The sequence below is a fragment of the Oncorhynchus kisutch genome, linkage group LG15 (assembly GCF_002021735.2).
Source record: "Oncorhynchus kisutch isolate 150728-3 linkage group LG15, Okis_V2, whole genome shotgun sequence".
Lineage (NCBI taxonomy): Eukaryota > Metazoa > Chordata > Actinopteri > Salmoniformes > Salmonidae > Oncorhynchus > Oncorhynchus kisutch.
Genome location: NC_034188.2, coordinates 68001224 through 68132136, shown reverse-complemented (window position 1 = coordinate 68132136; position 130913 = coordinate 68001224). Strand labels below are relative to the sequence as shown.

General features: G+C 42.8%; 5 protein-coding genes across 11 annotated transcripts; 3 read left to right on the top strand and 2 right to left on the bottom strand.

Moving 5' to 3' along the window:
* Nucleotides 1-15761: 15761 nt before the first annotated feature.
* LOC109905768 (uncharacterized) lies at nt 15762-31908 on the bottom strand. 2 transcript variants are annotated; one of them, XM_020503335.2, is made up of 16 exons: nt 30828-31908; nt 26025-26135; nt 25406-25780; nt 25143-25277; nt 24379-24759; nt 22883-23029; nt 22230-22604; nt 21967-22110; nt 21472-21804; nt 19495-19697; nt 19276-19380; nt 18413-18508; nt 18068-18178; nt 17656-17776; nt 17253-17531; nt 15762-16882 (listed from the first exon to the last, which is right to left on the bottom strand). In XM_020503335.2, exons 1-16 carry the CDS (start codon nt 31183-31185, stop codon nt 15921-15923), a joined length of 4236 nt encoding a protein of 1411 aa, XP_020358924.1. In that variant the 5' UTR covers nt 31186-31908; the 3' UTR covers nt 15762-15920. The 2 variants fall into 2 exon arrangements, with proteins under 2 accessions (XP_020358924.1, XP_020358925.1); XM_020503336.2 differs by lacking the exon at nt 24379-24759.
* A 23598-nt stretch (nt 31909-55506) lies between these two features.
* Nucleotides 55507-74924, top strand: LOC109905767 (vacuole membrane protein 1-like). Of its 3 annotated transcripts, none has more exons than XM_020503334.2 (12): nt 55507-55606; nt 56234-56338; nt 57076-57208; nt 57334-57424; nt 57802-57912; nt 65854-66018; nt 66393-66524; nt 68670-68750; nt 68949-69065; nt 69848-69909; nt 73594-73696; nt 73839-74924. In XM_020503334.2, exons 2-12 carry the CDS (start codon nt 56263-56265, stop codon nt 73989-73991), a joined length of 1224 nt encoding a protein of 407 aa, XP_020358923.1. In that variant the 5' UTR covers nt 55507-55606; nt 56234-56262; the 3' UTR covers nt 73992-74924. The 3 variants fall into 3 exon arrangements, with proteins under 3 accessions (XP_020358923.1, XP_020358922.1, XP_020358921.1); XM_020503333.2 differs by having other exon boundaries at nt 55526-55606; nt 56189-56338; XM_020503332.2 differs by lacking the exon at nt 55507-55606 and having other exon boundaries at nt 56046-56338.
* LOC109905766 (tubulin, delta 1) lies at nt 72344-80824 on the bottom strand. Its single transcript, XM_020503331.2, has 8 exons — nt 80467-80824; nt 80059-80206; nt 78346-78562; nt 77330-77561; nt 76981-77145; nt 76579-76719; nt 76281-76464; nt 72344-76141 (listed from the first exon to the last, which is right to left on the bottom strand). Exons 1-8 carry the CDS (start codon nt 80615-80617, stop codon nt 76039-76041), a joined length of 1341 nt encoding a protein of 446 aa, XP_020358920.1. The 5' UTR covers nt 80618-80824; the 3' UTR covers nt 72344-76038.
* Nucleotides 80797-91176, top strand: LOC109905765 (ribosomal protein S6 kinase beta-1-like). Of its 3 annotated transcripts, none has more exons than XM_020503330.2 (15): nt 80797-80986; nt 82025-82068; nt 82198-82318; nt 82450-82518; nt 83016-83163; nt 85283-85340; nt 85564-85664; nt 86841-86931; nt 87067-87157; nt 87270-87377; nt 87459-87521; nt 87782-87859; nt 87956-88063; nt 90077-90189; nt 90295-91176. In XM_020503330.2, exons 1-15 carry the CDS (start codon nt 80918-80920, stop codon nt 90548-90550), a joined length of 1518 nt encoding a protein of 505 aa, XP_020358919.1. In that variant the 5' UTR covers nt 80797-80917; the 3' UTR covers nt 90551-91176. The 3 variants fall into 3 exon arrangements, with proteins under 3 accessions (XP_020358919.1, XP_031646804.1, XP_031646805.1); XM_031790944.1 differs by having other exon boundaries at nt 80814-81818; XM_031790945.1 differs by lacking the exon at nt 82025-82068 and having other exon boundaries at nt 80814-80986.
* A 4764-nt stretch (nt 91177-95940) lies between these two features.
* Nucleotides 95941-126269, top strand: LOC109905764 (mediator of RNA polymerase II transcription subunit 13-like). 2 transcript variants are annotated; one of them, XM_031790942.1, is made up of 30 exons: nt 95941-96668; nt 97948-98182; nt 99021-99189; nt 104033-104178; nt 104399-104596; nt 104738-104923; nt 107341-107500; nt 107605-107715; nt 108770-109447; nt 109634-109850; nt 110200-110230; nt 110355-110476; nt 112123-112165; nt 112325-112533; nt 113308-113507; nt 113601-114493; nt 114656-114823; nt 115316-115539; nt 115628-115823; nt 115994-116366; nt 116609-116825; nt 116973-117164; nt 117430-117653; nt 117740-117882; nt 122507-122665; nt 122792-122977; nt 123145-123290; nt 123395-123559; nt 125129-125229; nt 125364-126269. In XM_031790942.1, the coding sequence occupies exons 1-30, from the start codon at nt 96603-96605 to the stop codon at nt 125494-125496; spliced, it is 6291 nt and encodes a 2096-aa protein (XP_031646802.1). In that variant the 5' UTR covers nt 95941-96602; the 3' UTR covers nt 125497-126269. The 2 variants fall into 2 exon arrangements, with proteins under 2 accessions (XP_031646802.1, XP_020358918.1); XM_020503329.2 differs by having other exon boundaries at nt 96022-96668; nt 112123-112210.
* The last annotated feature ends 4644 nt before the right edge of the window (nt 126270-130913 follow it).

Sequence of the window (130913 nt, the reverse complement as noted above, 5' to 3'; positions counted from 1 at the left end):
AAATCATTGTCATAAATAATACCCATTGCATAACAGGTTTAACCCCCCCCCCCCCCAAATTAATACCAAAAACAACACCAATGGTTACCTAATTTGAATAGCAGAACTACACATGTTCCCCTGCTTTGCACTGATGTGAGAGAAAGGGATGTCTGCAAAAAAAGCAGTTTACCCAGGGACTGAGGATGGTCGGACAATTACATTTTTAATTATCTAGGCATGTCAGTTAAGAACAAATTCTTACTTACAATGACAGGCTACCCCAACCAAACCCTAACCTGGACAATGCTGGGAAAATTGCGTGCCACTCTTTGGGACTCCCAATCACGGCCGGTTGTGATACAGCCTGGAATCGAACCAGGCTCTGTAGTGATGCATTGCCTTAAACCGCTGCACCACTCGGGAGCCCAATTTACTCCATGGGTCCTGTTCAAAAGTAGTGCATCCAATCTGCCAGCCATTGGCCTAGGGAATATGTAGACTCGTACCGCAATTGAGAATAGATTCACGTGTGGATGAAGTATTTGCTGTTTTTGCTTCTAGAGACAATTCCCCCATTAAAAACTGATTTTGTAAGGACCTTGAACTAAGGAGTAACGTTAATTTAGTACAATATTGGGCGGCTAGGGAATATGGTGTGAGGCACAGTCAAGTTGTATAGACGTTGGCCAAACATTAACGGATGGTCTACGACTTTTACCAACTCATTGTTGAATGAGACCTCGACAGAGGATGCCATTTATTTACATTAAACTCATCTCGGGCATTTGGACCAGGCTGGGTTTTATGTTATGTTTATGTTATGAAGAGTGATGAGATGAATTGCAATTAATTGCAAAGACCCTCTTTGCCATGCAAATGAACTGAGTCCCCCCAAAAAACATTTCCACAGCATTTAACCCCTTCCACAAAAGGACCAGCTGACATCATGTCATTGATTCTCTCGTTAACACAGGTGTGAGTGTTGACGAGGACAAGGCTGGAGATCACTCTGTCATGCTGATTGAGTTCGAATAACAGACTGGAAGCTTCAAAGGGAGGGTGGTGCTTGGAATCATTGTTCCTCCTCTGTCAACCATGGTTACCTGCAAGGAAACACGTGCCGTCATCATTGCTTTGCACAAAAAGGGCTACACAGGCAAGGATATTGCTGCCAGTGAGATTGCACCTAAATAAACCATTTATCGGATCATCAAGAACTTCAAGGAGAGCGGTTCAATTGTTGTGAAGAAGGCTTCAGGATGCCAAAGAAAGTCCAGCAAGCGCCAGGACCATCTCCTAAAGTTGATCCAGCTACGGGATCAGGGCACCACCAGTACAGTGCTTGCTCAGGAATGGCAGCAGGCAGGTGTGAGTGCATCTGCACGCACAGTGAGGTGAAGACTTTTGGAGGATGGCCTGGTGTCAAGAAGGGCAGCAAAGAAGCCACTTCTCTCCAGGAAAAACATCAGGGACAGACGGATATTCTGCAAAAGGTACAGGGATTGGACAGCTGAGGACTGGGGTAAAGTCATTTTCTCTGATGAAATCCCCTTTCCGATTGTTTGGGCATCCGGAAAAAAGCTTGTCCGGAGAAGACAAGGTGAGCGCTACCATCAGTCCTGTGTCATGCCAACAGTAAAGCATCCTGAGACTATTCATGTGTGGAGTTGCTTCTCAGCCAAGGGAGTGGGCTCACTCACAATTTTGCCTAAGAACACAGCCATGAATAAAGAATGGTACCAACACATCCTCCGAGAGCAACTTCTCCCAACCATCCAGGAACAGTTTGATGATGAACAATGCCTTTTCCAGCAGGATGGGGCACCTTGCCATAAGGCAAAAGTGATAACTAAGTGGCCCGGGGAACAAAACATTGATATTTTAGGTCCATGGCCAGGAAACTCCCCAGACCTTAATCCCATTGAGAATTTGTGGTCCATCCTCAAGAGGCGGGTGGACAAACAAAAACCCACAAATTCTGACAAACTCCAAGCATTGATTATGCAAGAATGGGCTGCCATCAGTCAGGATGTGGCCCAGAATTTTAATTGACAGCATACCAGGGCAGATTGCAGAGGTCTTGAAAAAGAAGGATCAACACTGCAAATATTGACTCTTTGCATCAACTTCATGTACAGTGCCTTGCGAAAGTATTCGGCCCCCTTGAACTTTGACCTTTTGCCACATTTCAGGCTTCAAACATAAAGATATAAAACTGTATTTTTTTGTGAAGAATCAACAACAAGTGGGACACAATCATGAAGTGGAACGACATTTATTGGATATTTCAAACTTTTTTAACAAATAAAAAACTGAAAAATTGGGCGTGCAAAATTATTCAGCCCCCTTAAGTTAATACTTTGTAGCGCCACCTTTTGCTGCGATTACAGCTGTAAGTCGCTTGGGGTATGTCTCTATCAGTTTTGCAGATTTGCACATCAATAAAAGCCTTTGACACTTATGAAATGCTTGTAATTATACTTCAGTATTCCATAGTAACATCTGACAAAAATATCTAAAGACACTGAAGCAGCAAACTTTGTGGAAATTAATATTTGTGTCATTCTCAAACCTTTTGGCCACGACTGTAGGTCTCGTCCCCCTGCTGAGACGTTGAATGCATCAACCAATGGTTGCGTGCCACGTCATTGATTGTCATTGACTGACACATTGCTATAACATATGAGGTTAGCTGATACTTAAAATACCTATCCAGTAAGATCTGGCATGCTACGAAGTCATGTCACCCCAAATGTTAATATCTTCGGCTCTGAGTGCTGAAAAAAAAATACTGCCTCAGCGACAATTATTTGAAAAATGCAATGGATGTTTTGTGCACAAAGATGATGAATAAAGTGTCTTATTTGGAATTTTCTGACTTCTTTATGTGGCCATGTATGGAAATCGTCAGTTAAACTGCAGTACCGAAGCAAAACTGTAGGAGCAGTAGAAACCGTGCTTCTAGACCGGAACCCTGGCCCTTGGTTGCCATTGAGGCCACCTCCATTTTGAAGTAGTAAACTCAGCAAAAAAATGAACGTTCTCTCACTGTCAACTGCATTTATTTTCAGCAAACTTAACATTATGTGAACATAAGATTCAACAACTAGACAGAAACTGAACAAGTTCCACAGACATGTGACAAACATAAATGGAATAATGTGTCCCTGAACAAAGGGGGTGTCAAAATCCAAATATAACAGTCAGTATCTGGTGTGGCCACCAGCTGCATTAAGTACTGCAGTACATCTCCTCATGGACTGCACCAGATTTGCCAGTACCTGCTGTGAGATGTTACCCCACTCTTCCATCAAGGCTACTAGCCCTCATCATCCGATCCAAAAGGTCTCAGACATGCTCAATGGGATTGAGATCCGGGCTCTTCACTGGCCATGGGAGAACACTGACATTCCTGTCTTGCAGGAAATCACACACAGAACGAGCAGTATGGCTGGTGGCATGGTCATGCTGGAGGGTCATGTCAGGATGAGCCTGCAGGAAGGGTACCACATGGGGGAGGAGGATGTCTTCCCTTGAGATTGCCTGCAATGACAACAAGCTCAGTCCGATGATGCTGTGACACACCGCCCCAGACCATGACGGATGTCCCACCTCCAAATTGATCCCGCTCCAGAGTACAGGCCTCGGTGTAATGCTCATTCATTTGACGATAAACGCGAATCCGACCAAAACCCCTGGTGAGACAAAACCGCGACTCGTCAGTGAAGAGCACTTTTTTCCAGTCCTGTCTGGTTCAGCGACAGTGGGTTTGTGCCCATAGGCAACGTTGTTGCCGGTGATGTCTGGTATGGACCTGCCTTACAACAGGCCAACAAGCCCTCAGTCCAGTCTCTCTCATACTATTGTGGACAGCCTGAGCACTGATGGAGGAATTGTGCGTTCCTGGTGTAACTCGGGCAGTTGTTGCCATCCTGTACCTGTCCCACAGGTGTGATGTTTGGATGTACCAATCCTGTGCAGGTGTTGTTACACGTGGTCTGCTACTGAGAGGACGATCAGCTGTCTATCCTGTCTCCCTGTAGCGCAGTCTTAAGCGTCTCACAGTACAGACATTGCAATTTATTGCCCTGGCCTCATCTGCAGTCCTCATGCCTCCTTGCAGCATGCCTAAGGCACATTCACGCAGATGAGGGACCCTGGGCATCTTTCTTTTGGTGTTTTTCAGAGTCAGTAGAAAGCCCTCTTTAGTGTCCTAAGTTTTCATAACGGTGCCCTTAATTGCCTACCGTCTGTAAGCTGTTAGTGTCTTAACGACCGTTTCACAGGTTAATGTTCATTAATTGTTTATGGTTCATTGAACAAGCATGGGAAACCCTTTACAATGAAGATCTGTGAAGTTATTTGGATTTTTACGAATTATCTTTGAAAGACATCTTTTTTTGCTGATTTTATGTTTTCTAATACTACAATTTCTATGAGTTGGCAAACAAGCTGAAAGGGTGCATACTGCCACCTAGAGTGTGTACTATGACTGAGATGTGGTTGAATGCAATAACTAAGTCCCAGAGCGTCTGCTAAATTAATAAAAAATGTCACATGAACTATAAAATGACATTCTGAGAACCCCTCCCATATTTTTCCCAGGTTTTATGGCACTTACAACAAAACGCACAGGGAATTGTTAATCACAATGCTTTTATTAATACTTTCAATAGGTCTAAAAGAAAGAGGTGAAACAGGGCCAGCACAAGAACGAGTCAGTTGGTTGGGCCTTGGATTCCTTAGGCGGGCAAGTTTTTAAACAGGACCAATGTGTGCACATGCTGGCGCATTCACTATTTTTTAAATGGGTGTTTTAAAGACCATAGCCAGTTTCAAAATGAAACTGACAATTTATCCACCCATTTTTCTACCGATCTGCATGCCAGTTATGATTATTTCAATATGCGCATTTTTGGGGAACAGTTTCAATTCAATAATAACGTTTTGGTTTCTCAAAAACGTGGTGAATAATAAAAATCTTAAGTAAAAGGATACAAATCTAAAAGTTAGTTGAATTCTAAGGCAAGAGCACCAGCCTCTGCCATATGGACACATTGATACACTGCAATCCATTGGCGGCTAAATAAATTAGCACATAGAACTCAGAAATAGCCTATAGGCCAATGCAGCAGTAAGCTAACAACTTCATCATCAACTAAGTAAAACACATAGGCCCAAAGTAGACCAATAAAAACAGGAGAAAATATCCTGATGAAAATTAATCTCTCAACTTCCTGTTTCTACCGGTCTTGACTTGAGCTGTCAATAGCGAATTTGCAACACAACTAGCCTATTCCGGGCCCTCAGTTTCCCACACCAGTAATTTGGGAGGTGCATCACTGTGCGCCTCCAAAGTTTTGTAACAATGCACAAGGCTCCCTATAGCGGAGGGTATATAAACACAAACTCACTTCCTTCCCAATAGCTCTGCACTGCTCCGCTCAACACCTAAAGTATGAATGCCCTGACTTCTGCAGGAAGTCTGACTTCTGCAGGAGCCCTATCCCTATTAAATGTTGCACGGCCAATGCAGACGTCAGATTGACCATGCAGCACCTTCAACTGTGCACCCGCCAACTTTCCTTTCCAATTCACAATTGGCTGAAACCAGAGATCTGTATAAAATGACGAGTTTCTCAGGTCTCCGACCTAACAATGGGAGTCTTTGTCCCAAGGACGGGAAAGCCATACCATGCTCTTTAGGTCCAGACAGCAACAGTACCAGTCAAAAGTTTGGACACACCTCATTCAAAGGTTTTTATTTATTTTTTACTATTTTCTACATTGTAGTATAATAGTGAAGACATCAAAACTATGAAATATTTTATATTTGAGATTCTTCTAAGTAGCCACGCTTTGCCTTGATGACAGCTTTGCACACTCTTGGCATTCTCTCAACCAGCTTCATGAGGTAGACACCTGGAATGCATTTCAATTAACAGGTTTGCCTTGTTAAGTTAATTTGTGGAATTGATTTCCTTCTTAATGTGTTTAAGCCAATCAGTTGTGTTGTGACAAGGTCACTGCAACCTTAAGGGTCCTAAATGATGTCACCATTGCCCTTGATTCTAAGAAATGTTGTGTAGCTATTTTTAGTGACTTGGCCAAAGCCTTTGATACGGTATACAATTCCATTCTTGTGGATCGGCTAAGGAGCATTGGTGTCTCTGAGGGGGCTTTGGCCTGATTTGCTAACTACCTCTCTCAAAGAGTGCAGTGTATAAAGTCAGAACGTCTGCTGTCTCAGCCACTGTCACCAAGGGAGTACCCCAAGGCTGGATCCTAGGCCCCACGCTCTTCTCAATTTACATCAACAACATTGCTCAAGCAGTAGGAAGCTCTCTCATCCATTTATTTGCAGATACTCAGCTGGCCCCTCCCCGGATTTTGTGTTAAATGCTCTGCATTGTATTTGGGACAAATCATTAACTAAACCCTAAACCTCAACTAAATCTTGTAATGCATAATGTGGAAATTGAGCAAGTTGAGGTGACTAAACTGCTTGGAGTAACCCTGGATTGTATACTGTCATGGTCAAAACATATTGATACAACAGTAGCTAAGACGGGGAGAAGTATACCAATAATAAAGCGCAGCTCTACCTCCTTAACAGCACTATCAACAAGGCCCTACAGGCCCTGTTCAGTCGTGTGGTCAGGTGACACAAAAAAAGGACTTTGGAAAATTGCAATTAGCTCAGTACAGGGCAGCACGGCTGGCCCTTGGATGTACACAGAGAGCTAATATTAATAATATGCATGTCAATCTCTCCTGACTCAAAGTGGCAGAGAGATTGACTTCATCACTACTTGATTTTATGAGAGGTATTGACATGTTGAATGCACCGAGCTGTCTGTTTGAACTGCTGGTGCACAACTCGGACACCCATGCATACCCCACAAGACATGCCACAAGAGGTCTCTTCACAAGTCCAAAACAGACTATGGGAGGCGCACAGTACTACATAGAGCCATGACTACATGGAACTCTATTCCACATCAAGTAACTGATGCAAGCAGTAAAATTAGATTTAAAAAACAGATACAAATAAATACACCTTATGGAACAGCGGGGCCTGTGAAGCAACAAACATAGGCACAGACTCATGCATACACACACATGATAACATGCGCACGCGTACATATGGATTTTGTACTGTAGATATGTGGTAGTGGTGGAGTAGGGGCGTAAGGGCACACCGTGTTGTGAAATCTATGAATGTATTGTTATGTTTTTAAAATTGTATGAACTGCCTTAATTTTGCTGGACCCCAGGAAGTGTAGCTGCTGAGGATCCATAATAAATAAAAATACAAACAAAGCTTTCTCTGCCCTTAACCTTGTTCTAAACACCTCCAAACCATGTATTTGGTAAGAAGAATGCCACTCTCACTACCAGTGTGATCACTACCTCTGAGGGTTTAGAGCTCGAGGTAGTCACCTCATACAAGTACTTGGGAGAATGGCTAGACGGTACAGTCCTTCTCTTAGCACATATCAAGGGTAGATCTAGACTTGATTTCTTGTATCGTAATCACTCTTTCACCACAGCTCCTAAACTAACCCTGATTCAGATGACCATCCTACCCATGCTAGATTACAGAGATGTAATTTATAGATCGGCAGGTGAGGGTGCTCTCGAGCGGCTAGATGTTCTTTACCATTCGGCTATCAGATTTGCCACCAATGCCCCTAATAGGACACATTACTGCACTCTATACCCCTCTGTAAACTGGTCATCTCTGTATACCCGTCGCAAGACCGACTGGTTAATGCTTATTTATAAAACCCTCTGAGGCCTCACTCCCCCCTATCTGAGATACCTACTGCGGCCCTCATCCTCCACATACAACACCTGTTCTGCCAGTCAAATTCCCAAAGCACACACATCCCTGGGTCGCTCCTCTTTTCAGATCACTCAGATCACTCTAGAGACTGTAACGAGCTGCAAAAAAAAACACTCAAACTGGGACCCTTTTATCTCCAACTCTTCACTCAAAGACTCAATCATGGACACTTACTGACAGTTGTGGCTGCTTCCCGTGAGGTATTGTTGTTTCTACCTTCTTGCCCTTTGTGCAGTTGTCTGTGCCCAATGTTTGTACCATGTTTTGCTGCTGCCATGTTGTGTTTTCATGTGTTGCTGCCATGCTGTTGTGGTCTTCGCTTTCTTTCTATGTTGTGTTGTGGTGTCTCTCTTGTCGTGATGTGTGTTTTGTCCTATTTTTTTTATAAATAAAAAAAATCCCAGCCCCGTCCCCGCCGGCCTTTTGCCTTCTGGTAGGCCGACGTTGTAAATAAGAATTTTCTTAACTGACTTGCCGAGTTAAATAAAGTAAAAAATATACACTGCTCAAAAAAATAAAGGGAACACTTAAACAACACAATGTAACTCCAAGTCAACCACACTTCTGTGAAATCAAACTGTCCACTTAGGAAGCAACACTGATTGACAATAAATTTCACATGCAGTTGTGCAAATAGAATAGAGAACAGGTGGAAATTATAGGCAATTAGCAAGACAGCCCCAGCAAGACCGCAGGTGATAACCACAGACCACTTCTCAGTTCCTATGCTTCCTGGCTGATGTTTTGGTCACTTTTGAATGCTGGCGGTGCTTTCACTCTAGTGGTAGCATGAGACGGAGTCTACAACCCATACAAGTGGCTCAGGTAGTGCAGCTCATCCAGGATGGCACATTAATGCGAGCTGTGGCAAGAAGGTTTGCTGTGTCTGTCAGCGTAGTGTCCAGAGCATGGAGGCACTACCAGGAGACAGGCCAGTACATCAGGAGACGTGGAGGAGGCCGTAGGAGGGCAACAACCCAGCAGCAGGACCGCTACCTCCGCTTTTGTGCAAGGAGGAGCACTGCCAGAGCCCTGCAAAATTACCTCCAGCAGGCCACAAATGTGCATGTGTCTGCTCAAACAGTCAGAAACAGACTTCATGAGGGTGGTATGAGGGCCCAACTTCCACAGGTGGGGGTTGTGCTTACAGCCCAACACCGTGCAGGACATTTGGCATTTGCCAGAGAACACCAAGATTGGCAAATTCGCCACTGGCGCCCTGTGCTCTTCATAGATGAAAGCAGGTTCACACTGAGCACGTGATAGACGTGACAGTCTGGAGACGCTGTGGAGAACGTTCTGCTGCCTGCAACATCCTCCAGCATGACCGGTTTGGCGATGGGTCAGTCATGGTGTGGGGTGGCATTTCTTTGGGGGGGCCGCACAGCCCTCCATGTGCTCGCCAGAGGTAGCCTGACTGCCATTAGGTACCGAGATGAGATCCTCAGACCCCTTGTGAGACCATATGCTGGTGCGGTTGGCCCTGGGTTCCTCCTAATGCAAAACAATGCTAGACCTCATGTGGCTGGAGTGTGTCAGCAGTTCCTGCAAGAGGAAGGCAATGATGCTATGGACTGGCCCGCCCGTTCCCCAGACCTGAATCCAATTGAGCACATCTGGGACATCATGTCTCGCTCCATCCACCAACGCCACGTTGCACCACAGACTGACCAGGAGTTGGGGGATGCTTTAGTCCAGGTCTGGGAGTAGATCCCTCAGGAGACCATCCGCCACCTCATCAGGAGCATGCCCAGGCGGTGTAGGGAGGTCATACAGGCACGTGGAGGCCACACACACTACTGAGCCTCATTTTGACTTGTTTTAAGGACATTACATCAAAGTTGGATCAGCCTGTAGTGTGGTTTTCCACTTTAATTTTGAGTGTGACTCCAAATCCAGACCTCCATGTGTTGATAAATTTGATTTCCATTGATAATTTGTGTGATTTTGTTGTCAGCACATCCAACTATGTAAAGAAAAAAGTATTTAATAAGAATATTTCATTCATTCAGATCTAGGATATGTTATTTTAGTGTTCCCTTTATTTTTTTGAGCAGTATATAACCTCTCATGGTCAAAATGCTGTAAAGAAACCACTACTACAGGCCACCAATAAGAAGAGACTTGCTTGGGCCAAGAAACACAAGCAATGGACATTAGACCAGTGCAAATCTGTTCTTTGGTCTGGAACCCAAATTTTAGATTTTTGGTTCCAACTGCTCTGTCTTTGTGAGACGCAGAGTAGGTGAACGGATGATCTCTGCCTGTGTGGTTCCCACTGTGGAGCATGGAGGAGGAGGTGTGATGGTGTGGGAGTGACACTGTCAGTAATTTATTTAGAATTCAATGCACACTTAACCAGCATGGCTACCACAGCATCCTTCACGATACACCATCCCATCTGGTTTTGCGCCTCCAGGCTGTGTAAAGGCTATTTGACCAAGGAGAGTGATGGAGTGCTGCATCAGATGACCTGGCCTCCACAATAACCCAACCTCAACCCAATTCAGATGGTTTGGGAGGAGTTGGACCGCAGAGTGAAGGAAAAGCAGCCAACAAGTGCTCAGCATATGTGTTAACTCCTTCAAGACTGTTGGAAAGCATTCCGGATGAAGCTGGTTGAGAGAATGCCAAGAGTGTGCTAAGCTGTCATCAAGGCAAAGGGTGGCTACTTTGAAGAATCTAAAATGTATTTTGATTTGTTTAACACTTTTTTGGTTACTACATGATTCCATGTGTTATTTCATAGTTTGTTTTCACTATTATTCTACAATGTAGAAAATAGTACAAATAAAGAAATACCCTGGAATGAGTAGGTGTCTACACTTTTGACTGGTACTGTATATGTTCTTCACATATTTTCCGGTCACAATTTGCAGACTTGTTTTCGAGTTGCTGTGCGTTTTTTTGCCAACCTATTTTGCTACCTGACAACTTTACGGTTTTTACTTTTTAATTACCGTTTTTATATATATATATATATATAAAAAAAAAATCCCTCAACTTTTTCACTCCGGACGCTTTATCTGGACACGATTCGTCAGGACCTCCAACAGCCGAAGCTAAGTAGTAACATTAACATGATGCCTTCTAATTGCAGTCGCTCTACTCGCCTTACGGCGAGGATAGCTGTGCTAGAAGCCCAGCTTCAGACGCAATCGTTAGGCAAGGGTAATTTCAGTGTAGGAAAGGATGAAACAGCATCTGTGCCACCAGTAAGTACAGATAGTAGTATAAATCCCCTGGCACAGTCCCCGCAGCCGGACAACTTTCTCACGGTTTCTGGAAGGAAATGCTGTAGGAACGCTCAACCGGTGTCGCTCATTCAGCCAACAGAAACTTTCAACCGGTTTTTCCCATTAAGCAGCGAGTCGGAGTCAGAGGCCGAGTCTTCTCTGGTCTCTACTCCTCTCGTTACGGGGTCTGAGACGCCGAAGCTTCCCACCATTAGCTCTGACAAATTGAAAACTCTAGTCATTGGCGACTCCATTACCCGCAGTATTAGACTTAAAACGAATCATCCAGCGATCATACACTGTTTACCAGGGGGCAGGGCTACCGACGTTAAGGCTAATCTGAAGATGGTGCTGGCTAAAGCTAAAACTGGCGAGTGTAGAGAGTATAGAGATATTGTTATCCACGTCGGCACCAACGATGTTAGGATGAAACAGTCAGAGATCACCAAGCTTCTGCGTGTAAATCAGCTAGAAAGATGTGTCGGCATCGAGTAATTGTCTCTGGCCCCCTCCCAGTTAGGGGGAGTGATGAGCTCTACAGCAGTCTCACAACTCAATCACTGGTTGAAAACTGTTTTCTGCCCCTCCCAAAAGATAGAATTTGTAGATAATTGGCCCTCTTTCTGGGACTCACCCACAAACAGGACCAAGCCTGACCTGCTGAGGAGTGACAGACTCCATCCTAGCTGGAGGGGTGCTCTCATCTTATCTACCAACATAGACAGGGCTCTAACTCCTCTAGCTCCACAATGAAATAGGGTGCAGGCCAGGCAGCAGGCTGTTAGCCAGCCTGCCAGCATAGTGGAGTCTGCCACTAGCACAGTCAGTGTAGTCAGCTCAGCTATCACCATTGAGACCGTGTCTGTGCCTCGACCTAGGTTGGGCAAAACTAATCATGGCGGTGTTCGCCTTAGCAATCTCACTAGGATAAAGACCACCTCCATTCCTGTCATTATTGAAAGAGATCATGGTACCTCACATCTCAAAATAGGGCTACTTAATGTTAGATCCCTTACTTCAAAGGCAATTATAGTCAATGAACTAATCACTGATCATAATCTTGATGTGATTGGCCTGACTGAAACATGGCTTAAGCCTGATGAATTTACTGTGTTAAATGAGGCCTCACCTCCTGGCTACACTAGTGACCATATCCCCCGTGCATCCCGCAAAGGCGGAGGTGTTGCTAACATTTACGATAGAAAATGTCAATTTACAAAAAAAAGACATTTTCGTCTTTTGAGCTTCTAGTCATGAAATCTATGCAGCCTACTCAATGACTTTTTATAGCTACTGTTTACAGGCCTCCTGGGCCATATACAGCGTTCCTCACGGAGTTCCCTGAATTCCTATCGGACCTTGTAGTCATAGCAGATAATATTCTAATCTTTGGTGACTTTAATATTCACATGGAAAAGTCCACAGACCCACTCCAAAAGGCTTTCGGAGCCATCATCGACTCAGTGGGTTTTGTCCAACATGTCTCTGGACCCACTCACTGTCACAGTCATACGCTGGACCTAGTTTTGTCCCATGGAATAAATGTTGTGGATCTTAATGTTTTTCCTCATAATCCTGGACTATTGGACCACCATTTCATTACGTTTGCAATTGCAACAAATAATCTGCTCAGACCCCAACCAAGGAACATCAAAAGTCATGCTATAAATTCACAGACAACACAAAGATTCCTTGATGTCCTTCCAGATTCCCTCTGTCTACCCAAGGACGCCAGAGGACAAAAATCAGTTAACCACATAACTGAGGAACTCAATTTAACCTTGTGCAATACCCTAGATGCAGTTGCACCCCTAAAAACTAAAAACATTTCTCATAAGAAACTAGCTCCCTGGTACACAGAAAATACCCGAGCTCTGAAGCAAGCTTCCAGAAAATTGGAGACGGAAATGGCGCCACACCAAACTGGAAGTCTTCCGACTAGCTTGGAAAGACAGTACCGTGCAGTACCGAAGAGCCCTTACTGCTGCTCGATCATCCTATTTTTCTAACTTAATTGAGGAAAATAAGAACAATCCGAAATTCCTTTTTGATACTGTCGCAAAGCTAACAAAAAAGCAGCATTCCCCAAGAGAGGATGACTTTCACTTTAGCAGTGATAAATTCATGAACTTCTTTGAGGAAAAGATTATGATTATTAGAAAGCAAATTACGGACTCCTCTTTAAATCTGCGTATTCCTTCAAAGCTCAGTTGTCCTGAGTCTGCACAACTCTCCCAGGACTTAGGATCAAAGGAGACACTCAAGTGTTTTAGTACTAGCAGCTCTTGACACAATGATGAAAATAATCATGGCCTCTAAACCTTCAAGCTGCATACTGGACCCTATTCCAACTAAACTACTGAAAGAGCTGCTTCCTGTGCTTGGCCCTCCTATGTTGAACATAATAAATGGCTCTCTATCCACCGGATGTGTACCAAACTCACTAAAAGTGGCAGTAATAAAGCCTCTCTTGAAAAAGCCAAACCTTGACCCAGAAAATATTTAACAATCGGCCTATATCGAATCTTCCATTCCTCTCAACATTTTTAGAAAAGGCTGTTGCGCAGCAACTTACTGCCTTCCTGAAGACAAACAATGTATACGAAATGCTTCAGTCTGGTTTTAGACCCCATCATAGCACTGAGACGGCACTTGTGAAGGTGGTAAATTACATTTTAATGGCATCGGACCGAGGCTCTGCATCTGTCCTCGTGCTCCTAGACCTTAGTGCTGCTTTTGATACCATCGATCACCACATTCTTTTGGAGAGATTGGAAACCCAAATTGGTCTACACGGACAAGTTCTGGCCTGGTTTAGATCTTATCTGTCGGAAAGATATCAGTTTGTCTCTGTGAATGGTTTGTCCTCTGACAAATCAACTGTACATTTCGGTGTTCCTCAAGGTTCCGTTTTAGGACCACTATTGTTTTCACTATATATTTGACCTCTTGGGGATGTTATTCGAAAACATAATGTTAACTTTCACTGCTATGCGGATGACACACAGCTGTACATTTCAATGAAACATGGTGAAGCCCCCAAATTGCCCTTGCTAAAAGCATGTGTTTCAGACATAAGGAAGTGGATGGCTGCAAACTTTCTACTTTTAAACTCGGACAAAACAGAGATGCTTGTTCTAGGTCCCAAGAAACAAAGATATCTTCTGTTGAATCTGACAATTAATCTTAATGGTTGTACAGTCGTCTCAAATAAAACTGTGAAGGACCTCGGCGTTACTCTGGACCCTGATCTCTCTTTTGAAGAACATATCAAGACCATTTCAAGGACAGCTTTTTTCCATCTACGTAACATTGCAAAAAAATCAGAAACTTTCTGTCCAAAAATGATGCAGAAAAATTAATCCATGCTTTTGTCACTTCTAGGTTAGACTACTGCAATGCTCTACTTTCCGGATAAAGCACTAAATAAACTTCAGTTGGTGCTAAATACGGCTGCTAGAATCCTGACTAGAACCAAAGAATTTGATCATGTTACTCCAGTGCTAGCCTCTCTACACTGGCTTCCTGTCAAAGCAAGGGCTGATTTCAAGGTTTTACTGCTAACCTACAAAGCATTACATGGGCTTGCTCCTACCTATCTCTCTGATTTGGTCCTGCCGTACATACCTACACGTACGCTACGGTCACAAGACGCAGGCCTCCTAATTGTCCCTAGAATTTCTAAGCAAACAGCTGGAGGCAGGGCTTTCTCCTATAGAGCTCCATTTTTATGGAACGGTCTGCCTACCCATGTCAGAGACGCAAACTCGGTCTCAACCTTTAAGTCTTTACTGAAGACTCATCTCTTCAGTGGGTCATATGATTGAGTGTAGTCTGGCCCAGGAGTGGGAAGGTGAACGGAAAGGCTCTGGAGCAACGAACCGCCCTTGCTGTCTCTGCCTGGCCGGTTCCCCTCTTTCCACTGGGATTCTCTGCCTCTAACCCTATTACAGGGGCTGAGTCACTGGCTTACTGGGGCTCTCTCATGCCGTCCCTGGAAGGGGTGCGTCACCTGAGTGGGTTGATTCACTGATGTGGTCATCCTGTCTGGGTTGGCGCCCCCCCTTGGGTTGTGCCATGGCGGAAATCTTTGTGGGCTATACTCGGCCTCGTCTCAGGATGGTAAGTTGGTAGTTGAAGATATCCCTCTAGTGGTGTGGGGGCTGTGATTTGGCAAAGTGGGTGGGGTTATATCCTTCCTGTTTGGGCCTGTCCGGGGGTGTCCTCGGATGGGGCCACAGTGTCTCCTGACCCCTCCTGTCTCAGCCTCCAGTATTTATGCTGCAGTAGTTTGTGTCGGGGGGCTAGCGTCAATTTGTTATATCTGGAGTACCTCTCCTGTCCTATTCGGTGTCCTGTGTGAATCTAAGTGTGCGTTCTCTAATTCTCTCTCTCGGAGGAAGACCTGAGCCCTAGGACCATGCCCCAGGACTACCTGACATGATGACTCCTTGCTGTCCCCAGTCCACTTGGCCTTTCTAGGGAGTTTTTCCTAGCCACCATGCTTCTACACCTGCATTGCTTGCTGTTTGGGGTTTTAGGCTGGGTTTCTGTACAGCACTTTGAGATATCAGCTGATGTACGAAGGGCTATATAAATACATTTTATTTTATTTGATTGCGAGAGGGATGCAATTTAGCTCGCTCGGATGCTTTAACTTAGATTGATGAGTCTTTCTGCATCTTGGTCAAATACACGATAAATATTTCAATATTTTATTTGGATGGGAAAAGAGGTACAGTAGGGCGAGCCAGGCCTCCTAAGACCCACCCATAACACCTGACCTGTGGGGGAAAGAAGTAATACCTTCTACAAGACTTTATGCATAACTAATATGATCTGTCTAGAACGTCTTAAAATCCATGACTTTTAAGATGTGTTTTCAGAGATTCCTTTAAAGAAAAACTCTTCCCACACTCGGAGCACTTGTGACCTTTCTCACCCGTGTGAATTAACACGTGTCTTTTAAGTTCCCTGAGAATGACAAAACGTTTTGTGCACAGGGTGCAGGGGTATGGACGCTCCCCTGTGTGAAATCTTCGTATATGAATCTGAAGATGGCATGCTGCTTTGAAACCCCTTCCGCAATGTTCACAGGTGTAGGGACATTCTCCTGTGTGCGATCGTGTATGCAGCCTCAGTTCTCCTGAGCTAAGGAATACCTTACCACAGATGCTACATAAATAGTTTTTCTCCCCTGCATGCATCCGCATGTGTCTTGCTAGATGTTGGACAGATGTTTTCCCACAAATAGTGCAAGAGTAGGGACGCTCCCCAGTGTGTGTGCGTACATGCATTTTGAGTGAATATGCACACATGAATCTCCGGTCACAGTGAGAGCATTTGAATGGTCTTTCCCCTGTGTGAGCTCGCTGATGTCTTTTCAGACCTAATCTGGTAGAAAATCTCCTCTCACACTGGTTACAACAGAATGGAAATGTGTGAATGCTTATGTGTTTTTTCAGAGAGTTGAGGTTTTGGTAAACATTCCCACAATGAGGGCAGCTTAGAGTCATGTTATTGGGTCTATAGGGGATAATTGTTGTGCTTGAGGGAAGGTTTTCAGTCCCAGATTCTTCAGAGTGTTGACACTTCTGTTCATCTCCTTGGTGCCTAGTCCTGATGTGCTGGTGAAGTAGTTTTGTTCTGCTTGAGGGAAGGTGCTTTTCAGTCCCAGATTCTTTAGGGCGTCGAAGCTTTCGGTCTTCTCCTCGATGCCTAATCCTGATGTGCTGGTGGAGTTTTGCCATATCACTGTGAGAGAATGAGCAGAGGGAGCAGGCGAGGACCTGGGATTCCATGTCACTATTCAATCCTGCAATGACAAAATCAGGAGGACAGATTCCTTAAGAAGTGATATTCTGCCCAGATGAATGAATTACCATTTGACAAAGCAATTTTGAGTAACACTACATTGAACAGCTTGCTGACTACCAGGTATTTACTTACAAAGTACATAAAATAAGGTAAGAATTGTGTTAGTCATTTCGCAAAGAACACAAGGATGTACCAATTGTTATCAAGAATTTACAGATTCTGTTAATAATTTCCGAGTTGCTAATTACCATGAGGAACCAATTGTTAAAGTAATTTCATTTTAAATACCAGATAAATGACAGTGACAATAGGACTGTAAAATAAAGTCAAATATTTTATTAATAACTTGAATTCTTGAATGTCCATACCGTTGCTGGGTACTGGGATACACGGACCAGAATTCTCTGCAGGTAAAACATTAATCTGCTCTTGTTGCTCTAAATAAAAATGATCTTCTTCCTCCTCTCTGCCCCAATTAAATGGTCCTTCTCCATCTCTCTCTATCCCATTCTTTAAGCATTCATCTCCATCGGAGCATGACCTTGTTTTGTCAGAGCTGGCCTGCTCAGAGCTAATGACAACTCTTATTGTTGGAGGGAGGGAAAGTGTGGACAAGATGGTATCTGTAGTGTAGTAAGAGAAATAACCTAGGAAAGACAACATAATTGATCCCATAAATTACACTCTTGCCATACATAGTCTTCCACTACTTACCAGACAAAGAATTTAACATACACAATAACAAATATATAATTCTGGTTGGACACTTACCTCTTTTCAAGTTTCCATGATGCTGATGGTGCTGCAGAAGAGTCTTCAGCTCTTCAGTGTCAAAGATGGTGCTTCCACATTCCTCCACGACAGAGGGGGCATCACCAAGCCATGCTGCTGTCTGAGGAGCAGGGGAAATAGCACATTTTCTATTTCATTCTGGGGGAGGGTCATGTAATTTGTAATTGATTACATTTCAATATTTTTCAGTGCTTTAGAATACATTTAATTCAACGCTGTGTATCATTGGTATGCACCCTTTGCTCCCTTCTCTGCATGCCAGATCCTGGAGCATTGGGTAGGTGTTTTCCTTTAGCTCACCATTCCATAGTTCTCAGACCCATTTTTTATTTTAAACAGTGACCAGCAGTCAATACTTAAACAGGCAGAACTGCAATTTTTCTATCTGTACCTGTGTGAAGTCTGGTACAGGTAGCAGCTCCTCCAATCTGGAGAGGAACTCCCACACCAGTACCTGCAGTGCGGTGTCATACCGAGGGCCATAGCGTGCTGGGAACACCTCCTGAAAAATTGAGAATTTAACACACAATAAGTCCGGTGGCAATGGCTTTCGGGCGCCATTTGTTGTGTGGTATAGTCTGCAATCATCTCCTGGTAATGCGGGCAATTAACAATCAATAATAGCAAAACTTGGCTTGAAGGTGACTGCTGTGCCAAAAAAAATACATTTACAGATGCATTAAATACGCACCTGAAGGTCACGAGTATTACCAGTTGTGAGACGAAGATCTCTTACCTGGAAGAAGTGCTCCCGCTCAGACGGGTCTTCCAGCAGGGTTTGGACCAACTCCACAAAGTTAGACTCTGTAGCCTCCAACTCATCATCATTACTCTGTCAGTAAGCATAAACAAACCAAACAAATTTCATCAGACATTAACTCAACCTCAACATATGAGTTGAAAACATCTTAAACATACACTACAGCTCAAAAGTTTGGAGTCACTTCAAAATGTCCATGTGTTTGAAAGAAACACATTTTTTGTCCATTAAAGTAACATCAAATTGATCAGAAATACAGTGTAGACATTGTTAATGTTGTAAATGAATATTGTAGCTGGAAAAGACTGAGAAATTAAGGCTATTCCATGCGAGAAATTGCCAAGAAACTGAAGATCTCATACAACGCTGTGTCCTACTCCTCACATGGAATAGCCTTAATTTCTCAGAACAAGAATAGACTGACAAGTTTCAGAAGAAAGATATTTGTTTCTGGACATTTTGAGCCTGTAATCAAACCCACAAATGCTGATGCTCCAGATACTCAACTAGTCTAAAGAAGGCCAGTTTTATTGCTTCTTTAAAATCAGCACAACAGTTTTCAGCTGTGCTAACCTAATTGCAAAAGTAAAATTTAGCTAACACAACGTGCCATTGGAACACAGGAGTGATGGTTGTTGATAATGGGCTTCTGTACACCTATGTAGATATCACATAAATTTGCACTTTCCAGCTACAATAGTCATTTACAACATTAACAATGTCTACACTGTATTTCTGATCAATTTGGTGTTATTTTCATGGACATTTTTTTGTGCTTTTCCTTCAAAAACAAGGAAAAGTGACCCCACACTTTTGAACAGTAATATAAGTTGACTTACCTCTTTGTGTACAGCGTATTCTGTCAAATAATGGATTTTATCCAGGTGAGGTTGGATGGTCACGAGGTCAGCTGTGCTCTCACTGAGACACAACTCCAGTACCAGCTGAAAAAGAGGTAGACATGTGAGAGCAAGCCCCAGGGGAAAACATACTATTTACAGCTAGCAGCTACCCATACTCCTATCAGAATCCTCTGCATGCATTTCCATCTCTCTCACCCTTGCTCTCAGACCCAGAAGAAGTTGGGTCCTCTGCCTGGAACTCAGCAGCTCTGGAACCATCTCTGTCATCAAAGTCACAAACTCCTCCAGCTTCCCATAATGCTTTACAATATGCTGCTGAGCCACTTTCCACATGAATGCTGACATCAAGCGTAATGGTGGAGCAAGGAGACGCAGTGAGGACAGAGTTAAACCGGGACCTACGTTGGGAAACACAAACAATAACATGTTATATAGTAAAAACCAATGGCATATTTAAAATACTGTGAGTTATTTCTTTTTTTTAATTTAAAAATAAAAAATAAATTGTGAAGAATCAACAACAAGTGCGACACAATCATGAAGTGGAACGACATTTATTGGATATTTCAAACTTTTTTAACAAATCAAAAACTGAAAAATTGGGCGTGCAAAATTATTCAGCCCCCTTACTTTCAGTGCAGCAAACTCTCTCCAGAAGTTCAGTGAGGATCTCTGAATGATCCAATGTTGACCTAAATGACTAATGATGATAAATACAATCCACCTGTGTGTAATCAAGTCTCCGTATAAATGCACCTGTACTGTGATAGTCTCAGAGGTCCGTTAAAAGCGCAGAGAGCATCATGAAGAACAAGGAACACACCAGGCAGGTCCGAGATACTGTTGTGAAGAAGTTTAAAGCCGGATTTGGATACAAAAAGATTTCCCAAGCTTTAAACATCCCAAGGAGCACTGTGCAAGCGATAATATTGAAATGGAAGGAGTATCAGACCACTGCAAATCTACCAAGACCTGGCCGTCCCTCTAAACTTTCAGCTCATACAAGGAGAAGACTGATCAGAGATGCAGTCAAGAGGCCCATGATCACTCTGGATGAACTGCAGAGATCTACAGCTGAGGTGGGAGACTCTGTCCATAGGACAACAATCAGTCGTATATTGCACAAATCTGGCCTTTATGGAAGAGTGGCAAGAAGAAAGCCATTTCTTAAAGACATCCATAAAAAGTGTCATTTAAAGTTTGCCACAAGCCACCTGGGAGACACACTAAACATGTGGAAGAAGGTGCTCTGGTCAGATGAAACCAAAATTGAACTTTTTGGCAACAATGCAAAACATTAGGTTTGGCGTAAAAGCAACACAGCCCATCACCCTGAACACACCATCCCCACTGTCAAACATGGTGGTGGCAGCATCATGGTTTGGGCCTGCTTTTCTTTAGCAGGGACAGGGAAGATAGTTCAAATTGATGGGAAGATGGATGAGCCAAATACAGGACCATTCTGGAAGAAAACCTGATGGAGTCTGCAAAAGACCTGAGACTGGGACGGAGATGTCTTCCAACAAGACAATGATCCAAAACAAAAAGCTAAATCTACAATGGAATGGTTCAAAAATAAACATATCCAGGTGTTAGAATGGCCAAGTCAAAGTCCAGACCTGAATCCAATCGAGAATCTGTGGAAAGAACTGAAAACTGCTGTTCAGAAATGCTCTCCATCCAACCTCACTGAGCTCGAGCTGTTTTGCAAGGAGGAATGGGAAAAAAATTCAGTCTCTCGATGTGCAAAACTGATAGAGACATACCCCAAGCGATTACAGCTGTAATCGCAGCAAAAGGTGGCGCTACAAAGTATTAACTTAAGGGGGCTGAATAAATTTGCACGCCCAATTGTTCAGTTTTTGATTTGTTAAAAAAGTTTGAAATATCCAATAAATGTCGTTCCACTTCATGATTGTGTCCCACTTGTTGTTGATTCTTCAAAAAAAATACAGTTTTATATCTTTATGTTTGAAGCCTGAAATGTGGCAAAAGGTCACAAAGTTCAAGGGGGCCGAATACTTTCGCAAGTCACTGTATATATATATTTTTTTATCTAGCAAGAGATTAGGAAACTAGCCAGCATCAGCAACAAGCTATTTAGCCAGCCAGTCACCACAGTGAAAGCCCTCACACAAACTACAAAAATGTATACAGTAAAAGTTAACTTACCAAAGTCTTCTGCACCTGGAAAAGAATAAGCCTGAGCTTTTGTTTGGTTAGTGAGGACACTATCGATGATGGCAAAACAGCTTTCTTCAAGATAGAGGGAACCACTCATGTTGTCATCATCCTTGAGTTTTCTGTATTCCTGTTTCAGCTTTTTTAACTTTTCTCTGCATTGCTTCGACGTCCTGTTAAATCCGAGGGCAGCGAACTCTGAACTAAATTTGGCATAGACGTGCTCATTTTTATAAGAGAGAAGCTGCTTCTGAACTCTCTCATCTGCCCAGAGTGTTAACAATGTGTGAACCTCCTGCAAAGTCCAGCGGTATCCAGATTCCTCTGTGAAAGAACCGCATCAGTTGAAAGCAGTCAGAAACTGGAAAACAATATTAGCTAGCAAGCTTAAGGTACTGTTTATGAAAAACGTGTAGCTTCTAGTATTTCTCATCTTCTGGCTGTTGCTGACTGGTCCCTCAGATGATGATGTACTAGACAACTTACCATAATCTTCCACTTCTGGGGAATAGGATTGGGTCGACTCCAGCAACATAGTAGCAGAATTTATCACCTCAGCCCCTGAAGTTCCTGTTTGGTGACCAAAGAGATTACGGACCTCATCAGGTGTCCAACTGGATGAAGATTGGTCTGTGGAAGCAACAGGTCAGTTGACAGTACTCACACTATCAATATTTACTACCAAACTTGCGGTAACAGGCAAAGTAACTGTTAAAAATTTGTATTCAATTCTGTACTAGAAAACTTACCAGAGTCTTCCATTTCTTGTTGGGAATCAGGCAACTCCAAAATCTTTGCATCTGAATTTATCACCCCAGACTCCAAAGTACTTGGTTGGTGACAGAGGACTCTATCCATGATGGCAAACCATCTTTCTCTACAATGGTTGGAACCTCTCTTGTTATGGTCAAACTTGATTTGTCTATAGTCCTGCCTCAGCTTCTTTAGTTTGTCTCTGCACTGCCTTGAAGTCTTCTTAAATCCAAGGACGGCGAGCTCTGAACTAAATGTGGCATAGACATGCTCGTTTTTATAGGTGAGAAGCTGCTCTTGAACACTCTCATCTGCCCAGAGTGTTAACAATGCATGGACCTCCTGAGACGTCCAGCTGTATCCTGATTTTTCTGTGAAAGAACCACATCAGTTGAAAGCAGCCAGAAACTGGTAAACAATAGTAGCAAGCAAGTTTACAGTACGGTTTATGAAAAATGTGTACTAGATAAGTGGTTTTCAACTTCTGTCTAATACTGGACGGTCCCTCAGAAGGTTAGCAAAGACATTGACTTAGTTAGCTAGTAGTAGTAAGCTAGGTACAATCCAAGTAATCTCCCAAGGAAAATAAACAAATATTACTAATCCCTGGTACAAAAAAGGTTGAGAAAGACTGTACTAGATAACTTACCATAAGGTTCCTCTTTTACAGGGGAATCCGGTTGAGTCAATTCCAGCAGCATAGTAGCAGAATGTATTACCTCAGCTCCTGAAGTTCCTGGTTGGTGACCAACGAGTCCATGGACCTCATCAGGTGTCCAACTGGATGCAGATTGATCTGTGGAAGCAACAGCTCAGTTGACAGTTCTCACATAATCAATATTAACTACGAAGCTTGCGGTAACAGGCAAGTTACTGTGTAAAAAACGTGTACGAGATGCCGTATGAGACAACCAACCAGAATCCTCAATTTCTTGAGGGGAATCGGGTTAAGTCGACTCCAAAGGCTTTGGATCTGAATGTATCATCCCAGACTCCAAAGTACTTGGTTGGTGACAGAGAACACTATCGATGATGGCAAACCATCTTTCTCCACAATGATTGGAACCACTCTTGTTATCCTTGATTTGTTTGTATTCCTGTTTCAGCTTTTTTAGTTTGTGTCTGCACTGCACAGGGATCCCACATTAGCTGCTGACACTTTCTGGGGTCCAAACACATTAAAACACTTATATTACACATAAAACAAAATATGAAAACAGTACATACGTATAACACTGTCACACCACAACAAAATGTATGATACCACCATACAACAATATTGCAATGTAAGTGTGTGTAGAGTGCGTGTTCTAGCGCCTGTGTGTGCATGCGTGTCTGTACCTGTGTTTGTGTCTCTACACAGTCCACGCTGTTCCATAAGGTGTATTTTTTTTATCTGATTCTATTGCTTGCATAAGTTACCTGATGTGGAATAGAGTTCCATGTCGGCATGGCTCTATGTAGTACTATGCACTTCCAGTCTGTTCTGGCCTTGGGATTGTGAAGAGACCTCTGGTGGCATGTCTTGTGGGGTACGCATGGGTGTCCGAGCTTTGTGCCAGTAGTTCAAACAGACAGCTCGGTGCATTACGCTTACAACACTTACAAAAACAAGTAGTGATGAAGTCAATCTCTCCTCCACTTTGAGCCATGAGAGATTGACATGCATATCATTAATGTTAGCTCTCTGTGTACATTTAAGGGCCAGCCATGCTGCCCTGTTCAAAGCCAATTGTAATTTTCCCAAGTCCCTCTTTGTGGCACCTGACCACACGACTGAACAGTAGTCCAAATGCGACAAAACTAGGGCCTGTTGAACCTGCCTTGTCAATAGTGTTGTTAAGAAGGCAGAGCAATGCTATATTATGGACAGACTTCTCCCCATTTTAGCCACTGTTGTATCAACATGTTTGACAGCTTACAATCCAGCGTTACTCCAAGCAGTTTAGTCACCTCAACTTGCTCAATTTCCACATTATTCATTACAAGATTAGTTAGCTAATCTTGCCAATGAAAAAGATCATTAAAGTAATTGGCAATATCAGTGGGTTTTGTGATGAATGAACCATCTGATTCAATGAATGTTGGAACAGAGTTTGTTACGGCGTTAATAATGTGATTGAGAAGCTGCACGAGACAACCTACCAGAATCCTCCACTTCTTGTGGGGAATTGGGTTGAGTTAATTCCAAAAGCATTGCATCTGACTGTATCACCCCAGACTCCAAAGTACTTGGTTGGTGACAGAGAACACTATCGATGATGGCAAACCATCTTTCTCCATGATGATTGGAACCACTCTTGTTATTGTCATCCTTGACTCTTCTATATTCCTGTTTCAGCTTTTTTAGTTTGTCTCTGCACTGTTTAGATTTCCTGTTAAATCCAAGGGCGGCAAGCTCTGAACTAAATTTGGCATAGACATGCTCGTTTTTATAGGAGAGAAGCTGCTTCTGAACACTACCATCTGCCCAGAGTGTTAACAATGCCTGAATCTCCTTTGGCGACCAGTGGTATCCAGATTCCTCTGTGAAAGAACCACATCAGTTGAAAGAAGTCAAAAAATGGTAAACAATACTAGCTAGCAAACTTACAGTATGGTTCATGACAAATGTGTACTAGATAAGTGTTTCTCAACTTCTGGCTATTACTGGTCAGTCCCTCAGATGGTTAGTGGGACATACATGCAAGTGCGTTAGCTGGCTCACAGTCCAAGCTTGCATCCATTTCAAGACCATGGTGCTTGCAAGGGGAACTTGGTGCTTGCAAGGGGAACTGCCCCTCCCTTCCTCAGGATATGCTCAAACCCTACACCCCAACTGAGCACTACCAACTCTGGTCTCTTGGCCCTCCCACCCCTGGCTAGCCCGTGGTACAAAAAAGGTTGAAAAACACTACTAGATAACTTACCAATATGTTCCTCGTCTACAGGGGAATCAGGAGTCGATTCAAACAGTAGATTAGTTGCATTTATCACCCCAAGCCCTGAGGTTTCTGACTGTTGACCATGGACCTCATCAGGTGTCCAAATGGATGGAGATTTGTCTGTGGATACAACAGCACAGTTGACAGTACTCACACAAAGAAAAACATTGTTAAGGACCAAGCTTATGGTAACAAAGTTACTGTGTTAAACATGTGAACTAGGTGTTGTACTGGACAACTTAACTTACTAGAATCTCCCATTTCTTGTTGGGAATCAGGCGACCCCAAAAGCTTGGCATCTGAATTTATCACCCCAGACTCCAAAGTACTTGGTTGGTGACACAGGACACTATCAATGATGGCAAACCAATTCTCTTCACGATAGATGGAACCACTCATGTTATTGTTATCCTTGATTTTTTTGTGTTCCTTTTTCAGTATTTGTATCTTTTGTCTGCACTGCTTCGACGTCCTTTTAAAACCCAGGGCGGCAAGCTCTGAACTAAATTTGGCATAGACGTGCTCGTTTTTATAGGAGAGGAGGTGCTTCTGTACTATCTTATCTGCCCAGAGTGTTAACAATGCCTGAACCTCCTTAGACGACCAGTGGTATCCAGATTCCTCTGTGAAAGAACATCATAAGTTGAAAGCAGTCAGAAACTTGTAAACAATATTAGCTAGCAAGCTTACAGTACGGTTTATAAATAATGTGTACTAGATAAGCGTTTCTCAACTTCTGGCCGGTTCCTCAGATGGTTAGAGCTTACAAAGTAAGTTTTAATCCATTCCATAAAGGGGAGCACCAAATCTAGCCTGTCCCTGGTAAAATATATATACATTTTAAAAACTTTGTACTAGATGACGTACCATATTCTTCAGAGGAATCAGTCAACTCCAACAGCCTAGAAGCTGAAGTTCTCACCCCAGACCCTGAAGTTTGTGGAAGTTCATCAGGTGTCCAACTGGATGGTAATTTGTCTGTGAAAGCACCAGATCAGATAAAAGCACTCACACAAACAAAAACATCCACCGGCTGTTTCTGACCAGTGTGCTGTTAAGGTGCATTGCAAACAACCGTGTCATATTAAAGTTCTCTAGGTCGTGTAGACAATCTTCTGTACTTCATGTTTACCATTTACAATTTGGCTTATTTATGTGTATTCATGGTTAACCAGTTCCCTTTGTCGTTTAATGTGCCTATATGCGCTTGGGAGGGGATTTTTTTTATAGCAACATCCAAATTGAAGAGGAGTGGGACAACATTCCACAGGCCACAATCAACAGCCTGATCAACTCTATGCAAAGGAGATGTGTTGCGCTGCATGAGGCAAATGGTGGTCACACCAGATACTGAGTGGTTTTTGATCCACGCCCCTTGTTTATTTTTTAAGGTATCTGTGACCAACAGATGCATATTTGTATTCCTAGTCATGTGAAATCCATAGATTAGGGCCTATTCTTTTATTTCAATTGACTGATTTCCTTATATGAACTGTAACTCAGTCAAATCTTTGAAATTGTTGAATGTTGCGTTTATATTTTTGTTTAGTGTAGATGAGACCTGTATTTAATTTAATACATTTATAAAATGTTTTCGTTTTGTCATAATGCGCTATTGTGTGTAGATTGTTTTTTTCTCTCTCAATTTAATCATTTTAGAATAAGGCTATAACACAACAAAATGTGGAATTAGTCATGGGGTCTGAATACTTTCTGAAGGCACTGTATACAGTGCATTTGGAAAGTATTCAGACCCTTTTCCCACATGTTGTTACGTTACAGCCTTATTCTAAAATTTATTAAATTGTTTTTTTCTGAATCTATACACAATACTACATAATGGAAAAGTGAAAACAGGTTTAGACATTTTTGGTAATTTATAACAAATCAAAAACAGAAATGCCTTATTTATAGAAGTATTCAGACCCTTTGCTATGAGACACAAAATTGAGCTCCGGTGCATCCTGTTTCCATTGATCATCCTTGAGATGTTTCTACAACTTGATTGGAGTCCACCTGTGGTAAATTCAATTGATTGGACATGATTTGGAAAGGCACACACCTGCCTATATAAGGTCCCACAGTTGACAGTGCACATTAGAGCAAAAACCAAGCCGAGGTCAAAGGAATTGTCCGTAGAGCTCTGAGACAGGATTTTGTCGAGGCACAGATCTGGGGAAGGGTACCAAAAAATGTCTGCAGCATTGAAGATCCCCAAGAACAGTGGCCTCCATCATTCTTAAATGGAAGAAAACTTGGTCACTCTGACAGAGCTCCAGAGTTCCTCTCTGGAGATGGGAGAACATTCCAGAAAGACAACCATCTTTGCAGTACTCCACCAATCAGGCCTTTATGGTAGAGTGGCCAGACAGAACCCACTCCTCAGTAAAAAGGCACATGACAGCCCACTTGGAGTTTGCCAAAAGGCACCTAAAGGACTCTCAGACCATAAGAAACAAGATTATCTGGTCTGATGAAACCACGATTGAACTATTTGGCCTAAATGCCAAGCGTCACATCTGGAAGAAACCTGGCACTATCCCTATGGTGAAGCATGGTGGTGGCAGCATCATGCTGTGTGGATGTTTTTCAGCGACAGGGACTGGGAGACTAGTCAGGATCGAGTCAAAGATGACTGGAGAAAAGTACAGAGAGATCCTTGACGAAAACTTGCTCTAGAGTGCTCAGGTCAGACTGGGGCGAAGGTTCACCTTCCAACAGGACAACGATCCTAAGCAAACATCCAAGACAATACAGGAGTGGCTTCAGGACAAGTCTCTGAATGTCCTCAAGTGGCCCAGCCAGAGCCCGGACTTGAACCCAATCGAACATCTCTGGAGAGACCTGAAAATAGCTGTGCAGCGACACTCCCCATCCTACCTGAGAGCTTGAGGATCTGCAGAGAAGAATGGGAGAAACTCACCAAATACAGGTGTGCTAAGCTTGTAGCGTCATACCCAAGAAGAATTGAGGCTGTAATCACTGCCAAAGGTGAAAGGGTCTGAATACTTATGTAAATGTGATCTTAAAAATATATATACATTTGCAAAAACCTGTTTTTGCTTTGTAATTATGGGGTATTGTGTGTAGATTGAGGGAAAACATTATTTAATCCAGTTTAGAAAAAGGCTGTAATGTAACAAAATGTGGAAAAAGTCAAGGGGTCTGAATACTTTGAACACACTGTATATACTTACCAAATCAAATTTATTTGTCACATGCGCCAAATACAACAGGTGAAATGAACCTTACAGTGAAATGCTTACTTACAAGCCCTTAACCAAGAATGCAGTTCAAGAAATAGAGTTAAGAAAATATTTACTAGTACCCCAGCACATCGACTCAGTACTGTACATAGCCAAGTTATCATTACTCATTGTGTATTTATTCATTGTGATATTATTTTATATTATTCTCTGCATTGTTGGGAGGGGCTCATAAGTAAGCATTTCACTGTTAGTCGACACCTATTGTTTACGAAGCATGTGAAAAAGAAAATGTGATTTGTACACGTTCCAAAAAACAACACTAGTTTTCATTAACATAATGACTGGATAAACTCTTACTGCATTTACACCTAAGACTTACCCCACACCAGTTTGTCACCAGTTGCGTATGTTAATGTAAGCTCTATTGCAATTGTGTTTCCATCAGGGGAGTGATACTAAAGACTTGGGGCTTGCAGAAAGAACAACTCTGTCAGCGTCATCAACACAGTTGCTTTGTAAGGTGTAAAAGAAAAAATGTTTGCCATTGTTATGTAAATACAATCTGAAAAGTGTGTGGGGAAAAATGGGCCACTGGACCAATACAGGAGCCCGGCCAATTTCTTTTGACTGTGGACGCCTTAGCCATGGGAAACTTTTCAAAAGGGAGCTTTGGGGAAGCATTAACATAGTAACAATAGCCTAAATTTGGGGCTGTTAAAGACCAGACTGAGGATTTGAGGGAGGGTTTATCTAGAAATGCAATTACAATTTAGCGTATCTATTTATCTCCACAAGCAACGGTTTGAATATTCAAACTTTGTCTGCACTTTTCAAGGCTAGTGTTCTCAGGTATAACCAGGGGTAACTAGCCATAACTAGCCACCTCGGCGCAGGACTAAAGCTTGTGTCCGAGGTTGTGTACGGGCTGCTAATGAGCCATAAGCAGCAGATTTTCGACCAACCTTCACTTGCCAACGCTTTCTTCGTTCTTGAAGTCACCTGGTGTCTTAACTGGCTAGTGCAGGGGGAGTTTGAATTTAGAAAATGCTGTTAATTAAATTAAAATCAGTCTTTGTTCCATGAATTAATCCTACAATGTATACATTGCCATCTAATCTATTTCTGGTCCTCTCTCATGAATACACCCCAGGTGAGTGTCATTCAAAGTGATGCTTGATTTCTGAGTCTCGCTCATGATGTGCAGCACTTTGGGCTGGATCAATGAGATAATATCAGAAATAGACAAGATGGCAGTGAATAGATTATTAGATTACTTAATGGAGTACAAATGTATTTAATTTAATAACGGAGCATTTTCTAAATTCAAACATCCCCCCTGCAATTGGCTATGGGAGTTTAGAAGACACCGGTAATTATTGATTTGAGAACAAAGTATCGCCAAATTAAGGTTGGTTGAAAATCTGCTGCTGATGTCGGAAACTCTGAAATAAGACCTCCCTACTGGGAAAACCGTACGTGAACGCCCTACCAACTCGGAATTACAACTAGGAACCTCGGGTATGAGCTCTGGACCCCGATATTTCCCACATGTTGAAAACTGACGTCACGCACCTCTGCAAATGGCAACAAACATGGCCACAATTTCAGCTGTCAATTGAGTACCTCAGTATGACTCGTAATACCCGTAAAACCGAGCTGTCAAACGGATTTGTAGTTTTGCATAATGTCTACTTTGATGCTAATTGTATTTTTGAATCTGCGAGTAAATAGAGACTAATACATAGATAACCAAATCTCTCTCGGGCAATGTGACCCGTCAAAACGTTACAATGAAACACAGACCTTATTTTAAGTGTTTCTAAATTCCCTTATCGGGAAAATTAATCGTGGAAAAATGGTTGGAACCATTTTCCTGTTTGATCGCTAGGTTTTATGGGTATTATGACACCATTAATGTTGGGGTTTATGGTGAGAATGGTTCTTCCTTCCAAGCTCCTTAACGCTTTTAAATCGTTCATCCGAAGTAGGCAAGTATTTTTTATTTTATTTAACTAGGCAAGTCCGTTAATTAAAGAACACATTCTTATTTACAATGACTGCCCACAAAGGCCAAACCCGACGGTGGGCCAATTGTGCGCCGCCCTATGGGACTCCCAATCACGGCTGGTTGTGATACAGCCTGGATCCGAACCAGGGTGTCTGTAGTGACACCTCTAGTACTGAGATGCAGTATCTAAGACTGCTGCGCCACACGGGAGCCCGAGTCACTCTGACATGACTACCGAGAACCACGGAGTTAAAATGTACGTATTTGCCCAAACTTCCTACTGGTTGAATCTGGTACTTTCAAGTGGGAAACTCAGAGCTCATGTTTTACAACTAGTTTTCAAGTCGGACATTTATGAGTTTCCTAGTTCCGACTAGTACGTGAACACAGCAGATAGCAATCTGTACACGACCTGTTATCGGATTCTAAAGCAAATTAAGAAAAACAATTTACCGTTTTTTTGTGAGACGGTGGCTTTGTTACTTCTCAGTACTGGCTTTCTGAGTCGCTGTCCCAGTACAGCGTCCATGGCATCGAACCATGATGGTGGAAAATAACTCCGGCGGTCGGGACCGTTTGACTTAATTTCTTTGTACTGACCCTTTAGTTTTTTTAGTTTGTCACGACATTGCTGGACGGTTCCCTTATAACCTAATTTGCGAAGGCGCACAAAGATCTCATGGTACACCTTGGCGGCACCTCGATACTCTGAGTCAGACGAACGTAATGCACGCTGTATTGCCTCGTCTGACCATATTGAGACGATGGCATTCACCTCTTCCCCTGACCAGTGATATCGGGACTCCGGCATTTTTCTTTAGCTAGCTATCACTTCACCAACAGGCTGAGTACAGCAGGCTCTGGAGAGAAAGATAGAGGATGGAAAGAAAGATGTGATGGTTTGTTAATTTCTGGTCCCACCATCAACATCCGGCGTTATCCTACTAGCACGTTTTACCCCAACGACGCCCATACACTGATCACAGGGACTCTGAGCGGGTTTTGAGAGGAAAAGATGGCGGAAGTGGATTCTGAATCTAATTGCTGTAGAATCAAGGATAATTGGAACATTGACCGAAATAATGGGAAACGGAACAAAGTAGTGTACCGTGATGAGAATGTCATTTCGTATCATGTAGGAGTACGGTTTATTAACGAGGAGCAGTTGATCGAATTACCAATCTAGAGGAATACATTTGAGATATCCAAATTGATGGAGAGAGTGCTGGGTAGAGTGAAGGCTATGAGGATCACGAGAGGCGGGCTTGTTTAGATTTTTTTGTGCTTCTAAGGATCAGAAGAAACGTGTGTTGCGTCTCACCCGAATTGTTAAATTTGAAGTGTCCTGTGTGTGTCTCTTAGGAACAGAGCACCCCTCAATTGTGTTATATCTGGCTTCTCATGGGAAGTGGATTTTTTTTTTTTAACCAGTTGGGCTAGTTGAGAACAACCTGGCCAAGATAAAGCACAGCAGATTGACACATACAACAACACAGATGGAATAAACAAACATACAGTCAATAATACAGTAGGAAAAAAAGTTTATATATAGTGTGTGCAAATGAGGTAAGATAAGGGAGGTAAAGGCAATAAATAGGCCATGGTGACAAAGTAATTACAATATAGCAATTAAACACTGGAATGGTAGATGTACAGAAGATGCCTGCAAGTAGAGATACTGGGGTGCAAAGGAGCAAGATAAATAAATACAGTATGGGGATGAGGTAGTTGGATGGGCTGTTTACAGATGGGCTATGTACAGGTGCAGTAATCTGTGAGCTCCTCTGTCAGCTGGTGCTTGAAGCTAGTGAGGGAGATATGAGTCTCCAGCTTCAGTGATTTTTGCATTCCAGTCATTGGCAGCAGAGAACTGGAAGGAAAGGCGGCCAAACACAAATTGGCTTTGGGGGTGACCAGTGAGATATACCTGCTGGAGTGCGTGCTAGGGGTGGGTGCTGCTATGGTGACCAGTGAGCTGAGATAGGTCGGGGCTTTACCTAGCAGAGACTTGTAGATGACCTAGAGCCAGTGGGTTTGGTGACGGGTATGAAGCGAGGGCCAGCCAACGAGAGCGTACAGGTCGCAGTGGTGGGTAGTATATGGGGCTTTGGGGACAAAACGGATGGCACTGTGATATACTGCATCCAATGTAATGTCTCTTATCGATGGCTGTTATGATATCGTTTAGGATCTTGAACGTGGCTGAGGTGCATGACCAGATTGCATAGCGGAGAAGGTACAGTGGGGACTCGAAATGGTCGGTAATCTGTTTATCTTTGCTTTCGAAGACTTTAGAAAGGCAGGGTAGGATAGATATAGGTCTGTAGCAGTTTGGGTCTAGAGTGTCCCCCTTTGAATAGGGGGATGACCGCGGCAGCTTTCCAATCTTTGGGGATCTCAGACGATACAAAAGAGAGGTTGAACAGGCTGGTAATAGGGTTTGCAACAATTTCGGCAGATAATTTTATAAAGAGAGGGTCCAGATTGTCTAGTCCAGCTGATTTGTAGGGGTCCAGATTTTGCAGCTCTTTCAGAACATCAGCATTCTGGATTTGGGTGAAGGAGAAATGGGGGAGGCTTGGGCGAGTTGCTGTGGGGAGTGCAGGGCTGTTGACCGGGGTAGGGGTAGCCAGGTGGAAACCATGGCCAGCTGTAGAAAAATGCTTATTGAAATTCTCAATTACAGTGGATTTATCAGTGGTGACAGTGTTTCCTAGCATCAGTGCAGTGGGCAGCTGGGAGGAGGTGCTTTTATTCTCCATGGACGTTACAGTGTCCCAGAACTTTTTTGAGTTTGTGCTACAGGATCCAAATTTCTGCTTGAAAAAGCTAGCCTTAGCTTTCCTAACTGCCTGTGTATATTTGTTCCTAACTTTCCTGAAAAGTTGCAAGTCACAGGAGCTATTCAATGCTAATGCAGTACGCCACTGGATGTTTTTGTGCTGGTCAAGGGCAGTCAGGTCTGGAGAGAACCAAGGGCTATATCTGTTCCTGGTTCTACATTTTTTGAAAGGGGCATGTTTATTTAAAATGGTGAGGAAGGCACTTTTAAAGAATGACCAGGCATCCTCTACTAACGGGATGAAGTCAATATCCTTCCAGGAAACCCGGGCCAGGTCGATTAGAAAGGCCTGCTCGCTGAAGAGTTTTCGAGAACGTTTGACAGTGATAGGGGTGGTCGTTTGACCGCAGACCCATTACGGATGCAGGCAATGAGGCAGTGATTGCTGAGATCTTGGTTGAAAACAGCAGAGGTGTATTTGGAGGGTAAGTTGATTAGGATGATGTCTATGAGGGTGCCCGTGTTTACGGATTTGGGGTTGTACCTGGTGGGTTCATTGATAATTTGTGTGAGATTGACGGCATCAAGCTTAGATTGTAGGATGGCCGAGATGTTAAGCATGTCCCAGTTTAGGTCACCTAGCAGCACGAGCTTTGAAGATAGATGGGGGGGGAATCCGTTCACATATGGTGTCCAAGGCACAGCTGGGGCAGAGGGTGGTCTGTAGCAAGCGGCAACGGTGAAATACTTATTTCTGGAAAGGTGGATTTTTAAAAGTAGAAGCTCGAATTGTTTGGGTACAGACCTGGATAGTAAGCAAGAACTCTGCAGGCTATCTCTGCAGTAGATTGCAACACCGGCCTCTTTGGCAGTTAGGGATTGGAAATGAACTGTTTTTTGGGATGTTGAAGAGATCAACAATATTCCTGGAGTGATTGATGCACGTCAGTTGAATCTGTGTGGTGAATTAAGAAAAAGTGAAGAGTATCTGTTCTATTGTTTTTTGATATAGAGTCTCTCCCTACTCAAGTGCAGTCAGATCATTTATCCCAAGACCAATGCAGTGTGATCATTTAAAGCTTTTGGTCATGTTTCAGGTGTTTGCATACTTATTTTCCATCATAGTTTGCAAATAAATTCATTAAAAATCCTACAATGTGATTTTCTGGATTTTTTTCCTCATTTTGTCTGTCATAGTTGAAGTGTACCTATGATGAAAATTACAGGCCTCTCTCATCTTTTTAAGTGGGAGAACATGCACAATTGGTGTCTGACTAAATACTTTTTTGCCCCACTGTACATATATATGAGGTTGGAATAATACTGTGAAAATTATGATAATGCATTTTTAGGTTAAGAGCTGTTTGAAAAGGCTGCATGAAATTAAAGCCTGTTTTGGTGGGATGGAGTTTTGGCCTACCTAGTGACATCACAAGGCGCTAAATTAGTTAATAGACCAGTAAGAAAGAGTTCCAAACCTCTCTGCCAATAACAGTTTGTTTTCCCCTCCCCACTCAGTGTGAATATTCGTATTTTGAAGGATTTTCGAGAAAAACTGTGTGATCCGGAAGTAATTTGTGATTCGTTGATGCTGACCTGGAGTCTTCAATAGGTGGGTTATCTCGGCTCACTTTTATCGAACCGAGCCGTGCTAGGCAGAATATTGTGAAAAGGGTATTCTATAATCTTCTGCAAATAGAAAATAAATGACCCTCAAAAACAACAAATCTCTTGTTTTGCGCATGTCAATTGTATGTGACACTTGAGATAGAGGTGTTGTTCGGGATTGTTCAAGAGCAGCTTCTTTCCGCAGTGAGAAACGAGAGAGGCTTTACCAAACTTCAGAGCCAAATGAGTCCATGCCTGATTTCCCACCAGAGGTGAAAGATCCCAGTAACTTAGACAAATGTCCCTTTTCCAATGCAGGGTTTTACACAATGATGTTGACAAACACTAGATTGATGATGCGTATTGGTTATTGAGAGGCTTTGAAGCTACCGGTCAGCCATGTTGGCACTCCCCAGTAGGAGCAGCCCTCCATGGGAATTAATGGAATTCTACAGTATTTTAATTAAATGACGATTGCAATGAATAAGTTTATATAAGGCAAGATTTGGAGCAATAGGAACAGATGGGCATTTCAACTGCAGAGACTTATGGTCCGTGTATCCCAGGTCCCAGTAACGGTAAGGGAATTCAGGAATTTAAACACTGATCTCATGTTAACAAATGATTAATAACATCACCTCTTATACAATCTACACTCCTGATCTTGTCATTGCAGGATTGAATTGTAACATGTCATTCTGCATTCTTGCCTGCTCCCTCTGTCCATTCTCTCACAGTAAAATTTAAAAACTCCACCAGCACATCAGGATTAGGCATCTAGGAGTTATGTTCTGAGGAATCTGGGGATGATTAACCCCCTTCTTTCAAGCAGCACTAAAAGGATTCCCTATGCACCAATAATCAAAGACCCACAAGTGCACTCATTGTGGGAAGGTTTTCAAAAACCCTGAAAGTACATATAGGAATTCACACATTGGCATTCCATTGTAACAAGTGTGAGAAAAGATTTTCTTCCAGGTGTGGTATGAAATATCAGCATGCTCTCACAGGGGAAAAAACATTCAAATGCTCTCACTGTGATCAAAGATTCATGTGTGCAGGTTCACTCAAATGGCATGTGAGCACACACACACTGGGGAGCGTCCCTACTGTTGCACTATTTGTGGGAAAACATCTGTCCAACATCTAGCAAGACAGATGACGATGCATGCAGGGGAGAAAAACGATTTATGTAGCATCTGTGGTAAGGCATTCCTTAGCTCAGGAGAACTGAGGCTGCATACATGATCGCACACAGGAGAATGTCCCTACACCTGTGAACATTGTGTGAAGGGCTTCAAAGCATCATGCGAACTCACACAGGAGAGCTTCCATACTCCTACACCCTGTGCACAAAACGTTTTACTACGGCAAGAGGCCTTAAACGTCACACGCTTATTCACACTGGCGAAAAACCTCACCAGTGCTACAAGTGTGTGAAGAGATTTTCTGTAAGGGGAAATCTGAAAACACATCTTAAAAGTCATAGATTTTAGGACGGGGTTCTGCAGGCGCAGTCTCGTAGAATTGACTTGAGAATGAAATAAAATAATGAATTAAATAATGAAAACAAGTATTGTGATTAATGATTCCCTGTGCATTTAGTTTAGAATAACCTCAAACCTGTGCACAATGTGAGGGGTTGATCAATACCCTGCTATACTGTTCATATGCTGAGTCCATGCCTCTAGATTCAACCTAGCCCAAGATGTACTCTTATGGAGCCTACCATTATTCCTTAAGGTCCAAATACTGTATGTTATTTTCAGAGATAGACTGGCTCTGGCAGCCAAAACAGCCAAATACTCCATCTAAACGTGAATCGATTCTGAATTGCAATTGTGATACAGTTCTAAAAATATAAAGCCCTTTACTTTCATATGACATCAAAATAATTTCACAAATGCTAAATATAACTTACTGTTTCAACCAGCTTCATCAGCTTTGTACACTTTTTTAACCAGCTTTATCACAGTTGCAGACAATGGTATATATTTTTTGTTGTTGTAAGATTTATTTGATAAAACATAGACAACCTCATACAAACAATCAATCAACTACATCACACCTACCCAGACCCACTAGCACCCCCCCCCATCTCCAGAACTTGCATTACTTTCCTCCACATGGCCTGAAACTCAATTTTGTTTCTCACTGTAGCCCACGCATTTTCAATATTTAATAAATAAAAAATATTTAGATTTTTTCCCATTGTGTTAATGATGGCGGATTGATTGATTTCCACATTTTTTGTATAAGTTTTTTCAAGATGAGTGAAGAGAAGGGAATCGTCCAACCCATCGGGTATCTCACTACATATGCCATGTCTTGAAATCTACATTGTAGTACTTCTGACAGACAACTTTCTAGCTCTACCCACAACTTCCGGACTGTATAGCATTCCTAGAAAGCATGGATTATTGAGTCATTATTAGTTTTCCACTTAAAAACCTCTTTCGGGTTAGGGGGCGGTATTTTCACATCCGGATGAAAAGCGTGCCCAAAGTAAACTGCATGCTACTCAGGCCCAGAAGCTAGGATATGCAGATAATTGGTAGGTGTGGATAGAAAACACCCTAAAGTTTCTAAAACTGTTGAAATTATGCCTGTGAGTATAACATACCTTATTTGGCAGGCGACACCCAGAGGACAAACCATCCAAGATTTTTTTGTTGTTGTTGAGGGGACTCTGTTTTCAATGTGAATCTAGATTTCTGAGGCATCTGGTTGCAGTTCCCATGGCTTCCACTAGATGTCAACAGTCTTTAGAAATTGGTTGATGTTTTTCCTTTGAGAAATTAAGAAGTAGCCCTTTCCTATCTGGGTGTATAGCCAAGTGGACTGTTTTGTTTGGGGGCGTGTGACCTGGTCGCTCCACTTTCATTTTATCCGCTATTTATCCTGTCTTAAATTGTATCGATTATTTACGTTTTAAAATACCTAAAGTTGGATTAGGAAAGATGTTTGAAATGTTTGGACAAAGTTTACAGGTAATTTATTAGGTCATCTGTAGTCATGTTGGGCGAGTTGGAACCGGTGTTTTTCTGAATCAAACTCGCCAAATAAATTGACATTTTGGAGATATAACGACGGAATATATTGAACAAAAGGACCATTTGTGATGTTTATGGGACATTTTGGAATGCCAACAGAAGATTTTCAAAGTTAAGGCAGGAATTATATCGTTATTTCTGAGTTTTGTGTCGCGCCTGGCGGGTTGAAATATGATTGTCATTTGTTTGTATGATGGGGTGCTGTCCTCAGATAATTGCATGGTTTGCTTTCGCTGTAAAGCCTTTTTGAAATCTGACACAGTGGCTGGATTAACAAGAAGTTAAGCTTTAATTTGGTGTATTGCACTTGTGATTGTATGAAAGTTAAATATTTCAAATAAAATAAAATATGCGCTCTGCAATTTAACCGGATGTTGTCGAAAGGTTCCGCTAGCGGAACCCCTAGCCTTAACAGGTTTTAAGACATGGCTCTGCCATTGTGCGGTAGGATTTGTGAATTTTGTCTCTTGTATAATACATTCTACACAGGTTTATAAAACTGGATTCAACATATATTTTAGTTTATATTTTTTTTCTAAAATATTTTCAGTTGGATATGCTCTCATCAAGGTTTTATATACGTATCTTCCCTATCATATGATCATCCTTTTCTGACTCAAATACGATTCCCTCAAGATTGCTCAAACGTCCAAAAGATTTCAAATCCACATTTTGGGATATTTAACTTAAGTTGCATGTATTTGAAACTATACGGAACAGAATATAAAGGCAACATGTAAAGGGTAAGTGTCATGTTTCATGAGTTAAAGTAGAAGATCCCAGAAATGTTCAATATGTTCAAAAAGCTTATTTCTCTCAAATTTTGTGCACAAATAGTTTTACAGCTGTGTGTATTTACACATTTCCCATTGGCCAAGATAATCTATCCACCTGACAGGTGTGGCATATCAAGAAGCTGATTAAACAGCACGATCAGTACTCAGGTGTGCTGGGGACAATAAAAGGCCACTCTAAAATGTGTAGTTTTGTCACACAACCCAATGCCACAGATCTCTCAAGTTTTGAGGGAGTGATCAATTGGCATGCTGACTGCAGGAATGAGCTGTTGCCAGATCTTTTGCCACATAAACCTATGTGTAGAAGCATGTAATTTTAATATGTCTACCATAAGCCGCCTCCAAAGTTGTTTTAGAGAATGTGGCAGTACTTCCAACTGGCCTCACAAACGCAGACCATGTGCAATCACGCCAGCCCAGGACCTCAACATCCTGCTTCTTCATCTGCAGGATCACAAACGCAGACCATGTGCAATCACGCCAGCCCAGGACCTCAACATCCTGCTTCTTCATCTGCAGGATCGTCTGACACTAGCCACCCAGACAGCTGAGGAAACTGAGGAGTATTTCTGTCTGTAATAAAGCACTTTTGTAGGGAAAAACCTAGTAGGTGGGCCTAGCTCCCAAGTGGGTGGGCTTGGTTGGGTCGTGTTCGGAGGACGCATGGCTCTCGATCTTCACCTCTCCCGAGTCCGTATGGGAGTTGCAGTGATGAGACAAGACTAACTACCAAATGGATACCATGAAAAAGTAAAAAATGTATTAGGGCCGAATTCATTCATTTCAATTGAATGATTTCCTTATGAATTGTAACTCAGTAAAGTCATTGAAATGATTGCATGTTGTGTTTCTATTTTTGTTCAGTATATCTACATTAGTCAATCCAAAATAAATGTTTAATTCTGTCATGGAAATACATTTTCTATTCAGTTTTAGCATGTAAATCTTGGTGGGCAAAAAAATAAATAATGTGGGATCCATTCCAGCAAAGCCACAACACAATACAACACTAAACAATACATTAATTGCACTATAATGGTGACAAACGGTGCCCACAAACTGTTAGGGCCTACATAAAGCTGTCCCAACAGCAGAGTCCCAACAGCAGTCCTAACATCTTACCACTGCTACAGCTGGCTATCAGCGGAGCCTTGTCTGGCAGCGAAACAGTTCATTCAGTCTCATTTACTGCCTTTAAAAAAAATAGCTGACATGGCTGACTTGCTTAAACAAATGTAGTTTCGATTGACAATTGAGATGTATAAACTATGGCATAAGGGAATGACAAGCGGATAAGAGGCAATCAGTAATTTTGATTAAGACATTAATGAGCGAGCTAGGACAGACGTAGTCAATGTAACTATTTTTTCAGCACTTTTGAAATGTACAGCTACAGAATTCAGAACATGAGCCATTCTTACAGTGTTCTCCCTGTACACAAGTCAGAACTGTAGGATAAATAAATGGGGCATATAAGCAGACAATGAAAGCTTAGAATGTTTATAATTTTAATCTAGGAAAAGAGACCCTTAATCTTGGGACCACACAGCCACTCCATTGAATAACAAGCTAATGATTGCTTTGCAATGCTTGCAGTTAGCCACTGATTCCTTCCAATGCACTCATTGTTGAATTTGCAATTTCCATCTTGTGTAATGTTTAAGTCCAATAGCCGATGAGCATCAATACGTTTTATCTATAATATCTCTTCGTTATTTATCTTCATATGACAAGGATTAAAAAGGATTTGACAGTAGATTGTGAACTTGATTCTTGACTGCTAGCTAAGATTTTGAAAGTATGATGTTGACATGATCAGTCCAATCAAAACTACTGTAGCTATAACGTGATTTGATGTAATTTTATCTGTGGCCAACGACCTTGAGCCTTCTTGGATGGGCACTTCTAATGTTACTCTATAGCAGCATCCAAGGGGCTTGAATTTTTGAGCTCTACCCTTAAACCTGGCTGTGACGTAGTGTCCCCATGAGTGACCGAACACTGAGCCAATCACAGTGCAATGCTCCGTATTTTCTGCTGGCCTGCCCCACCACCACAGAAAGCACTGAGCTAGGCTGAAACACCTTCATTTTGGAGCTGCCTTACTCAAGAAAACAAACAAAAGAGACCATGTTTGTATGCGGCTTTAACTAAATGAACAAAACTACATTTTACATTGTTTGAAAACTGATATATTTTCTGCCGAAGTCGGTTCCTCTCCTTGTTCGGGCGGCATTCGGCGGTCTACGTCACCGGTCTACTAGCCATCGCCGATCCACTTTTCATTTTCCATTTGTTTTGTCTTGTTTTCCCGCACACCTGGTTTACATTCCCTCATTATTTGGCATGTATTTAACCCTCTGGTCCCCCCATGTCTGTGTGTGGAATTGTTTGTTGTTACGTGTATGTGTACGTCAGACTGGTTTGCGCTGGGTTATGTCAACCCGTATTTGTTTATTTTTCTTAGTGTCGTGTGTCTGGTGACCGTAATAAAGGGCTCCGTTTGCTACCCAATTCTGCTCTCCTGCGCCTGACTTCTCTGCAGTCACTTACACAAGGGCATTAACACTTTTAGGTTACCAACATATGTAATGATTGACATGTTTTCATGAAAAACATTATGATTAATTTATTCTTACCAGTTTTAATCCTTCCACAATATATAGTCCCGACACAAATCTAAGGTTGCTACCCAAGCCGGCTGGTCGTTTGTTCTATCAGTTCAGTTGTCAGAGAAACAACCCAGTCATTCAGTCTTGTTCTGCATCTATGGAAACGACCCAGTTGTTCGTGTTAGGCAGAGCGACACAGGGGAACCCAAGAGAAGACTCAGATGAGGAAACAGGGATGAATTAACCAAAATATTTATTGTTACATGGAGATATGGAGTGCAGATCTGGAGAAGCTTGGATGAGTTGCAGAAAAAACAGATGTGGAGACTGAGGTTGGAGTTAGTTGAGTAGAACAGGGTAAACAGGTCCTGAGGGGAGTCCAAGGTAGTGGTGGTGAGTAATCCAGAGCTAGGTAGTTGGGTGATGTGGAATGGGAAACAGGAGCCAGAGAGCAGTAAACTGCAATGAGAGGATAAACGTGTCAGGCAGGGAAACAGGCACAGCAGAGTAACAGGATCTTGAATAATCATAAATGGCTAGAATCATGAACTGACTGAGCAGAGATTACAATCTGGCAGAGTGGAAGTGGCAGGAGTATTTGTAGAGGTCTTGATTATGGGATGAGTTGCAGCTGGTAGGGATCTGCTCTAACTCCAGCACACCTGTCTCTAACCACACAGAGAGGGAGAGAGTGGACAGGGGGGACTAACTGCAGGTCAAGAAGACACCAGGTGAACACCAAAGCGCGTAGCAGATGTGACAGTACCCCACCCCCCACAGACGCAACCTGGTGCATGACCCGGCTTGTCTGGGTGTGAGGTATGAAAATCCTGTAGGAGGGAGGGATCCAGAATGTGACGACGGGGCACCCAGCAGCGCTCCTCAAGCCCGTATCTCTCCCAGTCCACCAGATACTGCCAATCATGTCAGCGCACATCAAAAGCCACCGGAAGGTATAGGTAGGATGGTCGGGGGTGGAGGAGCAGCTGCAGCAGAGACAGGGGACTGGATCAGACTGGTTTAATTAAGCATACATGGAAGGTAGGGTGAATTTTGAGAGTCTGGGAGTTTAAGATGAACAGCAGAGGGGTTTATGACGCGATCAAACTCAAAAGGGCCAATGAATCGGGGAGTTCGTTTTTTGGAAACCACTTTCAGGGTCCTTACATGAAAGTCATACCTTTTGGCCAAGAGTGTACAGTCGTGGCCAAAAGTTTTGAGAATGACACATTCATTTTCAAAGTCTGCTGACTCAGTTTGTATGATGGCAATTTGCATATACTCCAGAATATTATGAAGAGTGATCAGATGAATTGCAATTAATTGCAAAGTCCTTCTTTGCCATGCAAATGAACTGAATCCCAAAATAACATTTCCACTGCATTTCAGCCCTGCCACAAAAGGACCAGCTGACATCATGTCAGTGATTCTCTCGTTAATACAGGTGTGAGTGTTGACGAGGACAAGGCTGGAGATCACTCTGTCATGCTGATTGAGTTCAAATAACAGACTGGAAGCTTCAAAAGGAGGGTGGTGCTAGAATCATTGTTCTTCCTCTGTCAACCATGGTTACCTGCAAGGAAACACGTGCAGTCATCATTGCTTTGCACAAAAAGGGCTTCACAGGCTGCCAGTAAGATTGCACCTAAATCAACCACTTATCGGATCATCAAGAACTTCAAGGAGAGTGGTTCAATTGTTGTGAAGGCTTCAGGGTGCCCAAGAAAGTCCAGCAAGTGCCAGGACCATCTCCTAAAGTTGATTCAGCTGCGGGATCGGGGCACCACCAGTACAGAGCATGCTCAGGAATGGCAGCAGGCAGGTGTGAGTGTATCTGCACGCACAGTGAGGCAAAGTCTTTTGGAGGATGGCCTGGTGTCAAGAAGGGCAGCAAAGAAGCCACTTCTCTCCAGGAAAAACATCAGGGACATACTGGTATTCTGCAAAAGGTACAGGGATTGGACTGCTGAGGACTGGAGTAAAGTCATTTTCTCTGATGAATCCCCTTTCCAATTGTTTGGGGCATCTGGAAAAAAAGCTTGTCCGGAGAAGACGAGGTGAGCGCCACCATCAGTCCTGTGTCATGCCAACAGTAAAGCATCCTGAGACCATTCATGTGTGGGGTTGCTTCTTAGCCAAGGGAGTGGGCTCACTCACAATTTTGCCTAAACACAGCCATGAATAGTAACCAACACATCCTCCGAGAGCAACTTCTCCCAACCATCCAGGAACAGTTTGGTGACAAACAATGCCTTTTCCAGCAGGATGGAGCACCTTGCCACAAGGCAAAAGTGATAACTAAGTGGCTCGGGGAACAAAACATCGATATTTTGGGTCCATGGCCAGGAAACTCCCCAGACCTTAATCCCATTGAGAATTTGTGGTCAATCCTCAAGAGGCGGGTGGACAAACAAAAACCCACAAATTCTGACACACTCCAAGCATTGATTATGCAAGAATGGGCTGCCATCAGTCAGGATGTGGCCCAGAAGTTAATTGACAGCATGCCATGGCGGATTGCAGAGGTCTTGAAAAAGAAGGGTCAACACTGCAAATATTGACTCTTTGCATCAACTTCATATAATTGTCAATAAAAGCCTTTGACACTTATGAAATGCTTGTAATTATACTTCAGTATTCCATAGTAACATCTATGGTAACCCAGAGCAGACTCAAAAGGAGACAAACGCCTCATCAGGTATATGAGGGTGTTGTGGGCATATTCCACCCAGAGTAGCTGGGCACTCCAGGAGGAAGGGTTATCCGAAGACACACAGCGTATTGCAGTTTCTAACTCCTGGTTGGCCCGCTCGGTCTGGCCGTTGGTCTGGGGGTGATATCCAGACGAAAGGCTAACATTAACACCCAGAACTGTGCAGAAGGCTCTTCATACCTGGGATGTAAACTGGGGTCCTCTGTCAGAAACAATGTCACTAGGGTTGCCATGAAGCCGCAAAACATGGGATACCAGCAGGTCCGCAGTCTCCGGGGAGGAATGAAGCTTGGAGGGGAATGAAGTGAGCCGCTTTGGAAAATCGGTCAATAATAGTGAGGATAACTGAGTTACCATTCGATGGGGGAAGCCCAGTGACGAAGTCCAAAGCTATGTGTGACCAGGGGCGACTGGATATGGGAAGAGGACGAAGCAGACCAGGTGTAGTTTTGGTGGAGATTTTGTTCAGAGCACAAATCGAGCAGGCTGAGATGAATTCCTGAGCGTCTAACTCCATTGTCGGCCACCAAAAATCGCTGATGCAGGAAGGCGACAGTCCGGTTTATGCCAGGGTGACAGGTGAGGTGAGTAGAATGGGCTCATTGAAGATCAGAACGAACTGAATCTGGCACAAACAGAGCCTTACAAGGACCGTTTCTAGGATCAGGCTGGTTCTGCTGAGCCTGACGAACACGGGACGCAATCTCCCAGGAGACAGCAGCAACGATGCAGGAGGATGGCATAATGGTTTCTGGCTTGGAACTTGTGTTGTCTGCGGTGAACTGACAGGAGAGGGCATCATGCTTGGTATTCTTAGATCCGGGGCGATAAGTGAGTGTGAAGTTGAAACTTCCAAAAAACAATGCCCACCTGGCCTGCTGAGAGTTCAGAAGTTTGGTGGTCTGGATGTAGGCTAGAGTTGTATCATCCGTCCACACAATGAAGGGAAAGACCGAACCCACTAACCAGTGACGCCACTCCTCAAGAGCCAGCTTAACAGCCAGGAGTTCCCGGTCACCTATGTCAAAATTTCTCTCTGCAGGTGGGAGCTTGCGGGACAAGGCACAAGGATGGAGCTTCTGATCAGAGGGAGAATGTTGAGACAGGACTGCACTTACCCCGGTGTTGGAAGCATCCACCTCGAGAACGAACTGGAGTTCTGGGTCTGGCTGAGTAAGGATTGGAGCAGAAGTGAAGCGGTGCTTGAGTTCCCAGAATGCTGCCTCTGCCTCAGGGGACCAGTGGAATGAGTGGAGGTGGAGGTTAGAGGAGCTGCCAATGATTGTCACGGATGAATTGTCTAGAAAAATTGGCATACCTCAGGAAACGCTGCAATGCTTCAGATTCGCGGGCACAGGCCACTCTGACTGCCCTAAGCTTGGCAGGGTCCATTCGTAGCTGTCCTTGAGCAATAATGTAATCCAAGAAGGACAGAGGAAACATGACTCACATTTCTCAGCCTTAAATAGCTTATTCTCCAACAGCCTTTGGAGAACTTGGTGGACGTGTAGCTTGTGAGCCTCTAGGTCCCTCGAAAAAAAATAAGAATGTCATCCACATAGACAAAAACAAAACATCCCTCAGGACATCATTAACCGGGCTCTGAAAAGCAGTAGGGGCGTTAGTGAGACCAAAAGGCATGACCAAATACTCAAAATGGTGTGTTGAACGCCGTTTTCCACTCGTCTCCTTCTCTGATGCGGACAAGGTGGTAGGCATTCCGGAGGTCAAGTTCAGTAAACACTGTAGCGCCATGAAGGGGGGGAAAAGCAGCACTGATGAGTGGCAAGGGATACTTGTTCCTGACAGTGATAATATTCAACCCATGGAAGACTATGCATGGCCTCAGTGACCCATCCTTCTTCTTGACAAAGAAAAACCCAGCTCCCACCGGAGAGGAAGGCCGAATATGTCCGACAGCCAGGGAGTCCTGGATGTATTCTTCCATGGCCTCTTGCTCAGGCGAGAGGTTATACAACCTGCTACTAGGGAGAGGAGCTCCAGGATGAAACTCAATAGCACAGTCGTACGGCCGATGAGGCGGCAGAGATGGGGTGTGGTGCTTACTGAATACATGAGCTAGACCGTGATATTCTGGAGGAACAGAAGACTAGTCTGGGGGTGGTTCTGGAATGGACTGGGGTGCAGACAGGGCAGGATAAGAGGAACAGTTCTCTCCAAAACACGGAAGAGTAGCTTTCCATTGAGAGCGTTGGCATCCAGAGGTGAATCGAGTGAAACAGTGTCTAGACTCAACTGATTAACGACCCCTCGGTCCAGAAAGCGCTCGCTGGTGCCTGAATTGATGAGCAGGCAGAGGAAAAGCCTGGCTCTGCCAAACAAGGTTGGCCTCAAGCAGGGGTCTGGGAGATGATGGGCAGGCGATTTGGCTCAGTATATCCCCACTACTGCTGAGCCCCCTCTTTTGCTGTACACAGGGGACAAGTAGAGAGCAGGTGACCAACCTGGCCACAATATAGACTGCTCCTATTACTGATACACCGCTGCCTCTCCTCTGGAGATAGATGGGTATGGCCGAGCTGCATGGTTTCAGGATTAGAACATGCCTGGAAATGTGATGCAGTCGGAGAAGGAGAGCAATCACGGAAACGATTGTCAATGCGGATAGTGAGATACGATGCGATCACGGAAACGGTTGTCAATGTGGATAGTGAGAGAAATTAGTTACCGTAATTAGTTACCGTAGGAGAAGCAAATAGCTGACTGTCTCTCCCAATACCACAGTGGCCCAGGAAAGTGCTACTCCACAAAGGCAGCCAATCAAAAATAAATCTTGCATAGGAGTAGGGCTGTTACTCAAATACTAGTGAACATTGCACAAGAAAGGCTCTGCAAGTGCCAAGATTACCATCATAGCGCTCAGGAGTCGGAACAAAGGGCTCCCGGGGAGGAGGAGAAGGACTCGAGACTGGTTGTGAACTCCAGGCGGAGGTTTGGTCCTGCAGGTCAGACTCCTTGAAAACTCCTTCATGTTCTCTAGCAGGGCTTTCAGGGCTTTGTCATGTTGCTCAAGAAGGGTGCCTTAACCAACAAGAGTTTGGTGAAGAGTAGTGGAGTCTGCTGTGTTAATCTCTTGGCCAGATCGTACTGTTAGGCGGTGCGACACAGGGGAATCCAAGAGCAGACTCAGATGAGGAAACAGGGATGAATTAACCAAAATATTTATTGTTACACAGGGAGATATGGAGTGCAGATCCGTGGAAGCTTGTACGAGTTGCAGAAAAAACAGATGTGTCAGGCAGTGAAACAGGCACAGCTGAGTAACACGAACTTGAATAATCATAAATGGCTAGAATCATGAACTGACTGAGCAGAGATTACATTCTGGCAGAGTGGAAGTGGCAGGACTGAGTATTTGTAGAGGTCTTGATTATGGGACGAGTTGCAGCTGGTAGGGATCTGCTCTGACTCCAGCAAACCTGTCTCCAACCACACAATCACACAGAGAGGGAGAGAGTGGACAGGTGGGACTAAGTGCAGGTCAAGAAGACACCAGATGAACACCAGAGGGCGTAGCAGGAGCAGATGTGACAGTTCGTTCTAAATGTTCCATTGCCATATTGGCTGGAAACGTTCTTGGAAAGACAGTACCGTGCAGTATCAAAGAGCCCTCGCCATTGCTCGATCATCCTATTTTTCCAACTTAATTGAGGAGAATAAGAACAATCCTACATTTATTTTTGATACTGTTGCAAAGCTAACTAAAAAGCAGCATTCCCCAAGAGAGGATGGCTTTCACTTCAGCAGTGATAAATTCATGAACCTCTTTGACGAGAAGATCATGATCATTAGAAAGGAAATTACGGACTCCTCTTTAAATCTGTGTATTTCTCCAAAGCTTTGTTGTCCTGAGTCTGCACAACACTGCCAGGATCAAGGGATCAAGGGATACACAAGTTTTTTAATACTATATCTCTTGACACATTGATGAAAATAATAATGGCTTCTAAACCTTCAAGCTTCATACTGGACCCTATTCCAACTAACCTACTGAAAGAGCTGCTTCCTGTGCTTGGCCCTCCTATGTTGAACATAATAAACGGCTCTCTATCCACCGGATGTGTACCAAACTCACTAAAAGTGGCAGTAATAAAGCTTCTCTTGAAAAAGTCAAACCTTAACCCAGAAAATATAAAAAACTATTGGCCTATGTCGAATCTCCCATTCCTCACAAACATTTTTTGTGCAGCAACTCACTGCCTTCATGAAGACAAACAATGTATACGAACTGCTTCAGTCTGGTTTTAGACCCCATCATTGCACTGAGACTGCACTCGTGGACGTGGTAAATTACCTTTTAATTGCGTCAGACCAAGGCTCTGCATCTGTCCTCGTGCTCCTCGACCTTAGTGCTGCTTTTGATACCATCGATCACTACATTCTTTTGGAGAGATTGGAAACTCAAATTGTTCAACATGGACAAGTTTTGGCCTGTTTTAGATCTTATTGGTCTGAAAGACATACGTTTGTCTCTGTCCATGGTTTGTCCTCTGACAAATCAACTGTACATTTTGGTGTTCCTCGAGGTTCCGTTATAGGACCACTATTGTTTTCAGTATATATTTTACCTCTAGGACACGAGGACAAAACAAAAAGTTAGGTCTAGGTCCCAAGAAACAAAGAGATCTTCTCTTGGATCTGACAATTAATCTTGATGGTTGTACAGTTGTTTAAAATAAAACTGTAAAGGACCTCAGCGTTACTCTGGACCCTGATCTCTCTTTTGACGAACATATCAAGACTGTTTCAAGGACAGCTTTTTTCCATCTATGTAACATTGCAAAAATCGGAAACTTTCAGTCCAAAAATGATGCCGAGAAATGTATCCTTGCTTTTGTCACTTCTAGATTAGACTACTGCAATGCTCTACTTTCCGGATACCCAGATAAAGCACTAAATAAACTTCAGTTAGTGCTAAACATGGCTGCTAGAATCTGGACTAGAACCAAAAAAGTTTATCATATTACTCTAGTGCTAGCCTCTCTACACTGGCTTCCTGTTAAGACTAAGGCTGATTTCAAAGTTTTACTGATAACCTACAAAGCATTACATGGGTTTGTTCCTACCTATCTTTCCGATTTGGTCCTGCCGTACATACCAACACGTACGTTCTGGTCACAAGACGCAGGCCTCGTTATTGTCCCTAGAATTTCTAAGCAAACAGTTGGAGGCAGGGCTTTCTCCTAAAGAGCTAAATTTTTCTGGAATGGTCTGCCCATCCATGTGAGAGACGCAGACTCTGTCTCGACCTTTAAGTCTTTACTGAAGACTCATATCTTCAGTAGGTCCTATGATTGAGTGTAGTCTGGCCCAGGGGTGTGAAGGTGAACGGAAAGGCACTGGAATGACGAACCACCCTTGCTGGTCTCCACTGGGATTCTCTGCCTCTAACCCTATTACAGGGGCTTAGTCACTGGCTTACTGGTGCTCTTCCGTGCCGTCCCTGGAAGGGGTGCGTCACTTGAGTGGGTTGAGTCACTGACGTCTCAACGTCAACAGCGAAGAGGCGACTCCGGGATGCTGACCTTCTAGGCAGAGTTCCTCTGTCCAATGTCTGTGTTCTTTTGCCCATCTTAATATTTTATTGGCCAGTCTGAGATTTGTCTTTGCAACTCTGCCTAGAAGGCCATCATCCAGGAGTCGCCTCTTCACTGTTGACGTTGAGACTGGTGTTTTGCGAGTACTATTTCATGAAGCTGCCAGTTGAGGACTTGTGAGGTGTCTGTTTCTCAAACTAAACACTCTAATATCCTTGTCCTCTTGCTCAGTTGTGCACCGGGGCCTCCCACTCCTCTTTCTATTCTGGTTAGAGCCAGTTTGCGCTGTTCTGTGAAGGTTGTACGAGATCTTCAGTTTCTTGGCAATTTCTCACATGGAATAGCCTTCATTTCTCAGAACAAGAAAAGACTGACGAGTTTCAGAAGAAAGGTCTTTGTTTCTGGCCATTTTGAGCCTGTAATCGAACCCACAAATGCTGATGCTCCAGATACTCAACTAGTCTAAAGGCCAACTGTATTGCTTCTTTATTTAGCACAACAGTTTTCAGCTGTGATAACATAATTGCAAAAGGGTTTTCTAATGATCAATTCGCCTTTTAAAATGATAAACTTGGATTAGCTAACACAACGTGCCATTGGAACACAGGAGTGATGATTGCTGATAATGGGCCTCTGTACACCTATGTAGATGTTTCCTAAAAAATCTGTCTTTTCCAGCTACAATAGTCATTTACAACATTAACAATGTCTACACTGTATTTCTGATCAATTTGATATTATTTAAATTTTTAACAAACTTTTTAATGGTAGTGTACATTTGAATTAAAGCTTCTAAAATGGTCATTCATCTCGTTGTTTCTAATTACAGTGTTTGTGTCTTTACCTTTGAAAATTATAACTGGTTCATCGTGCATTCGTTTTGTGAGAGCTGTGAGATACTGTAATTACCAGGTTTATTTGTCATTAAGTAGTATGCTTTATTTGAGATTAACCTGTAGTTGTTGGCTTTCTTCATAAGTAAAAGATCATATTACTGCTTACGTTCTGAAATTGTATTTTCTTCTTTACCCCGTAAAGATTTTTTATGGTCTTTTTCTGAGATAGTGATTCCTTATTCTTTCGTTTTAATTTCTAAATCAGATTTAACTTTAGCAGAGTATAACAATTAGTAAATGAAGAGTAAATTATAATCTCCTAATGCTCGCCTTATAGGCATCCCAAATTATATTGGGGATCGGCTTTTCTCTGTCCTCTGTGTCTACATGTGTAATTGTGAAGGTTTTCATTTTTTTGTTTAAGTATTTAATGCATTTAGGGCCCAGAAGATGCACCCTGTTCATTCTCCAAATTCTGTCGCCAATTGTATTTTCTATTGGTGTAATAAACATGATACCGGAGAATGATCCGATATCACTATATCATGTTTTTATCCACTAAATTGTTGAGTGCATTTAAAAAAATAAAAATGTAGTCAATTCTTTAATAGTTTTTCTTACTTTGAGAAAAAAAATTATAGTATTTTGTAGTTAATAATAATCTCTAGGTGTCCTGTAAATAATTTGTAGAGATGAAAATGTTCAGCCTCTTTGGAAGCTTTTTATTACTACGTTTATCAGTCTTATCGAATGTATAAATTATGTCACCTGCTAAAATAATACTTCCTATCTGTATTTGATCTAATATAGATTGAATTCTATCTAAAAACATCACATTTGCCTCTGGTGGGGTATACATTAAAATCAATATATATTTTCTTACCACGTAAGGCACAATTCAACATTAGAAAACGGCCTTCTTTGTTCATGTGCTGGTATAGAAATTAAAATGTTGTATTCTTATTTATCTCCAACCCAGCTCCTCTTTAAATGTTACATTTCTCTCTTTATTTAAAATGTAACTCTTGCAAGATAATCACATCAACTGACAATTCCTTAAAGTGTTCAAACCATATGCTTATTTTTTCAATGGAGCCCATGCACATTCCATGTGATAAGTTGGATTTTGTTGGTCTTTACTTGTATAGAATCAAAGTTAACCTTACCTGTTCTATTTATCATTGAAGAACCAGGTAAAACATTTTAGCAGACACAACATATGAAGGAGGTGGGCATTCCATTAAATGGGAGGATCATAGTATAAATACATAGCTATTGTATACATTACATATATAGAGCTTGTCGGCATGTTGTACAGTTGAAAACGTAAAAAAAGTTGAAAACGCAAATTCAACAATGAGTGGTTTGGAAGGAATCAGTGGCTAACTGCAAGCATTGCAATGCAATTACTAGCCTGCTTTTCAGTGGAGTGGGTGTGTGGTCCAAGTCTGGGTTTTAGGGTATCTTTTCCAAGCTTAAAAGTATAAACATTCAACATTGTCCATGCTGTCAATCTAGCATGACTTATGCCAAGTTCAAAACAACTGGAAACTCTGAACTGGGAAATCTCAGACTTCAGTGAGTTCAAGACAACTGGGAACTCTGAAAAAAACTAGCTCCGACTGGGAAAATACGTTTTGAACAGTCATCCAACTCGGAATTCCAAGTCATGAACTTGGGCTTCTTTCTAGAGCTCCGACCTGAAGATCACTGACGTCATGACTCAACCTTGTTTTTGTCAGAGTTCCTAATCCGAGCCTTGTCAGAGTTCCCAGTTATCTTGAAGCACCATAAATCCAGATAATGCCAGACTTTGATGACTAAGTTTGACAACAAAATTTGCCCACGAAGGACAGTGAGCATAGCACAACAAGGTGAGTCCATAAATGTCTTGTATGGTGCTGCACGTCATATGCCATGGAGATATGTATGCTGTAGCTAAGTGTATGTTGTGTAGTAAGCTGTTAGTAGACCATGTGCTTCACCCTAATAATTTGGTCCCTGTTCCCCTCACAACTTCACCTACTGTTCTGACTTGGTGGAAAACATTTAGCCTATAGCCTGTTTTAGAGAAATGTCATCATTGAATATTGTAAGAGCTTTCATTGTCAGCTTATATGCCCCCTTTATTTATCCTGTGGTTCTGACTTGGTTTACAGGGAGAATACTGTAAAAACGGCCCATGTTCTCAATTCTGTCGCTGTACATTTCAAAAGTACTGAACACATAGTTACATTGACTATGTCTGTCCTTGTCTTAATCGAAATGACAGATTGCCTCTTATCCGCACATCGTCCCCTTATGCCATAGTTTGTACACCTCAATTGTCATGCCCTGATCTGTTTCACCTGTCCTTGTGCTTGTCTCCGCCCCCCTCCAGATGTTGCCCATCTTCCCCATTATCTCCTATGTATTTATACCTGCGTTCTCTGTCTGTTTCTTGCCAGTTCGTCTTGTTTGTTTCTAGCTTAGCAGCGTTTTTCCTGTAAGCTCCTATCGTTTCCCAGCCTCTCTTTCCTGGTCCTCCTGGTTTTTGACTTTTGCCTGTCCTGACCCTGTACCCGCCCGCCTGACCTCTCTGCCTGACCCTGAGCCTGCCTGCCATCCTGTACCTTTGCTCCACCTCTAGATTACTGAACTCTGCCTGTCCCTGACCCTTAGTCACCCTGAGTCCCTGAACCTGAGTCACCCTGAGTCCCTGTACCTTTGCCTTACCCTGGATTTTCGACCCCTGCCTGCCTTGACCTGTCTTTGCCTGCCCCTGTTGCTACAATAAACATAGTTACTTCGACAGTCTGTATCTGGGTCTTACCTTGATCTCTGATATCAATTGTCAGTAGATACCACATTTGTTTTAGCAAGTCAGCCATATCAGCTATGTTTTTTTAATGAGTCTGAGTGAACTGTTTGGCTTCCAGACAAGGCTTCGCTGATAGCCAGGTAAAGCAGTGGTAAGGCATTGGGACTGCTGTTGGGACTCTGCTGTTGGGACAGCTTTATGTAGGCCCTAACAGTTTGTGGTTTGTGGTCACCGTCATAGTGCAATTAATGTATTGTTTAATGTTGTGTTGTGTAGTTGCTTTCTGGCATGCATAAGGTAATGCATGCCAGAAAGATTTACATGCTAAAATCGCCACTGGGATACTTGTAAGAATGATAATGAATCGCTTCTTGTTGGGATGCGTTTAAAAATATGTATATATATATTGTTGTTTAAAAAAAACTTTTTACCCATTTTTCTCCCCAATTGGTAGTTACAGTCTTGTCCCATCGCTGCAACTCCCATACAAACTCGGGAGAGGCAAAGGTTGAGAGCCAGGCATCTGCCAAGCCGCACTGCTTCTTGACACACTGCTCGATTAACTGCTTGATTAACCCGGATGCCAGCCGTACCAATGTGTAGGAGGGAACATCATACAACTGGTGACCGAAGTCAGGGTGCATGCTCCTGGCCCACCACAAGGCGTCAATAGAGCGCAATGGGACAAGGACATCCCGGCCGGCCAAACCCTCCCCTAACCCGGACAACGCTGGACCAAGTGTGCTCCGCCTCATGGGTCTCCTGGTCGCGGCTGGCTGCAACACAGCTCGGGATCGAACCCGGGTCTGTAGTGACGCCTCTAGCACTGCCTTAGACCACTGCGACACTCGGGAGGGCCCGGGATGCATTTGTTGAGTAAGGATGCATATGTGGGAAACCCGTTTGAGGTGTCAGAAATGGTGATGTACACACTGGGAAAAGTGGAGTCTGTCAGAGTGACCACGAATGGTCTTATTTTGATCAATTGTATTTCTGAAGAACAGAGGAAGATTGCAGTGAGCCTCAAAAGAATCTGAACAACAGAAGTTTTGTGTTTTGAACTTCGGAGTAGAGCACCCGTCAAAGGAGTCATCTCAGGGTTGACGATGGATGTTCAGGTTGAATACATGGAGAAAATTCCTGGTGTGGTTGGCACGGTTGGGTAGGTTACTTTCTAATTGTAATCCGTCACAGTTACTAGTTACCTGTCCAAAATTGTAATCGGTAACTTAACTTTTGGATTACCCAAACCCAGTAATGTAATCTGATTACATTCAGTTACTTTTAGATTACTTTTCACTTAAGAGGCATTCGAAGATGACAAAATGTATGTTACCAACTGAACGATATCTATTGCAGGATAAATCAATGTTAAAGTTTACATAGCTGGCCATACTGTATATGGATGTTAAATTTTATGGATTGGTTATGTAGGCTTTTTCTAACCCATCACTTTCTACAACATAATTATACGATTAAATAATATCTTTACATTACACCAAAGTCTATCAGAATTCCAGTCATTCCAATAAATATTATACCCCTTGATCTTCAAGAATAGGACTTGGAAATATGGAAGTATAGATTAGCCAAATTGTTTTACCTGAGCATAAACCCAAAACAAAGGACTTATTAGCCAGCCCTACTGTGTTGTTTATGATGTTGTTGTCATGGAGGACTGATTGGGCTCATTGATTCGAGTTGAAAAATAAATGCTGCGCCATGGAATGACATGCTTTCAGCACTAATGAAAAGTGCTATTTACATGTGAAAATTGAATGCCATTTGCTGCATTTGCTATAGACCTATAGTATATGTAATCTGATTACAATATTTTTGCTGCTCGATGAATGGAGAAAAATAAGAAAGTCTGTCGATCTTGTTGTTTTAGGAGTTCCTGGAGTGCCCTGTAAGGGTGAAGGAGACAAAGGTGGCAAAAGTTTGAGCGGTCAATCGAATGTCTTATGTGGAGGCGGTTAAAATAATTGAAAAAACAAGTGAAAATACTGTATGGTAGTGAATATAATGCATTCACTACCATACAGTATCTTAACGGCCAGTCAAAAGATACCCTGCGTGTTAAAAAGGTGGCAATGAACGCCACAAAATACACATGTATAAACTGTACAGCACAAGTCTCAAAGAAGTCTAAAAAACTGGACATTATTATGGCTGCGGCAGAAAAGGTTTTGGGACTGTAAAGAATTTGACATCTGAAGACTTGCAAGGAGCACTGGCGCCGGAAGACCCTCCCAGGTTCCCCTTGAGCCTGTGTAGGAATAAGATCTGTTTTATTTTTTTACTGAAAAGTTGTTTGATTTGGTTTAGTTTCTTTTTTGGTAGTTCGGTATTTTGTTACATTTTTAGGAATCCTGTTTCCACCCCGCACAGTAGGTGGCGGGATGCACATGAAGTTGTGCGATCGCCAATATACCAAAGAAGAAGAACATTCCTCCAGGAAGAAGACTCGGAGGTATGACAGCTCATTTAATTCAATTTGTGTGACTAACACATTTATATTAGTCTAGAATATGTATCATTTTCGAATGTGAACAGAGTTGTGGCATTACAGTGAACACAACAACTGAAGTAACTAGATCCTAACATGTTTCCATGGTTGTTGTAGCCTATACTATTTCCACATTGTCGTTAGCTAGCCACTAAGCTAGGCAGAGCTATCTGGCCAACTAGCGACGTCAACATGCAATGGGTTACTGTAGTTAATAATCCGTTATTCATAGTTATAAACATTGAATAATTAATTGTAGCTAACTATGTTTTTATAAATTCACTCCAGCCAGCCAGCTTGCTAAGGGAGTGATATTACACACTTTAACGTTACTTGCTAGCTAGTTCTTGAAAACCCATGGTGGTTTATACAGCCGGTCAATGTATTCCAATGGAGTTTGAGTCGTGAATAAGGGTTACTTGTTATCAGCTGTTTGTTAGCTTGTATGCCGGTTGGCAAGCTAACTTTAGCGTGTGGCAACATCTTCCACTAGCTGTCATTTAGTGACAAGCAATAACTAGCTAATGTGCTTCCTACCGTTGACAGAGGCCAAAACCCCCCAAAAAACGTATTTGGTGGTCTTGTCTTCAGGTTGTCTGGTCGATTCAACAGTGAATGAGATGGCAAAGAATGGGGCAAGCTGTGAACAACCACAGAAGCGAGGAACCAAAGACAAACAGAATGGACATTTTGCAGGTTGGTTTTGAAACTTCTCCAAGTGAACCAGCATTAGGCTGTGTTTTTATGGAGAAAAGATTAACAGTTTTACCAAGGAAGGAGAATGGTGTGTGTTGCTATTGGTAAGCAGCAACTGCAAAAAATATTATCTTGGCAGTTCTTCTTGCAACATTCCAGTATTGCCAGAATGGTCCCCAGCTGTTGGGTACTAACTTATTCCATAGTTAATTAACTACTAAATTATTAAAAGGTCTAGACTATAGAACACCACCAATTGCTAGTTCTATGTTCCTACTTAGGCCTAGACAGTCACATGACTTTGTCAAAGTCACGATAGTCTTATGTCAAATTAAATTGTATTTGTCACATTCGCCGAATACCACAGGTGTAGACCTTACAGTGAAATGCTTACTTACAAGCCCTTAACCAACAATGCAGTTTTAAGAAAATACAACAAAAAAGTAACAATGCAAATAGTCTGGGTAGCCATTTGATTAGATGTTCAGGAGTATTATGGCTTGGGTGTAAAAGCTGTTTTAGAAGCCTCTTAGACTTGGCACTCCGGTACTGCTTGCCATGCGGTAGCAGAGAGAACAGTCTTTGACTAGGGTGACTGGAGTCTTTGACAATTTTTAGGGCTTTCCTGTGTCACTGCCTGGTGTCCAGCAAAATAATTGGATATTGCAGTAACTTTTTTAAAACTATCCCACTTTATAAGTTAGTCTGACCTCAAGAGTGTGCTCCGGTATCTACAGACTCTGCGGTGAGTGAGAGGAGGCAGAAAGATCGGGAGGAGCGTCTCGCTCTGGTGCTGTGGAGGAGGCCTATCGTCACACTAAACTACTTCCTCTTGGAAACCTTCATCACACTAAAGGAATGGACATTAAAGTAAACCACCACTACTTAACAGTAAAACTAGAAATCAACTGTTCAATTGAAAGCTTTTTTTCAGTTTGCCAGTCTAGTCATTAAATAGTTGTACCTAATAAACTGTTTACTTCTCCCCTCTATAGGTTATGGCAAAGAAGGGGTACAGTGTTCTTGATCCTGGTAGTGTGTTCACTCTTCTCCCTTGCCTACTCCACTGAGGGAGCACACCAGACGGTAAGGAAGGAGAGAAACAGAAACCTCTATCACCTCCTCTGTAATTGATTTATTTGAGATGTTTAATGGTTAAAGATAAGTAACTGTTCATTCAGATACACAGCATTTCTAGAGGAAAGGTCATCTCTGAGGAGACAACATTTTTTGCTTGAGGCTCAGGCCAATACATTGGATGTAACGTAGTTTATATGTTGATATTATGGTGTACAATTTTAACAATTCCTCTTTTTCCACTACTATCCTTAGCATAATATAGGTCACCAATGTTCTCTCCAAAGGATAAATATATTTTGCAGTATGTTATGGCTATCTATGTCCATGCAAAAGCCTAAAACTCTCTACTTCTCTTTCCCCCTCCTGTCTGTTCTCCTTTGCAGTATGTGCAGTACCTGGAGAAGAGGTTCCTGTGGTGTGCCTACTGGGTAGGTTTGGGCATCCTGTCCTCAGTAGGCCTTGGGACTGGCCTACATACCTTCCTACTATACCTGGTAAGTAAGATAACCACCCTTCCCTTGCCTGTCAGCTGTGCCAACAAAAACATAAGCTAACTTATCACGCTCAGACAGTGGAAAAGCCTGCTGTATCTCTGTAGTAATTACTTATCTGAGAATGCTGGCACAGTATGTGACATTGGATATTTTTGTGAGGCTGTTAGCTCTGCTTGTTGTTCCATAACTGGCACAATAGATACAAAAATATATAGTTACGGTGAATTAGTTGACAGGCTTGTCCTTGTCCTCTTTGAGCAAGAGGGACATATTTTGTGCACGGGGTATTTTCATCATCTGAGTGATGTTTAACGCTGACCACTACCAGAAATGTAATACACAGTTTGTCCAGTGGGTGGCCTCACTTCCTATCTCATTCTTTGTGTGTTCAGTTCTCCACAGACATGCCTTTCACCTCGGCACAGTTTTTCAAAAGTTATCTATCTGGACTAAGTCCAAATAGATAACTTCTGAAAAACTGGGCCCTGATTAGGGCTGTTACAGTGACCATATTACCGCTACACCCGCATTCAAATTCCATGTGACAGTTGAGTCACGGTTACTAGGCTTCTCCAAAACTGCGCTCTGATGCCACCGATGGTCATTAGTAGCCTACCAAACTTGCTAACGGCCGGTTGCTAATGACCTGGTACTCAGCGATCTGTTCCTATAATCACTCTCACATCAATGCAAATGCAATCGAAAATCTAATCAAACACTGAAAGAGAGCCCTGACATTGAGTTTGAGCAGAATAGGATCACCTGTTACGCAGCGAGAGCCAGCTCCTCATAGCTGGTTGATGCATATAATGAAATAAGTGTTCCTATAAGCCCATGATGTGCAACATTTCTATAGGCTATGCAAAAAATTTTTTTGATGGCCTCTATTGAAGAGGATCCTATCAGCTTTCTATAGGCTAGCCTACTATATTTATTTCTCAACTTTCCTAATATTAAGCACATTGCTTATTTTACAACCGGAGTAGATTATCTGGCATAAAAATTAACCACGGGAAAAGTGTCCTCCATTCACTATGACATCTTTTTTCCCCCCTGTTCCTACAGGTGCTTGGTAATGGCCCATTCTAAAACAAAACTAATTTCACACACATTATTTGGCATATGTAAAGACAAAATTAAATTGAGAATAGTGTGAAATAATAATAATATGAATGATGGCCAGCGTGTGCAGTCTAAGGGAAGACAGTTTTTGCGACTTTTTCAAATCATAGTCGCATTCATCATGTATCCTAGCCGATATGTTTTGACAAGGTTCGTATCACAGCTAAAGTGGAAAATAACTCTAAGCAACAGAGTTGGAGAGCCTACCAACTACAGAGTCTAGTGACACTGTTATAAACCCAGTCATTGCACAATCATGTATGTAAAGAGTTTTGACTGACCAATATTTTAAAAGAGGATCCAAGCTTTCTTGTGCTGCTATTTATTGCTCAATTCTTATTGCTAATTCAAATTGTGAATGAGAGACTGAGGGAAGAGCTTCCTCCATTCGCTATTCGAGCGCAGGCTATATTATTTTTAAAAAATTGGGGGGGGGCCTTTAAAAAAAAATATCATTTTTTTTAAGGAGACAGGTTAATTAAAGAAGGAGTTTTAAGCCTTGAGACAATTGAGACATGGATTGTGTATGTGTTCCATTGAGGGTGAATGGGTAAGACAAAATATTTAAGTGCCTTTGAACGAGATATGGCAGTAGGTGCCAGGCGCGCTGGTTTGTATGAAGAACTGCAACGCTGCTGGGTTTTTCACAAAAATGGTCCAGCAACTTGACACAACTGTGGGAAGCATTGGAGTCAACATGAGCCAGCATCCCTGTGGAACGCTTTCAACACCTTGTAGAGTCTATACCCTGACAAATTGAGGCTGTTTTATACACTTGTGTTAAAATTAGTAGGCTACATTTAAAGACCATATTTAAATTCTAATTAAATCTAACTTTTTGTCACATGCGCCGAATATAACAAGTGTAGACCTTACCGTGAAATGCTTACTTACAAGCCCCTAACCAACAGTGCAGTTCAAGAAGAGTTCAAATATTTACCAAATAAACTAAATATAAAAAGTAAAACAATAAAATAACAATAACGATGCTATATACAGGGGGTACCGGTACCGAGTCAATGTGCGGGGGGGTACAGGTGAGTTGAGGTCATTTGTAGGTAGGGGTGAAGTGACTGCATGGGGGGGTGTCAATGTAAATAGCCATTTGATTAGTGGCCATTTGATTAGTTATTCAGCAGTCTTATGGCTTGGGGGTAGATGCTGTTAAGGAGCATTTTGGTCCTAGACTTGGCGCTCCGGTATCGCTTGCCATGTGGTAGCAGAGATCACAGTCTATAACTTGGGTGACTGGAGTCTCTGACGATTATGGGCTTTCCTCTGACGCCACCTATTATATAGGTCCTGGATGGCAGGAAGCTTGGCGCCAGTGATGTACTGGGCCGTACGCACTACCCCCTGTAGTGCCTTAAGGTCAGATGCCGAGCAGTTGCCATACCAGGCGGTGATGCAACCGGTCAGGATGCTCTCGAGGGTGCAGCTGTATAACTTTTTGAGGATCTGGGGACCCATTCAAAATTCTTTTAAGTCTCCTAAGGGAGAAAAGGTTTTGTCGTGCCCTCTTCACGACTGTCTTAGTGTGTATGGACCATGATAGTTCATTGGTGATGTGGACACCAAGGTACTTGAAACTCTCGACCCGCTCCAATACAGCCCCTTCGATGTCACTGGGGGCCTGTTTGCCCTCCTTTTCCTGTAGTCCACGATCAGCTCCTTTGTCTTGCTCACATTGAGGGAGAGGTTGTTGTCCTGGCACCACACTGCCAGTTCTCTGACCTCCTCCCTATAGGCTGTCTCATCGTTTTCGGTGATCAGGCCTACCACTGTTGTCTTCAACAAACTTAATGGTGTTGGAGTCATGTTTGATCAAGCAGTCGTGGGTGAACAAGGAGTACAGGAGGGGACTAAGTACACACTCCTGAGGGGCCCAGTGTTGAGGATCGGTTTGGCAGATGTGTTGTTGCCTACCCTTACCACCTGGGGGAGACCTGTCTGGAAGGCCAGGATCAAGTTGCAGAGGGAGGTGTTTAGTCCCAGGGTCCTTAGCGTATAATGAGCTTTGTGGGCACTATGGTGTTGAATGCTGAGCTGTAGTCAATGAACAGCATTCTCACACAGGTGTTCCTTTTGTCCAGGTGAGAAAGGGCAGTATGGATTGAGATTGCGTCATTTGTTGGGGTGGTATGCACATTGGAATGGGTCTAGGGTGTCCAGGAGGACGCTGTTGATGTGAGCCATGACCAGCTTTTCAACGCACTTCATGGCTACCGACGTGAGTGCTATAGGGCAGTAATCATTTAGGCAGGTTACCTATGCTTCCTTGGGCACAGGGACTATTGGTGGTCTGCTTGAAACATGTAGGGATTAGACTCAAACAGGGAGAGGTTGAAAATGTCTGTGAAAACACTTGCCAGTTGGTCCGCACATGCTTTGAGTACACGTCCTGGTAATCCATCTGGCCCTGCGGCTTTGTGAATGTTGACCTGTTTAAAGGTCTTGCTCACATCGGCTACCGATTGCGTTATCACACAGTCATCCAGAACAGCTGGTGCTCTCGTGCATGCTTCAGTATTGCTTGCCTCGAAGCGAGCATAAAAATATTTTTGCTCGTCTGGTAGGCTTGCGTCACTGGGCAGCTTGCGTCTGGGTTTCCCTTTAGTCCGTAATAATAGTTTTCAAGCCCTGCCATGATATTACTAGTTTAACTAGTGATTATGATTGATTGATTGATTTTTTTAAGACAAGTTTAATGCTAGCTAGCAACTTACCGTGGCTTCTTACTGCATTCGCATAACAGGCAGTCTCCTCGTGGAGTGCAATGAGAGGCAGATGGTTAGAGCGTTGGACTAGTTAACTGTAAGGTTGCAAGATTGAATCCCCGAGCTGACAAGGTAAAAATCATTGAAGTCATTGAAAATAAGAATGTGTTCTTAACTGACTTGCCTAGTTAAATAAAGGATAAATAAAGGTGTAAAATATATATATATATATATATATATATATTTAAATCGGCCAAATCGGTGTCCAAAAATACCAATTTCCGATTGTTATGAAAACTTGAAATCGACCCTAATTAATCAGTCGACCTCTATTAAGAATAGTCTGATAGGTGAGAATATTATCAAGTGCTTGTCAAATTGTGAATTAGAGACTGAAGTGTGTGTAGCCTGCGCCACAAACAGAGCAGAGTTCATGACTTTCATGGAACCTTTTAAAATCATTTGAGTTGCAGACTTAAGCCTCGTTCACATTACCAATAAGTACACTGTTACGCCGGATGTCATGCATTTCATACGGGACGTCCACAACTAGGAGGAATCGCAATGCCCCCTTTTGAAGGCTCCATTGTCAGACGGACAAAGCATACTTTGACATTTTTCAAACATTGAGTTTTCAGTCCAGCTATTTTATTTGTATTTTACCTTTATTAAGAACATATTCTTATTTTCAATGATGGCCTAGGAACAGTGGGTTAACTGCCTTGTTCAAGGGCAGAACGACAGATTTTTACCCTGTCAGCTCCGGGAATCGATCTTGTAACCTTTCAGTTCCTAGTCCAACGCTCTAACCACTAGGCTACCTGCCGCAAGAGTCCATTTATGACTTGAATAATACACATTGGCTGTTAAGCCAATTATATTATGACAGTTGCCTCCCGTTTTAAGTTTATTTTGATGGTAATGACATTTGTTTTTTATGATGATTATTAGGTGGAGGTCGCTAGCTACACTGGTAGCTACACTGGTATCTTCAGCCTAGCATTTAGTTGGCTAGTTAACTAGCTGCTCTGCAGTGCAGCTAGCTTGACTTGCTATGAAGTTAAGAGAAACAAGTTGAGGAAAAAGTAACTAAACGAAACATGTTTTGTCACCTGAAACAATATACTCCCAGTTTATTAGGTACACCACCCCGTTAATGAAAATGGATAGCTCCTACAGACAGTGAGTCACGTGGCCATGGCTTGCTATGTAAAGCAGGCAGACTGGCATCTAGGGATTCAGTTAATGTTCGATTGTAAGTTAAGATTTGGCAAAATGAGTAACATAAGTGACTTTGAGCGTGGTATGATCGTCGGTGGTAGGTACGCCAGATCGAGTGTCTCAGAAACATCCGCTCTCCAGGACTTTTCAAAAAACTTTTGTCGAGGGTTTACCGAGAATGATGAGACAACCACTCATCATTGAGTGCTCCAGTGGGCACGCGATCAACAACACTAGACAATTGAGGAGTAGAAAAACATTGCATGGAACATGACAGCAAGTTTTGTTTACTTGAGTGGCCAGCACAGTCCCTAGACCTCAACCCAATAGGCCATCTTTGGGATAGTATGGAACGGAAGTTATTTGCATGACAATTACCGTCCGACAATTTCATGACCACCACAGCCCTAGTTCCTGATGAGTGATCATAATGTGACTGTGGTTGAGTCACGCTCCTTCCTCACTGTGTGGTATGTTTGTGACATCCATCTTGGCTGTGGTGAAATGAAGCATTCAACTGTGACGAAGACAAGGAAGTGATTCTGCCGAGGTCCCCATTTTCTTCAGTGAGATGGCCATTGTTCACTAGATCTTATGATGTAGATACCCTTGAGTCAACAGCTCCACATTTACAAATGGGAAATTGCACGGTTTCTACTAAACTTTTGAAATAACTGCTTTGGAAATACAATTTACTTTGATAGTCCTTCCAATTCTATGCCTAACGACCAATTTTCTTCACTAAATACTACCTAAACCCACTAGTAGAGACAGGCCTGTAAACCACAGCCTCTGGTAGTGTTGGTGGTGTTGACCTCATGACGTGTCATCTCCCCTATACGTGTGTATGACCTTATTCCCTTTCCCACATCTCCCCACTCAGTGTGAGGGTGGTTATTTCCATCAGCTTTCAGTCATCTTTTCCAAAATGAGAAACTGTAGCTCTTTAATGCAACTTACAAACACTCAAATTATTCAATATGAATTCATAAAGACAGTGTCAGTATCATGATTTGTATAGTGGTAGGCCCCATTTTGTCTAATGCAACTTATAAACACTTAAATGATGATATATTCATTCAAAGATGCAATGTCATGATTTCTATAGCGGTTGGCCTACTTTGTATTGTACAAATGTTCATTTGGCTATTACCAGTATGTTTGCTTTATATTTCAATCAAGGCATCACTAAAATATCAACCACTTGTGTAAATATGTGCTGATATGAGAGAGTGCTTGCTTAACTGTTTTTTTGTACTCTCCACTTTAAAAACAATATATCCTCCTACTATCTGGATAATGGTGAGGTTGTGCTCCCTGATAAAATAGTTAGGCTATGTGCACAATTTACCATACTGAGGTGAGGTCAACATGTTGGAAAGTCCCAAGTTGAATGGTGCCAGAAACATCTGCCCTCTAAAGAGCTGCTATGGATTTACCTCCGACCTAAAGAATTAAATGCCCATAGTAAGGAGCAGAGACCATGCTCCCATTCAGCTGGGGGTTACAAGCATAATTGTATGGTTCATGAGTCTGGTAATGCTGGATTCAGATGGAAATGTAGGGACTGTTCTTCTTATTTTGCTAAACATTCAAGGCAATGGCCACCGTGCATTTCATTTGGTGTGTTTTGTGGATTATTTCTTTGCAAATAATGAAAAGGTATTGTTTTGTTATCATTGACTCATCAGCATGGCAAAACGAGTATGGATTTGTAATGGAAGGAATGGAAAGGCAGGGATTGAAAACTTGTGAACCCGTATTGTGAAAAGAAGACTCCCCAGCATGTCCGCTCGCTTTCTCTAGGAGAGCTATGGGGATCAGCACTGACTAATTGTATTCTGTCTGTCTCCTGTCACTTTGGTATCTCAATAGGATATGGCATACTAGGCTTCCTGTGTTGTGGTTTCAGGTTCCCTGACTGCCCTTACTTGTTACTGAAGCCAGGTGGCTAAAGCTGGGCGACATGGACAAAAATCCATATCGCAATAAATTGACCCATTTTTAAAAAACCAATAACAATAAATCAGCAATAAATAACAACACTATTTTTTGGGGGGTAAGTGCTAGAGCTGTGTACAAAAAGTCATATTGCTATTAAATGTAACTATTTTGCTCGATTACAACCAATTGTTTTGTTTTTTTGACAGTTACTTTACATTAGCGATACGGCTCAAAACGTATTTTTCCAGTGCCAAGTAAGACAACTGAGGTGGTAGCCTATGATTTCATCTAACATATCCAGCAAATGCATGATTGATATTTTGATGTACAACCTGTCAAAATAGGATCCGAAATTATCAGATTTATTTTTGCCTCTGTAGAGAATCTGCTGACATCTTTGTAGATGCTATTATTCACCAGCTGAGGAAGTGGGAACTCAAAACTCTAAATATGATATTGTAGCTAGATAGATTCATCGATTAGTCTACATGACTATCAGTAAATGTAGTCTAATGTCCTACAAACACTTTCCAGCGCTAGGCCTATGCTACTTGATGTAGGCAAATGGCGCACTGGGCTCTGCGGGCGCATCAAAACCATACTAACTAAAGCCTACACCGGTTGTAAAGTGGTGTTATGAACTCAATATTAGGAGGTGAGAAACGCATTGGCATACTCACAGAAAGCTGGGACTCTCCTCTGTAACTAGAACAACAGTAGTTGCTTTGAAAACAGTCTTTGTCCCGCAATAGCATTTTGAGCAAAGGTCATGTGCTTCTCAGATTGCATTGTTGTGTAGCAAAATCAACAAATTAAGCTAAATGCTTCGGTAAGAAGAAGGTGGTGTCGGTAATTTTCAGTTTATCATCCCAACTCTAGTGTGTGTCAACTGTACATGTTCAGTTGAATTAAAGAATATCCATCCTCTGGCTCTCAGGGTCCACACATAGCATCAGTCACCCTGGCTGCGTACGAGTGTGGTTCTACAGACTTCCCTGAGCCCCCCTACCCAGACCAGATCATCTGTCCAGAGGGAGGAGTGGACGGCAGCATCTCACTCTGGTCCATTGTCTCAAAGGTCCGCCTGGAAGCCTGTATGTGGGTGAGTAAACATGCCTTTCTTCAATGGCAAAAATAAGTATAATTAACCTAAAGTCTAGGCTCAACGTTCTAGTGAACTCTATTGGGTGGTTTCCCGGACACAGATTAAGCCTAGTCCTGAATTTTAAAAAGCAAGCTCAATGGGGATGGTCCATTTTTAAAAAGTTTTAATTTTTTGGTCCAGGACTTAATCTGTGCCTGGGGAAACCGCTCCTTTGGGTTTAGAACAATCTTGAGGGCTCAACAATGATAGTCTTCAGTTGACCTCACGTAACCTCACCGAAGAGATTCTCTAGTAGTGAGAGACCATAGAGCTATGCTTGACTCTGGTATGAACCAGTGCTAAACTAAACCAGTGTGTGACTCTATCTCCAGGGTGCAGGTACAGCTATTGGGGAGTTGCCCCCCTACTTCATGGCCCGAGCAGCCAGGCTATCTGGAGCAGACCCAGACGACGAAGACTATGAGGAGTTTGAGGAGATGCTGGAGCAGGCACAGACTGCTCAGGTGAGTGGGGACTCTGTCCTCCCCTCTCACAGTATAGTAGCCTGCCTCTTGAATGCCCCATTCCACCCAAGTCTCTGTAGTCTTATAAACTCTCATTCAGTATTTTATTTGGGGATGGAACTCTACCTAACTGTCCATCACTATCTACTGACTTCTCTATCTGGCCTGTGATTGGTCTCCAGTTATCACATGACTTTTCTGAAAGCCCCTCCCACCATTTCCAGTAACAGTTGCTAGTGGAGTGAGTCACGGTGAAACAAGCTCCCCTTTAATCATCCCTAAGGTCTTTCTTTCATGATCCTTTCAATTGAAGGACAGGCAATGTGAACAGGCTACTGACATGACAACCAGTGCCTACCCCTAAGATTAGATTGCTAACTAAGCAAAGAGCTCAGATTAAGAATCAGATTTTCCTCCAGTCTAGTCTCACTTAATGGAATCTGAAATAAAGAAGTAATATCTTATCATGTCTTTACTAGTAAATGTGTGTACCACTGCATACTCATTTATTATTAAGATATTGTGACCATGGGACTATAAGGTTCTATCAGCGCAAAGCATAGTTTTGAGATATTGAGCATCAAAGTTTTTACATCCAACATCTCAGAACTGTTTGGAAGTGAATTCTTCTTTCATAACCCATTTAAGGTCCTCACCTTAAAGGTACCTAAAATTACAGAGTATCCAAACCCAATCCAACATTTGTAAAAAATAAAATAAATAAAAAATAATTTAAAAAGTGGGGTGCAAACACAGGTCGAACCTTAAGTTTCTGAAATGTCAATATAAATTCAGCCATAAGGTTCTATCAGAATGTTACAATTATTTCAATAGGTAGACATTTTAATGATTAAATAAAGAGAATACCCTTCTTTATAATCACATCAGCAAATATATTAATCTTCATTACACGGTCGTTAGTTCACTAAAATGACAAATACACTATATCCTATGCAGAACTAGCAACATTGCTAAAGCTTAGCTCTGGATGAGTAAACTGATATATTTTTCTGGTCTCTGACACCCAAACTCAGTAAACTACTTGCTAGTTATCAATAAAATGTGGTATGTTTGTAGTTTTAGTGAAATACTCCTTCCATTAAGGGGTGGCAGGTCGTCTAGTGGTTAGAGCGTTGAGCCAGTAACCGAAAGGTTGCTGGATTGAATCCCCGAGCTGACAAGCTAAAAATGTAATTCTGCCCCTGAACAAGGCAGTTAACCCACTGTTCCTAGGCCATCATTGTAAATAAGAAGTTGTTCTTAACTGACTTACCTAGTTCAGATAAAGGTTAATTATTATTTATTTATTTTTAATTTAAGGTTTTCATATTGATATCGAACAAGACAAAAACGCAATGCCTCTCAAATGGTTCTTAAACATGCCTTAAGGCACATGTATTTATGTTTGCCATGAAGGGCTTAAGTAATGGCCATTTTTCTGAAAAAGTGGTGAAAAAAAGTACTTGCAAAAGAGGACCATAACCTGTGATATGAACAAAGGACTTTTGTTAACCAAATTACCAAATTGTATGGTTTTGAGATTAGTATTTTTCAAGTCTCAGACTGTTTTGTGATGTCTTCTTCCTCTTTCATGATTCAAAAAGTACATCGACATACATTCTTTTTTTTATTGACAACCCAGCTCTGTGTGGTTGGATTGCAGATATAACCTTTATAGCACCAAGTTCAAAGGTGTTTGCACAGGTTCTTGACAAATGTCAGGTGGAACCTTGTAAGTCCTAAGGTCTCGATATACAGATTCATGTCAGATGCTTTTGACCTGACGGTTACAACGGAATAGTTTTAGGGCAAGGGTTGACACATTATCACTGAAGACGTCATTGATTTTGATGTAGTGTATATCAATCAGATCATAAGAGTTCAACAGTTCTTTGCCAACAACTCTTGGCTTGGACTTTTAGCAGAGCTGCTTAAAGAGATCAAAGGAAAAGATAATAGCCCATCTGATAGCATTTGTTATACTACATGAATTCTTTATCAAGTAACACCCTTGACAGAATTACATAAGACTTGTTTTTCAGTTTGGTTATATATCATGATATTGATATTATTGAAGAAATGGTTTGTTAATGTGTTAAGCATAAATGTAATATTTGATAATAAACTGTTGAACTATGTTTCCAGGATTTTGTCACAAGAGCAAAACTGGGCGTTCAGAACATGGTGCAGAAAGTGGGATTCTTTGGGATTCTAGCCTGCGCCTCGGTAAGTCCAAGCCTACATTTGATGACTTGATGTGCACTCTGTTATCTTATACTGTTTTTTAAAGTTGAGGCCTTTATTATTAAAGCGCATCACTGAATGTTGATGTTGGTTGCAATGAAGTTATGGCAATGAAGGTAAAATTCAAATGCACTCCTCTATTACAGGATATATTTTCACATGTTATGATCTGTCTTTCAGATACCTAATCCTCTGTTTGACCTGGCTGGTATAACATGTGGCCACTTCCTGGTACCATTTTGGACCTTCTTTGGAGCGACGCTTATTGGGAAAGCCATCGTCAAGATGCACATACAAGTAAATATTTTAGTTGTACTAACCAATTAGACATTCAGACAATGTCAGAATATGTTCAGTTAGCTGTAATTCCATGGTGTCTGTGTGTTGAAGTACTTCTAGTGCTGCTGTAGAAGACCATTCCAGATGAAAGGAGTATGGAGAGCACTTTAATGAGCGCCATTGCTTTATGTAAACCAGATAAAACTCTTAATTGTAGGCTTTATTGTTGAGTCTGCCACAGTGACTAATCTACTCCCAGACGGTGAGAGACTGACTGTGTCTCTCTGTGAGTCGTGGTGGTGAGAGCTGAGCCGTCTAACCAGACCAATTAATCTCCGTGGTAGCAGCCAGTGATCTCACCAGTTCTGACAAAGCCCTCCAGGGTTGAGGAGGACCAGGGTCCGGGGGAGGCTTTGTGCTTCTCCCTCAGACCTCATGGGTCTTTTACTGTCCAGATTTGGCTGGGATGGAATGTGTCACTGTGTTCATAGGATATGTCCCCCAACTCGGTGCAGATTTTTTTATTTTATTTTACCTTTATTTAACCAGGCAAGTCAGTTAAGAACACATTCTTATTTTCAATGACTGCCTGGGAACAGTGGGTTAACTGCCTGTTCAGGGGCAGAACGACAGATTTGTACCTTGTCAGCTCGGGGGTTTGAACTCGCAACCTTCCGGTTACTAGTCCAATGCTCTAACCACTAGGCTACGCTGCCGCCCCAGATGGCGACTCAGGGTCTCACTGTCTCTGACCGAGACTGATCACTAATCACCCAGTTGATTCATTTGTCTTCCCACAGAAACTGTTTGTTATTATAACGTTCAGCAAGCACATAGTGGAACAGATGGTGTCTCTGATCGGGTGAGTATGTGTCTGTTAATGTATGCATATAGATGAAGAGAGAGGTGCTTTACTGGGGGGCAGGGGCTCAACATGGATGCTTGTCCTCTTGTTAAGTAAAAAATAAAAATGTGTTTAAATGAATTGTTTAAAACTGTTTTTCAAAGTAGCCTAACCAAAATAAGACCATGGGAATTATTTTTATAAACACTTGGGTCTAATAGCCTATGCCATTGAAAACAGCATTTTTCTCATGTTCTATGTAGTGAGCGGTGTTTTCCCACTAATTGCATTTTGGAACATTTGCGCACAGCCTACAGCCATGTGCACATTGTTGACATTATATGAAGAAATAAAACTACTGTATCAACATTCTAAGCTAAACTGTCTGATCTGTTGCATCAGCATCATTGCTTTTTAAAATTTTGTGCAGTGGTTGTATGAATCTTCCCAGAACTGTCCAAGAGTCTGTTCTGTACCGTAGAAAAAGTATTTGTCGACGGGACACCCTTAATTTCGAGCCCTGGAGGGAATTATTTTATTAACACCAAGTATTTTGTTGTAATTGTAACGTTGCAGTATTTTATATGCTACCAGGGTGGTCAACCATCCTCCAAGAGAGCCTTAAAGGGGCAGTGTTGTATTGTGAGACAGGCTTGAATATGTAGAGTGTAGCCTACATTTGTCTGTTTCTATGGTGAAAAAGATAGTAATGCATTTTGTAAAGTGGTTCCTTGCTTCATACAATGATGTAAAAATGCTCTAACAGACAAGTGACTTGAGCTTTTGGTCAAGAGAAAAACAGTTCATGTCAAGCCCTGGGGGGGCTTGACATCAAAGTCAGATGTGTGTGTTTACCTTTAAGGGTATTTCCCTTACACGCAAACCAATTCCCCACATGGCTGGCTGACCACCTATCAGATGGAATCTGTTCTGACTCACAGCAGTTTAGCTTTGACTGAACCAGAATCTCCCTGACAGCAGCAGGGAAACAATAACTGCAGGATGTACAGTGCCTTGCAAAAGTATTTGTCCCACTTGGTGTTTTTCCTTTTGCTGCATTACAATTTAAATTGATTTCGTGTAATGGACATACACAAAATAGTCCAAATTGATGAAGTGAAAGGGAAAAAATAGCTTGTTTTTCGAAACAATTCAAAAAAAAATGTAAAAGTGGTGTGTGCATATGTTTTCACACCCTTTGCTATGAAGCCCCTAAATTAGATCTGGTGCAACCAATTACCTTCAGAAATCACATAGTTAGATTGCACACAGGGGAACTTTATTTAAGTGTGACATGATCTCAGTATATATACACCTGTTCTGGAAGCCCCAGCATCTGCAATACCACAAAGCAAGGGGAACCACCAAGCAAGCGGCACTATGAAGACCAAGGAGCTCTCCAAACAGGTCAGGGACAAAGTTGTGGAGAAGTACAGATCAGGGTTGGGTTATAAAAAAACATCTGAAACTTTGAACATCCCACGGAGCACGACTTTAAATCATTATTAAAAAATGGAAAGAATATAGCACCACATCAAACCTGCCAAGAGAAGGCCGTCCACCAAAACTCACAGACCAGGCAAGGAGGGCATTAATCAGAGAGGCAACAAAGCGAACCGGAAGGAGATGCAAAGCTCCACAGCGGAGATTGGAGTGTCTGTCCATAGGACCACTTTAAGCCGTACACTCCACAGAGCTGGGCTTTACGGAAGAATGGTCAGAAAAAAAGCCATTGCTTAAAGAAAACAATAAGCATACAGGCATGTGGGAGAGTCCCCTAACATATGGAAGGTACTCCGGTCAGATTAGACAAAAATGTAGCTTTTAGGCCATCAAGGAAAACGCTATGTCTGGCGCAAACTCAACACCTCATCACCCCGAGAACACCATCCCCACAGTGAAGCATGGTGGTAGCAGCATCATCTGCAGGGACTGGGAAACTGATCAGAATTGAAGGAATGATGGATGGCGCTAAATACAGGGTAATTCTTGAGGGAAACCTGTTTCAGTCCAAAGATTTGAGACAACTTCCAGCAGGACAATGACCCTAAGCATACTGCTAAAGCAACACTTGAGTGGTTTAAGGGGAATTTAAACGTCTTGGAATGGCCTAGTCAAAGCCCAGACCTCAATCCAATTAAGAATCTGTGGTATGACTTAAAGATTGCGGTACACCAGCGGAACCCATCCAACTTGAAGGAGCTGGAGCAGTTTTGCTTTGAAGAATGGGAATAAAAATCCCAGTGGCTAGATGTGCCAAACTTATAGAGATATACCCCAAGATACTTGCAGCTGCAATTGCTGCAAAAGGTGATTCTACAAAGTATTGACTTTGGGGGGACGAATAGTTATGCACGCTCAAGTTCCGTTTTTTTGTCTTTGTTTGTTTCACAATAAAACATTTAACATCTTAAAAGTGGTTGGCATGTTGTGTAAATTAAATAATACAAACCCACAAAAAATACATTTTAATTCCAGGTTGTAGGGCAACAAAAAGGGAAAAATTCCAAGGGGGGTACATTTTTTCACAAGCCACTGTATGAATGAAAAATAAATCATCACTTCCATTTAACACATCCAACATAATGATCTAAAATCTTCAGCTCTTCCTTGACTATTTCTGCTCAACCAATTTTTTTTATTATCATGAACAAATAAAATACAAATCTTACAACTAATGATCAGTTTATAGTGCCATCTTATTCACAGTTAAAATGAGTCGCATGAGAAAGAACAATTGCTTGCTACCATTGCAATTGTTTGACTGGTCTGACTCGCTATTATGTGTTACACTGGTGCTTGAACGCTGAATCGGAACTGTTGGTGATTGCAGCAGTTTGTGTGTGGCTGAGTGAGTCACTCAAAGTTAGTCTGGGAATGGGCATGCCATATCCCTTTGTTTAAGATCAGCAATTACAATTATCCAATTACCTTTTTACCCCGATAGTAAATTATCTTGAATCTGTCTATTCAAGCTTTAGATGAAGTTTATATTAACACCTGCGTAAAAAAAAAACCATGTCTAAGAAATGTTTGTATATTTTATTTAATGATGGTTGTGATACATTGATTCAATTATACCAATTATTTTGGTATAGTACTGTCAACTACGAATTATTGTGGTGTTACTCCGGTACATCAAGTTGTGGTGTCTGAGGGTTCTCTTCCAATCAATTTGTCTGCATTCCCTGTAACTATAATGTAAAGAGCTCTGATGAACTGAGGGGCCCACACAGTGATCTAATCCTTTGCTCTCCCTCCCATATGGACAGTCATATTGATGAACACGCCTAGTTTGATCTGTTTCCACCCATAAGGCTGTGATGACAGCATATTGAGTCACTTCCTGGTTATTGGGCTCAGACTGGTTTCTTATAGGGATCTCAGGAATAAATAAGAGATGAGGACTGCCTCACTTCACTCTGCTGTGTGCTCTCCGCCACTACACTGGCAGTGGGAACTCCCAGCTAGACACATAGAAATTGTAACTCTTGACATCATGAGCAATAGACTGCTCTCTTTAAACCCTGGTCCTATGGACCAAGGGTTCCCTCGACAAAGCCTCATTATTTTACCGTGTGAAGGGATACTGCTGATATGGTAAGTACTCTGGGATATAATGTTGTCTGTCTTTCCCTCCCTCTTTTCCCCCGCCTCGCCTCTCCCTTGCCTGTGGATGTCCTTGCCCTGCCACTGTGTCAGGTCTCTGCCGAGGGTAGGTCCCTCCATACAGAAGCCTTTCAGTGAGTACCTGGAGGCCCAGAGGAGTAAACTCCACCACCACACTGGCGCTGGCACCCCGGCGGTAAGAGCACTATTACCATCATCCATCCTTCCTAAGTCGAGACAAAGCATGTGATTTTATTGATTGCCAAGATAATACAAATTGTAATGCATTCATGTTAGTCAAGAGTAATATTCCTCTGTATGCATGTCTCTCTGTGCAGACTGAGAACTGGCTGTCATGGGTCTTTGAGAAGGTGGTTCTGGTCATGGTCTGTTACTTTATCATCTCCATCATCAACTCCATGGCTCAGAGCTACGCCAAGCGACGACAACAGAGTCGGCAGCAGAGGTACACTGAGGAGAAAACCAAGTGATAAGAGACTCACCGCTGAGAGTCCCTCAGCTCTGTCTCAAACTAACCTTGCCCTTTTCCATTCTTAAGAGGCTGAACTGGCACTATTCTGTGTGTGCTTACGGATGTATACTGTTTGTTTGTCCTTAAGGTTTTGTAGTTTTCCCTCATCTGTGTTTAGTGTGTGATATGTGGTAGGATATTTTTAATTTGACCTTTATTTTACCAGGCAAGTCAGTTAAGAACAAATTCTTATTTTCAATGACGGCCTAGGAACAGTGGGTTAACTGCCTGTTCAGGGGCAGAATGACAGATTTGTACCTTGTCAGCTCGGGGATTCGAACTTGCAACCTTTCGGTTACTAGTCCAATGGTCTAACCACTAGGCTACCCTGCCAGTGTTGGACTAGTTAGAGTGTTGGACTAGTTAGAGTGTTGGACTAGTTAGTGTTGGACTAGTAACCGAAAGCAGTTAAGCAGAAACTGGAGGTCAACTGTTTTGCTGGCAGCTATACCAGCTGCAATGCCTTATGCAAGGTGGAGGGTCCTACTTCCATTGAACACAGTTCTTAAATCACTAGACTTGATTTGTACTAAATTTTTCACTGTATGGATGGACTCCGACATTGTATGCTGATATGATGCTAAGGACGTTTTCAGGGTTACATTTTCTTGTGTTTTGTCCTGTTGATCAGAAATAGACCATCTTTCATTTGTGTTTCTTGGAAATAGCAATATCAAGTCGGATCAATGTGTTATTGGTTTGCACATCCTGGAAATATTTTTGGGACGGTATGTATGCACATGTATTTTGAATGATCTGGACAAACTAACTTGGACCAAAACGGAACAAAAAGGATTTGTAACTTAACATTACATTCAGCTAACTTAGTGTCATTTTTATTCTGTACATTTAGACGGTCTTTGAGCAGAATATATAAAAATGCCTAAATCATTCTTGTTTCCATGTCTGAGTTTCTCTTACTATTTAAACAATTGCTTCCATTCTTGTAAGCTTGCCCCATGTTATTGTATATAGAGCATCTTCTACTGTTGAGGTAATAGTGCTTAGGCACTCAGACCACCAAGATTGAAAAAATGCTTGAACTGCTTTTAAAGAATTAACATCAAAAGGTAAGTGCCAAGATTCTCAAAAAGCATATGGATCGCTATATTGTAAATTGGAGAATAATGTATTTAAATATGGAATTGATATGTTGTAATTTGAAACTAGATATATGAGCGAGTTGTATATCATCACGGCTTATTGTTTCAGATAATGCAATGCTTATTGTCCTGTCGGAAAATACGTTTTCCGAAGCTGCTTTGTATAGACCTGGTCCTGGTTGTTGCAGGTATTTTACTCCCTCTCCCATCCTGTCAGATAGCTTATCAGACTGGTGTTGACTGTTTGAATCACATGGCAACAACAGCCTGTAAGCTGTCTGAAGTTCTGGGTATTAACCATCTGAAGAGTGCGGTCTTGACTATGGTACAACCTTTAAAGCATGTGCTAATTTCAGTGCCTTTTATGGCTAATGATTCAAATCAAACTTACCTTCCCAACAAAGACATCTTTGTAAGGCATCATGGCTGTTTTGTGTGCATTTAGTGGTCTTTTCTGAAAAATCTTCAATAAAAGCCCTGTTCATATAAAACGTGTTACTTGTATTTATACCCCTTGAACTTGAATAATGGAATTTTATTTGTATAAATTCATTTTACAAAAGTGTATATGTAATTCTTTCAACATTAATGCTCTTTGACTCCTTTGGTACAAGAGAACAGTACGTGTGTAATGTTAAATCTCCTGTCCAATAACATGCCAATATAGCATAAGCTCCCTGCAAGTTTTTATTGGCTTAGGCTGGAATACAATCTGATCAAGCAATTTGTCCGCAATGCATGTTTAAAGGCAATGTTCAGAGACCACATTCACGCTAAACACTGCATATGTTAGCTCAATCAGAAATTACCTTGAAAGTGCATTGTCCAAATTTGCAGTTGGAGTGAATCATGGTTTTCGTCATATCCAAACAGTATCGTACTGGTCCAAAGCAGACCGTAGCATCAAAGTTGACTGTAGCTAGAGATGACCTGTTCAAGAGACGTGAAGCTATCCAAGAAATCCTCCTCTGAGATCCCAAACTTAGTGTATTGATGAATGTAGGCCCTATGGAAGCAAAGACACCACATCAATATGTGGAAACCCAACAACCTGGGAATGAGGTAGTTTAAATCATTGGTCTACCATTGGAAAACTTCTATATAAGTGAACATGCATGCCATGTTTACATGATGTGTCTAACTACCTGGAGGCAAACATGTTCCAGGCTTTCCCCACCATGTTGTCCAGAGGCCTCAACAGAGTCTGACTGTTGCTGACCAGTATAGCAGACTTCTCATACTTGTTAAACGGGACTGGGGTTTTCCACATGCTGAAAGCCTCATCTGCTGGAAGCCAGGGGGTATATAGACTCGGATGCTGAAATCCACCTATAGATTTAAAAACATTCAAAAGTTGTTTTGGATTCTAGAATGAATCAACTACTATCTATATTGAAGTCTAATGTCCCATAGTAATTAGACACCTATGTACTGGTCTCTTACTTATCTCTGCATCGTTCACATCCTTCCCCCGCAGTATGAGCAGGTTGGCCAGGGAGGTGTTGAAGCCTGGTCGTCTGTGACTCCCGGTCCTCTCTGTCCCTTCAGGCTGGAAAGAGGGGGCTCGCACCTGCCAGTCGATGCCTGATTAATAACAGTCCTCAGAGCATTAACATCAAACAGTAAACACATGATGGAGAAGCTAGCTTATACAAACTAGCATGGCTACACACAAAAAACCAATACAGTTCATGACTAAACAGCAACAATATAAATAGACCCATGTTGAGTTGCATGGGGACATAGATTGATTTGGAATTTCAGTTAGCCAATACAGACTCCTAGTGTTCAAGACTAGTACAGCACTCATTTCTGACCAATGCACTATGAGAACACAACACGTGCCTTCCTCCATTTTGGAGTTGGCAATGAGCATCTGACGTAGATGTTTGAGCAGGCCCGGCCAGGTGAACATGCTGTAAGCCATAGAGGAGCTGGACACCTGGGGAATGTTGCACACGCTGAGAAGCTTGTACTCTGGGTGACACACCAGGCTGCTCATCAGTTCACCTGGAAACACAGTGTGTGATATGCAACTTCAATACTTTCTGACACACTGGTTTATTTCATCCACCTACTACACTTGAAGGGGGCATATGTTTATGTGTGTATATGTACAGAATGTGTGTTGTTACAGTACAGTGTTGATGCTTCTCAGTACTCACCTATGGGGTAGATGCTTCTCAGTACTCACCTATGGGGTTTCTATTGTAGATACCATGGGAGTCACCAGTGAGTGCAGGCTGCAGAACACTCCCTAGCTGGTGGGCGATGACTTTGTTGACGTCCCTGAATGATATGTGTTTGATATTCATGAGCTGAGCACAGATCTTGTGAACCGTGTCATTTTCATGAACCAGAATGGCATCTGAGAGCTGGTAGAGGTGTGACAGTGTGAGCACAGAGTTGTAGTTCTGGACTATCACCTTCAAAAGGAAAGCACAATACAGCAATTAGTGAAAACTAGTCATCCAAAGAGTACTGATGATGTTGTTTCTACCTTCAAAAATTATATTATTGTAACGGTGTAATGTTTTTTCCATTTCTACTTTCTAAAGATGCGGTTGTCTCACCTAGCTATTTTAAGATAATTGTAAGTCGCTCTGGACAAGAGCGTCTTTTAAATGACAAATGTAAATGTAAAAAGTAAATGCTTTGCAATATTACTTTCTTATTCCATAGGAAATATGTCTATTTTAAAACATAAATGTTTGGCCTTTACAGTGCATTCGGACCCCTGGACTTTTTCCACATTTTGTTACGTTACAGTCTTATTCTAAAATCGATTAAATAGTTTTGTCCACATCAATCTACACACAATACCCCATAATGACAAAGCAAAAATAGGTTTAGAAATGTTTGCTAATTTAAAAATCAAAAAACGGAAATATTAGTATTCTAACCATTTACTCAGTACTTTGTTGAAGCACCTTCGGCAGCGATTACAACAGTCTTCTTGGGTATGGCTCTACAAGCTTGGCACACGTGTATTTGGGGAGTTTCTCCCTTCTGTTTTTGCTTTGTCATTATGGTGTATTGTGTATAGATTGCTGAGGAAAATGATTTATTTTAGCCATTTTAGAATAAGGCAGTAATGTAACAAAATGTGGGAAAAAGTCAAGGGGTCTGAATACTTTCCGAAGGCACTGTATATACACATTTGTTGACAGTTCTGTGATGTTTTTGCAGGTGCTGAAGCAAGCCTCTTACCTCTCCAGTGCCATAGGGCCATGTCAGGTGGTTGAGGATGAAGGAGTTTGGGTAGGTGTCACGGAGACACTGAGTAACGTATGTGCCCACCCCTGACCCTGTGCCCCCTGCCACACTCATCATGGCCACGATTCCTGCCAGACAGTCACAGTGCTCCACCTCCCTCCTCACAATGTCCATCACTACCTCCTCATGACGTGGTCCATGGACACAGTATCTACACGCAAAGAAAAGAAAGCACAGTGTTGTCATATTATAGTGCTATGGACACTGCTGTCAGGTGCGGGCATAGAGTTTTTCCAAACTACAGTGCATTCGGAAAGTACTCAGACCCCTTGACTTTTTCCACATTTTGTTACATTACAGCCTAATTCTAAAATGTATTAAATAGTTTTTCCCCCCTCATCAAACTACACAAAATAATGACAAAGCAAAAACAGGTTTTTAGACATTTTTGCAAATGTATTAAGAATAAAAAAACAGAAATATCACATTTACATAAGGATTCAGACCCTTTACTTAGTACTTTGTTGAAGCACCTTTGGCAGCGATTACAGCCTCAAGTCTTCTTGGGTATGACGCTAGAAGCTTGGCACACCTGTATTTGGGGAGTTTCTCCCACTCTTCTCGGCAGATCCTCTCAAGCTCTTTCAGGATGGATGAGGAGCATCGCTGCAAGGCTGTTTTCAGGTCTCTCCAAAGATGTTTGATCGGGTTCAAGTCCGGGCTCTAGCTGGGCCACTCAAGGACATGCAGAGACTTGTCCCGAAGCCACTCCTGCATTGTCTTGGCTGTGTGCTTAGGGCCATTGTCCCGTTGGAAGGTGAAGCTTCGACCCAATCTGAGGTCCTGAGCGCTCTGGAGCAGGTTTTCGTCAAGGATCTCTCTATACCTTGCTCCGTTCATCTTTCCCTTGATCCTGACTAGTCTCCCAGTCCCTGTCGCTGAAAAACATCCTCACAGCATGATGTTGCCACCACCATGCTTCACCGTACAGATGGTGCCAGGTTTCCTCCTGACAGGACACTTGGCATTCAGGCCAAATAATGTTGTTTCTCATGGTCTGAGTCCTTTAGGTGCTTTTTGGCAAATTACAAGCGGGCTGCCATGTGCCTTTTACTGAGGAGTGGCTTCTGTCTGGCCACTCTACCATAAAAGCCTGATTGGTGGAGTGCTGCAGAGATGGTTGTCCTTCTGGAAGGTTCTCCCATCTCCACAGAGGAACTCTGGAGCTCTGTCAGAGTGTACATCGGGTCCTTGGTCACCTCCCTGACTAAGGCCCTTCTCCCCCGATTGCTCAGTTTGAGCCGGGCGGCCAGCTCTCGGAAGAGTCTTGGTGGTTCCAACATTCTTCCATTTAAGAATGATGGCGGCCACAATTTTGAGTCTCATTACAAAGGGTCTGAATACTTATGTAAATAAGGTATTTCTGTTTGTTATTTCTAATAACCGGTTTTCACTTTGTCATTATGGGACATTGTGTGTAGTTAAATTAGGAAAAATGTTTACTTTATCAATTTTAGAATAAGGCTGTAATGTAACATTTCCAAAAATTTGGAAAAAGTCAAAGGGTGTGAATACATTCTGAATGCACTGTACATGATGTCACCAGAACAGTTTTTCATGTCACGTCATGTGGTCATGAAAAATTCAGTGCCATTAAAATTACAAGGTGGCCAGCCCCTCCATTCTGCACATTGAAAACATCCTTACCCATTTGCCCAGTTGTTTCCAGAACCCTGTTTCTGACTGAAGTGTGAACGGTCCCCATATCTCCACTTCCCAGATTTCCCAGTCTTTGCAATACTCTGTGAGATGACTTTGGGTTCCATGTCAATCAGCACTGACCTTGCCACGAGTTCTGTGCAAAGACAACATTAAAGGTTAAATACACATCTGTTAAGTTTAAATGTTAGAAGAGGTGCACCAGTGTAACGGATGTGAAACGGCTAGCTTAGTTAGCGGTGCGCGCTAAATAGCGTTTCAATCAGTGACGTCACTTGCTCTGAGACCTCGCTCTGCAAGGGCCGCGGCTTTTGTGGAGCGATGTGTAACGATGCTTCGTGGGTGTCAGTTGTTGATGTATGCAGAGGGTCCCTGGTTCGCGCCCGGGTAACTTACCTCTATTTGCAGTCTCATTGAAGAAACGCTCACTGCTGCATTCACTGTAAACCTTTCTTTGCGTATCATTTGCATCATTGCTGATCACCTCGAACAACTCTTGGCCTACCTGGTTGCCACATTGTCCAAGTTGCACTGTCACGATGGACATTATTATTCCTGCTTGCAAAAGCTGTTGTTTTCAAGCATGTTCGCCTAAATGTGGATATGTATGGAAAATAAACTTGCTAGCTATGTTTCCTCCAACTATCAATGACAGTTCTATGTTTGTATTCCAGTCTGGTTTGAAGCTCGCCGTGTTTCCTGCAACAAATCGATAATGTCCGCGGTTCACTTGGTTGGTTGTGTGGTGCGCATGCTCAGTGTAGTAGCCGGTTATGGCGGCGGCGATGTGTGTTTGTCCATGAGGCGGGGAGCGCGAGCTATTTTCACGGACTGAACGAGAGCAGCGATGGCGGGTATATTCGATATCGATTTGGATCAGCCGGAGGAAAATGTCTCCGACGATGAGCTCGAGGAGGTAATTTTCTCGATTTTGTCGCGTGTGGTTCCACGAGTATTCGATGTAACTTCTAATAGCCATGTTAGCTAGCTTACTAGGTATAGATAGGCCTGTCGTCTTGATTTGTTACCAATGCATTAGGCCCAATTTGGACAATGCTACCAGCTAACATTAGCTAGCCGCATAGATCAACCAGCTAAATTAACACTCATGAGCTGTCACTTGTTCTCAGCTTTCGCGAGATAGTTGTTATACATGGCATTACGACATTTGCATACGTAACGCGTTATACTAATATTGAATATACTATTTTTAAACTTGCTAGACGTGTGCAGCAAAAGCAAGCGTGCTTTGGTTGCTGGCGTGCAACAGTTTATTTTGGCACTTCTGCAGTTTGGAACAATATGGACTGGAGTGGAGGTCCTTATGTGGACACAGGCAGATCCCAATTTGGACAAGCTTTTAATCGTGGTTATAGTGGACATCCACAGTTCTGATAGGTCTATCTATGAACAATTTGCGACAACTAGCTAGTGAATTGGTTGTATAGGGCCATGTTTAAATGGTATGAAATAACTGTTCTTGCACTGACAGTTAGCTACCAAGAATGACAACTTTAGCGTAAACATTTCGTATGTAATCGCATCTCATGTTCAGTGCCCTTTGTCAAGGATTTTGGGCAACACTAAATATCACGTCACATGTTTTTGGGGGTGTAAAATATTTACCTCCATAAAGACTTCTTAACATTTATAAGATAATAAACGTAAATTAGGGGTAAATTCCTAGGCTGTCAAGAAAAGCAGTCTACAGCTCAAGATCCGCTATCCAGGATTCTGAATTAATGATGGTATGCTCTCAAATCTTGGCTTGTGCTGACTTAATGTTTTAACTAATATTGCATTGATTTCAGTTGTCCTTGCGTCTAAGATTGAACACTTTTAAAATATAATCAACATTCCTGTTGAATCTAATGAGATGCTACTGCGGTTCTATGGCTCTGCAGTGATTTCAGTTATAAAGCAGATTTGTTTTTTAATTCACATTTTCTGCCAGACTCAGATCAACGATTTCATGGACCAGTGCAGCGGCTTTGAATTGTAAGTGTTAACACTTAGCATTATGAAGAACTGGTCGATTAAATCATTATGTTGAGTAGTTAGTAATTGTACCGTGCTACAGTCAGTGTATTGAAAGTGAGCATATAATTGCATGACTTCTTTCCTCAGCAATCTGGACGACTGTGAGAAAATTGAGATATCTGAGGACAACGTCAATCAAGGAACAGAGAACATCAGGCCGGAGTGTTTTGAACTGCTGCGAGTGCTGGGAAAGGGCGGTTATGGAAAGGTATCCTCCTCTTATTCAAATGTCTTTTCATAAGATTCATTTTATGACATTTTTTTAATTCCATGTCACACTTGTCATTATTTGGCCTGGCCCATTGTGTTGAACTGGTTATTGCCTTTTTCTTTTTGTAGGTTTTTCAAGTTCGAAAAGTTGCTGGAGCAGCATCGGGGAAGATATTTGCAATGAAGGTTTTAAAGAAGGTACCTAAAAACAACATTCAAACACATTTATTTACATTTAGTACATCATTTGACAGCATGCATAGCCCTTAAGTGTCTCTCAATTCTGTCTCAAACTTAGTAAATATGACAAATAAACATTGTTTTAAACAATATTTCCTTGAAGCCTGTTGGTGGGTAAGGTCTTGTTAAGAAGCTGTCTCAGTCCATTAGATTTTGCACAATAGATAGTGTTTTTGCTTGATCAGTGAAAGTGAAATGGCCTTTAATGACAGATGCAGTCACTTACCACTTCATCACTGTCCAACAAGCAATGCTTAAAAAATGCACTGAAAAGCCAGTTGCTTAATTTCAAACAGAACTATTCTAAGCAACACTGAGTTCAGTGTTAGCACATTCTTGACAGTGGCTGCTTGTCGTGAACTGATAATGAAATGTATTTTATCATGTGGCTTTTGAAATGGCAGACTAGCGGTAATAACGTGACTAATGGTCATGAATGTTTTGGGGCCTCGCAGGCTATGATTGTACGCAATGCTAAGGACACTGCCCACACCAAGGCGGAGAGGAACATCCTGGAGGAAGTGAAGCATCCTTTCATCGTGGATCTCATCTACGCCTTCCAGACGGGGGGAAAGCTGTACCTCATCCTGGAGTACCTCAGCGGTCAGTAAATCAGGGGTCACAAAGGCAGTTACACCAAATGACCTATTCACCAGAAGATAAACAACCATCCATTCTTTCCACACTCTTCCTGTTGCCCAAGAGTTGCTGGGGAGCCAGACTGAATCTCCTTCCATATTAGAAGTCCCAGTCATGCAGATGGTTTCTTTTCTTAGACCAAAGGATGGTTTCACCAAAATCATGATTCAAATCATCTGAATTGGTTGTCACACACAGGATGTTGGCCTTTGCATACTTTACATCAACACTTAATGGGCCTCTGCTCATTACATCTAACCATAATCAAATCAAAGTTTATTTGTCACGTGCGCCGAATACAACAGGTGTAGACCTTACAGTGAAATGCTTACTTACTGGCTCTAACCAATGGTGCGGGGAAAAAAGAGTAGCAAGGCAATATACAGACACCTGTTAGTCAGGCTTATTGAGGTAGTATGTACATGTAGGTATCGTTAAAGTGACTATGCATATATGATGAACAGAGAGTAGCAGAAGCGTAAAAAGAGGGGGTGGTGGGACACAATGCAGATAGCCCGGTTAGCCAATGTGCGTGAGCACTGGTTGGTCGGGCCAATTTCGGTAGTATGTACATGAATGTATAGTTAGTGACTATGCATATAAGATAAACAGAGAGTAGCAGCAGCGTAAAAGAGGGGGGGGGGGCCACAATGCAAAAATGTTGGGTAACCATTAATTTACCTGTTCAGGAGTCTTATGGCTTGGGGGTAAAAACTGTTGAGATGCCTTTTTGTCCTAGACTTGGCACTCCGGTACCGCTTGCCATGCGGTAGTAGAGAGAACAGTCTTTGGCTGGGGTCTTTGACAATTTTTAGGGCCTTCCTCTGACACCGCCTGGTGTAGAGGTCCTGGATGGCAGGCAGCTTTGCCCCAGTGGTGTCCTGGGCCTTACGCACTACCCTCTGAAGTGCCTTGCGGTCGGAGGCCGAGCAATTGCCGTACCAGGCAGTGATGCAACCGGCCAGGATGCTCTCTGTTGCAGCTGTAGAACCTTTTGAGGATCTCAGGACCCATGCCAAATCTTTTTAGTTTCCTGAGGGGGAATAGGCTTTGTCGTGCCCTCTTCACGGCTGTCTTGGTGTGTTTGGACCAATCTAGTTTGTTGTTGATGTGGACACCAAGGAATTTGAAGCTCTCAACCTGCTCCACTACAGCCCTGTTGGTAAGAATGGGGATGTGCTCGGTGCTTCTTTTTTCCTGTAGTCCACAATCATCTCCTTAGTCTTGGTTACGTTGAGGGATAGGTTGTTATTCTGGCACCACCCGGCCAGGTCTCTGACCTCCTCCCTATAGACTGTCTCATCATTGTCAGTGATCAGGCCTACCATTGTTGTGTTTTCAGCAAACTTAATGATGGTGTTAGAGTCGTACCTGGCCATGCAGTCGTGGGTGAACAGGGAGTACAGGAGGGGACTGAGCACGCACCCCTGAGGGGCTCCAGTGTTGAGGATCAGCGTGGCAGATGTGTTGCTACCTACCCTCACCACCTGGGGGCGGCTTGTCAGGAAGTCCAGGATCCAGTTGCAGGGGGAGGTGTTTAGTCCCAGGATCCTTAGCTTGGTGATTAGTTTTGAGGGTACTATGGTGTTGAACGCTGAGCTGTAGTCAATGAACAGCATTCTCACATAGGTGTTCCTTTTTTCCAGGTGGGAAAGGAAATTGCATCATCAATAGAGATTGCATCATCTGTGGATCTGTTTGGGCGGTATGCAAATTGGAGTGGGTCTAGAGTTTCAGGGATAATGGTGTTGATGTGAGCCATTACCAGCCTTTCAAAGCACAACAAGGCTACGGACGTGAGTGCTACGGTTCTGTAGTCATTTAGGCAGGTTGCCTTTGTGTTCTTGGGCACAGGGATGTATGTAATAGTGTCTATATCCTGTCTACCATCCCTTCCTGTCTGTGCACATCTAGAGTTACAGAAAAATTCACACTATGGTATGTGAAATTCAGTCAATGTCAGGATTCAACATGTAAATTGGTTAATTTGGTGTAGTCCCCCCACAATTATTTTGTACATCACTACAATTGCATAGTTTTTTTTTATGTCTGTTTCAGTTTTAATTAATTTTGTTATTTTCAGGTGGAGAGCTGTTTATGCAACTGGAAAGAGAGGGGATATTTATGGAAGACACAGCCTGGTGAGTAGAGATGACGAAAGGCAATATTGTCATACCAGTGGCAGTTTTCTTACATCCACTGCACTAAGACACTACTTTGGAATATCCTCCACCAGTATGTTAGTTGGTGAAAGGGAAAATGCAATTTACAAAAGCAGTAAACTGAAGATTGGGGAACCAGGTGTTGGCTGTGCCTGGCACAGAAAATAAGACAATGTAAATGTGGTCTCTTTCTTATCTGCAGTTTTTACCTGGCAGAAATCTCCATGGCTCTGGGCCATCTGCACCAGAAAGGCATCATCTATAGAGACCTGAAGCCTGAAAACATCATGCTTAACAACCAAGGTAATGCTGGAGCTGGGCAAGGATGTCAGAACAAACGTCCTGAGTTGCAATCATGTTCACTGCAAGTCAGACCATATTTGATGCTACATTGGCTGTAAATACATCCATATTTGTGCTTGTATATGTACTTCATGTTAGACATTAGGGCTGGGAATTGCCAGGGACCTCATGAGACGCGCTTAGGTGCTGATTCGATATGGGTTGTGATTTTCACGATTCAATGTGTATTGCGATTCGATACTGCGATTTTATTGCAATTTGGTATTCCAAAAATATTGCTCACTATAACACGGAACCCAAACAGGCTGCGCACATGCGCCACTGTGCATACATTTATTTTGTCCCCCTACACCAAACGTGATCATGACACGCAAGTTAAAATATCAAAACAAACTCTGAACCAATGACATTAATTTGGGGACGGTCAAAAAGCACTCTGACAGGTCCTCCACTCCGACAAATTAATCCACACATAAAATGACCAACCGAATCGTTTCTAGTCATCTCTCCTCCTTCCAGGCTTTTTCATCGTTGAACTTATATGGTGATCGCATCTAAACTTTCATAGTATTACCATGACTACCGGCAAAACAGTTTGTCTTTCAATCACCCACGTGCGTATAACCAATGAGGAGATGGCACGTGGGTACCTGCATCTATAAACCAATGAGGAGATGGGAGAGGCAGGCCTTTCAGCGCGATCTGCGTCAGAAATAGAAAGGAGTTCTATTTTAGCCCTTGGCAACGCAGACGCTCGTTGGCATGCGCGAGCAGTGTGGGTGCAATAATTGAATAACATGGATTTCTAAATGTATTTTGCGACGCTCGCACAGGCGGCGTGTCCGGTCCGGTCAGCATGTGAGTCTGCTGCTGAGAGACGAGAGCATGTGAAAACAAGTTTTTATCAGTCATGGAAATAAGTGGTGAAAACATTTTGCAACACTATTTAAAAATATGGGGAACAAGATATAGGATGACAAACACCAGAGTTTTGGCTAACAGCTGACTAGCGCTAGCTAATGCTACCTACAGTAGCAAAAATATAAAATAATATTGAGATATATAACTTGATTTCCACCCCATCAATATATTCTGCAGGAAATGTAATTTACTAAATGTTCTGCATATCCACCTCAAAGTGAAATTGGCTGACTTGTTTCTGTGTTGTTTTTCCAGGCCATGTGAAATTGACTGACTTTGGGCTGTGTAAAGAGTCCATCCACGGTGGCACAGTCACCCATACTTTCTGTGGCACCATAGAGTACATGTAAGTCACACTTTGTAAAATACACACCACCTGTTCTTCATGTAAATCTGTTGAAAGCTCTGCAATTTTTATGTATTGACTGCCTCAGTCTACCATGAAAATATGTATTTAAAAAAAAAATGGATGTTGTATCAGGGCCCCAGAGATCCTGATGAGAAGTGGACATAACAGAGCAGTGGACTGGTGGAGTCTTGGAGCGCTTATGTACGATATGCTGACTGGAGCGGTGAGTACAAAACTTCTCTCATAGCCTCCTGCTTATAATGATGTGGTAATACAACAACTTCTATTACAATCAAGTGGTGTTGACCCAATGTTATAATTTTGTTCAAATGTAGCCACCCTTCACTGGTGAAAACAGGAAGAAGACCATTGACAAAATCTTAAAATGCAAGCTGAACCTCCCACCCTACCTCACACAAGAAGCCAGAGATCTCCTGAAAAGGGTGACTATTTGTTTAAACATTTTACCTTTTATTTTTATTTTTGTCATCACTTATGTATTTATACTAGTTCTTGTTTTTCAGCTGCTGAAGAGAAATGCCTCATCAAGACTTGGAGCAGGGGCCGGAGATGCTACGGAGGTGCAGGTGAGAACAAGCGAAGGAATGGAAAAATGTTGGATGGAGTGACTTGACACTGTCAAGAATAAACTATAACCTCATCCTTGAGGGCAGGAGAGTTTGAGATTTTACCCCATTCTGGCAAGCACAACTTTCTGTCGCAAGCCTTTGATCATAAAACAACAGAATATGACCCTAAATAGAAGTGTTCAAAAGTGAGAGGGGAAAGGGAAGTATTGAAATTTAAAAGCTATCGTTATAATTATTTTCTGATGTTCTTTCCTTAGGCTCATCCCTTCTTCCGACACATTAACTGGGAAGAGCTCCTGGCCAGGAAAGTGGAGCCTCCATTCAAGCCTTTCCTGGTAAGCAACAGAAGAGCTTCCATTTTGTTTTAGACAACCTTTCAAGCTCTCACAGGCATTAGACTCTGTAACACACCTGATCTCTTGTATCCATAGCAATCTGCTGAAGATGTGAGCCAGTTTGACTCTAAGTTCACCAGCCAGACACCAGTAGACAGCCCAGACGACTCCACGCTGAGTGAAAGCGCTAACCAAGCCTTTCTGGTAAGACGGCTATATATCTTGTTAGGGATTACATTATTTTATTATTATTTGTTTTTTGGCCTGTCCACCACCCCTTTGTTTTTACAGCTTTTTCTTTCTTTGTTACATGCACACGGGGTGGCAGGGTAGCCTAGTGGTTAGAGCTTTGGACTAGTAACCGGAAGGTTGCTAGTTCAAACCCCCGAGCTGACAAGGTACAAATCTGTCGTTCTGCCCCTGAACAGGCAGTTAACCCACTGTTCCTAGGCCGTCATTGAAAATAAGAATTTGTTCTTAACTGACTTGCCTGGTTAAATAAAGGTCAAATAAAATAAACATTCTAAAGACATTTTATACTGAACAAATATATAAACACAACAATTTCAACAATTATACTGAGTTACAATTCATATAAGGAAATCAGTCAATTTAAATGAATTTATTAGGCCCTAATCTACGGATTTCACATGACTGGGCCATGGCTGCACCATGGGTGTGCCTGGGAAGGCATAGGCCAGCCCACTTGGGAAACAGGCCCACCCACTGGGGAGCCCGGCCCAGCCAATCGGAATGAGTTTTCCACCACAAAAGGGCTTTATTACAGACTGAAATACTTCTCAGTTTCATCAGCTGTCTGGGTGGCTGGTCTCAAACGATCCCGCATGTCGAGGTCCTGGGCTGGTGTGGTTACACGTGGTCTGCGGTTGTGAGGCCGGTTGGACGTGCTGCCAAATTCTCTAACCAACTTGGGGCAGCTTATAGTAGAGAAATTAACATTTAATTATCTGGCAACAGCTCTGATGGACAATCGCATGCTCCCTCAACTTGAGACATCTGTAGCATTGTCTGTAGCATTGTCTGTGTGACAACTGCACATTTCAGTGGCCTTTTATTGTCCCCCGCACTAGGTGCACCTGAGTATTGATCATGCTGTTTAATCAGCTTCTTGATATGCTACACCTGTCAGGTGGATGGATTATCTTGGCAAAGGAGAAATGCTCACTAACAGGGATGTAAACACATTTGTGTTGAGAAAAATAAGCTTTTTGTGTGTATGGAACATTTCTGGTATCTTTTATTTCGGCTACATATTGTTTTTATTTTTGTTCAGTATACATAGTGGCAAGAAATAGTATGTGAACCCTTTGGAATTACCTGGATTTCTGCATAAATTGGTTATAACATGTTATCTGATCTTCATCTAAGTCACAACAATCGACAAACCCAGTGTGCTTAAACTAATAACACACAAACAATTATACGTTTATATGTCTTTACTGAACACACTGTGTAAACATTCACAGTGCAGGGTAGGAAAGGTTTGTGAACCCTTGGATTTAATAACTGGTTGACCCTCCTTTGGCAGCAATAACCTCAACCAAACGTTTTCTGTAGTTGTGGATCCGATCTGCTCAGAGGTCAGGAGGAATTTTGACCATTCCTCTTTACAAAACTGTTTCAGTTAAGCAATATTCTTGGGATGTCTGGTGTGAACTGCTCTCTTGAGGTCATGCCACAGTATCTCCATTGGGTTGAGGTCAGGACTCTGACTGGGCCACTCCAGAAGGTGTATTTCCTTCTGTTAAAGCCATTCTGCTGTTGATTTACTTCTGTGTTTTGGGTTGTTGACCTGTTGCATACACAAATGAGCTTCAATTGGCAGACAGATAGCCTTACATTCTCCTGCAAAATTTCTTGATAAACTTGAATTCATTTTTCTGTTGATGACTCGTCAACAGGCGCTGAACAAAATATTCATACAAATATGATTAGGCCTCTCATAGACTAGGCCTTGTAATAGAAAGAGGGTCAATCAAGTTAGGTCTGCCAAATTAATGTAGCATAGGAAGAAGAAGAAAAAATCCAGCCATAGGCTATACTCTATCATAAAAAAAAAAGTTTTTTAACATGCACAATCTATATAGATTAAGGTTGACTAAATTCGAGCCTAGTAACTTTGTTCACCTTAATTTCTCCTTAATACATTTGTAGGCAGTACTGGTGACCATAACCCCTCTGTCATTGCTTCTGCAGGGCTTTACGTATGTTGCTCCATCAGTACTTGAAAACGTCAAGGAAAAATTCTCATTTGAGCCAAAAATCCGCTCACCCCGACGGTTTTTGGGGAGCCCAAGAACACCAGTCAGGTATTCCATTGTTTCAGCCTCTACGGCTGTTCCTACATAGCTTGTGCAGTACCATTGAATATGCCACATCATCACAGTCATAGTATGTCCCCTATTCATTTTCAGCCCTTTCAAGTTCTCTGCTGGTGACATGTGGCCCCGGGGCCCCTTGATGCCCGGCGGATCCTCTCTATGTCTCCAGTCGCCCCAGGAGCAGGTCATGGAGGTGTCCGCCTCAGAACAGATGGAAGTGCAGGCCAGCTCTGAGGCCTCTGCGCCCCTTCCCATCCGCCAGCCTTCTGGAGCCAACCTGTCCCAGTTCAAACAACAGGCCTACCCTGTCATGGCCAAGCGGCCCGAGCATCTACGCATTAACCTATGACCAGCAGCTCATCTTAGAGGATTTTATTTTTTCTTTGTTGATATTTCTTCTCTTATTTTTATCTTTTTTAAATATAAAGACACTAGAGACTATGAAACATTACATTTCAGTTCTACACACCATCACTACCTGAAGTCTCCCTCAGGTTTTCACCTCCAGTGTGCTGCAGCTGAGCTCGGCGGACTGGGCCACTCCCTCAGGTCCCCTTGACCTCTTCACCCTGACCCCTAGCAGGACTGGACCAGCGGGCCGGGGCATCACTTTGAATCTTTTAACTTGTTTTTATTACTCCATTCTACCACAAAAAAAGGAATGAGAACATGTATAAAATGTGCAGTATATAAAATATCATCCAAAGTGCTTCTTGTTTGATGATTGAATGCTTATGATGAATTAATTGCTTCCACTGAACACTTGGGAAATTTGACAGTATTTCTTGAAGATTGCTTCCTGGCTCGGAATGAAATCATGAATTATTGTTAATTGAAAATATGATTAGGAGGGTTATCAATAAGCTGAGGTTCTGAACATAGCTTTGTCTTAATACAAAAGAAATGCATCATGCTATATCAATGATGGATCAATTCATGAGGGCCTCAATAAAAACATGTTTACTTTTTACATTCTTTCACTTTTAGTGTCAATTACTTACTGAATGGGAACATTTGGTTATATTTGTTGTGCTGATGGAGAAGAGAATGTTGCGTCATGTAAAAGCTAAATGAGTACATGCATATCTTCTATAATGGTAAACATGAATAATAACTCAGTGTATTTTTAATTATTGGAAAGGTACCATTGCTTAGTTGGACTAGAATTGCTGTGACAGACCCGGGACTATGACTAGACTTTAAAACGTGTTGAATATCCTGGTTCGTATCCTGCCTAGGTTCAATTCTGCTGCCTAGCAAACCTTGGTATAAAGTAAATATGTTCAAGTCAGTAACTCAGCTTTCCAGCCTGTCGTACCAGCTCGCCTTGAATAATATTTGCCAGCATCAACAACCTCATGTATAAATTATTTTCACGTCCTCTTAGCTGTGGAAAAATCTCTGCTGTCCTATAAACCAGCAGTACCCAAACTGAGAGCCAGACTGGGTGGCTGCTGCCAACTTCGGTGAAAATACATTTCTCATATTGGGGCTGCTGCCATGTGGTGGTAAGTGGTACTGCATGACTAGATGTACTTGTTTGGATTTTGACTCTCCAAAATTAACTAGGCAGGTCAGTTAAGAAGAAATTATTTTTTGCAGAACGACAGATTTTTACCTTGTTAGCTCGGGGATTAGATCTAGCAACCTTTCGGTTACTGGCCCAATGCTCTAACCACTAGCCTACCTGCCGCCCCTAAAAACAATGATACTGATAGAGTTTAGACTCATAATGAACCATATATTTGGATTGCTGTCATACCTTGTCCATAGACTGCTTACAGGGTAAGGAAACAAATATGATTTTGTAATTTGGGTGTATCCCTTTAAATATGAGGTATAATACTCCCCAGAAATCTGGATCAAAAGAATGGGGAACAGTTTGGTCAAAATGCACTGCGTGGAAGACTGGTCTTCGCACCAATGTTTATGTTTATATACAGTACCAGTCAAATATTTGTACACACTAACTCATTCAAGGGTTTTTCTTTATTTTTACTATTTTCTATATTGTAGAATAATAGTGAAGAGAACACATACAATTGAAGTCTTAAGTTTACATACACCTTAGACAAAAACATTTCAACTCAGTTTTTCACAATTCCTGACATTAAAAATTCCCTGTCTTAGGTCAGTTAGGCCACTTTATTTTAAGAATGTGAAATGTCAGAATAATAGTAGAGAGAATTATTTATTTCAGCTTTTATTTCTTTCATCACATTCCCAGTGGGACAGAAGTTTACATACACTCAATTAGTGTTTGGTAGCATTGCCTTTAAATTGTTAAACTTGGGTCAAACGTTTCGGGTAGCCTTCCACAAGCTTCCCACAATAAGTTGGGTGAATTTTGGCCCATTCCTCCTGACAGAGCTGGTGTAACTGAGTCAGGTTTGTAGGCCTCCTTGCTCGCACATGCTTTTTCAGTTCTGCCCACAAATGTTCTATAGGATTGAGGTCAGGGTTTTGTGATGGCCACTCCAATATCTTGACTTTGTTGTCCTTAAGACATTTTGCCACAACTTTGTAAATATGCTTGTGGTCATTGTCCATTTGTAAGACCCATTTGTGACCAAGATTTAACTTCCTGACTGATGTCTTGAGATGTTGCTTCAATATATCCACATAATTTTCCTCCTCATGACGCCATCTATTTTGTGAAGTGCACCAGTCCCTCCTGCAGATAAGCACCCCCACAACATGATGCTGCCACCCCCATGCTTTACGTTTGGGATGGTTGTTCTTCGGCTCCACAAGAATCCCCCTTTTTCCTCCAAACATAACGATGGTCATTATGGCCAAACAGTTCTATTTTTATTTCATCAGACCAGAGAACATTTCTCCAAAAAGTATGATCTTTGTCCCCATGTGCAGTTGCAAACCATAGTCTGGCTTTTTTGATGGTGGTTTTGGAGCAGTGGCTTCTTCCTTGCTGAGAGGCCTTTCAGGTTATGTCGATATAGGGCTCCATTTTCTGTGGATATAGATACTTTGTACCTATTTCCTCCAGCAGCATCTTCACAAGGTCCTTTGCTGTTGTTCTGGGATTGATTTGCACTTTTCGCACCAGAGAACGCGTCTCCTTCCTGAGCGGTATGACAGCTGCGTGGTCCCATGGTGTTTATACTCGGTTACTACTGTTTGTACAGATGAATGTGCTTCTAAACCTGCATTGCTTGCTGTTTGGGGTTTTAGGCTGGGTTTCTGTACAGGACTTTGAGATATCAGCTGATGTACGAAGGCCTATATAAATAAATTTGATTTGAATGTGGTACCGTCAGGTATTTGGAAATTGCTCCCAATGATGAACCAGACTTGTGAAAGTCTACATTTTTTTCTGAGGTCTTGGCAGATTTTCATTTATTTTCCCATGATGTCAAGCAAAGAGGCACTGAGTTTTAAGATAGGCCTTGAAATACATCCACAGGTACACCTCTAATTGACTCAAATCATGTCAATTAGCCTATCTGAAGCTTCTAAAGCCATGACATAATTTTCTGGAATTTTCCAAGCTGTTTAAAGGCACAGTCAACTTAGTGCATGTAAACCTCTGACCCACTGGAATTGTGATACAGTGAAATAATCTGTCTGTAAACAATTGTTGGAAAAATTACTTGTCATGCACAAAGTAGATGTCCTAACCGACTTGCCAAAACTATAGTTCGTTAAACAAGAAATTTGTGGAGTGGTTGAAAAATGAGTTTTAATGACTCCAACCTAAGTGTATTTAAACTTCTGACTTCAACGGTATATATATATATGCAGTGGGGCAAAAAAAGTATTTAGTCAGAGCCACCAATTGTGCAAGTTCTCCCACTTAAAAAGATGAGAGAGGCCTGTAATTTTCATCATGGGTACACTTCAACTATGACAGACAAAATGAGAAGAAAAAAAATCCAGAAAATCACATTGTAGGATTTTTTATGAATTTATTTGCAAATTATGGTGGAAAATAAGTATTTGGTCATATATAAAAAAGTTTAGGTCAAATAGCCCTTGCAGAGCTTGGAGGTGAGTTTTGTATCATCGTCCTGTTGAAAAACAAATGATAGCCCCACTAAGTGCAAACCAGATGGTTTTGCTGCAGAATGCTGTGGTAGCCATGCTGGTTAAGTGTGCCTTGAATTCTAAATACATCACTGTCAGTGTCACCAGCAATGCACCATCACACCTCCTCCATGCTTCAGGGTGGGAACCACACATGCGAAGATCATCCGTTCACCTACTCTGCATCTCACAAAGACACGGTGGTTGGATCCAAAAATCTCCCATTTGGACTCATCAAACCAAAGGACAGATTTCCACCATTCTAATGTCCATTGCTCATGTTTCTTGTCCCAAGCAAGTCTCTTGTTATTATTGGTGTCCTTTAGTAGTGGTTTCTTTGCAGAAATTTGACCATGAAGGCCTGATTCATGCAGTCTCCTTTGAACAGTTGATGTTGAGATGTGTCTATTACTTAAACTCTGTGAAGCATTTATTTGGGCTGCAATTTCTGAGGCTGGTAACTCTAATGAACGTATGCTCTGCAGCAGAGGTAACTCTGGGTCTTCCTTTCCTGTGGCGTTCCCCATGAGAGCCAGTTTCATCATAGCACTTGATGGTTCTTGCGACTACATTTGAAGAAACTTTCAAAGTTATTGAAATGTTCCGTATTGACTGACCTTCATGTATTAAAGTAATGATGGACTGTCATTTCATTTTGCCTATTTGAGCTGTTCTTGCCATATGGACTTGGTATTTTACCAAATAGGGCACCCCTACCTTGTCACAACACAATTGATTGTCTCAAACCCATTATGAAGGAAAGGAATTCAACAAATGAGGTTTTAACAAGTCACACCTGTTAATTGAAATGCATTCCAGGTGACTACCTCATGAAGCTGGTTGAGAGAATACCAAGAGTGTATACCAAAGCTGTCATCAAGGCGAAGGGTGGCTACTAGAATCTCAAATATAAGATATATTTTGATTTGTTTAACACTTTTTTGGTGACATGATTCCATATGTTATTTCATAGTTTTGATGTTTTCACTATTATTCTACAATGTAGAAAATAATAAAAAAATAAAGAAAAACCATTGAATGACTAGGTCTATTTGTAGACACTAGAGTGCCCTGGAAATTAAACATTATACCCTCATGTCATCAGCTGGAGTTGAAAGTATGCCACACTTCTGTCAGAGCTCCCCCAAACAGCTGTGTATGTTTGAGATATGATTCCCCCTCCTTTACCTCTATTTACCATTTTCTCTAGTAAAGAACAGGGGAAAACTTGCAAAAATGCAAACATTTAGTAAAACTGTTCTATTGTGCCCTGTTTTGTTGACATATTGTGCAGTAGTTCTGTCTTTTTATTTAACTAGGCAAGTCCGTTCAGAACAGATTCTTATTTACAATGACAGCCTAGGAACAGTGGGTTAATTTTACTGCCTTGTTTAGGGGCAGAACGACAGATATGTACCTTGTCAGCTCAGGGATTCGATCAAGCAACCTTTCGGTTACTGGCCCAACGCTCTAACCACTTGGCTACCTGAGGAGGATTACCTGTGATTGACTGACTGGAACCAGGATGAGAGGTTCCGTTTTTTTTACTATTTCCATTAGATTATGGCTGGCTGGAGCCTGAAAGCATAATGATCATTATAGGATGAGTTGGCTTGATACAAAGATGTCATTGGTTTGATCAGTAAACACAGTTACGAGCTATCAGTTATAGTGTGACCCCCCCCCCCCCCCCCCCTCACAAATTGGCCAATGGGAGTTGGGAGGCAGAGTTGTCCTCTTGGCCGCCATTAAAGAATTCCAGCCTTGAATTCAAATGGCAACCTGCAGGACCCGAGAATCAGTAAACGCAAATGCTTACCCTTAATGGACATTTACATCATGATGTCAGTATTTTAGTGAAAGTTTTGATAGTTTTATCGGATTCCGGCGACTATGGGGAATATAAGGGTGGTGTTAGCTAACTGTTTTATTTAGTCTGACTTGGCTATGTTAGCTAGATAGCTTAACTCGGGGAGGGGAGCGTTTCTTTGCTCCGAACTTGTTTTAGATTACATCACTTCATGGTGAGGCTGTGGTATGGTTCGTGTAGATATTTTAGTTAACATATTATGAAGTAAAGTAAGAAAACGGACTCTAAGTGGGGGTTGATGAATTTGTTAGCGTAGAAAGCTAACTAGCTAGTTGTGCTAGCTGGCTATTAAGACAGCGAGACTGTTTAGCAAGCAAGAAGCTAGCATAGTGGCTAGGCATCAACCGGTTGTATAAATAACTAGCAAGTTAGCATCTTAGTTTTCTGGGTTAGTTGACTAAATACTCGATATCCAGATCAAATAACTTAGCTGAATATTGCTCTTCTCGGTAACTGAGACGATGGATTGTTCAACCACGCTGTGAGGATGAGTTCATGTTTTGTACCAAACGGGGCCAGTTTAGAGGACTGCCACTCCAACCTATTTTGCCTGGTGAGTGATTAAACTATGTTGGCATGCTAACGTTAGCTAGCTCAAACTGAGGCCATAAAGCCATTTTGGCTAGGCAGACAGCAAGCTAAACCGCTTGACTGCAGCTGACTGGAGGCGTCAAGGCCTGTTCTAGATTACTGTCTAATGAAATTTTGCAAGTGACTTAACTGTAGTTAGCTAACATTAATACTTTGTTGATACGATGTTAGTTTATAGCAATTGAAGTACACCAGATTCAACTACAAACATTCTTACTTAGCTAGCAATCATTTCGCTAGCTAGCTAATGTTGGCTAACTGGCATGCAATGTTCAGGTTATTTTGTGAGGTTGTCGTTGTGAGATGTTAATGATTCTTCTCCACCTCATTACCATTAGCTATATATTTGATTTCAATTTCTTCTATCCAACTAACTATTTCTTAGCAACTAGTCATAGTGTACATTAGCGTTTGTTTACAACTTGATGCTTGGTTAGTTAGTTATGGCTAACTTTTTAGGCCAACAATATGAGTCAGCCTATGACTAGGTCTACAGTATTGTTTTCTTCAGTGAGCATTCCTATCACCAGTGCTGTCAACTACAACTCATGAAGCTAGTGAGTTGCACACTTCCTCATTGTAGTGTGATGTGGTACTCCCTTATGGATAGAACTTTCAACATGGTACTAAGACAAGTGTACCTTATATCAACTATAGGCCAATAGTTTTAGTGATGCTGAAACTGTATATTTTATTAACTAGGATATAAGAAATGTCTTGTCTTTTGAATTGATTCTATATTCTTGTTCTAGAAAATGTCGCATAGCATTCGAATCTATTCTATATTGAATATTCTAGGTAATAACCATTGGCACTAAATACTTTGATAGAAATGGGTTTCCCACCCTTTGAACCCTAAAGACTAATGATTTGGAAGGTTAGGTTGCACACAAAGGAACAACTGCATCCTTTACATTTTGTATTTGGAGGTACTTCACACTGGTTAGATAAAGCAGCTGTTAAAGTTGTCCCAGGAGTTAGGCTACTACTGCACTGCTTTACATTCAGCCGGCTTGCCTCTTGTCTCTGGGCCAATCCCAAATGGACCCTACGTACTTTCAGAGATCTTGCAAGGAATATGGTGAAACTTCCATCGAGCCTATCAGAGGGCAAGGTAGAGCGATTACCATATTAGTTGCACCTGTGAAATCCTCTCAGATCTCTACAAGTGCATAGGTTCTAGTGTCCATTTGGGATTGGACCTCTGTCTCAGCTCTCTCTTTTCTCACCCCATCCCCCAGGCTGACCTGACTGGGATAAAATGGCGACGTTTTGTGTGGCAGGGGCCCACCTCCTCGCCCATCCTCTTTCCCGTGACAGAGGAAGACCCCATCCTGTGCAGCTTCAGCCGGTGCCTGGCGGCCGATGTGCTAAGCGTGTGGCGGAGGCACCACACCCCGGGCCGCCGTGAGCTCTGGCTCTTCTGGTGGGGGGACGACCCCAGCTTCGCCGAACTCATCCACCACGATCTGTCAAGTAAGGGCAAGCCTCTGCTATGGGAAGGTTATGTTTGTGGCTCACATGGCGTTGGAGTTAGGATAAACTCTGACTTTTGGAGAGAGGCTGCCAGAGTCATGCAAGGCACTGCTCAGATGAGTTGTCCAGTAGTCCACAGCCTGATGCACTTCAATGACTACCTGCATCTTTCACTACCAAAAGATGCAAGTAGTTTACATGTCAGGCCTACAGTTTTAAGGTCTAGTTGTTGGGGGGGGGGGGGGTTGCACACCATGATACTGGTCAGCTGAAAGCCTAAATCATAATAGCTGCTTTTTCATTGGAGTCGCAGCTCCTGTTACAGTAGTTAGCTGCCTACAGGGTGAAGCTAAGTGGCTGCCTGGTGGCTAGATCTTATAGTCCTTGCCACTGATAAAACAAAGTGAACATTTTTTGTTTAGTATCTATCCTACACTAGTCAGGTGAAATTACCTTTTGTATCCCCACCACCCGTCAAACTGTTGCAACAGTTCATTATGGAAGCTTAAAGGGAAACTCCACTCAAATGATCTTTTGGAAATAATGCATCATGATTGTGTGGGTGGTGACACTGCTTCTTGAATGTCCATGAAAGCTACACAGTTTGACTGCTGTTTTTTTGTGGATTTTTCCTTTAACATATTATTTCCATAGTTGCATAATGTGTTGAGTTTCATCGTAATCATTGGCAGATAGTCAAATTCCTATCCAATCTTGTTTGAACCCATAACAAACGGCAACACCACCAATCCTTTCGTTCTTGTTTACAGTTAAAAGTTGTGATGTTGATGGAGCATTCAACAGCTATTTGACTGTCTTTGCTCTCTCCCTGGCTCAGGTGAAGAGGAAGGCGAGTGGGAGAGCGGGTTGTCCTACGAGTGCCGCACACTCCTGTTCAAAGCTGTACACAACCTGCTGGAGCGTTGCCTCATGAACCGCAGCTTTGTCCGTATTGGCAAGTGGTTTGTCAAGCCCTATGAGAAGGATGAGAAGCCCATCAGTAAGAGGTAAGAGTCCCCATATTAACCCTCTTCTGTAACCAGTGTATTGATATCTTCATCAGTTTTGCGGGGTGCTCTGGTGACTTTCTAATACTTTTCTACAGCAGTTCAACCAGGCATCCTGATCCAGTGTAATTCCTTATTGGTTTTAGTAATGTATTGCACTGGATTAAAAACATCTACCAAGAATAGTAAATTGGTTTGCCACAAATGTAGGCCTATAGTAAATTGAGTGAATGCCAATGGAAGGTGTTAATGACGTGCATTAATGTCTTGTGTGAAATTCAGCCATTTCTGACATGCTGAACACACTGCTCGTGTTACAAAATAAATGTACACGTTATTCGACTATTTCATCCAAACTGCTCGCGTCATTGAGTGTCTCCATAGCCAGGCTCTAAAATATAACTTTGTTCTATTTTGACGCGCTGCAAGCCCCGCCTCTCCATTCTCCTCATTGTTTTTTGGATCATATACCTATGTGGGTGATTGAAAGATGAAATGCGGTCCACAGTCCAGTTGGTGGTGGTAATGCACCTTATATGTGGCGGTTGGCAACCAAAGGAGGAGCGATAACTAGAAACTAACTAGGTTTAACCTTTTATCTGTGGAATAATTGTCGGAGTAGAGGACCTTGTGCGTTTCATGTAAAATAACCCAATGTTTATATCCCAGGACAAATTAGCTAGCAACACCTAGCTAGCTGAATTGCAATGAATGTTTCATGTGTTTTGACCTGTCCCCAAATGAGTATCGTTGGTTCAGGGTTCGTTTTGATATTTCAACCTGCGTGTCCTGATCGCATCTGGTGTGGATGGACAAAATCAACATTTGTGCGATGGCGGACCCACGCGCATGCCTGATCTTGTCAGCATGTGAAATGTGATAGTTTTCCTTTTAGTTGATGTTCGGGCATGTGCTTTGTAACACACAGGCCATGGAAATGTACACACTTTGTCAGTGACTCCCTATCTGATGCTTTTGTCTCTTATGATTTATTCTTGAAATAAACCCTGAGGTTTGTTGGATTGATATATTCATTGAAATCCCCCTAGGACACTTGGCTCTTCAAAGGCAGCATATGTTCAGTAGCCATTCACACTTCAGTATCCTTTTCTGTTAATAGCTCTGCTGGATTACTTCTTGGATGTCTGGAGAGTTTCCTGTTGTCCGTAGATAGTATTTTAGTGGGGGCAGGTGAATGTATGCTTGTTCACGTGAGTCAGCCCTGCACAGATTCTGATCTATAAATTACCTCAGATTCCAGACAACTACTACACTGCCATTAGATAATTTGGGAACATTAGGGAATCTATGTGGTGCCTTTTCTCAGGCTGAACAAGCAGCAGATACTGTATTAATTTTTGCCCTGTTATGTGTCAGCATGCTTTAGTTTTCCTGGCGGCTAGGCTGACCAAACGAGTGTGCTCACATGAGCCTTTAAAAGACCTTAGCTTGAAAAACAAGAAAAAAGCACCAATAGTACTGTTTGTAAATTTGAGACGCTGTAGCAAGTATACACTTCCTCAAAATAGTCAGAAAAAATAAATCTGTCATTCATTCTGAGGTTTTTGCAGAGAAGATCTTAGTCGAGCAATTTTACATCTAAGATGTTTAGTACAGTATTTCTCAATGAAAACAATGTGCGGGAAAACAAACAAATACTTAATTGAACAATCCCTACTGTTGACCAAACCTAGATAAAGGGGCATAGACATTGGCTTGCGCCCCATTTTTTTTGCCTTAACAGCTTATGTAGTCATAATATATGCAAGAACTCTTCGGCTGGGAAGCATGCAGGTGCCTTTAAGTGGAATGACATCACAGTTTTGGCTTCCCCCTGCACTCAAATGGGGCCTGGGGGAATCCTGGAGAGCCCTAATGGGCTAATTTGAGCCCTGCCTGTTTTGCCTGCCCTGCTAATTCAAGCAGTGCATGATCACTGGGGTGTTAAGCTGTCATCGTGTGTTTACGGGTGTGAAGTGTGTGAGAATTGGCCACAGTGTTCAGGATGAAGAGCTCTACAAGTGGGTTTTGAAGAAGAGCAGTGCCTCCTTGGACTGAGTTGGTGTGTGAGTGAGATTCAGCGGTCTCACTGTCACCTGTACTCTGTCTGGTCTTTGGAAAAATGCTGAGTCTGCATTGTGGTTTTACACAAACCTTGTCAACGGGAACTATTTTGGTGTGTTTAGCCCGCTTGGCTGTGCAGCACTAGTGAGGAAATAAAGCCTTGTTTCAACATTTCAATTTTATAATAGTCTGTTATTTTTTTAACTAGGTGATCACATTTTGTTCTATAGGTGTCTTGGAGGATCACTTTTAACTGAAACTAAAATAATCTGTCTGTTGTCCATGCTGGTTGAAGGCCAGGCCTCAATGACCATTTTCCTCACAGTAAGCAGCCATTGTGACCTGGAAGTAGGTTTTAATTGGCATATAAGACCGTATGTGAGTAGAGCGGAGCGTGCCTAGGAGCGCTCTTTTCACCAGCTCAGGGCATGCCCGCCCCAGCATGCATTTGTAGTCTACTTGCATGCATTTGTAGTCTACCTTGCTATATCCCCTTGCTTTAGCTACTTTCTTGGAGTTAGCTAAATATTTTCATAAAGAAACCAATAAAGCACACAAGTGCTAAATAAGGGTGACTTACAAAGATGAGTACCAAGGGAGGGAGTGTGGTGATTGTAGTGTCCACAACTAAATAATCATTGTGGAATCTGAAGACTCATATCCCAAAAGCAAGATACTTATTCTGTGCACATGCTAAAACAAATGAATGTTGTGGGTAGATAACTGAGTCATAACTAAGTGTATCATTGTAGGAAAGTATTTATAAACTAAAAATCAGATCTCTTAAAAGTTTCCTTAATTTCCATTGTATTATTTATAGAATAGGCCATAATTGATTTAGGCCCAATAGGCCTGGCATATTTCCCCATTCAAGGAGCTTTCTGTTTTGATTACGTTATTTTGCCTAAAAACCTTTTTGGGCCTACCATTTTTTTTTTCTCTGCACAGCCCAAGTCTGTACGAGGGTTGCAGCGATGGGACAAGACTGTAAATGTCAATTGGATATCATGAAAAAGGGGTTGTGTAAATTGTTTTTAATTCTAAGTAAGTCACAGCTTATAATTTATAGACTAATGATTTAATATAACAAAATGTTTAGATGGCAAGGGTTTATTTCCTTACCAGCTTATTGTGTTTCACTCGCAATGCTTCACAATGTATTTCTTTGTAGGCTATAGCCTTGGAATAATGTACCCTACCAACATATTTTATTTAAATTCCTTCTTCCTGCTGCTGACCTGTTTAGTGTTTATGCTGTTTAATATGGCATGTAGCCTATTTGAAATTGTTTGCTGCTTATATTTACGGTTTCATGTTTATTCAAGTACTTTTCATTCAAATCCATATGGTTTGGTTTCAATACTTAAAAACCAATTGATAGGTCCAGGTAGTCACAAAAATAGATGGGTGTTGGTTAAATTGTGATTTTAAAGAACAGAAAGCATTTGAGGAAGCAGTTTTCTTTTCTTGTGGGCATGTTTTAGTGGAGCGCCCTCATCGGGATTTCCAGCTGCTTTCTCTCTGGTGAAGACATGGGCCTGTCGCTCTAGGAACAGACCAATAGCCTGTCATCAGTTGTATTTCTGGGATGTTGAGACTATTATCCTTCCAGCAAAGTACTGGAGCTGCTATCTATGTAACACAGACTGTAAAAGTTTTGATTGTAAAGATTAGTTTGACATTGATAACCCTGTCTTGTGCCTTCTCTTGCCAACATTCCCACCTTTGATTCAACCTAATAGAAAATCAAAGTTTTTGTTACGATTTAACTGGAAAACTGGGATTTTTCGGCCATTGTAATCCTTGGGCGGGCCGCCAAAGCGTCCAGACGGTGTAATTTTTAAAAATATTTCACTTTTGGGATGGACATGTTGAAAAGATAGACCTACTTTTTTGTAATAATGTATTTGTTAGTTTTCAATCACCAACATAAAATCTAGACAGGGAGAATTGAAAATCCCCAAAATGATTAATTTAGCAGTTTTGATTTTGTTTGAGTATTAGCCATGGCAAAATTCATACAATGGCTGGAAATTAACTTTAAAACTATAACATTCCCTACTCTATGGCAGAATATGTAGAAAATATATTTTTTTTTTGCCAATTTCATCATCTCCACTCCATGGTGAAAATTGCTGGAGATTGGCTTAAAAATGCCTACACAGCCGAGATGGTGGTGTAGAGATTCGGCAGTGCCGACCGCACTCATTGCCACGCCACACCCACCACCTACGCTCCTTTTTGATCCAGAAGAAAACCCTGGATGTCGTTTAAAAAAATATATATTAATCTGTACATTTTACTGTTAACTGTTCAGTGCACGTATAACATGAGTGAGCCTGAGGCAGAAAGAAAGATGGCACCGATTGTAATAAACCAGTGTATCCTGACTTGCTCCGTTTGTCAAGAAATCATGCAAGATCTTTACTCTGCATACAGCAGCAAATCTTTGTTTGCCTTTCAGTTTCATTTCCAGCCCAAACCCTGCTTACAGCCTCATATGACTGTAGATTGTTTTGGTATAGTTTTTTTTCTTTCATGTCTGAAGTATCCTGTCAGGTCAAGGACAACATACCTCCCTGTTCAACCCTTTTAATTGGTTTCTTTTGCATTTAGGAAACCTGTAACAGTGAATCCAAATGAGAATAAATCATTTTGCTTTCTGTATCTGATAAGACATTGAATCTTATGTTTCACTCGGATTGCTTCTCTAAGGAATGTCTTACCAATATTTCCAGGTGGATCTGAGACTGACCGTGTTTTTCCATCCCTTCTGCAGTGAACACCTGTCGTGTGCGTTCACCTTCTTCCTGCACGGGGACAGTAATGTGTGCACGAGCGTAGAGATTGCCCAGCACCAGTCTGTCCAGCGACTGAGTGAAGAGCACCTGAGCTTGGCACAGCAGAATGCCAGCCCCCTGCAAGGTGGGTCTAACCACCCATGGTCTATTGAGATAACAGTTAAACTACCTGTCATTGGTTAGATACTGTGATTTTAATTATATTTTTTGTCAAAGGCAATGCCGCTGCAGTAGTATTTATAATTCAAGCATAGTCTTGCCTGCTGTCATAATTCATTTATCTCTAGTCACGACTCCATTCTGACCTGTGCTCACACTTCATATCCCCTCTCTCCTTTCCACAGTCATCTTGAGTCCATATGGTCTGAACGGGACGGTCACGGGCCAGTCCTTCAAGATGTCTGACCACCCCACCCAGAAACTCATTGAGGAGTGGAGGCAGTTCTATCCCATCAGCCCCAGCGCCAAGGACCGCCCCGAGGACAAGATGGAGGATGCAGACTGGGAGGATGACTCACTAGCAGCCGTGGAGGTCCTTGTTGGTAAGATGGGGGATGTTGCTACAGTTTCGTGTTGTCCAGTGTGTGGATGTGTTATTTTCATGGTTAGTATGTGGTATTGCAATTGTTTATTTTCTGAATGAGGCTGTCACTGACAAAATGTGTTGTGCTGATCTGTTCCAGCTGGAGTGAGGATGGTATACCCTGCCTGTCTAGTACTGGTTCCCCAGTCAGACCTCCCTGCCCTAGCCCCCCAGGGCTCAGCCAACCCCTCAGACATCCTGTGTGAGGGCCAGGGGACCCACAGAGACCATGCCATGTCCTCTGTCACCCTTACTCCTCCCACATCACCAGAGGAGGCCCAAACGGGTATCCTTACCATTTACTTATTAGTCTATTAGGACCAAAAACACTGCAGGTGTAATAGGATATGAGTAGCTGTCTGGCTTCAGTGTCCATCTTTTGAATGATTAAACATTGATGCGTTCAGGTAAAATTATTTTATAAAACCCTTTTTTACAAATTGCTTATACAGATACTCATCCTAAAACCCCAAAGAGCAAGCAATGCTGAAGCACAGTGGCTAGGAAAAACTCCCTAGATAGGTACATGTACATGAAACTCATAGCTGATTATTTTGGTAAGTAGAAGGATTTAATAATACTGAGTATTATTAATTTATACAACGGGTGGGTCTAATCCTGGATGCTGATTGGATAAATACCGCCTTCCAGGCGATGTCTATTCCACAAGTTACCACTGGCTAAATCTGACGTTGTAATACCTATTTACTCTGTTTCATCTGACTGCTCAATCCACTGTCTCATCAGCCCAGCCAGGCAATTTATGTAATAGATCTACACTAAAAGATTTGTATTAAGGAGATTTGTATTAACCTTGCCGGTCTCTGACGTTTGCAACATTGTTTCAATATTACATTCGATTTCCAGCTGTCCCATAGTAATGAACGTGTCTGATGTCAGGACGAGCCAGTCGATTATCATGAATCAAACATAAAAAAACTCAGCAAAAAAAGAAACTTCCCTTTTTCAGGACCCTGTCTCAAAAATTATTGGATTTTTACAAATTAACGTCACATATCTTCATTGTAAAGGATTTAAACACTGTTTCCCATGCTTGTTCAATGAACTATAAACAATTAATGAACATGGACCTGTGGAATGGTCATTAAGACACTAACAGCTTACAGACGGTAGGCAATTAAGGCCTTGTAGGCCTAACCAGTAAGGCAGTTCCTCACCAAACATCACCGGCAACAATGTCGCCTATGGGCACAAACCCACCGTCGCTGGACCAGACAGGACTGGCAAAAAGTTATCTTCACTGACGAGTCACGGTTTTGTCTCACCAGGGATGATGGTCGGATTCGCTTTTATTGTCGAAGGAATGAGCGTTACACCAAGGCCTGTACTCTGGAGCGGAATCGATTTGGAGGTGGGGGGTCTGTCATGGTCTTGGGCGGTGTGTCACATCATCGGACTGAGCTTGTTGTTATTGCAGGCAATCTCAACACTGTGCGTTACAGGGAAGACATCCTCCTCCATGTGGTACCCTTCCTGCAGGCTCATCCTGACATGACCCTCCACAGCATGACAATACCACCAGCCATACTGCTCGTTCTGTGTGTGATTTCCTGCAAGACAGGAATGTCAGTGTTCTTCCATGGCCAGTGAAGAGCCCGGATCTCAATCCTATTGAGCATGTCTGGGACCTGTTGGATCGGAGGGTGAGGGCTAGGTCCACCCCCCCCCCAGAAATGTCCGGGAACTTGCAGGTGCCTTGGTGGAAGAGTGAGGGTAACATGTCACAGCAGGAACTGGCAAATCTGGTGCAGTCCATGAGGAGGAGATACATTGCAGTACTTAGTATCTGGTGTGGCCACCAGGTGCATTGACTTTTTATTTTGACCCCCACCCCTTTGTTCAGGGACACATTCCATTTATGTTTGTAACGTCTGTGGTACTTGTTCAATTTGTCTCAGTTGTTGAATCTTATGTTCATACAAGTATTTACACATGTTAAGTTTGCAGAAAATTAATGCAGTTGACAGTGAGAGGACGTTTCTTTTTTTACTGGGGTTACATAAATGTCAATAAATCACAAAATGCCGCTAGTTTGCTGTCATTCCAGCTTCAGTTCGAAGTTATTGTTTTAGCTGTGCAGTTAGCAATCTATTCTGAACAGTGGCCTGGCGAGAGAGCAAATGTTATATGCCAGGTGAAATTGTGCATCATTAGCGCATACATTGTTATGGATGTATCCCAAATTATTTTACTCGAAAAACAGCTTAAACAATATTCAGCTACTTTGCTGCTGTTCTGGCTGTGCTGTTTGATGTGACTGTTAGCCAAAGTTGGCTGGCTAGCAAGCAAGGCATAAGAACGTTACCAGCCATTGTGGCAATGGAACTTTTAGAACAAACGACTGGGTCGAGCCTTAGATTTAAAACAAAAATACTTTAACGACTGGTTCTAACCTAACCGATAGAACCAACAACCAGCCTGCATAGGTAGCAGCCCTAGATTTGTGTCAGGACTATGTCTCGCGGAAGGATGAAATAGTATGAATAAATTGATTAGAGTAACTTTTTTTTAAATAAAAATGTCAATTTTGAGTTTGTTGGTAACCAGTCTTATAAAAGTGAAAATGCCCTCGAAGCCAGTGTTTTGTCTCTTGGCTAACACCTCTGCCAATACTGTATATCCTCCAATCACCGGCTTCTTGGACATTATCACTTAAGTGTTTCTCTATCTTTTCTGCTATAGATCATCAGGCAGCCCAGAGGTGGTTAAAGCTGTGCTTGACAGTGGATGGTTTCAGCTCCAACAGCAGCGGTATCCATGGCAGCAAGATCCCCCGTAGGCTGGCTGCCCAGGTGGTGGAGAGCGTGTGGCAGGAGTGCACTACCAACCGGGCCCAGAGCAAGTATGTACACTACCTGTCACCTCACCCTACTGATTCATATCATACTACTGGTCTATTGAAGGAGAGGCTGTCTGCTGAGCTCTGTTTGTCTGGTTCTTTGTCAGGAGGAAGTTTGCTACATTGACCAATGGCACCTGTGAGGAGGAGGAGGGGGACAAAACGGGAGTATGGGATTTTGTGGAGTCATCGCATAGGGCACACTGCAACTGTTCAAGGTACTGTGGATCACGTTTTATAAAACGGTGGGGGTTTTAGGCCAGGGGTGTCAAACTCAATCACCGCACGGGCCATATTGAAAAAACACAATGAATTTACAGTCCAGACATGGCCTAATGTTTGTTTTTAGAATAAAACGTGAATAGAACTGCGACCCAAACTGACCATATTTATTTAAAAAAATATGCCCCTTTATGAGGTCCACTTATACATTTACATAGGATGCTGAATATAGCATATATTTGTCCAGCCTATGCTTGCAGATGTGCATTGGCTAACATGCTGCGCCCAAAATAAATAATATTTTAAGTGTTTTGTTGCAGATTTTTTTTTGTTTTAAGTCTTATAAACCGAAGCCAGAATTAAACATTTTAGTAGCTTAGGAGGACTGCCTGTGCCTTTTCCCTCTGCTGCTCTGTAAATGGGACAGCACATCAAGCTGTAATTTCATAAAGTCGATGACTCAACCTTTAACTCATACTCACTTGTGTGCTTTAGTATTAATTTATACTCGTGTGAATCCTTTATCTAATAACTTTTTGACATCAAAGATGGCATTGTCTGTAGGCTACAGCAATGGAACTGAAACCTGGCATCAACATTTAGCCTACAACTTAAACTTTTGGTCTGGTAGATTCGTTCAGTACCATTAAGGAAAACAGCGTGGCTACTGCAAATGAGGTGATACAGCGCACTAGCTGGCTCCTGGTTGGGTGGGTGTATGTGTGGGTCTGGGAGGGGTGTGTGTGTGGCAATGCACTCTCTTTGGAGCTCATCAAGTTGGCAGTGCTTGCTAGGACTTGTAGTGCAGAGCGTCGTGGGCGGTATGGAAGCAGGCCAAAATGAATTGACAACCCAAATCATTGTGCAAACCAGATAGAAATGTATCATGGGCCAGATCCGGCCCGCGGGCCTTGCTTGACATGTGTTTTAGGCTGATGTGAATTGTTCTCTGTAACTCACCAGAGTCCTTTAGGGGTCTAATTTTTATCACAAACATCTTGGAAATGAACATTCAAATTGCTATTCCAATATTTTGACTCTTCACCCCAGGCATAAAAACCAGAAGCAACGATTAGGCAGCACCTCAGGAAACCCCCCATCAGTGGGCAAGCCCCCACAGCCGCCACCCAAACACAAGCTGGGCGAGAAGTTGGAGAAGGGGGAGAAGCAGCAGAAGAGGCCCCAGACACCCTTTCACCACCGCAGCTATGTGTTTGAGGAGCAGGCCATGGAGCCCCGGAGGCTGTGTATTAGAACCCAGGATGAGGGCCCCTACCCGAACCTGCACCACATAGACACAGCCCCTTCCAAAGCCCCCATGTTGCACACCCACGGGACCACCCAAGACCTGGCTGGCTCCCCCCAGCCCCCGCCTCTCAGCCCCCACCCCTGCGAGCACGAGGAGGAAGACCCTGGGGCCATGAAGAGCTCCTCCACGCCCATCCACCAACATTTCTACCCCCCCTCTGAACCCTGCCTGCTGCCTCAGAAGACCTTGTCTGATCTGCCCCTGCCTTTCCCCCATACCTACCCTGAATCCCTGGAACCCACTGCCTACGTGGGCTCAGCCATCAACCCCAACGAAGACTCGGCCCACAACCCCTGGAAGTACTTCAACCTGCCACGGAAGAAGGCCTCAGACTTCTTGACACCACTGCTGCCTGTGGACAAACTACAGGATGACTCTGGGGGAGGAGGAGGGCAGGAGAACATTGTCTCTGTCACAGAGTGAGTACACTACCCCCTCTCTTTCAAGAGTTAATGATAAACCTTACTACAAGCACCAAGGTGATGAGTGGCTATGATAGATATTTGGTTTCTCCCTCTCTGTACATCCACGTTGAGCATTATATATGCAGTTTCCCCTGCTTTCACATGATTACTGAACATCTACGTAACATTGTCTCCTCCCAGATTGATGTCTGGCTCTGGCAGGCCTTTGAAGGTGTCTGACGACCTGGTGAGAACCTACACCCAGAGGAGGAACAGCCACCTGGCGGCTGCCATGGCTGACGAGGACCATGAGGAGGAGCCAGACCCCTACGCCTTTGTGGAGGGAGACGAGGAGTTCACCTTCACTGACAAGAAGGACAAACCAGGATCGGAGAGAGAAACCAGCAAGAGACACAAGGTGAGTTTCAAACATGAGTTTCTAAGAATTAATTCCATAGTTATCCCTACACCCTTTCCCTAATCCTACCTAATGTGGTCGGATTTGTTAGTTCAGTTGACATGTGTATGCCACTTTTGCTTATGGGATGATGTAGCACTGTGGTTCCCAACATTTTTTGCGTACTGTACCACCAAATGAATTTTGCTCTGCCTGGAGTACCCCTGAAGTACCCATGTACATTTTACCAGTAAGCTTCTGGTCTTCTCAAGTACCCACTGTGGATAGACCAAGTAACCCCTGGTTGGGAGCCAGTGATGTAGCAGATGCCAAGAGAATAACGCATTTCTTTACGCTGGTGTTTGTTTAGGGTGACGATGGCAGTGGGACTTCAGCAGATGGTGAGCATTTCCTCCTTTATTGTTGACAACTTTTTTTTAAATCACTCCTATAAAACTACGAGTGGAATTTCAATAAAATGGTCATCCAGAGTGGTTACTGATGGCACTTCCTTTGTGTGTGCAGATGGTCAGGGTGCGGCCGGTGGGAAGCCTATACCCTCCACCAGCCTCATCCATGAGACAGACCTGGCTGTGTCCATCAACGATCTGGACAACCTCTTCAACTCAGACGAAGACGAGCTTGCGGTCAGTAGAGTATACAGTGCCTCTAGAAAGTATTCATACCCTTTGACATAATACACATTTTGTTGTGTTAGACTGAATTCAAAATTGATTAAATAAAAATTCTCACCCATCTACACACGCTACCCCATACTGATGAAGTGAAAACATTTCTTGAAGAAAATGAAATACAGTCCTTTGCTGTGACAGTCCAAATTGTGCTCCGGTGTATCAACTTTCCTTTGATCGTCCTTGAGACATTACTACAACTTGGAGTCCAGCTGTGGCCCATTAAATTGTTTTTAGGAAGAAACAGACCTGTCTACATAAGGTCCCACAGTTGACAGTACATGTAAGAACAGAAACTATAACATGAAGTCCAAGTAACTGTCTTTAGATCTGAGAGAATTGTGATGAAGCATATCTGGGAAGGTTATAAAACCATTTCCAGTGTTGAAAGTTTCCAAGAGCACAGTGGTCTCCATCATTGGGAAATAGATATAACTATCCAGCCTAGAGCTGGCCGTCTGACCAAACTGGGCAAGAAGGACCTAGGCAAGGGAGGTGACCAAGAACCAAATAACCACTCTGACAGCTACAGAGTTCATTGGCTGAGATGGGAGAACCTGCCAGAAGCACAGCAGTCTACAGCATTTCACCAATTTGGGCTAGACTGAAGCCACTCCCGAGAAAAAGGCACAAGACCGCACACCTGGAGTTTGCAAAAATGCACATGAAAGACTCTGAGCATAAGGCAAAAATATTGTGGTGTGATGAGACAAAAAATGTAACTCTTTGGCCTGAATGCCTAGTGCTGTGTCTGGAGAAAATCAGGCACAGCTCATCACCCGTCTAACACCACCACTACTGTAAAGCATGGTGGTGGCAGCATCATGCTATGGGGAGGGTTTTCAGCGGCAGGGACTAGGAGACTGGTAAGGATAGGGGAACAATGAATGGAGCAAAATACAGGCAAATCCTTGATTTAAAAACCTGCTTTAGAGTGAAAACAAGCTTAGACGCGGCGAAAGTTTACATTGCAACAGGACAATGTCCCAAAGCATACAGCCAAAGCAACGCTGGAATGACTTCAGAACAAGAATGTGAAAGTCCTTGAGTGACCCAGCCAAAGCCCAAATCTGTTGTGGAAAGATTACTGTTCACTGCTGCTCTTCATCTAACTTAATAGAGCTTGAGTAAATCTGGAATGGGAGAAAATCCCCAAATCCAGATGTGAAAAATTGATAGACGTACCCAGGGCAACTCAACGCTGGAATCACTGCCAAAGGTGCTTCTACAAAGTGTTGACTTGTGGGTGTAAATACTTATGTAAATTAGATATTTCTGCAATTCATTATTAATACATTTGTTAACATTTATCAAAATATTTGTTCACTTTGTCATGGGGTATTGTGTGTAGATGGGTGGGCAAAAAGCACTTTTATCCATTTTGAATTCAGGCATTAACAACATTTTGAGTAAGTTAAGAGGTATGAATACTTTCTGAAGGCACTGTAGTTCTCATCTACATGGGGGGCAACATTGTTTGGGTTACATATCCTTTTGTCCATTTCCGTATCTTAAGTTGATACTTTGCTAACAGAACATTGTGTAAAGTCTTAGAAAAGCTCTCTGTTCAAAGCCTTTTTAAAATGATCTGTCTCCAACAGCCTGGATCCAGGAGAGCAGGAGTACATGGAGACAAGTTTGGCAGTAAGGAACACAAAACATCAAATCTGGACCCTCTGTCCTGCATAAGTATGTTCACTTTCTCCAATTCCTTCCCTAAAGTTTCTCTTTAGGTCATCACTGTATCCTACATTAATTTACCAAACAATGGGGTGATTCCTCTGTTCACCTTCCTGTTGCCAGGCTCTGCTGACCTGCACAAGATGTTCCCCACCCCCCCCTCTCTGGAACAGCACATCATTGTTTACTCCCCCATGAACACTGGGGGGAAGGACTATGGTGGCCTGGAGGGTGGGTTGGGCCTCACTCTGCTGGATGGGAGCCAGTTTAGCAGCCACTACAAGATGGAGGTGGAGGAAGGCTTTTGCAGCCCCAAGCCTTCTGAGATCAAGGTATCTTAAAGGCCCAAAGCAGCTGTTTTTATCTTGATTGAAAATCATTTCTGGGTAATAATTAAGATTGTTTTCTATGAAAATGGTCAAAAATAACAAATGGTGTCTTAGCAAATTGCCAGAGCAATTTGTCAAGCAAGAATTTTGCTAGGACTTTCGGGGTGGTTGGAGTGTGGGGCCTAATGAGGGATATGTAACCTGAAAAAGAGCCGTTATTGGCAGAGGTTTGAAACTCTTTGTTATTGGTTTAGTGACTTATACCGCCTGGTGACGTCCCCAAGCAATGCCAAAACTCCATCCCATCAAAATGGACAGAAATTTAATGTGGTCTTTTCTAACAGCTCTTACACTAAAAGGGCATTATGATTTTCACAATATTATTCCAACCTCGTGGTGTGGAAATATTCCTAAAACACAGGAAAATAAATGTTTAAATTGTAATGGGCCTTTAACTTCAGTCTAGTGTGGAGGGTCTCGATTTGACATGAACCTTTTAGTCATTTAGCTGTTGCTCTTATCCAGAATGACTTTCAGTTAGTGCATTCATCTAAGGATAGCTCAGTGAGACAACCACATGTCATAGTAAGTACAGGGTATCAGCAAAGTGCTCGTAGTGTAAGTTTTTTTTTTTAATGGGGGGTGGAATAACACTGACGTCTTATTTAACATACTCTGTCTAGTCATGCTGTTGTCAGCTTCAATACTTTCTCTAAGCTTAGACTTGCTGAAGTATTATAGTGGCTTATTTTCCTTCTCTCCCCCATCTACCTCCAGGACTTCTCGTTTGTTTACAAGTCGGAGGCGTGCAAGGCATTCACGGGCTGCTCCATGTTTGCTCCGCTGAAGATGCTGCCCAGTCAGTGTATGATGCCCATCAAGCTGCCAGAGGACTGTGTTTACACACCCAGCTGGACCATGGGCAAACTGGAGCTCATACCCCCAGTGCCATCCATGGGCCTCCTCACCAAAGACGGGTAACCAATCAGACTGGTCCCCTTGAATTATAGTCATGTACCCACTTGTGTGTCAGGAGTTTTAATGTTTGTGCTGTTGTCTCCCTCTTTCAGTAATATCCCCAGTGTTGAGCCAGACTACCAGAGCTACACACCTCAGACCCACACGCCCTTCATGTCCAACAGTGCCCCACCCAGCAACAGCGGCACGGGCATCCTGCCCTCCCCAGCCACACCCCGCTTCTCCGCCCCCACCCCACGCACTCCCCGTACCCCACGCACCCCAAGAGGGCCAGCCAGTGTCCAGGGATCGCTCAAATATGACAACTCTGACCTCTACTCGCCCGCCTCCACCCCTTCCACCTGCCGACCTCTCAGCTCAGTGGAGCCAGCCACCGTGCCCTCCATCCCTGAGGCCCATAGCCTCTACGTCACCCTCATCCTCTCAGAGTCCGTCATGAACCTTTTCAAGGACTGTAACTTTGACAGCTGCTGCGTGTGCGTGTGCAACATGAACATCCGTGGTGCAGATGTGGGCGTGTATCTTAATGACAATGGCGAGGCCCAGTACCCCTGTACCTGCGGTTTCAGCGCCGTGGTCAACCGCCGCTACGGCAGCTCGGCTGGGCTCTTCCTGGAGGACGAGCTGGACCTGGTGGGGCGCGACTCAGACGCTGGCCGGGACTCTGAGAGGCGTTTCCAGGAGCTGCACGCTGCCTCCCTTCACAGGACAGGCAACCCCAAAGAGAGGCCCCCAGACGAGCTCATCCTGCTGCTGCAGGACCAGTGTACCAACCCATTCTCCCCCATGGCTGGGGTGGAGTACCCCAGGGCTCTGTCCTCAGGCCCCTCTCGCTTTTCTCTACGGGTGGAGGAGAGGGACTGCTATAACGACTGCTACATGGCTCTGGAGCATGGCCGGCAGTTCATGGACAACATGTCAGGAGGCAAGGTGGACGAGGCACTGGTTAAGAGTACGTGTCTACACAACTGGCCTAAACGCAAAGGTGAGTCCACTCCTTCACTCATTGACAATGCACAAACTTGTTTCCCCTCCTGCTCTCTTCCTCCTTTTCCTTTCTTCCTACTCTTATGTGAAACACAGTCTTCTTGGTTGGATGTGTTTTTGTATGATGTTGATCCCTCCCACCCACTGTCTCCCCCTCCAGCTGCAGAAGTGAGCAGGCTGTTCTCTCAGGACGTGCTGCGGGTGTTGCTCTCCCTCCAGCCTGTACTCCAGGATGCCATCCAGAAGAAGAGGAGCATACGGTCCTGGGGAGTTCAGGGACCTCTCACCTGGCAGCAGTTTCACAAGATGGCCGGCAGGGGATCCTACGGTAAACACAAGGATAATGATGATAATTATACTACTTAAAGATGAATGCATCCAGGGCTTTTTCTGTATCAAAAAGTTGCTTAGGTGGTGGCCTTTCGGCGCAGCTGAATTGAAGAGAATTCTTTCAAATCTATAAATGTCTGCATGGAGCTAAGAATCTTTCTGCAATTTCCTGCAATTACATGCATTTTGCCATGGTTAATGCTGTGTTATTTTGCTCCAACATAATGACAAAATCCATACTACAAAATGCATTGTTTTCTAAATGTCATTCACCCTGATTGTCTAGCTTTTATTTTGTTAGTTCTCAACTATTATATTATAAAAAATATATATAGGTCTGTTGTCTTTTCTAAGTACTTTATATCTTGTTTACGTTTACACAAAGCATTTTTTTCAGTTACTGGCCCAATGCTCTTGTCTGCTAGGCTACCTGCCGCCCTTAACTAAACTTTGCAATGAGTCTGACTATGCCTCCTCTCTGAACCATTAGGCACTGACGAGTCTCCAGAGCCCCTCCCCATCCCTACCTTCCTGGTGGGGTATGAGTATGACTTTGTGGTGCTGTCGCCCTTCGGCTTGCCTTACTGGGAGAAGCTGCTGCTGGACCCCTTCGGCTCCCACAGGGACGTTGGATATGTAGTCGTCTGTCCTGAGAACGAGGCTCTGCTCCGCGGTGCTAAGAGCTTCTTCAAGGACCTTACGGCCGTGTACGAGGTAAGTAGATAGACACCCCCCCCATAGTCTAATAAAATATAAATGTTTAAGAAAATTGGTACGTTTACCCATGATTTTCTCTTTGCAGGCCTGTCGACTGGGTCAGCACAGACCAATCTGTAAGACTCATGCAGATGGCATATTGCGGGTTGGTACGGCAGAAGGCAGGAACCTGGCAGAGCAGCCCCTCAGTGATTGGTTCCTCAAAATGGCCAGCAGCAACGGGAACAGCGAGGTCTTCAGCAAACTCAAACTCTACGCCCAAGTGTGCCGGCATGACCTGGGTACGTCGTTCATTAGATTGCCATCTTCTATTTCAGGAGATTGTACTGAATAAGAGCTGGGATCTCTTGTGTTTATAATTTTTGATTTGGCTTCTACAAAGGCAAGTTGGGTGTCTCTTAATATCTGACAATATCTGTCTTTTTCTCAACTTTTTTGTTACTCTCCTCAGCTCCATACCTGGCTGGGCAGTCTCTGGACAGCTCTTTGTTGAACCAGCGCAGCCCCACTGTGGCCTCTCCCCAGTCCTCCTCCCAGTCCCCCTGCTCCACCACCACCCCCTCCTCAGGCCCCCAGAGCTCCACCAGCAGCACTGCCCAGCCTACCAACAGCACCCCACCCTCCTCCACCATAGGCCCCCAGGCAGTGGGAGGGATAGGGGGGGTAGGAATGCCCTCAGCCAAGCCCAGCTCCTACACACCATACGGGACATCAGGCCTGCAGGGCAGCGTCTCCCAGAACGGGCCCCAGTCGGGTGCTCAGACCACAGGAGAGACTGGCCCCACTGCCAACCAGCCCCAGGCCACCGCTGAGCCCGTGGAGACGTATGTACCCTCACCATCTGACGTCCTCTGGTTTAGTCAAACGGATTTTCTTTAGCACCGCTTGTAGCCCTGAGTTTGTAATTTACACGCACTTGGAATAGGCTGAGTTACGACCTTACCCATCTCTCCCATTTTTATCCACGGCTTGTCTGGAAGAGAACATTTGGATTGCTAAATATCTTTAATCTAATACATAATGCTAGTTGATTGGTTGTTTGACCCAAGTGCTTCTCTCTCTATAGCACGTTGGAGAGAGAAAAGGTTGGTGTCCCTACAGACGGAGAGTCCCATGCAGTGACGTTCCCCCCGGCCATTGTGGTCTACATCGTGGACCCCTTCAGCTACGAGGACGGGGAGAGGGACACCCACTCCAGTGTGTGGACGCTGGGTCTGCTGCGCTGCTATGTGGAGATGCTCCAGTTCCTGCCGCCTCACATCAGAAACTCTGTGTCTGTGCAGGTAATGGAGGACTTGACACATGTAGCCAGACTGCAGGCCATTCATATTTATGTTCAGCACATTGGCTCTTTTGACAACAGTTCTCAAACACCTGTGGGGTTGGTGTGGTTAAAACGTTGGTTTCTAACTATGTGTTGTGTTGGTCAGATCATTCCCTGCCAGTACTTGTTGCAGCCAGTGCGCATTGAGGAGCGCCATCTCTATGGTCAGCACCTCAAGTCCCTGGCCTTTTCGGTGTTCACCCAGTGCAGACGGCCCCTCCCCAGCAACACCAACATCAAGGCTCTGACGGGCTTCGGCCCTGGCCTGGCCATCGACATGGCACTGAGGAGCTCCGAGGTAAACAACACATAGGAAACGGCACTAAAACCTCACAAATATTATTAATGGATTGGTTTAGATTGCTTATCAGTTCTAGAAATTTGTCACAATGTGAATGGTTTGTTTAACATAACATCCTGGTCTTTGGCAACTCCTTGCATATACCTTGATGATCCAGGAGACCACTGCTCTGTTGAATAAATCACAATGGCTTACTAAATGCAGCTTGCTAAGTGACACAAGGAACCATTGGTCTGACCCTTTGACTTTCACACCTATGCAGAGGCCGGAGTGTCTGCGTTTGTACACACCACCTTTCATCCTGGCGCCCATCAAGGACAAGCAGACAGAGCTGGGGGAGACGTTCGGAGAGGCCTCTCAAAAGTACAATGTGCTGTTTGTGGGCTACTGCCTGTCGCATGACCAGCGCTGGCTCCTGGCCTCCTGTACTGACCAATCAGGAGAGCTGCTGGAGACATGCATCATCAGCATTGACGTGCCAAACAGGTTAGTGACACACATGTAAATTGGTAGACACTCAAATTCAATTCAGCATCTGTCTATTTTGTGACTTTGTTGTGTGCTCTGTAAAGGGCTCGGAGGAAAAAGGGTTCAGCCAGACGGCTGGGCCTGCAGAAGCTGTGGGAGTGGTGTCTAGGCTTGGTACAGGTGACATCACTTCCCTGGAGGGTGGTGATTGGCCGCCTGGGCAGGATTGGCCATGGAGAGTTACGAGGTATGCCGCACAGAGATGTATGTATGCCACACAGAGCGGTTTGTGTGTGTGTTATTTATATATCACACCCCCCCCCCCCCGCCAGTTGAAGTTGACACACTTAGGTTGGAGTCATTAAAACTTAGTTTTTATACCACTCCACAAATTTCTTGTTAACAAACTATAGTTTTGGCAAGTCGGTTAGGACATCTACTTTGCATGACACAAGTAATTTTTCTACAATTGTTTACAGACAGATTATTTCACTTATAATTCACTATCACAATTCCAGTGGGTCAGAAGTTTACATACACCTTTAATAACAGCTTGGAAAATTCCAGAAAATTATGTCATGGCTTTAGAAGCTTCTGATAATTAACATAATTTGTGTCACTTGGAGGTGTAGCTGTGGATGTATTTCAAGGCCTATCTTCGTTCATCTGTACAAACAATAGTACGCAAATATAAATACCATGGGACCACGCAGCCGTCATACCGCTCAGGAAAGAGACGCGTTCTGTCTTCCTGAGATGAACGTACTTTGGTATGAAAAGTGCAAATTAATCCCAGAACAACAGCAAAGGACCTTGTGAAGATGCTGGAGGAAACAGATGCAAAAGTATCTATATCCACAGTAAAATGAGTCCTATATCAAAAACCTGAAAGGCCGCTCAGCAAGGAAGAAGCCACTGCTCCAAAACCGCCATAAAAAAGCCAGACTACAGTTTGCAACTGCACATGGGGACTAAAATTGTACTTTTTGGAGAAATGTCTTCTGGTCTGATGAAACAAAAATATACCTGTTTGGCCATAATGACCATCGTTATGTTTGGAGGAAAAAGGGGGAGGCTTGCAAGCCGAATAACACTATCCCAACCGTGAAGCACGGGGGTGGCAGCATTATCTTGTGGGGTGCTTTGATGTAGGAGGGACTGGTGCACTTCACAAAATAGATGGCACCATGAGGAAAATTATGTGCATATATTGAAGCTTGGTCGCAAATCGGTCTTCCAAATGGACAATGACCCCAAGCATGCTTCCAAAGTTGTGGCAAAATGCCTTAAGGGCAACCAAGTCGAGGTATTGGAGTGGGGATCACAAAACCCTGACCTCAATCCCATAGAAAATTTGTGGGCAGAACTGAAAAAGCGTATGCAAGCAAGGAGGCCTACAAACCTGACTCAGTTACACCAGCTCTGTCAGGAGGAATGGGCCAACATTCACCCAACTTATTGTGGGAAGCTTGTGCAAGGCTACCCAAAATGTTTGACCCAAGTTTAACAATTTAAAGGCAATGCTACCAAATACTAATTGAATGTATGTAAAAATGTATGACCCACTGGGAATGTGATGAAACAAAAGATGAAATAAATAATTCCCTCTACTATTATTCTGATATTTCACATTCTTAAAATAAAGTGGTGACCCTAACTGACCTAGGACAGGGAATTTTTACTAGGATTAATTGTCAGGAATTGTGAAAAACTGAGTTTAAATGTATTTGGCTAAGGTGTATAAACTTCTGACTTCAACTGTGTGTGTGTATACATACATACACACACAGTACCAGCCAAAAGTTTGAACACACTTACTCAATTAAGGGTTTTTCTTTATTACGATTTTCTACATTGTAGAATAATAGGGAAGACATCAAAACTATTAAATAAAACCTATGGAGTCATTTAGTAACCAAAAAAGTCTTATGCAAATCAACATTTATTTTACATTCTTCAAAGTAGCTACCCTTTGCCTTGACAGCTTTGCACACTCTTGGCATTCTCTCAACCTGCTTCATAAGGAATGCTTTTCCAACAGTTTTGAAGGAGTTCCCACATATGCTGAGCACTTGTTGGCTGCTTTTCCTTCACTCTGCGGTCAGACTCATCCCAAACCATCTCAATTGGGTTGAGGTCAGGTGATTGTGGAGGCCAGTCATCTGATTCAGCACTTCATCACTCTCCTACTTGGTCAAATAGCCCTTACACAGCCTGGATGTGTGTTTTGGGTCATTGTCCTATTGGTAAAACAAATGATAGTCCCACTAAGCGCAAACCAGATGGGATGGCGTATCGCTGCAGAATGCTGTTGTAGCCATGCTGGTTAAGTGCCTTAAATTCTAAATAAATCACCTACACTGTCACCAGAAAAGCACCCCACACCACCACCTCCATGCTTCACGGTGGGAACCACACATGCAGGAATCATCCGTTCACCACCTCTGCTTCTCAAAGACACAGCGGTTGAACCAATAATATCAAATTTGGACTCATCAGACCAAAGGACAGATTTCCACAGGTCTAATTTCCATTCCTCATGTTTCTTGGCCCAAGCAAGTCTCTTTCTTCTTATTGGTGGCCTTTAGTACTGGTTTCTTTGCAGCGATTTGAACAGTTGATGTCTGTTACTTGAACTCCGAAGCATTTATTTGGGCTGCAATTTCTGAGGCTGGTAACTAATGAACTTATCCTTTAAAGCAGAGGTAACGCTGGGTCTTCCTTTCCTATGGTGGTCCTCATGAGTACCAGTTTCTTCATAGTGCTTGATGGTTTTTGCAACTGCACTTGAAGAAACGTCAAGTTCTTGATATTTTCCAGATTACTTTAAGACATGAAGGTCAGTCAATGATGGACTTGTTTCTTGTTTTGCTGATTTGAGCTGTTCTTGCCATTTTTAATATGGACTTGGTATTTTACCATATAGCCCCATCTTCTGTATACCACCCCTACCTTGTCACAACGTAACCGATTGGCTCAAATGCATTAAGGAAATAAATTCCACAAATTTACAAGGCACACCTGTTAATTGAAATGCATTACAGATGACTACCTCATGAAGCTGGTTAGGAGAATGCCAAGAGTGTGCAAAGCTGTCTTGAAGGGTGGCTATTTGAAGAATCTCAAATATAAAATATATTTTGATTTAACACTTTGTTGGTGACTACATAATTCCATATCTGTTAATTAATAGTTTTGTCTTAACTTCTGCAATGTAGAAAATTATAAAAATAAAGAAAAACCCTTGAATGAGTAGGTGTGTCCAAACGTTTGACTGTGTGTGAACACACACACGGACACCCCTTCAAATTAGTGGATTCCGCTATTTCAGCCACATCTGTTGCTGACAGGTGTATAAAATCGAGCACAGAGCCATGCAATCTCCATAGACAAACACTGGCAGTAGAATGGCCTTATTGAAGAGCTTGGTGACTTTCAACGTGGCACCGTCATAGGATGCTGCCTTTCCAACAAGTAAGTTTGTCAAATGTATGCCCTGCTAGAGCTGACCCGGTCAACTGTAAGTGTGTGGAAAGTGCAAGGGCCACGCAAACTCACAGAACGGGACCGCAGAGCGCTGAAGTGTGTAGCGTGTTAAAAGTCATCTGTCCTCTGCATCACTCACTACCAAGTTCCAAACTGTGCCTGGATGCAACGTTAGCACAAGAAGCAATCGTCTGGATCTTCATAAAATGGGTTTCCGTGGCTGAGCAGCCGCACACAAGCCTAAGATCACCATGCAATGCCAAGTGTTGGCTAGAGCAGTGTAAAGCTCACCTCCATTGGACTCTGGAGCAGTGTAAACATGTTCTCTGGAGTATGGAATCATGCTTCACCATCTGGCAGTCCGGAGAACAAATTTGGTTTTGGCAGATGCCAGGAGAAGTGTACTTGCCCCAATGCATAGTGCCAGCTGTAAAGTTTGGTGGAGGAGGAATAATGGTCTGGGGCTGTTTTTCATGGTTCGGGCTAGGCCCCTTAGTTCCAGTGAGGGAAAATCTTAACACTACAGCATACAATGACATTCTAGATAATTCTGTGCTTCCACTTTGAGGCAACATTTTGGCAATGACCCTTTAATGTATCCGAATGACAATGTCCCTATGCACAAAGCGAGGTCCATACAGAAATGGTTTGTTGATTTGGTGTGGAAGAACTTGACTGGCAAAGGCCTGACCTCAATTCTATCTAAACACCTTTTGGGATGAATTGGAACGCTGACTGCGAGCCAGGCCTAATTGCCCAACATCAGTGCCTGACCTCACTAATGCTCTTGTGGCTAAATGGAAGTAAGCCCCTGCTGCAATGTTTCAACATCTAGTGGAAAGCCTTTCCAGAAGAGTGTAGGCTGTTATATTAGCAAAGGGGGGGCCCCAACACCATATTAATGCCCATGATTTTGGAATGAGATGTTCGAGCAGGTGTCCACATACTTTTGTTCATGTAGTGCATTTATTTTATTTAACCTTTTTATTTAACCAGGTAGGCTAGTTGAGAACAAGTTCTCATTTACAACTGCGACCTGGCCAAGATAAAGCATAGCAGTGTGAACAGACAACACAGAGTTACACATGGAGTAAACAAACAAGTCAATAACACAGTTGGAAAAAGAGTCTATATACATTGTGTGCAAAAGGCATGAGGGGGGTAGGCAATAAATAGGCCATAGTAGCGAATAATACAATTTAGCAGATTAACACTGGAGTGATGGATGATCATGTGCAAGTAGAGATACTGGTGTGCAAAAGAGCAGAAAAGTAAATAAATACAGTATGGAGATGAGGTAGGTAAATTGGGTGGGCTATTTACAGATGGACTATGTACAGCTGCAGTAAGTGATACAGTGAGTTGTACATGATTTGATGTTCCAGACTGGAGTATTTTGCTGAGCAGGAGGAACCTGCAGTCTCTCAGCAAGCGCCTCAAGGAGACCTGCAGGATGTGTGGCATCTCTGCCGCAGACACTCCCAGCATCCTCAGCGCCTGCCTGGTTGCCATGGAGCCCCAAGGCTCCTTTGTCATCATGCCAGGTAAAAATGAACAGAAGTTGAACCTTGAGCAATGGCCTTGCTTCCCCTGTTTGTGAGTCCACTGAATTTCCTGAAATGTTTTGGTGATGTCTGTATCATGTTAACCCTTCTCTCTGCTGTGTGTAGACTCTGTGTCGACAGGCTCAGTGTTCGGCCGCAGCACCACTCTGAACATGCAGACGTCCCAGCTGAGCACTCCTCAGGACACGTCCTGCACCCACATCCTGGTGTTCCCCACCTCGGCAATGGTGCAGGTCAACAACGCCACCACCGAACAGAACTTAGACATCGCCTTCAACCCCATCAACCCTGGTCAGTCACACACACACACACACACACTGTAAATGTTGATGCCTTTCTAGGTTCTGGCTGTAGTCTGGCTCCACACGGCGATGTTACTGAAACGGAGACAGAGCAGCTCTCTGTCTGAGCTAATGGGACATAGTCTTGAATGACCCTTTGTTTATCCCTCTTCATAGATGGTTCAGATGGGATGGGCATCTTTGACCTGTTTGATAATGATATGGTGGACCCAGATCTCATCAACATCCTGCCCAACTCCCCCACCACCTCCCCCGTTCACTCCCCCGGTGGACACTATCACCAGGGGGGAGACGGCAGCAAGGTAAGCCTCTCCACAACACTACCAGCAGGAGGATGCTTACCTGACTGCTGGTAAATTAAGGTTGAATAAGTATTGGTGTCAACCTATGTCCCGGTGTGTTCCAGGGCCAGAACACAGATCGTATGGAGTCCCACGAGGAGGCCCTGAACATCTTGCAGCAGCCTATGGCCCTGGGCTACTTAATCTCCACAGCCAAGGCTGGCCCCCTGCCTGACTGGTTCTGGTCCGCCTGTCCCCAGGCACAGAACCAGTGCCCACTGTTCCTCAAGGTACCTACAGTACCAGTCAAATGTTTGAACACACCTACTCATTCCAGGGTTTTCCTTAATTTTTTTAACTATTTTCTACATTGTAGAAGATATCAACTATTAAATAACACAAATCTAAATATATTTTAGATTCTTCAAAGTTGCCACCCTTTGCCTTGATGACTGCTTTGCACACTCTTGGCATTCTCTCAACCACCTTCACCTGGAATGCTTTTCCAACAGTCTTGAAGGAGTTCCCACATATACTGAGCACTTGTTGGCTGCTTTTCCTTCACTCTATGGTTCAACTCCTCCCAAACCATCTCAATTTGGTTGAGGTTTAGGTGATTGTGGAGGCCAGGTAATCTGATATAGCAGTCCATCACTCTCCTTATACAGCCTGGAGGTGTGTTGGGTCATTGTCCTGTTGAAAATCAAATGATATTCCTACTAAGCTCAAACCAGATGGGATGTTGTATCACTACAGAATGCTGTTGTAGCCATGCTGGTTAAGTGTGCCTTGAATTCTAAATTAATCACCAGCAAAGCATCATCACACCACCTCCATGCTTCACGGTGGCAACTACATATGCGGGGATCATCCGTTCACCTACTCTGCCCAAGCAATTCTCCTTCTTATTGGTGGCTTTTAGTATTGGTTTCTTTGCAGTGATTTGACCATGGAGGCCTGATTCATGCAGTCTCCTCTGAACAGTTGATGTCTGTTACTTGAACTCTGAAGCATTTGAGATGCTTTTTGAGATGCAGTTGACGCTAATGAAATTATCCTCTACAGCAGAGGTAACTGGGTCTTCTTCCTGTGGCGGTCCTCATGAGAGCCAGTTTCGTCATAGCGCTTGATGGTTTTTGCGGCTGCACTTGAAGAAACTTTCAAAGTATTTATTTTCCCGGATTGACTGACCTTCATTTCTTAATGTAATGATGGACTGTTTTTGTTTCTCTTTGCTTATTTGAGCTGTTCTTGCCATAATATGAACTTGGCCCTATTTGGTAAAAGATCATCTTCTGTATAGCCACCCCTACAACACAACTGATTGTCTCAAACACATTAAGATGGAAAGAAATTCCACAAATTAGGTTAACATGGCACACCCGTTAATTGAAATGCATTCCAGGTGACTACCTCATGAAGCTAGTTGAGGGAATGCCAAGAGTGTGCAAACCTTTCAAGGCAAAGGTGGCTACTTTGTAAAACAATATAGTTTATATTTGAGATTCTTAACTTTTTTTGTTGGTTACTGCATTATTCCATGTGTGTTATTTCATAGTTTTGATGTCTTCACTATTAGAAAATAGTAAAAATAAAGAAGTCCTTGAATGAGTAGATATGTCCTTACTTTTGACTGGTACTGTACCTACCTACTGCTCCTCTGACAGTTAACCTAACACTCACTCTGCTCTCAAAGGTGTTTGTTCTTCTCTGGTCATAAAACTCAGCGGCACTTTTATGCTTTACTTAAATGCGTACTTGATTAGGAGTCCTGTCATTTGAATGTTTCCCTTTTCTAATGTAACTGATGTGAAGTTTGTGTTAATCTAGCTGACCTCTTGTCTGTCGTCACTCCCCAGGCCTCCCTGCACCTGCACGTGTCCTCTGTCCAATCAGATGAGCTTCTCCACAGCAAACACTCCCACCCTCTGGACTCCAACCACACCTCAGATGTGCTCAGGTACACTGCTCAATATGGAATGAAAGCCATGGGAAATACACTGATTTGATAGGCAGAGCATAGGTTTATTAGTTAAGAGTGGAATTGAATGTATAGTTAGTTATACATAGTTATGTGTTCTCTGCCCCTGACAGGTTTGTGCTGGAGCAGTACAATGCCCTCTCCTGGCTGACGTGTGACCCTGCCACTCAAGACCGGCGATCCTGTCTCCCTGTTCACTTTGTGGTGCTCAATCAGATGTACAACTTTATCATGAACATGCTCTGAACAAGGATATCAAGTGGAATCTATGAAGCTCATGAAACTAATGGGAGGGTGTTTCCTGGAGTGAATGGACCCTCAACACTTCAGGGTGGGGGCTTGGCCATAAGGAATCTCCCCCAGCCAGCGTCTCCATGGCAGCACTGGAGGTGTCCTATCAATCAAATGCCAAGTGTCCATTTTATCATTTTGGATAAGGGACTTTTCATAAAGGAGGATAAGTTGTCTTTTTAATTATCTTCTGATAAAATGTTAGCTTAATGAAATGCCTGCATATATATTATTTATTGTAAGTTTAAATTTGTCATTTTTATTTCTTTTTATATATAAAAAATCTGATGGTGTGTATTGCCATCTCACTTTAAAAGGAATTGGTTTAAAATGTAATCACTTTTTTTGAATTACAAAACTGTAAGCTGCATTTGCTGTAGGCTGCTTTTAGAGTAATTTTTTTTAAAGGGTATTTACATTTGAATTCCCCTGATGTACAGATAGGTAGGTTGGGCATTTATATCCCTTCCTTTTGAGTGGACAGGACTTACAGCTCAGCTACAGTGGCTGTTGCACAGTAATTCAATGCATTCAGTTAAATGGTATGTGAGGTACAGATTGTCAGATATTATATATATATACATATGTATTTTATATGACGGATTTAGAGAATTGTTTTTGTGTGTGTGTGTGTATATATATGTGTGTGTGTGTGTGTGTGTGTGTGTGTGTACATATACATGTGTGCCGCAGCTTCTGTTTTAGGAATAAAGTGCGTCTACCTATCATTTTTCTTGGTCTCTGTTATGAAAACATTGTTTGTAGTGTTGGGAAATGGAGCACTTTCTACCTGTACATAATTCCAACCCTTTTAAATATATCATAGTTAATGCAAATGTTACCTCTTTCCTTGTTAGCCACTCCCTCACTGCTGGTTGAGTGTTGGATTGGCACTTATGAGCTGTTTTAAGGGTTGACTGGGCCATGGGTGGGTTTCAGATGGATCCTTAATGGACCACAGGTTTAGGGTTACCCTCATTTAGCCCCTACCCCCAACTAAAGGGATTTGACAGGTCAGTAAAAGTGGAATTGGCTAACTAAGAACATCTCATCCCAAAGCCTCATCCAATCACTGCCTTATTTTCAGTCTAATGGGATCCCATTGGAAGGGTAGCTAAACTCCGGTGAAAAAAGGACCGTCCCTTTTTCAAGACCGTCTTTCGAAGATCATTCTGAAAAATCCAAATAAATTAACAGATCTTCATTGTAAAGGGTTTAAACACTTTCCAATGCTTGTTCAATAAACCATAAACAATTAATGAACATGTACCTGTGGAACGGTTGTTAAGACACTAACAGCTTACAGACTGTAGGCAGTAACGGTCCCAGTTATGAACTTAGGACACGAGGCTCTTCCACTGACTCTGGAAAAGCAAGATGCCCAGGGTCCCTGCTCATCTGTGTTGAACGTGCCTTAGGCATGCTGCAAGGAGGCAGGGCAATAAATTGCAATGTCTGTACTGTGAGACGCCTAAGACAGCGCTATAGGACGGACAGCTGATTGTCCTCTCAGTGGCAGACCACATGTAACGACACCTGCATAGGATCGGTACATCCGAACATCACACCTGCGGGACAGGTACAGGATGGCAACAACTGCCCGAGTTACACCAGGAACGCACAGTCCCTCCATCAAATCAAATGTATTTATATAGCCCTTCTTACATCAGCTGATATGTCAAAGTGCTGTACAGAAACCCAGCCTAGAACCCCAAACAGCAAGCAATGCAGGTGTAGAAGCATCGTGGCTAGGAAAAACTCCCTAGAAAGGCCAGAACCTAGGAAGAAACCTAGAGGAACCATGCTATGAGGGGTGGCTTGTCCTCTTCTGGCTGTGCCGGGTGGAGATTATAACAGAACATGGCCAAGATGTTCAAATGTTCATAAATGACCAACATGGTCAAATAATAATCATAGTAGTTGTCGAGGGTGCAACAGGTCAGCACCTCAGGAGTAAATGTTCATAGCCGATCATTGAGAGTATCTCTACCGCTCCTGCTGTCTCTAGAGAGTTGAAAACAGGTCTGGGACAGTTGAAACTGGAGCAGCAGCACGGCCAGGTGAACTGGGGACAGCAAGGAGTCATCAGGCCAGATAGTCCTAGGGCTCAGGTCCTCAGAGAGAGAAAGGAAGAGAGAGCATACTTAAATTCACACAGGACACCCAGATAAGACAGGAGAAATACTCCAGATATAACAGACTGACCCTAGCCCCCCGACACAAACTGCTGCAGCATAAATACTGGAGGCTGAGACAGGATGGGTCAGGAGACACTGTGGCCCCATCCGATGATACCCACAGACAGGGCCAAACAGGCAGGATATAACCCCACCCACTTTGCCAAAGCACAGTCCCCACACCACTAGAGGGATATCTTCAACCAACAACTTACCATCCTGAGACAAGGCAGAGTATAGCCCACAAAGATCTCCGCCACAGCACAACCCAAGGGGGGACGCCAAGGAAGACCACGCCAATGACTCAACCCACTCAAGTGACGCACCCCTCCTAGGGACAGCATGAAGGAGCCCCAGTAAGCCAGTGACTCAGCCCCTGTAATAGGGTTAGAGGCAGAGAATCCCAGTGGAAAGAGGGGAACCGGCCAGGCAGAGACAGCAAGGGTGGTTCGTTGCTCCAGAGCCTTTCCGTTCACCTTCCCCCTCCTGGGCCAGACTACACTCAATCATATGACCCACTGAAGAGATGAGTCTTCAGTAAAGACTTAAAGGTTGAGACCGAGTTTGCGTCTCTGACATGGGTAGGCAGACCGTTCCATAAAAATTGAGCTCTATAGGAGAAAGCTTAGAAATTTTGCTTAGAAATTCTAGGGACAATTAGGAGGCCTGCGTCTTGTGACCGTAGCGTACGTGTAGGTATGTACGGCAGGACCAAATCAGAGAGATAGGTAGGAGCAAGCCCATGTAATGCTTTGTAGGTTAGCAGTAAAACCTTGAAATCAGCCCTTGCTTTGACAGGAAGCCAGTGTAGAGAGGCTAGCACTGGAGTAATATGATCAAATTTTTTGGTTCTAGTCATTCTAGCAGCCGTATTTAGCACCAACTGAAGTTTATTTAGTGCTTTATCCGGATAGCCGGAAAGTAGAGCATTGCAGTAGTCTAACCTAGAAGTGACAAAAGCATGGATGAATTTTTCTGCATAATTTTTGGACAGAAAGTTTCTGATTTTTGCAATGTTACGTCCTTGTCCTTGAAATGGTCTTGATATGTTCTTCAAAAGAGAGATCAGGGTCCAGAGTAACGCCGAGGTCCTTCACAGTTTTATTTGAGACGACTGTACAACCATTAAGATTAATTGTCAGATTCAACAGAAGATCTCTTTGTTTCTTGGGACCTAGAACAAGCATCTCTGTTTTGTCCGAGTTTAAAAGTAGAAAGTTTGCAGCCATCCACTTCCTTATGTCTGAAACACATGCTTCTAGCAAGGGCAATTTTGGTGCTTCACCATGTTTCATTGAAATGTACAGCTGTGTGTCATCCGCATAGCAGTGAAAGTTAACATTATGTTTTCGAATAACATCCCCAAGAGGTCAAATATATAGTGAAAACAATAGTGGTCCTAAAACGGAACCTTGAGGAACACCGAAATTTACAGTTGATTTGTCAGAGGACAAACCATTTACAGAGACAAACTGATATCTTTCCGACAGATAAGATCTAAACCAGGCCAGAACTTGTCCGTGTAGACCAATTTGGGTTTCCAATCTCTCCAAAAGAATGTGGTGATCGATGGTATCAAAAGCAGCACTAAGGTCTAGGAGCACAAGGACAGATGCAGAGCCTCGGTCCGATGCCATTAAAATGTCATTTACCACCTTCACAAGTGCCGTCTCAGTGCTATGATGGGGTCTAAAACCAGACTGAAGCATTTCGTATACATTGTTTGTCTTCAGGAAGGCAGTAGGCCTTTTCTAAAATTTTTGAGAGGAATGGAAGATTCCATATAGGCCGATAGTTTTTTATATTTTCTGGATCAAGGTTTGGCTTTTTCAAGAGAGGCTTTATTACTGCCACTTTTAGTGAGTTTGGTACACATCCGGTGGATAGAGAGCCGTTTATTATGTTCAACATAGGAGGGCCAAGCACAGGAAGCAGCTCTTTCAGTAGTTTAGTTGGAATAGGGTCCAGTATGCAGCTTGAAGGTTTAGAGGCCATGATTATTTTCATCATTGTGTCAAGAGATATATTACTAAAACACTTGAGCGTCTCTCTTGATCCTAGGTCCTGGGAGAGTTGTGCAGACTCAGGACAACTGAGCTTTGAAGGAATACGCAGATTTAAAGAGGAGTCCGTAATTTGCTTTCTAATAATCATAATCTTTTCCTCAAAGAAGTTCATGAATTTATCACTGCTAAAGTGAAAGTCATCCTCTCTTGGGGAATGCTGCTTTTTAGTTAGCTTTGCGACAGTATCAAAAAGGAATTTCGGATAGTTCTTATTTTCCTCAATTAAGTTAGAAAAATAGGATGATCGAGCAGCAGTAAGGGCTCTTCGGTACTGCACGGTACTGTCTTTCCAAGCTAGTCGGAAGACTTCCAGTTTGGTGTGGCGCCATTTCCGTTCCAGGGAGCTAGTTTCTTATGAGAAATGTTTTTAATTTTTAGGGGTGCAACTGCATCTAGGGTATTGCGCAAAGTTAAATTGAGTTCCTCAGTTAGGTGGTTAACAGATTTTTGTCCTCTGGCGTCCTTGGGTAGACAGAGGGAATCTGGAAGGACATCAAGGAATCTTTGTGTAGTCTGTGAATTTATAGCACGACTTTTGATGTTCCTTGGTTGGGGTCTGAGCAGATTATTTGTTGCAATTGCAAACGTAATGAAATGGTGGTCCGATAGTCCAGGATTATGAGGAAAAACATTAAGATCCACAACATTTATTCCATGGGACAAAACTAGGTCCAGCGTATGACTGTGACAGTGAGTGGGTCCAGAGACATGTTGGACAAAACCCACTGAGTCGATGATGGCTCCGAAAGCCTTTTGGAGTGGGTCTGTGGACTTTTCAATGTGAATATTAAAGTCACCAAAGATTAGAATATTATCTGCTATGACTACAAGGTCCGATAGGAATTCAGGGAACTCAGTGAGGAACGCTGTATATGGCCCAGGAGGCCTGTAAACAGTAGCTATAAAAAGTGATTGAGTAGGCTGCATAGATTTCATGACTAGAAGCTCAAAAGACGAAAACTTATTAAAAAAAAGAAGATTTTTTTTTTGCTATCGTAAATGTTAGCAACACCTCCGCCTTTGCGGGATGCATGGGGGATATGGTCACTAGTGTAGCCAGGAGGTGAGGCCTCATTTAACACAGTAAATTCATCAGGCTTAAGCCATGTTTCAGTCAGGCCAATCACAT

Coding starts and splice junctions, on each gene's coding strand:
- LOC109905765 (XM_020503330.2), top strand. CDS start 80,918: ATGGCGGGTATATTCGATATCGATTTGGATCAGCCGGAGGAAAATGTC. Junction 85,341..85,563: donor TTTATGGAAGACACAGCCTG/GTGAGTAGAGAT, acceptor TCTTATCTGCAG/TTTTTACCTGGCAGAAATCT. Junction 87,860..87,955: donor CTCCATTCAAGCCTTTCCTG/GTAAGCAACAGA, acceptor TTGTATCCATAG/CAATCTGCTGAAGATGTGAG.
- LOC109905766 (XM_020503331.2), bottom strand. CDS start 80,617: ATGTCCATCGTGACAGTGCAACTTGGACAATGTGGCAACCAGGTAGGC. Junction 77,146..77,329: donor CTACAATAGAAACCCCATAG/GTGAGTACTGAG, acceptor CTGTGTTTCCAG/GTGAACTGATGAGCAGCCTG. Junction 76,720..76,980: donor CAACTCCAAAATGGAGGAAG/GCACGTGTTGTG, acceptor GTTATTAATCAG/GCATCGACTGGCAGGTGCGA.
- LOC109905767 (XM_020503332.2), top strand. CDS start 56,167: ATGTGCTTCCTACCGTTGACAGAGGCCAAAACCCCCCAAAAAACGTAT. Junction 57,209..57,333: donor CTAAAGGAATGGACATTAAA/GTAAACCACCAC, acceptor TCCCCTCTATAG/GTTATGGCAAAGAAGGGGTA. Junction 57,913..65,853: donor ATACCTTCCTACTATACCTG/GTAAGTAAGATA, acceptor TCTGGCTCTCAG/GGTCCACACATAGCATCAGT.
- LOC109905764 (XM_020503329.2), top strand. CDS start 96,603: ATGAGTTCATGTTTTGTACCAAACGGGGCCAGTTTAGAGGACTGCCAC. Junction 109,851..110,199: donor AAACCAGCAAGAGACACAAG/GTGAGTTTCAAA, acceptor GTGTTTGTTTAG/GGTGACGATGGCAGTGGGAC. Junction 123,291..123,394: donor AGGGGGGAGACGGCAGCAAG/GTAAGCCTCTCC, acceptor GGTGTGTTCCAG/GGCCAGAACACAGATCGTAT.
- LOC109905768 (XM_020503335.2), bottom strand. CDS start 31,185: ATGCCGGAGTCCCGATATCACTGGTCAGGGGAAGAGGTGAATGCCATC. Junction 25,781..26,024: donor TGATTCCTCTGAAGAATATG/GTACGTCATCTA, acceptor GTTCTTTCACAG/AGGAATCTGGATACCACTGG. Junction 17,532..17,655: donor TCATGGAAACTTGAAAAGAG/GTAAGTGTCCAA, acceptor TGTCTTTCCTAG/GTTATTTCTCTTACTACACT.